We start from the raw sequence: 143,464 nt of genomic DNA, 5'->3' as shown, positions 1-143,464 counted from the left end.
TGGTATGTCCAAATGTCTTCCTCCTTTGATAAAAATGCTAGGCTCGCCATCCGCCATCAATATAAGATCCCCGGGGAATATAGTATCTTAATCCCAAAACCAGATGATCATCCTCATCGGCCCCCCATTAATTGCGTGACTTTTTTCAAGGAACAGTTGATAGGAGGTTTAAGGTTTCCCATTCCTCCTTTCCTAATCGAAGTAAGCCAGTATTTTGATATTCCTTTGCAACAGTTTGCACCTAACGCCTTTCATTATCTGTGTGGTGCTTACATGCTATTTCGTCTATTAGATATCCCTCCTACTCCTCAAACTTTCTTCATGTTTTCTTACCCCAAGTTTTGGAACTAGGTGTTTTCCTGTTTCAATCTTGGACCAAAATGGTCCTTTTTGAGGATATGCCCTAATCTCATAAAACTTAGAAACCTCATTTCTTCTTCATAAAGTTTCCAGGACTCATTCCTTGGTCTTATGCCTAGAAATCCTCCTTACCTCCCTTGCCCGACGTCAGGGTCATCTTCATCCTTCTTTTCCTATTTATTGTGAAAAGTTCTTATGTCGTCGACTTTCTATCCCGAAGTGGCTGAGAGTCGATCTTCTATACTTATTTGGTCTAAGCCCTGTCAAGCCTACCACACAAGGCTCTTTAGGTAAAATCCTTCTTCCTTCTTGTTGATTTTAACTAACTAAAACATTTTTTCTTTCTATGTAGTGGAGAATTTTTATTCTGCTTTAATCGATGAAGAACTACGTTTGGAAGAGGACACCATTCGCGCGAACGAACAGGAGCTTCTTGCTGCCAAATCTTTGCCACCTTCGGTTGAAGATCTGATTCCTCTGGTTGAGACGTCCAGCTCTCAAGTAGTTCCAAAGGCTCCTGAGGGTCCTCCTGTAGAAATTCTTGTTATTCCTTTGCCAGCTGCCTCCTCGTCGGTGGCGGCTGCTCCTTCGTCAGCTATTCCCCTTCCTGTTATCAAGCTTACATCTCCTGTGAGCTCCGGTAAATCGATAGCCAAAGTAGTTCCTGGTAAACGCCCTGGGCGTAAACTCACTACGGCTCCCCCTCCCAAAAGGAGACTCATCCTTCCCGCTGATGAGCTTGTCTCAGAAGGTTTTGTTCCTCCGACCTTCCTTCTGACGAACCTACTTTGGCTGAGCTATATCCTTCTCTTACCTTCCCTGCCTCACCTTCTCCCAGCACCAGTGCCCCTGGTGATGTTTCTTTCACCTTTCCATTGTCTATTCCAGAATCTGGATCCTTACCTTCCTCACCCTCTTCTTATTTAGTTTTTGCTCCTCCTTCTATTCCTACTTCCTCTTTCTCTGTGGGTTCTTCTGTCATTCCCGTCCTCCCCATATTGCTAGGAGGTTCCTTTGCTAATGCTTGGGAGAAAGTTCGTCCTATTTTTGAAGAACTCGCCACTCCCGAAACAATTGATCGCTTTTCCTATAGTGAAAATCATGTATGTTTATTAGTGTCTACTTATTATCCATCAGTGACTATGTCATAACCCTTTATTATATTTCTAGCGATGGATAGAAAATATGGGCTTGTCTCAGCTAATGCACAATTTATACAATGAGAACAAGAAGCTGAGATCCGAGAACGACAAGCTGAAACATCAAGTTATTGAGTTATCTTCTGCCACACTTTTCGCTGCCTCCAAGAAATAACTTGAAGTCCAAATTGTAAGTCTTCAGTCGCAGTTCAAATCAGCTACGGATCTCAACAAAGAATTAACTTCCAATTTGGAGAAACGGACAGCTGAGCTTGGCAAGTTAAAGGCTGATTATGAGTCGGCATTGGTTGAAAAACTTAAGGCCTTGCAGCTGAAGGATGACGAAATAACTTCCTTGAATACTTCCTGAGATTCAGTTAAAACCGAGGTCTCTACCAAAGAAGCCGAACTGAAAACTTCCCAGACGGCTTTGGTCGTTTACAAGGCAAATGAAGACATTCGCTTCAAGGATAGGGCCACTATCATGATCAAATCAACTGAGTTCAACTGGCCGATAGTGAAGTCGATCCTAGCAGCCTTCACTGCTGGGGCTGAGGGGGCGGTGCGATAATTGCAAGAGGAAAACTTCATAGCTCACGATCCCCCTCCCAACTTCCTGGACCGTCGCAAACTTCTCGATAACTGGCCTCCTGATTTATTTCCCCAGTTGACCATAGAATGATTTTCTTACTTGAATTCAAACTCTTGTAAGGTAGACTAGGATTTTGTGATGACAGCCTAATAAATTTATGTAAAGTTGAACTTCCCTCTTTATTGTTAAATTCGCTCTTCTTCATGGTGATTGTTTGTTTTGTTTAAGTATGTTGAATGTCGCCTGGCCGGCCGCCATAAAACTTCGCTTAACATTTTATAATATCCTCCATTTCGACCGCTCCGCCATGACCGGTCGATGCACGCTAGTATGGACCAATACCGTCCAATATTTTGTAGTTGATTAAATCCCGTTCGATCTAATACAGTCTATTGCGATATTCTCCATATTGGTCAGTTTATTATACTCGATCAATGTATTTTTGTATTTATGAATATCATCTAATATATGACACTTAACTAAATTTCACCTGGTTTATTATGGCAGGCGTCACCTAGCTTACCCTTATAAAAACCTATATATTAACAGAGTATTTATCTCGGTCGGTTTATCATGGCTGACCGATTCATACTTATGTTTATGAGTCTCGTCCGGTAGTTTCTTAACCAAGTCATGTTTACTATGCTAATTTTGATATCAATTGGTTTACTATACCTGGTCGATATATCCTTATGCGGGAATATATCTCCTAATGTCCTATACTCAACTAAATTCCATTTGGTCTATTATGCCCATCCGGATTTATTGTTTTACTCAAATAGATCATCCGAACTTATAGCACCCAATCGATTCTCCCCATATTTGTTTGATTCTCTCAAGAGTCAAGCCCATATGGAGAGAAACTTGGTTGTGTTTCCCGAGAAAGATTACCCAACTTAACATCTTTTTCTTGGGATTTGTCCTTCTTTTTGAATTCGATGACGCTACCTCTTTATAACGGTTATGATTCCGAGTATTCTCCCTTGTTTTATTTCTTTCGTTATCTTTATTTAGGGGTTTTAGCATAGAGTCGAAAGGAGACATAAGGGTTTTAAGACGTTTTCTTTTGCTTCCTGACTTTCTTCTTGCCTTCCTCGATTCATCTTCCTTCTACTGTTCTGTCATGGCTACTTCTCCTCCTGCGTGGTTTCTTTTGTGTGTTTTTGACCTCACAGAGACAGAGGAGGTGGATTTACAGGCGAGCTATGGTCTTCCTTCCTATATAGTTCGTCCTACTCCTCTAGATAGTCCTCATCTTCCTCCTCTTGGGTGTATCTCTATCTTTCGGGACCAAGTTCTACAAGGTTTTAGATTTCCTCTTCATCCCTTTTTCCTTGATGTTAGTGTATACTTTAATATTCCCCTTAACCAGCTCATCCCTCAGTCTTTTTCTATTCTCATGAGTTTCATTGGAGTTTCTAAACTGCTAGATTTTCCTTTATCCCCTCGTCTTTTTCATTACTTCTTCGTTCCGCGCCAAGTAGACATAGGTGTCTTCAAATTTCAGTCTCGTCCCAAGGCTATTTTGTTCAACTGAATTCCCCCTCAAGGGGAATGGCGTCACAAATTTTTCCATATACGTCTCCCTTCTCCTCCTCCTTTTCCTGCCCAGTGGATATACGATGTACCTTCTGTTCCTAGCACCAATAATCTCCTCAATGACCCCTCTGTTGCTTTTGCTTTATCCAAACTAAAGGGGGGGAAATTTAGCTTGCCGCATTTGATTGTGGAGGGTTTGATGTTCCCTTTTGGAATAAGTAACATTGACACTCCCTTGGATGGCTCTTTTGGTATGTACAAACATTTCACACTACATTTACTGATTAGTATGTCTCCTCTATAATGGTGCTTAATTCTTGCGTTTCAGCTGATGCTCTTCTTCCAGCTTTCATGTATAAGAACACTACTATGACTAAGTCTTTTGTGAATAATCTCGGAGAAGGATGGCTGCGAACTCGCCGAGCTGATCCTAATTCTTCTACCTTGGGTCTGTTATCTAAAGAAGAGCTAAAAGCAGAAGCTACTGCAGCCATGGAAGAGGAAGAAGAACAACCCTTCATTGCCTTAGTCAAAAAACCAAAGCTTACCGAGGATGCTTCTTTTAGCGACCTTTTTGGTACTTTTGTGCAAACTCCTCTCGTTCCGGCGCCTATTTCTTTCGAGAGAGGTAAGGCACCAATGTCCCCTACCCATATTATCTTCAATCCTACTCTTAGGATGATGAGACCTGCTCTACTCATTCCCTCTTCTTCTGCTATTATTTCAGCTCCTTCCGCTTCTGCTTCGGAGATGGCCGTCTTCCCCTCTGTATCTTCTCCTCCTCTTGCATTAGCCTTGCCTCCTTTGGCTTCTGGGCCGCGAGCAAAACAAACACCTTACCGGAGATCTTCTCCAAGTGTAGGGCCCTCAATGATTCGTGTTTCGACGATTGAGTCAACACCCCTTGCATTACCACCTTCCATCCCATCTAGTTCTTCCTCTGCTGCCCTGGTCTCTACCGCTTCTTTCCCTCCTATTACGTCTTCTTCCTCCTCACCTTCTTCTTCTTCAACTCTCTCACCTTTATTCAGACAAGCTCTGGGTCTGCCTTCTCAAATGGGACAGACTTCTGATCCCCCTAGTTATGGTTCTCTCCAGTTACAAGGTATATTGGTTGAATCTTGGTTACACAGCCAAGAGCAATTAAGGGGCATCAATATTTCAGATCGGGCTGACAATCACTGTCGTCAAGCTATCGTCGTACGTATTCTTAGTTATAGGTTACCATCTACCTGTCATTTTTCTTAATCCTTATTATTGTTCTGTTTAGTTTCTTGCTTCAAGTATCCACATAGACCAGCTACTTATGGCTCGGGACCGGGAGAACAGTAAGATAAAAGCTCAAATAGAAACATTGAAAGCTACTCTCCTTCCTTCTCACAATGACATGACTCGGCTGCAAGAGGAAGTAACCTCGCAAGATCAACAGCTAACAGTATTGCGGCAGGAATTACAGGAATCGTAACAATTATTGAAAGACAAAGAGCTCGCAAGGAAAACTTTGGAATTGCAGGTGGACCGATTACACTCTGGTCTTCGACTGGAAATTGTTTTGAAGGAAAAAGTTCTCTTAGATGTTTCTCATAAAAGTCTTGTTTTAGATAAAGTAGAGAGACTTCATAATGTTTGTCTTTCTGAACAAGCTCAAGACCTAGCCTCTCATGATTTTGCCATCCTACAGGAACAAGAGCAAAGAAAGGCTCAAGATGTCAAACTATCACTTCTCCAAAAGGAACTGGAACAACTCAAATTGAAAAAAAAATGCTTTAAAAGATCAAAACACTAAACTACAAGTTGATTTTCAGAGTTATAAGGAGTAGGAGAAGAACCGATGGAAAGAGTGGCGCCTAGCTTATCTAAAGTCTCCGGCATTTAAAACAATCATGATCAAGTGAATTACTAATATATGGAAAATGATTAGCAGAGATATTTAAATATATCCCTCTATTTGTATGAATAGAAAACTTTTGCTTCCACAAGTATAGTGCCATGGTAAACGCTTGGATAAATAATAAAAGGATTAAGATTTGAATTGCAAATGAGACGAATATCTAAGTATGTATAAATTATGCTATGAGTTTAGCTAATAGGTGAATAATGGAAGTTCATTTATCTCTAAGATTAGTCGGGTAAAACGTGAACACATAGATTATATTTAAGTTTCAAAAATATTTTAAAGGTACGCTCAATCAAACAATAATTATTAAATGATCATTTAACTTTCAAAAATACCTATAAACCTTATTCAATTTTTATATTTACTAGAAGATGTATTTATTTTCTAAAATATCCTTCTTTTTAAAAAATATGAAATAAAAAAGAAAATTAGAAATTGATACCAACGTGAAATTTTCATTGGCGGTTGCGATCGGAGTGACTAACTGTCGCAGCTACTTGTTGCAGCCGACGATCATTGTTGGGCCACAGCTCACCTTCTAATCACAAAACTACGACCAAGCTAATATTTACCTTGGCCATGAAATACAATCAGACTGGTCGGTCTCTAGCTGTAAATTGTTGCTAAGCTCATTGAGGTGTCATGACCACGATCGGTGATTGCAATTTTGAGATCTAGCCACCACTACTAATTGCAACACCTCTTAATCTCTAACGTGTAAAAAAAGAGGAAGACAGAAAGAGATTGCGTGAAGTAACAAGACAAAGACGCACAAAAAGAGTAAACTCAAGGAAGGAGAAGAAAAAGTGGAAGAAGAAGAGTTGTCGTGGTTTGACAGCATGCCTACTTTACAAAAAAGGCCAAAGCTTTATTAGAATTCTCTCTATACAAGAGAATCATATTACATGATTATTGTGATTGTTGTTGTTACCCAATCCATGTCGAGATTTGCTCCTACTACACTCTTGGTTGCTATTTACCACAAGTCCTCCCTGAGAAATTTCTGTTGGTCCCTTGGTGACCGGTAAGAGGGGAGGGGTGAATTGCCCTACAAAAATAAACTCAACTCTTTCTCGACTTATAACTTAATAAAGAACACTTGTAATAAAAAAAAATTAAGAGACTAATTACTGAGACAGAAACACAAGGAATCTTACTTGATTTGCAATCAGAAGATTGCTAATCCAAAGAAAATGAAGCGCACTTTTATAACGATCTCCTTCGGGCGGAGTAACCTCTCACAACGTTAACAGCTCACAAATGAATGTAGAACAGAAAGAAATGAATTACAAGTTGTTGTAAGAACTACTAAAAATATGTAACGACCACCCTTCTTACTACTCTACTACTCTCTAAGGTGACCGTTACTTAACTACTAACTCCACTTAACCGGTGTGATCGAAACCACGAGGAGTCCTTACCGAAAAATTTCGACAGAGTCTCCCCTGTACCGGTGACCAAAATCTTAAATACAAATAATATATACACAGTCACAGGCGGCTGGAACATATAACAAACACCCACGCAGTTTAATAAGTGACAAAAACTATAATATCTACATATGACATAGAAACTCATCACAGCATGCAAACTAAAACACGAATAAACTCAATAGGGACATAGAATATAAAATACAGTCTCAATGACATCAACCATAGAGTACAACTCAATTACTTCTTATCCACTAAACACGAAAAACTCAAAACTTCCCAGGTCTCTCCATAGTCCTGGCACCACACACCTCCATCAGACATCCTCCTTGTCGCCTTCCTCTTTATACTTTAACTTTTCCTTTATCTGCAGTAGGAGGAAAATAAATCTATAAGTGAAACGCTTAGTAAGTACTAATCTATCTCACAAAAACTCGAAAGTGCATAAGATGCAAAGAATACTGAAACTGAAATGCTAAAAAGAAAAGGCTAAACATGCTCATCTAATAGCATAGCACTAAAATAAACTACATACTCATGATAAACAAGAATAAATCTGCATGCTGGAAATAAAGCTAATCATGCTCAATAAACTCATAAGGAAAGCAAATGAAAACTAATACTGTATGCTTAGCATTATAAGAGCTAAACTTGGCTAGTTCTAAACATAGGTGATCTTGTGTCATTTACTTTAGCCTTATACTTTAAATTAATATTTAACTTTCTTCTTTTCTTTCTTTCTTTTTTGGGCCCAGACTTAGTACCATCTTATGCGCGCTCTCTAATAGTGACTGAGATAGCGAGCCTCCAGTCCTATGAGGATAAAGACCTTGGTCTTACCAGGGCCAAGACCTTGGAATTGGTCACCTGGATTTGTTTAACGACAACCTTGGAAGTCGGGTACTAGCCTCTTACTTTAAATTTCTTGTTATCTTTTCTAATTAGACCTTGGTCTTTTTCTTACTTGTAGTTACACATAATCCTCAAAAGGTTTAATAGGGCACATAATTATTCCACTAAAATACATGGCTATTCATCTTATTAAAATAGCAAAAACAGCTAACTATATACTTCAGATTAAAGAGCTATTAAAAGCTAACTAGCACATATATATGCATATGTATCAAACAGGAAACTAGAAACTGAATTATAATTCAATACTGCTCAGGCTATTCGAATACTGCAAGTGTATCTAACAAGTAGAGAATTGCAACTAACTGAGCATGCTATAAAAGTAAAGCAAGCAAATCAAACTACAAGATAAGCTTAATAGCTGTTCATGTTCAAGAAATTCAAGAAACTAACACTACATACTTTAAATGAAGGCTGTTCTTACCTTTCTAAGTAGCAAGGAAAATGTTAAACCCATTCTAACTAAATAAAATCTGCATGCCATACTAAATTAAAGTACCTAAAATAACATGGTACAACAAGGAAAACTACAAACTGCATGCTAAAAGGAACAGAAGCTGTTCCTATTCGGAACTCATGGAAATCCAAGGTTAAAATACTAAACTTAAAGCTAATCATGTTCATGGAATTAACAAGGAAAGCTAAGCTACAATGGTCACTATGTACAGCTGTTCGTACCCATCGCATAGCAAGAAAACTATGACTGAAATTATCTAAATTGCCGAAATCAACTAATTGGAATTGAATACTTTAACAACTGAAACTGGATGCTTAACAAATCTGAAATTTAAACCTTCTAGAGTTTTAAATCCCATATAAAACTTATTTTCATTCAAAATTCTTAGCACGAACAAAAACTAGAATCTGCAAAACTTCTCCTAAGACATAGGTTATTCATGCCACTGCAATACAAATCGAAAGCCAAACATCCTCCTATTCAGTGCCACGGTAAGCAAGCAAAAGAAACCAAAAGGCTACCCAACAGCATCCATTCCAGTGACCACAAAACCAATCCCTCTCCTTCTTTCTTTAAGGTTCACGGCAGCAAGCACCGGAAGCACCAAAACTTCATTGTTTTAAGCCTTAAATACCAATGATCACTGCTAAACAATAGGAAAGGGGGCATAAACTCACAGCTACCCCTAAATTAAAATCGAACAGCACTACATGGCACAGAACAATCTCACGGTAGCAAGCACAAGTAGGAAAAATCTGTACAACATGCTTCAAATTCAAGAGATACAAGAAAACATCCAAACAAATTCGGAGCAACTCCTACCACAGGTGAGTAGTACTTACAATGCTTTCTTGGACTTACAACCGAAGGAGGAAGATCTAGGGTTTCGGGTGGAGCTTGAAACCTCGGCGATTCCTTTGTGCCCGCATCTCTTCTTGACGAGAGGAGCTCGATGGTGTGAGGACCTCTCGGAAAAGCCCCTCGCTGGCCACCGGAGACGCCTAGACGCTCGCAGCGTTTTCGCCCGTGAGGAGCTGCGCCGTCGGGAGAGAAGGGGAAGGAAGAATCGATTTTTCGGCGAGAGAGAAAACCTAATCCCTTTATAACTAGGTTTTCTATTACTAACTATACCTTAAATATAATCCGTTCTTTCCTTAATTAACAACAGCCGTTGGCACAGTTGGTTGGTTGCGTTCTGCTTAAGGTGCGGCTCGCGGGTTCGAGTCTCGGCTGCAACCATTTTTCTTCCTATTTATTCTCTATTCATTAACTACTGCTTAAATAGAATATTTCTCCTTCTTTAATAAGAAACGCCCGCTAGCACACTTGGTCAACCACGAGTTGGCCAAGTCAAAGGTCGTGGTTTCGAATCCTCAGCCGAGCGTTTTATTCCCATTTTATTTAAAATGTTCCTAACTACTGCTTATATATATTCCGTTCCATATATGTTCACAAAAAGTGCGTGGACCAGTTGGCTGGCCAAATTCAGTTAAGGTTCGGTTCAAGTCCAAGGTCCATGGTTCGAATCTCGGCTTGAATGTTTTTTTGTCAAAACTTCTTTCGTTTAGTAAAAATACCAAACGACTTCCAAAAATTGCATAAAAATTTCTAAAAATCTCTAGAATATTTTAAAAGCATTTCCAAATATTTTTAAGGACATTTAGAACTTGAAATAGGGAAAATTGGGTCATTACAAAATAGAGCTATATTTATAGCACTGTTCCGGGCGCTTGGAAGGGTTCCGGGCGCCTGAAGTGGGATAGAATTCTATCCCCGACGCGTCGGTCAACTGACACGTTGAATTTGATAAGAGTTGTGTTCTGGGCGCCCGGACCTATAAAAGTCAACATGGTTGACTTTTTGGTTTGGGCCCTCTACTCTGGTTCTGGTCGCCTTGGTCCGGGTCTTCCACTCCATTTCTACTCGTTTGGGTGATCTCGGTCATTCAGAATAGGGCTCACCCAAACCCAATTTTTAGCCTTCTCCTCCAGCAGCCTTCCTCCCCGGCTTCTCGTCCCTCGAACATCGTGTACGTTCTTCTCGTCTATCGGTGTACTCTTTTGCGGCACCTCATCCCTGAGACGCACCGAGCCCATCGGCTCTCTCTCGTGTCGTCCTTCTCGCTAGCCGTGTCTTCCGCTCGACTTCCTATGCTCCTAAGCTCCTGTACACTTAGACATAGGGGATAAACCAAATAGGACCTAACTTAACTTGTTTGATCACATCAAAATAACCTTGGGCTTTCAACAATCTCTCCCTTTTTGATGTAAGCAACCCAAGTTAAGATAGGGTAAACAAATAAAGTTAAAGTAAAAATAAATTTTGCAATAAAACACTAAAAGTAGGAAATTTAATTTTAAGCTACCTCCCGCTAAAGTTAATCTTTTTCTTCTCCCTCTTTGATCACATAAAAAAATGGAGCAGAATAAAAATCTAAGGGTAACTTTTATAAAACTCTGAATTTTCAAAAAGATTTTTTCAAGTAAAAAAAAAATTCTAAGTAAACTCTGATTTTGGAAATATTGAAAATAATTTTGATAGCGCTGACAATGTAATAATTTCAAAAATATTTTCTAAGTAAAAAATTTCCTTAAAAAAATTCCAAGAATTAATTTTTTTGTAGAAATTTTGGTAAAGTAAATCTGAAAAAAAATTCTAAGTAAAAAAAATTAGGTTTAATAACTTAAAAAATTTAAGTTAAATACATTAAAAAAATTAACAAAAACAATTTAAATGAATTTTGCAATTTAAAGACAAATTTCTAAGTGAAATTTGAAAATGTTTTTTAAGTGAATTTTATAATTTTAAAAATTTTAACAAATGTTAAACTTTGACAAATATTGAAAGCATTTAATTTAATTAACTATTTTATACTTATAAGTTTGTCAATTAAATATTCAATTCAAAAATTGACTTCCAGGCTATGACGAGACATTAGGCCTGTTGGAGCAATCCCAATGGTCCATGCGACCATGTGTTTTGGTGTTTGGGCAAAGGGTTTAAGTTAGGTTCACCCTTGTATTTGATATGTGTATTTGAGTTGTGCAGGTTTACAGGATACACATGTGACTCAGGTTGATGGCTTCGGGTTCGGTGAAGGATGGAGCACCTGAGGGACCGTGGACAAGGCAACGAGGACAAGAGCCGAGAGAAGCGACTTCGAGGCATACGCAAAGGATGGCATTGGGATGAGCCGTGGGCTTAGGTGCATCCGAGGAACGAGAGCCAAAAGGAAGTAGGCTTGAAGGCAAGAGGTCAATGTTGCAAAGAAGTGTCAAGTGAGTCTAAGGGTGAGGGTCCGAGTGCTGAAAGATTATACTTGGGGTAAAATTCTATATTTAGGGTTTTACTGTAGCAGTCACTGCACTAGTACTGTAGCAATTACTATAGTAGTACTGTAGCGTTGCTGTAGCAGTTGACTACATGTTTTATCAGTCGACTGGTGTAGTCGACCGGGCAGTCGACTGGGAGTGAACAGAATGCTTCTGTTTGTTCGATCAGTGTGGAGCAGTCGACTGCTAGTTTTAGCAGTCGACTGGTATCGAGCCGTTGGGATGTAACGGTCGAATTTCCACAGAGGGCAGTCAACTGCTAGTTTTAGCAGTCGACTGGTAGGCGGAGTTTTCAACTCACGTTCTATATAACCAAACCTTGGGAGCTTGGTTATAGTTGACGAAATTAGTGGTGGTAAACCGTAATTAGTAGTCTACTTGTCTCAAGAGTCTTGGTTGGTGTTGTGGTGAGGTTTCTCCACCCACAAGGAGCTACTTGAGATAGCCGGAGTTTGACGGGGGCTAATCCACCGACGGATCGGGGTCGTCCACCTCAAGGACACGCCGTGGAGTAGGAGCCCTAATCTCCGAACCACGTTAAACGAACGTGTTAGCGGTTTGTCTTTCCTTTCTTAGTTTTAGTCTTTAGCTTGTTTGTTTTATTTGTATTCCGCTGAGCAAGCTAACCTTGTAGGAAGCGAGTATTTGGGGGTGTCGTCTATCCACAACCCCCCTTCAAGCCAGCCACCGATATTCACAAGGCCTTCTTGGTTAGTAGATCATCAACCACTTCTAGACAAAGTCTTTTAATGAATTCAAATCTTTAATTTTCCACCTGAAAACCCTAAGTCTAATTTCACTTTTAAATTTAAACAAGTTTTTGGAACCCAATATAGGTTCCTTCCTACAGGGTTAATCAGGTATTTTCTAGGGATATAAGATTTTGTTACTTTTTTATCTAACCTTTGTGAAATCTATAGTACCAGTTTAATCCTCTATAGTTTCTAAAAATAAAAACATTTGAACATGCAGAATTTTTCAAGTTTTCTATTTCTTCTTTTAATTTAATATTTTCAAGTTTTACTTTTTCAAAATCTTCTATCAGACATGATTTTGCTAAAATTCTTTTTATTTCTAAGTTTTTATTTTTTTTAATTTATCATTTTTATTTTTTAACTTGTACATAGATTTTGCTATAGACTTAATACCAAAATAGAGTTGATCAGGAGGTAAGAGGCATATCTCACTTACCATATCAGACTTGAAGCCTGACTCTCCCCCTGCTTCGCTGTATTTATCTGAAGTTGCTCCCCTTCATCGATGCTGGCTTCTGAGGTGCTTTGCTCTTCATTGCTTGCTATCAGTGCCAGTCCATCATATTCTTTTATTTCTGATTCTGATGATGAGGTGTTGCCCTAAGTAGTGTTAGAGTCTTGTGATTGTTTTGCTTGGGCATCTTGCCTTTTTCCTTTTTGAGTTCTGGGCAGTCCTCTTTTAAGTTTCCTTCCTTTTGACACTAGTAGCATCGAACCCTTCTTCTATTTCTTTGATTTTTCTTATTCTGCATTTCTTTAAATTTGTTAGATCTAAAGAATTTTCTAAAATTCCTTACCATGTAAGCTTCTTGATCTTCTTCTGAGTCTGACTCAGGTTCATCCTTCTTGGTTACTTTTAGTGCCATAATCTGGCTTGTTTCTTTTGTTATACCTGCATATCTGGTTTCATGTAATTCTAAAGTAGAAAAGAGTTCCTTTAGGGTACTTACCTCTAGGTCCTTTAAGATGTAGTAGGCGTCGATTATCGAGGACCATTCTAGATTCCTGGGAAAGACATTGAGTGCGTAGCGTATCGAGTCCCAATTGGTTACCATTTCACCGAGGTTTTCAAGTCCTATGATTAGTTCTTTGACCTTCGTGTGTAGATCGGCTACCTTCTCACCTTTTTCCAGATGGATATTCATCAGTTTGTTCCGAAGTATGTCTCGTCTTGTGAGCTTGGCTTCGGATGTGCCTTCGTGGAGTTCTAGGAATTTTTCCTAGAGTTCTTTGGCCAACGAGTAGCTCCCGATGCGGTTGACTTCTTGAGGCGGCAGCATGCTCAGCAAGTGATATTCTGCTCGGTTATTTGCTATGGAATCATTTTGTTCTTTCTTCGTCCAAAGACTCTCTTCCTTCTCCTCTCCATTTTGATTCGTAGGAGTTACAAAGCCATATTTGATTATTAAACGAATCTCAAAGTCAGTTTTTAGAAATACCTCCATTCGGCGTTTCCAGTGTGCAAAGTCTCCCTCGAATTTTGGTGGAACGATGCTTGGTCCGGCCATTGGTTTCTTTGCTTCGGTCGGCGATTAGTCCTTCTAAAGCATCCTCGCTCTAATACCACTAATTAGTCCCTTGGTGGCCGGCAAGAAGGGAGGGGTGAATTGCCCTACAAAAACAAACTCAGCCCTTTCTCGACTTATAGCTTAATAAAGAACACTTGTGTTGGAACTCCAAAGGTGTTTTGATGTGTTCAAATAAGTTAAGTTAGGTCCTGTTTGGTTTAACCCTTGTATCTAAGTGTGCAGGAGCTTAAGAGCACAAGAAATCGAGCGGAAGACGCGGCTAGCGAGAAGGACAGCACGAGAGAGAGCCGACGGGCTCAATGCGTCCGAGGGACGAGGTGACCGCGGAAGAGTACACCGGTGGACGAGAAGAATGTACGCGATGTTCGAGGGACGAGAAATCGGGAAGGAAGGCTGCTCGAAGAAGGCTGGAAGTTGGTTCGGGTGAGCCCTATGTTGGATGGAAGAGATCACCCAAGTGAGTGAAACCGGAGCAGAAGACCCGGACCGAGGCGAGCGGAACCGAAGCAGAAGGCTCGGACCAGAAAGTCAACTTGGTTGACTTAGTGGTCCGGGCGCCCGGAGTTTGCTTTTTGACCAGATCGCGTCAAGCGCGATCCGTTACATTGGGGATAAAGTTTTATTCCACCCAGGGCGCCCGGAACCCCTTCGGGGCGCCCCGACCAAAGCTATAAATATAGCCTTAATCCAGAAACTTTTCATCAACTCACTTGTAATCCATTTCTCTGTGCTTTACTTTTCTTTTGTGCTGTTAACATTGTAAGAGGCTACTCCACCCGAAAGAGATCTTCAGATAGTGCGCCTTATTCTCCTTGGATTAGCAATCTTCCGATTGCAAACCAAGTAACTTCTCTGCGTCCATTTTCTTTATTAGTCTCTGTCTTTTTAATTACAAGTGTTCTATATTTAGTTAAAAATCCGAGAAAGGGTTGAATTTATTTTTCAGGGCAATTCACCCCTCCCCTCTTGCCGGCCTCCAAAGGGACCAACAAGTGGTATCAAAGCGAGGATGCTTCAGAAGGACTAACCGCCGACCGAAGCAAGCAACCAATGGCCGGACCAAGCATCGTTCCACCAAAATTCGAGGGGGACTTCGTACACTGGAAGCATCGTATGGAGGTATTTCTGAAAACCGATTTCAAAATTTGTCTAATTATAAGATATGGTTTTGTAGCTCCTATGAATCAGAATAGAGAAGAAAAAGAAGAGAGCCTTTAGACAAAGAAGGAACAAAATGATTCCGTTGCAAACAACCGGGCGGAATATCACTTGATGAGAGTGATGCCGCCTCAAGAAGTCAACCGCATCGGAAGCTACTCGTCGGTCAAAGAACTCTGAGAAAAATTATTAGAACTCCCTCCACAAAGGAACATCCGAAGCGAAACTTGCAAGGAGAGATATACTTTGGAACAAACTAACGAACATCCGTCTAGAAAGAGGTGAGAAAGTAGCCGATCTACATGCAAAGGTAAAAGAGTTAATTACCGCAATCTCGATGAAATGGTAACCAACCGGGACACCATACGCTACGCACTCAACACTTTTCCCAGAACTCCAGAATGGACGTCAATCATCGATGCCTACTACATTTCAAAGAACTTTGAGGTAAGTACCCTAGAGGAGTTATTTTCTACTCTTGAATCACACCAGATATGCAGGGACAACAAAGGAATCAAGTCAGATAATGGCGATAAACGCAACCAAGAAGGATGAACCCGAGTCATATTCAGAAGAAGATCAAGAAGCATATATAGTAAGGAATTTTAAAAAATTATTTCTATCTAATAAATTTAAAGAAATGCATAATAAGAAGAATCCGAGAAATATAAGAAGGGTTCATTGCTACCAGTATCAAAAAGAGGACACTTAAAAGAGGATTGCCCAGAACTCAAGAAAGATAAGTCAAGATACTCAAGAAGCACAAGAATCTAAAAGCTACTTGGGACGACACTATTGGTGCAGCGGGGACCGGCAAGAGAGGAGTGAATTGCCTGCAATCAAAAATTATACCCTCCTCAAGGAACTTCAACTCAAGAATAGAAGCAACACTAATAATTAAAGTAATTAACAAAAAAGAAAAGAGAGATGACTCAGCTTTTTGACTTGGTTACAACCGAGCTGGTTGTTAATCCAAGGCGGTGGAAAGGCGCACTAAAAGAGTCTCCTTCTTTGAAGGTGGAGAAGCCTTTTACACTTTAAGAGCACAGAGGTTTCTTAGAAAAGAATTACAGAGTTCTAAGTTTCATTCTTTTTGTTCTGTTCAAGACCCCCTTTATATAGGGGTTCCAAGACTCATCCAGAGCCCCTGATCTTCGGGATCAGGGATTAACTTGAGAGGGGGATCAGTCGACCAATCCCCAGGTTCGGTCGACCGAACCTGTGTACTTTCCCAGCTTCCCGTCTGGATGCAGGCTCTGTGGATAAGCTTAGGTTCGGTCGATCGATCCTTGTATTCGGTCAACCGATCAACCAACAGTCTCTACTCGATCTGACCTGATCAAATTGCTTCGACGAAGTCTTTGATTATCTTCGGTTCGGTCGACCGATCAGAGGGTTCGGTCAACCAATTAGCCAACTGCTAGTTGCTGACGTGGCTGGAATGGCTGGCTTCTGAAGATGGGGGTTCGGTCGACCAATCATGGGGTTCGGTCGACCGAACACTTGTCAAGTCAACTCCAGATTGACTTGCTCTAGTTCGGTTTGCTTGGGCGATTTCGACCAACCAGAATAGGACTCATTCCCAGCCTTCTCCTCGAGCAGTCTTCCATCCCGGCTTTACATCCCTCGAACGCCGCGCACGTTCTTCATACCCACCGGTGTACTCTTTCGCAGCTATCTCGTCCTTCGGACGCACTGAGCCCGTCAGCTCCCTTCCCGTGTCGTCCTTCTCGCTAGCTACATCTTCCGCTCAACTTCCTGTGCTCCTAAGCTCCTGTACACTTAGACACAGGGATTAGACAAACAGGACCTAACCTAAACTTGGTTGATCACATCAAAACAACCACGGGATCCAATAATCTCCCCCTTTTTGATGTGCATCAACCCAAATTTAAGTTAGGGTAAAACAAGCAAATAGTAATTTTAAGAAAATTACTAAACTAACATTTTAAGCACAAAAAATAAAGTTTGCAACATAAGTTAGAAGAGAAAAAAATATTAAAAATTTTAATTTTCCTAACTCCCCCTAAACTTATTACTTAACTCTCCCTCTTTGATCACAACAAAAACGGGGTACGAAACAATATCAAATTAAAATCTAAGTTCATTTTCAAAAATTTCTAAGTCTTTTTAAAAGCTTTCCAAAATTTCTAAATTAAGAAATAAATTTAACTGAGAATTTAAAAAAAAAATAAGAGAATATTTTTTAAGTACAAAAATATTTTTTAAAATCCAAGCGAAGCATTTTCAGAAAAACTTAGTTAAGTCAATTTCCAAAAATTTCTAAGTCTCTAAAAAATTTCAACTTAAACCAAAAAAAACTTTCTAACTTTAGAAAGATTTTTCATGTGAAAATGAAATAATTTCTAATTTCAGAATAAATTTAAACTTAAATAAAAGTACTATTTGAGAAAAAAATTTCTAAGTGTTTTTCAACATTCATGTGCAGCCTTTAAACATGATAAAAAAATATTTAAATAATCTTTTAAAGCATTGTTTTGTTTTAATTTTAATGCTTTTACCAGAAAGTTAATTAAACATTTTATTTCTATATTTTGGCTTTCAGGTCGTGGCGAGGCACTTGGCCTTCTTGGTTATTGGAGCAACAACCACTTCCTTAGACAAAGTTCCATAAAGAAAATTCATTGTTTAATTTACTCGCTGTAAGCTCTAACTTATAAAGTTTTAATCTAGCAAAGATTTTGGAATCCAGTATAGATTCCTTCCTACTGGGTTTTTCAAAAATTTAAGAGGTAGATAATTTCTGGGAACTTTCCTAAGTTGTCCCTGATGTTTTCTAATATACCAGTTTAATTTCCCGTAAACCTTAATTTTCTATTTTGGAAATCGATTTGGTCTTAAACATGCATTCTCAGTTTTCAATTTTTCAATTTCTAAATTTAATTTCTCATTTTCTAAATTCAAATTCTCTAACAGTGTTCTTAAGTTGGCAATTTCTTTTTCTGATTTAACTAAGTGTTTAGTAAGTAATTTGATAAACTTAAAAGACTGAGAGAGAGTGAGTTCACGTACCTTACTTACCTCACTTGATGATGCTCCCCCTTCATTGTAGCTTTCTTCTTCTGATTCTCCCCCTTGATCAATGCTCATCTCTGAGTCCGAGTCATCTTCGAAGAGATGGTTGGCCACCAGTGTTAGTCCCGAGAAAGCTTCAGCTTCTGACTCGGAGGATAAAGAATCATCCCATGTAGCCTTCAGGCTCTTGCATGTAGAGGACGTCAGTTTTTGAGGCTTCTCTTTGTTCTTTTTCTTCAGTTTGTGGCAGTTATCCTTGATGTGCCCTTTCTCGTTGCAGTTGTAGTATCGGGTCATCCTTCTGTTGCGTTGATGCTTCCTCAACTGCGATTTAAATTTATTAGTTTTAACAAATTTATTTAGCTTTCTTACCAATAACGCTGCTTCGTTTTCATCGACCAATGCTTCGGAGTCGAGATCGTCCTTTTCAGCTTATAGGGCAAAGTTGAGGTTCAACTTCTTTACTGGTTTCTCTGCAAGTCGAGACTCATGAAGTTCGAAGGTAGAAAATAAGTTTTATAAACTACTTACCTCGAAGTCCTTAGAGATGTAGTATGCATCTACTAAGGACGTCCATTCTGGAGTTCTGGGGAAGGTGTTGAGCGCGTATCGGATGGAATCCCGGTTCATTACTTCTTCGTCGAGATTCGTCAGTTGCGTTATCAGCTCCTTGATTCTTGCTTGGAGTTGCGCTACCTTCTCACCGTTGTTCATCCAGAGGTTTGTTAGTTGTGTCAGGAGGATGTCACGCCTTGCTAGCTTTGCTTCTGAGGTGCCTTCGTGGAGCTCCAGGAATTTATCCCAGAGGTTTTTTTCTGAGTCGTAGCTTCCGATCCGGCTTACCTCCTAGGGCGGCAGAACGCTGAGTAGGTGGAATTCCGCCTTTTCGTTGGCCATGAAATCGGCCTGCTCCTTCTTCGTCCAGTTGTACTCTTCTTTGTCTTTTGGCGCTACATATCCATACTTTATTATTAAAAGTATATCAAATTCAGTTTTAAAAAATACCTCCATTTTTCGCTTTCATGTAGCAAAATCTCCGTCAAACTTTGGGAGATAAATGTTCACGCCGATCATTGTCCTGATCTTTGTGCTTCAGACGGCGGTTAGTCCTTCTGAGGTAGTTGGGCTCTGATACCACTTGTTGGTGCAACGGGGACCGACAAGAGGGGGGGGCAATTGCCTGCAATCAAAAATTATACCCTCCTCAAGGAACTTCAACTCAAGAATAAAAGCAACACTAATAATTAAAGTAATTAACAGAAAAGAAAAGAGAGACGACTCAGCTATTTGACTTGGTTATAACCGAGACGGTTGTTAATCTAAGGCGGTGGAAAGGCGCATTAAAAGAGTCTCCTTCTTTAAAGGCGGAGAAGCCTTTTACACTTTAAGAGCACAGAGGTTGCTTAGAAAAGAATTATAGAGTTCTGAGTTTTGTTCTTTTTGTTCTATTCGAGACCCCCTTTATATAGGGGTTCCAAGACTCATCCAGAGCCCCTGATCTTCGGGATCAGGGATTGACTCGAGAGGGGGATCGATCAATCGATCCCCAGGTTCGATCGACCGAACCTGTGTACTTTCCCAGCTTCCCATCTGGATGCAAGCTCTGTGGATGAGCTTAGGTTCGGTCGACCGATCCTTGTATTCGATCGACCGATCAGCCAACGGTCTCTACTCGATCTGACCTGATCAAATTGCTTCGACCAAGTCTCTGATTATCTTTGGTTCGGTCGACCAATCAGAGGGTTCGATCAACTGATCAGCCAACTGCTGGTTGTTGACGTGGCTAGAATGGCTGGCTTCTGAAGATGGGGGTTCGGTCGACCGATCATAGGGTTCGGTCGACCGAACACTTGTCAAGTCAACTCCCGGTTGACTTTCTCTAGTTCGGTTTACTTGGGTGATTTCGGCCAACCGGAATAGGGCTCACCCGAACCCAATTCCCGACCTTCTCCTCGAGCAGTCTTCCGCCCCAGCTTTATGTCCCTCAAACGTCACACATGTTCTTTACGCCCACCAGTGTACTCTTCTGCAGCTGTCTCATCCTTCGGACGCACCGAGCCCGTCAGCTCCCTTCCCGTGTCGTCCTTCTCGCTAGCTGCGTCTTCCGCTCGACTTCCAGCGCTCCTAAGCTCCTGTACATTTAGACACAGGGATTAGACAAACAGGACCTAACCTAAACTTGGTTGATCACATCAAAACAATCACGGGGTCCAACGGACACTTCATCATCTGAATCCGAAGTACAAGAATATGTCGGACTAGCACTGATGGTGAGCTATGAAGGGCAAAGTACATCAGAACCCAGCATCGATGAAGGGGAAGCGACTTCAGATGAATGCAGTGAAACAAGGGGAGAGTCATACTTCAAGTCTGATATGGTAAGTGAGGTATGTCTCTTACCTCCTGATCAACTTTATTTCGGTATTAAGGCTATGGCAAAGTCCATGTATAAATTAAAAAGTGAAAATACTAAATTAAAAAAATGAAAACTTAGAAATAAAAAGAACTTTAGCAAAATCTTGTCTAATAGAGGATTTTGATAAAATTAAATTTAAAAATGAAAAATTAAAATAAGAAATTGAAAAATTAAAAAACTCTACTTGTTCAAATGTTTCTGCTTTTAGAAATTATAGAGAATTAAACTGGTACTATAGGTTTCGTCAAAGTCAAATAAGAAAAATATCAAAAGCCTATATACCTAGAAAATATTTAATTAACCCTGTAGAAAGGAACCTCTATTGGGTTCCAAAAACTTGTTTAACTTAAAAATTAAAATTAGACTTAGCATTTTCAGCAAGAAAATTAAACAGTCAATTTCTTTATAAGGCTTTGTCTAAGAAAGTGATTGTTGCTCCAATAACCAAGAAGGTATTGTGTCTCACCACTACTTGGAAGCCAAGTATTGAAATAAACAGTTTAATTGACTAACTGAAAAAGCATTAAAATTAAAATTACTTAGTTCTTTAAAGGTTACTCAATTTGCTTTTATGTTTACGAAAACTTAGAAAAAAATTTTTAGTCTTTCCATTGCAAATTTAAAACCAAAAAAATTAATAATAATAATATTCTTTTGCATTAGAAATTTTTTTTCTTATGAAAAATTTTTGAAACTTATGAAAAAAAAATTTCTTGCTGAAAAAAAAAATTTTTGAAATAGGTTTCAAAACTTCGAAAAAAAATTTTAAGTTACTTATTCCGTTACATAAAATTTTTAACTTAGAAATTATTTTTACTTAGAAAATCAAAAGTTTTCCTACTTACTTAGGTTTTTTTTTTTTACTTGCCAATTTTTTATGTGATCAAAGGGGAGAAGTATGTTAAGTCAAGGGGGAGGTGCATTTAAAATTTCTTTCATTGAAAAATCTTACTTGCAACATTATTTAACATTATTTGTTTTTATATTATATTTGTTTTACCCTAGCTTAACTTGTGTTGCTCACATCAAAAAGGGGGAGATTGTTGGAACCCCGAAGGTGTTTTGATGTGTTCAATAAGTTAAGTTATGTTCTATTTGGTTTAACCCTTGTGTCTAAGTGTGTAGGAGCTTAGGAGCAAAGGAAGTCGAGCGGAAGACGTGGCTAGCGAGAAGGACGGCATGGGAGAGAGCCGATGGGCTCGATGCATCCAAGGGACGAGGTGACCGTGGAAGAGTACACCGGTGGACGAGAAGAACATACGCGACGTTCGAGGGATGAGAAATCGAGAAGGAAGGTTGCTCGAGGAGAAGGCCGGAAGTTGAGTTCGGGTGAGCCCTATTCCGGATGGCAGAGATCACCTAAGCGAGCGGAACCGGAGTAGAAGACCTAGACCAAGGCAGGCGGAATCGGAGTAGAAGGCCCGGACCAAAAAGTCAACTTGGTTCACTTAGTGGTCCGAGCGCCCGGATCCATTCCGGGCACTCGGACCGTCCGGGCACCCGAAACCATTCCGGGCGCCCAAAGTTGGCTTTTTGACCAAATCACGTCAAGTGTGATCCATTGCGTTGGGGATAAAATTTTATCCCCCCAGGGCGCCCGGAACCCCTTCAGGGCGCCCCGACCAAGGCTTTTTGCATGTCACGTAGCACCCAAATTGATAAAGATTGGAAACTCACATTAACTAAAAATATCACGTACAGTAAGGAGTCCCAAGTCATATTTTCCCAATGATAACTAGTGTAAAGTATGTGCAAATCCTAGAATTGGTTCCAATCAAAATCTAATTCTAACTTAAATACATCTAGGTTACAAAAGTGCTCAAGAACAATCAAAAATAAGATCTAAGAAGGTTAATTCTCATCTAAACATGATTAAACTCCACCTCATCAAGTAAACAACAATTAAATCGGATTCTTATGTAACATTGTATCAAATGCATCAATTAAACTACCTTTCATTTAAGTTCATAGAAATAAAGCTTTCAAACATTCATCCTTCATATTCTCAGTAACCATGACCCACACTCAAGTTCTCATTGAAATTACAAGAACCAAAAATACATTCCATTCTCTATCACAATCAATTTCAACATTCAACTCACTAACCAAGACTCAAATTAAAAACCTCAATCAAGAATATTACTAGAGGTAAACAATAAGAAAGTTAAGTGATTCATTCCACATTTAAACTCAATCACTGTCACAATGAATCTAAACATAGTACAAAAATTTCCTAAATTAAAGACTCAAAACTAAACTCAAATTTATATTAACAGTAGTACTTAATCCAAGGCAAGAGATAAATTCAAACTAAGTTAGTAACTAACATGACTGGGATTGTAGAATTCTTAAGGAAACATAGTTGCAAGTAAGAAATCATAACAAGATTGCAAAAGAAGAAACTCTAACAGAACAAAATTGCAAAGAAAAGATTCAGATCATCAGATCATTAGATCTGAGCTAGTTCAAGAACAAATCAAACACAGAGATAAAGAAAACTAAACCCTAAGCATTCCACAACCGAAACCCAGATCAAAACCTCATCAATCTACTTTCAAACAGAAATGCTTTTGGAACCTCCCGTAAGCATTCAACAACGAATCTCTAAACTTCCAACTATTTCCAGAAGGTGCATCACAGCTCTTGGAAACCTCCCCTCAAACTCCATCCAACTGGAAACTTCATCAGTCAAAAAATAGAGTTTAGATCCTGTGAAATGTAAACCAGATTGAATGGCTACATCAACCCGATTTTGCTGCGGAATGGAGATCGGAAAGATGATCAGAAACTCTAAGAAACCTCCCTCGAAGATCTGGTGGATGCAAAGATCATTGATCGAGAAACCTCCCTCAAACAGGATCGCGGCAGTGAGAAAAATCCGAATCAGAATCGAGAAACCTCCCTCGAACACTCTCTGCCCTCGGAAGATGAACGTCGGTAGCTGGAGATCGTCGTCGTTGAAGAAGGTAAGCTCTCGGATCTGGCAATGGAATGGAGCCTCAGCGTCGCGGAAGAAGGAAGAAGAAGATGCACAGTGATCGCGAAAACGCCGAGCCCAAGTTCACTGTAGCTTCTCTCACTGTTTAAATCCTCCTCAAAACTGATCGGACGGCTGAGAATTCTTGGAGCTTGATCAACGACTGGATCATCTTGGATCTAGATCAAAATTTCTGGATCTTCATCAACAGATGTGATGTACTTCCTCTTGGCTTGGATGGACTAGATTCTTAACGGATAGCTTAGATCTCTCCGATCTTCAATAGACGGTCCAAAATGTTCCAAGGCTTGATCAACTCATTTAGCCCTAGATTTGAGCTCAAATGTGGCCTGATCTGATCGGGTCCATGACCCTTTTGATGCCTATAAAATAATAATCAAATATTAGCATCAAATACCATAATAATTTCTGCAATTTACCAAAGGGTGCATGTAGAGATTTAAATTTATCAAAAGGCGTACGCTACTTTGGTATTTACCAAAGAACACACTTTTTTAAGTGCATTTCCTATTTTACCGTTCTGACAATTTGACTTTTTCTATCATTTTCTTTTCTTCACTATATTTCTCTCTCTTCTCTTTTTTGTATCGGCAGAACATATGAATAACATTAGTCAATTTTTTAATAACATTTTAATACATTTGAAGAAACAAAAATGAACAATGAATAGCATATTTGAACTCCTTGAAAATTCAAAAATCCACTAGAACTAAAATGAATATAATCAGAGCTCTCTAAGTCGATAAGTGGGTTTCAGACAAAATCCACTGATGGACCTAGAGAGCTCCAATTGCACCCATTTCAATTTCTATGGATTTCTAAAATTGCAAGGAGTTCAAATATGGTGTCCATTATTTATTTCGACGTTTCATAGATGTTAACATGCAAAATCAAATAATCGGCAAAAATGCCCACGTTGGGCCTGATATGGAATCATATCAGGCCCAACGTGGGCCTGATATGAAATGATATCAGGCCCACGTTGGGCTTTATATGAGTCGATATCAGGCCCAACGTGGAGTTTATTGCCGATTCTTTGATTTTACATGTTAACATCTATGAAAAGCCAAAATAAATAATGGACACCATATTTGAACTCCTTGCAACATCAGAAATCCATAGGAACTGAAATGGGTGCAATCGGAGCTCCCTAGGTCCATCAGTGGATTTCAGTCAAAACCCACTGATGGACCTAGAGGGCTCCGATTGAACTCATTTCAGTTCCTATGGATTTCTAATGTTGCAAGGAATTCAAATATGGTGTCCATTATTTATTTTAGCTGTTCATAGATGTTAACATGCATAATCAAAGAATCAGCAAAAACCCCCATATTGGGCCTGATATGGAATCATATCAGGCCTAACATGAACCTGATATGATTCCATATCAGGCCCAACTTTCATCAATGCTGATATGATTCTATGAATGCTCCACAACCATCCAACTAAAAGTTTATCCTCACTATGAGATATCAATTATCAAATTATTTATGCTCATGGTCTCTCCCAAGATAAAAATACTCCAAGCTTGGAAATTCTGTCAGAATTAAGTGTTAGTTAGAGTCCTAGAGCCAATCATTTGATGATTGTTGTATGGACTCATTGTATCATATTTCTTATGTATATAAAGGCATTTGTTTATGGTTATTATACTTACTTGTATTTGTGTCAAATAACTAAGTATAATAGCGTCCTTGAGTAGAAGGTTCTTACCTATATCAATCGATTGGTTGAATCGATAGTGAGATGATATAGGGAACACTACTCTTAATCATTCCTAGTCAAGTATTAACATTTAAGGACAATGTTCATACGATGAGACTAGCATGAAGGTCAACTTGATGACTTGATCTCACAAGTCATGGATATAGAGATATCAAGTTAACACATGGGTATGCATTGGAGAATGTATACTGAATGACCCGCCATGAGAAAGTATCATGGATCGTTATATGAGTGTCATATACTTTCTCATATGGCTATTAGTATGACTATTAGTCCTTGGACCTGAAATCACCATGGTTACCTACATAAGGAGTTACATACTTTGGCTTCGTCAAATGTCATCCGTAACTGGGTGGACTATAAAGGCGATTACTGGGTATGTAACTAATTATGCGGAAGGATGTGAGTGATGTAGATGGGATCTATCCCTCCTATATGACGGGAGTGACATCATTATTCATGATAGAGTGAGATCACTAAGTGTATGGTCATGCCCAAATGAGTCAATATGAGATGTTGAGCTCATTTGATTGAGTAAGTCTACTTGGGATTCAAGATTTAGATTGATTAGAGGATGACACGGTCTATGTCTCATATTGATCAATCTAAATGTCAAGGATAGAAGGACACTTGTTATATATTGTGAGGGGTCACAATTAGTAGTCACAAGGTGATGTTGGATCTCAACATTCTTGTAACTTGGGTAGTAATGATGTGTTGCTAGATACCGCTCATTACTTATACTTCTAAATGGGTTTAGGAGCATTGCCAACTTTACAAGAACCTATAAGGTCACACACAAAGGGCAATTAGATGGAGATTAGGTTCATATGATGAACCAAGAGGATTAGGTTCATATGATGAACCAAATTGGATTAAGAGTAATCCAAAGTAAACTAATTGAGTTGGACTCAATTTGGTTCATCTGTTAAATCAGTCTAATTTGGACTTAGACTCATTAAGCCAATTTAATTCAATGAATAGAGATTCATTAAATTAAAAATTGACTTGAACCAATGGTTAGATTTGATCAACCATGGGAGAGAAGTGGTCAAGTTTGACTTGACTTGAGAGGAAGATGAAATGTCAAGTTTGACTTGACCATTGCCACTTCATTTGTGAGTTGGCATTAGGTGGACTAATGATGATGTGCCACATCATCAAGGCTAGCGCATGTGTGTGCCACCTCATGAGGGATATCAAGAGTTGTGACTCTTGATATCCCATGGAGGTTTAAAAGCCTTCTTGAAGTGGTTGGCCACATTCAACTCAATGGTGAGTTTCATTTGGTTTTGGTAACCTCCTTCTTCTTCCTCTCTACCTTTCTTCTCTCCCTCTCCTCCACCATTGCTGATCCTCTAAGATTGCTAGCACATCTTTAGAGGTTCTCTCCATCGATTTCTGTGAAATTCTGGACATAAATGGAAGGAGTAGTGGTGTGGATTGCATTGGCTATTAACAGGGAGGAGCAATCCAATTTGGGTAAGTGGTGCTATGGATTGATTACATTAAGTATTGGATTAGATTTGGGTATTTGATCTTGATGTAGTGTTGATTAGGGGTTATTGTTGGTGGTAGTGGCTACATTTGGTCCCGGAAGCAAGCATATCTTCGGTTGTGGATCACCACCTGATCTTCTGGGTTTAGGTGAGTTTTGAAGATTAATTTCATTTCTACATTTGTTGGGATTAGTGGAGATGGATTGTAGAAATTGATTTAAGGTGCATTGGGTTGATTGATGACTTGTAGATTATGTTTGGAAAGATTGAAGGATTTATGGTGGGAGTTGTGAATGAGTTGGATTCATGATGGTTATTTGATGAATGGTTTATATAGATGGATGCATGATCAGTATTAGTATATTTTGGATTGGTTATGTTTGTAGTAAATCTTTACTAGAAGATGAAGTGGTTAGGGATGTTGAGTCTATTTGGTTATGGATTTGGGATTCATTTATGAGTAGAATTGAAGTGAAGGATTGTGGATGTAGTTAAACCTAATTGGATTAAGGGATTGGGTTAATTATTTCGATTAGGGTTTTCCCTAATTAGATTGGGAAGTTTTATTTAGCTATTTGCTACCTATGTAATTAGCTAAATATATTATGTGATCGCAGAACTTGGTTTCGAGGTGAGCGTCTCGACGTGGGATTGGTTTATCTGACACGGTCGATAGATAAAGGCGGATATTTCTTCCTTGGCCTTTATGTAGTTTTCCTTTGAGCTTAGTGCATAGTCATTATTCGATGGATTAGGCTGTTTTACCTTATATCGTGTTCGTTTGTTACTTTCCTGCTTGATACTTATGCTTGATCTTTGAGGTTTCTAGTTATATCATATATAGTCTCTACTCTTGATAACTACTCTGTTATGTTCGCACGTGTAGAGTATGTATTGTAGGGATTGTCGAGTTGTTTGTATTACCATGCTGATTGTGCATATAACGTGGATTGTACGTAGGTTGATATGTGTTATAGGAGTCTCTTAGATGATTGTCCATTTGTATGGCGTGTATACATTTGTCCAGTGTGATGATTGGAGGAGTTGTGTGGATTGCTTATTTGTTGTATATACACATGTCTGATATGTTTTACTGGAGGATACATGTTGATTGTACCTATGTTCTGTGTATATGTGTTTAGGGCGATTATTGGAGATTTTTGGTTGATTATACATGTGTGATTATGTACATGTATTTGGTGGGATATATAGAGGTATCATGACGATTACACCCATGTTGTGGGGCACTTAGGTGGAGTTAGAGTTTGCATGGATGATGACGGTGTCTATATCATGATTATGTATATATATCATGTTCATCATTCATTGCATACTGACGACTATCGTCTCCCTTGTGGTTGAGAGAGTCGTCAGTCTTTTATAGCTGTCCATTCGACCACTGATGAAGAGTGGTAGTTAGGAGTGGAGCTAGTCTTGTCGCACTTACTCGGCCGCTTAGTGTTCTGTCAGCCTCGATCACTCTGGAGTAGTGAGTCTTGAGGGTACAGTAGTCAGAGGGCTAGAGATGTGAGTGGTCAGGGACCCTTAGCTATGTAGTTAGATAACTACTTAGCTGACCGTCCGCTTCGGCCGTCTATAGCGGTACATATACTAGAGGCTAGTACGGTTTGTCACGGACCCAAGCCTCTCGGCCATACAGGGGTCGTGGTGTCTAGAGAGGTGGCGGGGTGACCATGGAGCATGCATACGCATTTTTGCATATGATGTGCGGTGCATCTTTGGAGATATATTTGCATACATGCCTAGTAGATACTAGATGCATGTGATTGTGGTTGTTGCACTTGTTTGAGATATGCTTGTTGCATATGGTTGTCATGCTGCATACATGTCATTTATTTTACATGTATATGCAGTTGTATTTATATTGCACAGGTGTCACGAGTAGGTCTGTTGCAGATCCGATGAGTTTACTGATCTTTATACCTTGTGTCGATTCCAGATTGGGTATGTATTTATCATTATGTTAGTTATGTTTCATTCAGTTTGTATGTCAGTTATGATCGTTATACCATATAGAATAGACTGGTACTGGTAGTTTTGTTTATTGTCTATGTCAGTATGATCATATTCTTTATTCCATACTGAGACTGTATACTTTGATCTCCATGTTTATTTATAGACCATGCACTATCCTGTCTATTACCTGATGAGTTACCTATACTCACCACCACATATATGTACCTTTATGTTTTCAGGTAGATGGTTAGAGTGTCACTCGGAGTATCCTGTCTGCCGGGTCCTACGTCACATCCGAAGATCGTTTCAGGTTTTGTATATGTTTTATTTGTATTTGGTATTTGGTGTGTTGTTGTATTTGTTGTTGTGGTTGTTGTATAAAGCCTAGCCGGCTAGCAGTGTGTTGATTTATGTTTTATTGGGCTTTCCGTTATTATTTTTCCGCTGTGTTGGTTTTTAATGCAGCCGAGTGGGTTGTTCATTGTATATATATAACTGCGTGGTTGTGTTTTATTATGTTCCAGCCGAGTGGGTTGAATATAAACTGCGTGGTTGTGTATATATTCCAGCCGCATGTGGCTGATGTATTTTGTATGTATGTATGTATGTTTCAGATTGTCACCGGTACAGGGGAGATGCTGCCGAAATTTTTCGGTAGGGACTCCTTTGGGCGCGTGACAACCGATGACTCCCGTCCATGACATGGTACATCACATCATCTGTAAGACAAAACTTGATTATTGTTATTGCCTTCGCTTGAAGTTCTTCCCAATCTGATCTATTCATGCTTTCCGATTTCCTTTCTCCTAGTGCCTTCATCATGCCTTGTTGTACCAACAAGTCCTTAACTCTTCTCTGCCATAATCAGAAGTTTCCGGTTTCGTCAAAGTTCACCATATCAAATTTCGTAGAAGTCGTCCCTGACATGTTGAAGAAATCCGTCAAAACCTGTAGCTCTGATACCAATTGTTATAGTCAAAGGATGTTCATATATCTCCACAATGGTATGATATTGTCCACTTTAGGCCTAGACCCTCATTACTTTGCTCTTGGGCTATACCCAAAAGGCTTCATACTAATGGAGATATCTTATATCCTTTTAACCTAATAATTTTTCTTAAATCTTTCCAATGTGAGATTTTGATTGTATCACAATATATATATATATATATATATATATATATATTTAAGTATATATCTAACCAAAATTAAGTATATTTTTTAAAAATACTTTTGAAAGCAAAAAAATATATTTGAAACTCTCACCAATGTAGGATCCCTAAGAAAAGTTTATTGTATGCAGTGACTATATCTGCTATTTGAACTTATTATTTCTATATCACAAATAATAGTTTTACCATTGCATCAAGACTTTTTTTCGTTGAAGTTAAAATTGATCGATCGATATTTTTAAAAAAAATAGCAATTATAATGTATATTAATAATATTATAATAATTTATTACTGATAAGTTAATTAGAATTTTTAATATTTTATTGTCAAAATTCAACTTATTTTATTTAATTAAAAATATTTATTAGATAAATATCTATTTTTTAATAAATTATATTTAAAATTTTAATCTAAAATAATTTTTATTTTTTAATTTTACTAATAAAGAAGTGAGATTTGATAAAGATAAAGTTATTACTGTGTGACCTAGTTTAAATGTCTCTAACAATACTTTTTAATTAACAAAATATTAAGGTCTTAAATTTATTTTTCTACCTAAGGCCTTAAGAATCGTTGGGCATTACAGTCTAGAGTAACATTTGGTCAACAATGTAAAATTTTTATTGATAATCTTAGATGGATAAAAATTATTAATGACTAACTGATATCCTTCAAATTTCCATCTCTTTCTTTGAATTTTCACAAGGCAACAAGATCACAATCTAATTAAATTTGACAATAATGTTCTTTCTAATAGCCACTCATAGCAAGATCAATACCTATTGACATTTTCACACTAGCATAGAAGGATTAGACTTTGCAACATATATATGAATTGTGCTATTTTTTTGGTAGAAATTATTTGAGGCGCTTTACCTTCGTTGCTCGCTATCAAAAGGATCTTGAAGCCTTGCCTTATTTCCTTTCACTTGATCTAGTTCATCTTGTATCTACACCATTATGAGTAGGTGATTATTTGCGAAACTAAACAAAATATAACCAAATTCATATATAGAGCACCAATTATTTGGTCAACAACGCCAACCCTAATCTCAAATTCCTATCTCTTTCCTTTGAATCTTCACAAGGCAACAAGATCACAATCGAATTAAATTTGACAATAATGTTATTTCTAAAAGCCACCCTTTCACACTAACATAGAAGGTTAGACTTTGCGACCTATGAACTGTACTCTTTTTTTAAAAGTGGTTTCACGTGCTTTATCTTCGGTGCTCGCTATCGAAACCACCTTGAAGCCCGTGGCTTCACTTGATCTAGTTTATCTTGCTGACACCTCTTTGATATACGAATCTACACCACTACCACTGCAAGTAAATTCAGTGTATTGTTTTTTTTTAAAATTAATTTTAAGTGCCATTCATATCAATATAATATTGTTATATAATAATAATAATAATAATAATAATAATTTATTTTTTATTTCCTGCATTTAATGTAAAGTTAGTTATATATTGATAGTGAAATCTCATCCTATATTATATTAAAAATTTTAATATGAAAAATAAAATCATACTATTAGATTAAAAAATTTTGATATATCAATTTTCAATATGTTATAATTAAATTTTATATCGTTTATATTCAAATTCTAATATAATACTGAATACTAAATTATTAAATTATATATTAATATGTTATTGAAATTTTTTAATATCAAATACTATCATATTAAAATTTTTAATATATTAAATTTTTGATATAATTCAATATATTTCAATATAATACATATATCTTAGGATATGGTGCTTGGTTGGTACCGGCATTCCACCAGAGAAGCTCGATGTCCTGTCACGAGTATCGTGAACCATTGTGCAAAAGGTGGGTCCCGACGCCCAGCGGCCCCCTAGGCCTGGCCCCACAAGAATCCTAGGAGGAAGTAAATCAACGGTGAATGCTGGTCCGGGTAAAGTGTGGTATCTCCGGAATTTAACACAGTCGGCCGAGATTATTCATCCAGTGCGCGTCCGTGGACCTTCGACCCTACAACTCATTGTGCAAGGATGTCACACCTTAACCGGTTGATCCAACCCGCGGGGGCACGAGTATCGTGAACCATGACATTGAGCTTGGGGTCTGGCTCCGACGTGTCCTTGGTCACCATCCCAGTGCTCCTGGTGGTGTTTGGCGCCGAACTGGGCAGCTTAAGTAGGGAGGAGCTGTGGCGGAAAGCTGTGGGAGGAAACAAGCAACGACCTCGCCACTGTGATCGCCTTCTTCGCCGTCCTCACTGGTTCACCGTAGCCATCTACTTCGTGTTCAAGCTGCGGCCCATCTACCTCGTCGACTTCGCTTGCTTCCGTCCCTCCGACGAGTTGAAGGTCGGTGACTTAGTGTGACCGGAGGGAGATCGATTGCTTTCTATTGGAATTTTGGATGATTTAGGTATTCGAACGAGGAGTTCATGGAACTGCATGCATGGCGAGGAAGTCCGAGAAGTTAGACGAGGAGAGCCAGGCGTTCCAGTCGCGGATCCCCAATTCGTCATGGATCTGCAACGAGACGTACTTCCGCGGTCGGCCATGGTGAACATAGCCTCTTCAACCCTACTCCATCGCTCGTAGCCATGGTCGTCAACAGCTACAAGATGCGCGGCAACATCCTGAGCTGCAACCTCGGCGGCATGGGCTGCAGCGCCGGCGTACGTCATCGCCCTCGACCTCGCCCGAGGCATGCTGCAGGTCAACCCCAGCAACTACGCCGTCGTCGTCAGCACGGAGGCCGTCGCCGGCCTTCACCTGGTACACTGCTGCAACCGCTCCATGCTCATCCCCAACGTCTTCTTCCGCATGGGCTGCTCGGCCGTGCTGATCTCTGATCTCAGCTGCCCACTTACCCAGGGTCGTTGGCGGATTCCTCTATTCTGGTTCTTTCTTTTTCTCTTGCCCTATTTAGAGGCACATTTGATCGAACCCTCATATGATTCATAAACGTTTAACGATGAATTTTAAAAAGTATAAAGTAACTTTTCGGTCACAGAACAAGAATACAACTTTTGCTGAGGGATATACTTTTCGAGATCTTAGAAATTTCAGACACGGTTATAATCATTTTTAAAGTTTTAGGGATCATATTTAATCTCATAAATTAAGAATTTATCGTGATTCTAAAATTAAGGTTTGATATCAGTTATAGTGGGCGGAACTAGAAACTATCATGGTAGTTAAAGATAAGATGATGTGATGGTAAAAAATCAAGATAGAGGAATATTTTATATTTGGTTCTCTTGATCATCTAGTCTCAAAATTCTCGAGTCTTGTCTACGCATATAAAGCATGGTGTTCAGATAAAGCTAACCGGGTATACTCCCAGTCGAGTATAAGGACTCTAGAGCTTTATTCTAAAACTAAAGAAATAAGACGCTCGGTTAGTAAATAGTTGGTCGAGTTCAAAGGAGTTTGGCTGGATGAAAGACTGTCCGGGTTCTAGGCACTTAAGTCTTATGAAGCTCTTAATATAAGATCGGCGGGATAAAGGTCGATCGAACATAAGACTCTCTGTGTATGTCTGGCCGGACAAAAATTGAACGGGCTCAAAGACACTTAGCCTCATAAACCTCCTTATACTATATCAGCCAGATAAAGGCCGGTTGAATATAAGTCTCTATGTGTACGCTTGGCCGAACAAAGACTGAGCGGACTCAAAGACACTTAGCCTCATAAACCTCTTTATACTAAATCGGTCGGTCGAACATAAGACTTTGTATACGTCCGGTTGGACAAAAAAACCAAGCAGGCTCAAAGATACTTAGCCTCATAAACCTACTTATACTAGATCGGTTGGATAAATGCCGATCGAACATAAAACTCTCTGTGTATGCCTGCCCGGATAAAGACCGAGTGGACTCAAAGACACTTAGCCTCATAAACCTCTTTATACTAGATTGGTCGGATAAAGGCTGGTTGAACATAAGGCTCTCTGTATACGTGCAGCCAAACAAAGATCGAGTGAGCTCAAAGACACTTAGCCTCATAAACCTCTTTATATTAAATCGATCGGATAAAGCCCGGTCGAACATAAGGTTGTCTGTGTACACCTGGTCGGACAAAGACCGAGCGAGCTCAAAGATACTTAGTCTCATAAGCCTCTTTATACTAGATCAACCGAATAAAAGTCGGTCGAACATAAAGCTCTCTGTGTATGTCCGGTCGGACAAAGACCGGACTGGCTTAAAGACACTCATCCTTAGGAAACACTGCATATACGGTCGGTTGGGTAAAGGTCGACCAGATTTAAGTTACTTGATGTCATATTACCCCTAAAATAAAGTTTTAACATACACGATTGATCATGTCCGGAATCAGAGTTAGATGAAGGTTGGATGAGCTGTTGTTGGCATTGACGGAGAGACGACTAGGACACCTTTCTCGTACGCGGCCACAAGAATGGATCCCCACATAGCGCTGACACATGATGATGACTGAGCCGGCGGTACTTGAGCTCTGCGCATACACAGGCAAGCACACAGAACGTTAGAGGCCAGAAACCAGGGAAAGAGTCCCCAGAGCAAACCCTCTGACGCTCAAGTCAGGTACTTTTACCCTAGAAGAACAGTGTATGAAGGAGAAAGAAAAGTAGAAGACAAGTGTGAATGTGTGAGAGAGCGTACCTGCTCAAGGGAGAGGACCTCCCTTTTTATATGACAATGCATACCTTTGGAGTCTGACTGATGTCAAGGAATGTCGAGTGTCAGGACCTGTCTGGTGATGGAGGACGCGTGACACCCTCTTGTGAACTGGAAGAAGGTTCCATTTACAGATGACCGCAGACCATTGGAATATTCCCTGACATACAACAGTTATTCTCTGACAAGCGGTTACAATTCCCTGACCTTGTTATCGTGTAACACCTTCTGTCCCGCCCAGATATGACTAGGGCAGCTCGGGATGATCTGTCAGGTATAACACCTGACCTAAGTCTTGAGGGGCAGGGAGAGCTGTGGTGAGACCGCTCAAGAGCTAACCGGGAGTTGGCCTACTGAGAGAACCATGCCTGAATACAACTGAGCTGTGAAAACCTGACCAGTCAGAGCAGGTCAGGCATCACCCAGATTGTACATCCTAATTCAGATTTGGGATCCTAATCTGTAAGCACCTGACCGGGCATCCTGCATTTGATGACCCCTGGTGGTCCTACCTCTCTTTTCCCTAGTTGTTGATTGTCACATTCCCTTGACTGTTGACTGCCACATCCCCTTGACTTCTAACTGTCATATCTCCTTGACTTCTATCTGCCACGTCTCCTTGACTTCTGACTGTCACATCTCCTTGACTCCCGACACCCGGGTCCTACCATTATGCACAGTATCACAAGCTTCCTCCAAGTCTAGTCAAAAGAGACTCAGGTCCGATTGACTAAACCCAGTCCCTAATGTCATTTACCTCACCAGGATAACTATACATGCTGCTCATTTCCTCCCTAGCGCTCTCTTTCTTTATGTTAATCTCTAGTGGTAGTTTAATGCAAGCTCTGCTTGCTGATAACCCGCTCAGGGTTGAGAGTCTAGAATCCCGACCGAGAGATCATTGGTCGTGAGAACAAGCTCACTTATAACTCACGTTGGGGTGAGAGTCTGGAGGCGTAAGAGCATGCTCACTTATAACTCGCGCTAAGGTGAAAGTCTGGAGTCGTGAAAGCATGCTCACTTAAAACTCGCACTGAGGCGAGAATCTGGAGGTGTGAGAGCATGCTCACTTATAACTCGCGTTGGGGCGAGAGTCTGGAATCTCGACCGAGAGGTCGTTGGTTGTGAGAGCAAGCTCACTTATAACTCGCGCTAAGGCGAGAGCTTAAAATCTCGACCTAGAGGTTGTTGGTCATGAGATCAAGCTCACTTATAACTTGCGCTGGGGCGAGAGTCTAGAGGTGTGTGAGAGCATACTCACTTATTAGTTGCGTTGGGGTGAAAGTCTGGAGGCGTGTGAGCATGCTCACTTATAACTCGCGCTGGGGTAAGAGTCTGAAATCCTGACCGAGAGGTCGTTGGTCGTGAGAACAAGCTCACTTATAACTTGCGCTGATGCAAGAGTCTGGAATCTCGACCTAGATGTCATTGGTCATGAGAGCAAGCTCATTTTTAACTCGTGTTGGGGTGAGAGTCTGGATGCGTGAGAGCATGCTCACTTATAACTCGCGATGGGGTGAGAGTCAGGAATCCCGACCGAGAGGTCGCTGGGCGTGAGAGCATGCTCACTTATAACTCGCGCTGAGGCGAGAGTTTGGAATCCTAACTAAGGGGTGGTCTAGATGCATGATCGTGAACTGGTCTGGAATCCTGAACTACACATGGCATGAAGACCTAACCTGGATGTGATTTGGAGGCTTGACTGAGAAGTGATCTAGAGGCCTGACCAGGAAGTGATCTGGAGGTCTAATCGAGAAGTGATATGGAGGTCTGACCGAGAAGTGATCTGGAGGTCTGACCGAGAAGTGATATGGAGGTCTGACTGAGAAATGATCTGGAGGTCTGACCAAGAAGTGCTTTGGGTGTAACGGCTTATTTTGATATTGACTGGGCAAGTTGCCCTGATGATCATCGATCTACTACATGTTACTGTATTTTTCTTGGCAACATCCTTATCTCTTGGAATTCTAAGAAGCAACAGGAGGTTTGTCACTCTAGTACTGAATCAGAATATCATGCCTTGGCATATGTCATTGCTGAATTATGCTAGCTCTAGTCACTTCTCAGTGAGCTCCATATTCCCATGTTGCAACCATCGGTTCTCTAGTGTCACAACATTGGAGTCACGTTTCTCAAAGCTAATCCGATTTTTCATGTTTGTATGAAATACATTGAGATTGACTTTCATTTTATTCATGAGCGTGTTGCTCAAAAGACACTTCTCATTCAGTACATCTCTATCAAGGATCAGGTTGTTAACATTTTCACAAAGGGCTTATCCTCACATCATTTTTCCCTTCTCCGAGATAAGCTTATAGTGTGTGCCCTTCCGTTTCGCTTGCGAGAGGGTGTTAAGGGATATACTTCCTGAGATTTTAGGGATTCCGGATCCATATTATAATCATCTTCAAATCCTTAGGGATTATGTGTAATCCCATAAATTAAGGATCTGTATTTATCATGATCTCACAAATTAAGAATCTTTGCTTATTATTATTTTCCTATGAATATTATATCAACAACACATTATAGTGATATACTAAAAATCAATATAATATATTTTTTATCTAGCATTAAGCTATGCATTCTAGCTTTTAGTTAACCTTCAATCATTCATCACATATGAAAAGGGCAGGATTAACCTACAAATTATTGGTGTAGTTAGCATCAATGGTCAAACCTAAGTTTTGATGAATAATAAATGAATTAAAGTTAGATGTGGTGTAATCTAACCTTCTTACCAAGTGTGCATGACTTGACAAGTTTGGAGGACCTAACACTAGGCTAAAATCTAACTCGATTTGTTGGACCTAATAGCTAGTGTAGAAGTCTAGATAGGTTAAGGAGTGACTTGATATCTAGCGGGAAATTTGGCTGGGTCCACGGGACGTGATAGCTAGCCGAAATCCAGTTGGGTCTGCGAACCTGACAACTGACGGGAAGACCTAGTAGGTCGCAAGAGAGTCAAGCTATTCTGCATGGTAAGTAAAGTAAATTACTAAAGGAGAGTGTTCCAGTGAGGATGAGTCTCAATTAGGTATTTTAGGTGCTAGTCTAATTTAGGTGTATTTTGGATACCTAAATTGAGACCATGACTAGATTCTGGTCTTGGACAGATAAAATCTAATTAATAATGCTATTTTATTATTATGTTAACTTTGTTTTGCAAGTTACACTTTATTTTTGGACTAGCTCATTTTACAAGATGAAAGTAGCAAAAATCAACCTCGAATCGACGCTTGGAGGTGCCCTGGACCAATTGGAGGGGCCCTTAAGGAGATAAGTTTGCACTGCGGGGAGGCACGCTGGAGTGCGTTAGAGGTGCCTCAGTGGTGCATTGGAGGCGTCTTAGAGAACTTGGAGGCACCCTCACGCAAATAAAAATCATAAACTTTGGAGTTGATAAGTAGCTGAAGGTTACATGATCAGATTTACATTGGAGGCTCCTTCGAGGAGGGTTGGAGGCACCCTCAATAACCTTTAAAAGAGGTGTTCAACCCAGGAGTCATGACAACTTGAACACAACTCTTCTATTCCATCATTCAACATTCTGGCTGCTCCAACCTTGTGTTGTTACGACATTGTTACGCTCGACTACAGCAGACGGACCGACGCCAACACATGACATGATTGAATTCATTTTGACATCTTCGTGTTGGTAACGACTTTTAAATTTGTATCTATTATACATACTTGCAAAAGGGAAGTGTAGGAGTGTTACACTTTCCCATTCCCTTCTTTGTATTCGATTACTCTTCCGGCATTTCTAGAAAAGAATTTAGTGAATTACCCATCGATAGGTCAAAGAGGCTTGGGTCTTCTTGGAGTAAGAGCTACCAGAGGTTCCGAACCAAATAATCGATCACGTACTTATGTTTTTCGTTTCTATTTTTGTTTAATTCCGTTGTGCACTTTATTTTTATTTTAAAAAAAAAAGAAAAAAAATAAGTTTTCAAAATACACGTGATTCACCCCCCCCCCCCCCTCTCTCACGTGTGCACCTATCCTACACAAATCACTTCTTTGTAGCTTTCAAACTTCTAACAAGAATGAAGCCGAAAAATAAATCTAACTAACAAAATAAGTCAGCTATATATATACCATTTCGTTTAGGGTTTATCTTCGTCATGACTAATCCTTTAAGCCTCTACTAATGTAGCATCTATTCCTAAGAAATTTAGGATAAGGCGAAAAGAATAAATCATTGCATTTTACCATCGGGGAAGGGTACTATTTTGGATTTGAGATCAAAGTGTCTACCATCATCACCCTCCATCTCTAAAGTTGTAAATGAGCCGAACATTCATAAACAAGTTTGGTGTTCGGCTTAGTAAGAGCTTGATTTTGTTCGTTCAATATGTTGGGACCGAAAATGTAGCTAGAGGGGGGGTGAATAGCTCGGCGCGATCTCGTGCTCGTCGTTGCTTGTTTCTTGTGATGAAATGCAGCGGAAAATACAAAGAAACAACCACACAACGCTAACTCGTAGATTTACTTGGTATCCACCTCAAGAAGAGATGACTAGTCCAAGGATCCACACATTCACACACCCTCTACTAATAAAACACTCCTTTATGGTAACTACCAAAGGCGAAGAAGCCCTACAAGCTCATAGTACAAGAAGAAAGGGAAGGGAGATATAATACAAGCAAAAGCTTACAAGATATGCACTGAAAACCCTAACCCTAACTTCTTATTGTAGCCCGCCTCTTGATCTTGGATCACCAGCAAACCTTGCTCCAAGAACCCCTCAAGAACTGGTCGTAGAGTGGAGAAGACACTATGGAGAGCTGTTGTGTCGCTGGAGAAGAATCAAGGAAGAACTGCTGTGGGAAACATTCGCCAACAGCTATATCCTACGCCAACGGTCAAATTCCAATCGATTGGATTACTCCCAATCGATTGGGGAGACTTTGGATCGATTGGTTGATCGATCCAGAGCGCCTCTGTGCTCTCGGGAATTGCCTGGATCGATCGGCCGATTGATCTAGGCCTTATCGCGCAGAATCGCGACTCCGAATCGATCGCCCGATCGATTGGGGGCTCTGAATCGATCGGTCGATCGATCCAGAGCCATTCTATGCGATCGAAAACTTCACCCCAATCGATCCACTGATCGATTGGGAGAAGACTTGTCGCAGGGACTCACCCAATCGATCAACCGATCGATTGGGCATGAGCCAATCGATCGGTTGATCGATCCAGCTCAGGTTTTTGCCCAAAACCAAGTCCAAAGTCCCCTAAACCAACATCCGGTCAACCATGACCTGTTGGTACATCATGCCTAGCATCTGGTCACCCTTGACCTGCTAGGACTCCCTCACCAAGTGTAACGACCCAATTTTCCCTCTTTTGAGTTCTAAATATCCTTGAAATTATTTGAAAATGCTTTTAAAATATTCTAGAGATTTTTAGAAATTTTTGGAGTATTTTTATGTAATTTTTGGAGTTCGTTTGGTATTTTTACCGAGAGGAGAAAGTTAAAAAAAAATTGTAGAAGCTAGGTTTCGAACCCAGCTCCTCGGACCCAAGCAAAACCGGCCCAACCAGCTGAGCTACACGGTTTTGTTAACCTTATATAGTGAGAATTAAATTTATAGCATAGTTAATGATTAGTGAATTAATTGGAAAAAAATGTGCGGCTGAGGGATTGAAGCCGAGACCTCTTGTTTCGGTTAAAAACTGGTTAACCAGCTGTGCCAGTGAGTTTTGTTAATTAAGGAAAGAACGGATTATATTTAAGGTATAGTTTTAATTAAACCCGAATACAAGAAAGGGGATTAGGTTTTGGATTTTCAGAAAATCAACAATTTCTCTCAAAATCCTTTCTCTTCTCACACGGCGACGCCGACTTCTGCTCGGGCAAAAACCGCAGCCTCTCCTAGGGTTTCCTCCCTCCGACGGCCGGTGAAGTTTTCTCTCCAGTGAACCCTCACGGATCCGAGCTTCCCTCGTGGAGGAGGGTCTGTGGGCACAAGGGAGGTTGAAGCTCCGAGCAAACCGGAACCCTAGAGTTCTTCCCGTCGGTTGTAAGTCCAAGCAAATCACGGTGAGTTGCTTCTCACCTGCAGTAGGAGTAGTTCCGAGCTTCAAATTGTTTTCCTTGCTTTCGGATTGTGTAGTACAGAATTCATGTTGTTGCCGTGAGATCCATTACTGGTTAGGGTTATGTATTGATTCCGAAGTTTTGCATCATTTTGCTCTCCTGTTGAATTTTTGTCAGAAATTTGTTAGTTAGTCATTCATGAATTAGGATTGGATGTTAGATGAAATTGGGTTAGTTTTTCAGATTTGGATGGGTTTGAGATGGTGTTTAACATGGCTTTTCATTGTGATGTTTCTTCGTGCACTGGATGAGGAATCTTAGATAGATAGGTTGCACTAAAGTCTTGTTCACGATCTTTCCTTTTAGTGTCGGCCATGGCAGTGTATGAAATGTGGGTAGAGCTTTGATTTTGTTAATTGGTTTTGCTTCACTAAACAGGTTAAGGTAATAGGAGGTGACCAATTACATTGTTACTGCTACTCATACTTTGCTATAAGAGTTAGTTGTTGCTGCTTGTGTCTTCCGAATTGCTGAGGAAGCTTTTAGAAACTTAGTTTTGTATGCAGATTTTCTGTTAAGCTTCGATTTGTTTTTCTTTGCTTTCAGATTATACAGTACAGCATTGAGATAATTAGAGATTTGAGAATAGCATGTGTTTAAGTATATCATCCTATGTTAGCTTTGCATAATAGGTTTGTATGCCATTAACTGGACATGAACAACATATGCTTTAGTATATCATGTGGTGACTTTTGATTGTAGCAGAAATTATCCTTTCCTTATGTTCCACTTTGTTGGAATTAATTAGAATGAGCAGATTTCTTTTACATTGCTAATAGAAGAGCAGTTTTCTTTTTCTAGCTTTTCCTTAGCTATTTGTAAGCATGAGCAGACTTCTTTTCTATTGCTATTAGATTACGCTTGATCAGTTTAACATGAGCAGTATTGATTCCTATTTTTAGTCCTTTGCTATTGGACTAATATGAGAAGTTATAAGCGAAGAAAGACCAAGGCTTTAATTTGATCTTAATTCCAGAAGTGGAATATCAAAAGCGCACACAAGGTGTTTGCTTAAATGCCAAGTAAGGGCAAGTATAAAGAAGTTATAGTTAAAAAAAAAATATTTTACTTTTAATGGCATGTACCGGACACAAGGTCCAGGACACAAGGTCCAAAAGGTGGGCTCCTAAAACGCCCCTAGACACAAGATCGCCTAGAAGAACCTTAGTAGTTTCGGGATTAGCTACCTCGACTCTTATTAAGGATGCGCGCAAATTGGTACAATGCCGGGCCCAAAAGAAGTTTATTATTATTTTGAAGTATTAAGGTATAAGTTTTGAAACAAATGAAACAAGCTTCAAATATGTTTAGAATTAGAAAGTTTAGTTTCTTGTTGTTTGAAGCATTCAGTAGTAGTTTTATTTGTTTCTTGCTATTAGATTATTCAGCATGTTTAGTTTTATTTGCTTTCAGCATGCTGTTATAGTTTTATTCTTATGAGCATGTTTAGCTTTACATGTTTAGTAGTTTTACATGTTTAGTAGCTTTACATGTTTAGTATCTTTACATGTTTAGTATGCTTCTCTTATTGGTTTATGAGCATATTTAGCTATACAATGATTAGCATTTCAGTTAGCATGATTTCCTTTGCTATATATGAGCATGAGTAGTTTTATATGTTAGCATTCAGATTTAGCATGTTTTTTATTTATATACATGCATATCGAGTTTTTGTGAGTAGATAGCGCTCACTAAGCTTTATGCTTATAGACTGCATTTCCTCCTACTGCAGATAAAGGGAAAGAAAAGATACAGTGAAGGAAGGCGACAAGGAGATGCAAGAGGAGTGTGTGATGTGTGGACTATGGAGGTCCTTGGGACTTAGCTAAAGAACTCATTTAGTTTAAGAATTTGTTTAGTTTAATTTCTTATTAAGTTGATAAGAAAATTATGTAGTAAGAGGTTATGTTTTCGATTTTTCATTATCTGCATGATTTGAATTATTAAACTGCGTGGTTGTGGTTAGTTTTCATTTCTTATTAAACTGCGTGGTTGATTGAAATATATTTCCAGCCGCCTGTGGTTGAGTATATTATGCTTGTATTATGAAAAATGGTCACCGGTACAGGGGAGACTCTACCGAAATTTTTCGGTAGGGTTTTCCATGTGATTTTTAATAAACCGGTTAAGTAGAGTTAGTAGATAAGTAACAGTCACTCTTAGAGAGTAGTAGTAGTAGTAAGAAGGGTGGTCGTTACACCAAGTGTCCGGTCAATCCCTTTGACCCACTTGGACTTCCACCAGATGTCTGGTCAACCTTGACCCATCTGGATTTCCTCGTGCCAAGTATCCGGTCAATCCCTTTGACCTACTTGGACTTCCCAATACCAGATGCCCGATCAATCTTGATCCATTTGGATTTCCTGTGCCTGGCTTCACTCACCAGGACTTCCCTTTTGCCTAGCTTCACTCACTAGGACTTTCACCTACCTTCACTCACCAGGATTTCCATCTGCCTAGCTTCACTCACTAGGTTTTTCACCTGGCTTCACTCACCAGGATTTCCAACTGCCTAGCTTCACTCACTAGGTCTTTCATCTGGCTTCACTCACCAGGATTTTCAACTGCTTAGCTTCACTCACTAGGTCTTTCACCTGGCTTCACTCACCAGGATTTCCAACTGCCTAGCTTCACTCACTAGGTCTTTCATCTGGCTTCACTCACCTGGATTTTCAACTGCTTAGCTTCACTCACTAGGTCTTTCACCTGGCTTCACTCACCAGGATTTCCAACTGCCTAGCTTCACTCACTAGGTCTTTCACCTAGCTTCACTCACTAGGATTTCCATCTGCCTAGCTTCACTCACTAGGTCTTTCACCTGGCTTCACTCACCAAGATTTCCAATCAAGTATCCAGTCAACCTTGACCTACTTGACTCTCCTTCACAATCTCCTCACATGGACAATTGCACCTGCAATCTCCATGTATTGTTTACATGTATTGTCAAACATCGAAACTCAAATATCAAGACTCGAGCTTGACCCAATTCAAGCTTAGTCAATCAGGTCAACCTTGACCTAGGGAATATTACACCAACAATCTCCCCCGTTTTGATGTTTGACAATACGTCCTTTAAGTTAGGCTAATCCCATAGCCTCAACTCCCTTCATGCCAATATGAATGAGGGTTTTCTTCATTCTCCTCCTTTTATAGAGGGCAACCTCTCTCTTAGGTAATGAAGACCTAACTTAACCCTACATTCTCCTCCTATTGCCACACATCAAAAACTCTCCCCTAGAAGAGTTACCCAACGTTGTTCACAACTTCACTCGTTGTTCACAACATAATAACGAAGGTCTCATACCCTTCATTATTCTGAGCGCTCATCCTTGAGCATATACCACTTGGTATATTCACACACGATTCAAATGAAGGTCTCATACCCTTCATTGTCATCAAATGCACATCCATGAGCATACACCACTTGAATAATGAAGATATCCACTCTCCATTATATTCAAATGCTCAACCTTGAACATTTTCACTAAAGAAGGTTAACCACCTTCCAAGGTGTATGAAAAATAGATTTTCATGTCCTTAAAAAGTAACTCCCCCTAAAGACATGCACGTAACTTCTGTCATTGCACCAGCAATGACTTGGAGTCCCTAAACCTTTAGAAAATCCAAATTTAGAAGTTTTGAGGTTCAAAAATTTAATATTGAAACTAACCTCAACCTAAACCTCTACTTAGTCTCCCTTAACTAATCCATCCTTGTTTTCATCATGAAAACTCCCCCTAAATATATACAAGTGTGTTTTGAGGGGTAAGGAATGGTTTTATAGACTAAAAATGATTCAAAATGCTGAAAATAAGCTTTCCCAGCTAAAATCAGCATCCCCAATCGATTGGAGTTGGGTCCTAATTGATTGAACCCTTCTGAATCGATCTACTGATCGATTCAGACTGCCTGGATCGATCGGCTGATCGATCCAGCGAGCTTCTGCTCGTGGGAGAACTCGTCTCAATCAATCGCCCGATCGATTGAGGCACTCCAATCGATCGGGTGATTGATTGGAGCTCTGAAAAACTGAAAATTTATTTCAGTGAATTTCAGAAACTCCCCTAAAATTCTACAAAATTTGAAAAATCGTGAAAATTCATGTAGACACTACTTAGGGTATGTATTATCATGGAAAAATATTTTTCTATGAAAATACTTTCTATTTTCTAAGATTGACACAAACTTGAAAACTTATAAAAAGTTTAGTGTTTTCTTCCAAGTTTGTGCTCAACTATTCAATGATGATTACTATCAAAAGATAACCTTCATCAAGGTTTTCCAAAGCATATTTAAAATCATTTTCAAAACCAATATCCAACCATATTCTTTGGACTCAATGCACATGACTTGTACATTAGCTTTCCCAATGATTGGAAAACACATAACTATGTGTTTTGATGAATTTAAAACTCAAAAGAATGCACTAAATCAACATCTTGAGTTTTGTTCATTATCCTAACATCTCACTTGTATTTAATGTGTACGAAATCACATACAAGTCACCTTATAGTTCTTAGTGAGATGTAAACTTTGGTTTTGCCCTAATATAGGGATCATGCATATCTATCTAGACATTTTGAGGTTAGAAACATCGACCAAGGATGTTACTTGTTAATGAATGTCATTTGCCCTTAGTTTGCAAGGAATTAAAAACAATGCATGATGTGTTATGGCATATATCAAAGATAAATAATTTTCAAAAGAAAATTTCCTATGACTACGTGATGTATGTATGACATGACATGGTATTTTTGTGTTTTTCATAATAAAACATGAATGCTAAATATGATGTCATGGCATATGATGGACAAACAATGCATGGTAAATTAGCATACATGAAATACCTAGATTATCTATCTAAGTATCCTTAATCCTTAGCTAAATTAAAATTTAAAACTTAGACTGCCCACTATTTCCCAAGAAAATGCCAAAATTCAATTTTGACATTTCTTTTGATTTTCCTAATTTTGTGCCAATTTAAATTCAAAATCAAATTTCTCACATTATGGCACATCTTACCCTTTCCAAGAGTAACTTTGTTGTCCATTTCATTTTCAAAGGTTAATAATAACCTTGAAAATGCTCTCCAAGTGTCAACTTCATCAAAATTGGGTTAACTACCCTTCTAATCGGAGTTGACACTCTCTATCCCATCTAAGGAGTAGAGAAAATGCTCCTAGGAACCCAAAACCTATTTGTGCTCCTTGGATGCTCTAGGTATTCACTAGGGATAACCTCCCTAGGTACTTTCCTAGTGACCTTGTTGGGCTTCTTAGAGGCCTTGGTCACATTTTCTAGGTCAACCCTAGGAATTACTTCCCTTGTGACCTTCTTGGTGACTTTCTTAAACTTCTTAGAAGTCTTAGTCACTTTTGTTGCAAAAATACTCTTAGGGATAACCTCCCTAGTATTTTTGACTTGACCATTTGACCTAGGGTTGGTTTCATAATTATATGGAACCATATGGTAAGAAGGCACATCCTTTTTGGTTTTAGGTTTGTATCCCAACCCCCTATGGCCTTTGGATAGCCCTTGTTGTGCTAAACCTAGGTTTTGCTCATTTTGCCCTTTTAGGATACTTTCCATCCTTTTTAGGGTCTTTTCCATTTTATCAAGCCTTGACCTCAAGACTTGATTTTGTTCCCATAAATCCCTAGATTTTGATTTTCCCTTCAATCCATGATCATTTTTATTTCTAGGCTTATAACTATGGTCTTTAGTGTTATTGCCTAAACTTTTACCTACCTTCCTAACCCTAGGTATGGTAGACTTAGCATGGAGAGCCATATGTTTTTCTTTAATGCTATCATGCTCCCTATTTTTATGGTAAATGACATTAAAATGATAAAAATTGGAATTAGCATGTTTTTAACCATTATTTAAAGGGGTAGACTCAATAAATGATACCTTTCGTTTTACCTTGGAGGCTCCCCCTTGAGTTGTGCTTCCTCCTTGAGCCTTGACCGCTTTCTTCCCCTTGGGACATTGACTCTAATAGTGCCCCTTTTGATTGCAAGAGAAGCACACAATATGCTCCTTGCTCTTCTTTGTTCCGGGAGCGGTCTCTTTGGGCTTCTCTTTGCCCTTTAGTGCCACTTGGTCCTTTTTCTTAGTCAATTTGGGGCATTTGCTCTTATAATGCACATGTTCCCTACATTCAAAACATATAATATGATTTTTATTTTTAATTGAAACATTTATACCTTCATGTGTAGGGATGACATCTTTTCCTTTTGATCCGGAGGTAGAAACTTCCTCTTGATCTGACAATGATGCTCCTCCAATAGATTTGACTTGACTTGTGGAGGATGCATTGTCTTCTTCTCCATTAGACCCAAATGTAGAAGCTTCTCCTTCTTCTTGATCCAGTGTCATTGAAGATCGCTCCCCCTTAATCCTAGAGGTGGAGACTTCATCATCTTCATCTTGTACATGGAACAAAGAGTATGCTCTCTCTTTGCCCTTTTCATTGCATTCCTTTGAAGATGAGGCTTCTTGGACTTCTTCTTCGGAAATTAAGCATCTCTCAACCTTGGAGTCCTCTTCCTCTTGTTCTTGGCCCATGGAGTCGCCCTCTTTAGATTCTTCTTGAATTAGTACAGTGGAGGAGATCTCATGAATCGTTGCCAATTTGCTCCAAAGCTCCCTGGCATCTTTGAATTCTCCAACTTGAGCCAAAATATTGCTTGGCAATAAATTGACCAATAGCTTGGTCACTCTGTCATTTGCCTTACTCCTTTGAATTTGCTCTTGGCTCCACTTGCTCCTCTTGAGAGTTTTGCCCTTTGAATTTGTTGGAGTCTCAAAACCTTCCATGAGAGCAAACCATTGCTCTATCTCCACCATCAAGAAATTCTCAATCCTTGATCCTCAAAGATCAAAACTCATCATTGTGAATGGTGGAGGCACCCTTGTATCGAATCCAAGTCCATCTTGGAATTCCATTTGAAGTTGAGCTTCTTGAATGAAGTCTTCGACTTGTAGAATTGCTCCAACTTCTTCACCCTCTAGCTTTTTACCCCTTCCGGCGATGATTCCGGTGAAGAGCAACCTTGCTCTGAAACCACTTGTTGGGACCGAAAATGTAGCTAGAGGGGGAGGGGTGAATAGCTCGGCGCAATCTTGTGCTCGTCGTTGCTTGTTTCTTGTGATGAAATGCAGCGGAAAATACAAAGAAATAACCACACAATGCTAACTCGTAGATTTACTTGGTATCCACCTCAAGAAGAGATGACTAGTCCAAGAATCCACACACTCACGCACCTTCCACTAATAAAACACTCCTTTACGGTAACTACCGAAGGCGAAGAAGCCCTACAAGCTCACAGTACAAGAAGAAAGGGAAGAGAGATACAATACAAGTAAAAGCTTACAAGATATGCACTAAAAACCCTAACCCTTACTTCTTGTTGTAGCCCGCCTCTTAATCTTGGATCACCAGCAAACCTTGCTCCAAGAACCCCTCAAGAACTGGTGGTAGAGTGGAGAAGACACTATGGAGAGCTATTGTGTCGCTGGAGAAGAATCGAGGAAGAACTGCTGTGGGAAACGCTCGCCAACAGCTATATCCTGCGCCAATGGTCAAATCCCAATCGATTGGATTGCTCCCAATCGATTTGGGAGGCTTTGGATCGATTGGTTGATCGATCCAAAGCGCCTCTGTGCTCTCGGGAATTGCCTGGATCGATCGGTCGATCGATGCAGGCCTTATCGCGCAGAATCGCGACTCCCAATCGATCGCTCGATCGATTGGGGGCTCTGAATCGATCGGCCGATCGATCCAGAGCCATTCTGTGCGATCGAAAACTTCTCCCCAATCGATCCACTGATCGATTGGGAGAAGACTTGTCGCAGGGACTCACCCAATCGATCAGCCGATCGATTGGGCATGAGCCAATCGATCGGCTGATCGATCTAGCTCAGGTTTTTGCCCAAAACCAAGTCCAAAGTCCCCTAAACCAACATCCGATCAACCATGACCTGTTGGTACATCATGCCTAGCATCTGGTCACCCTTGACCTGCTAGGACTCCCTCACCAAGTGTCCGGTCAATCCCTTTGATCCACTTGGACTTCCACTAGATGTCTGGTCAACTTGACCCATCTGGATTTCCTCGTGCCAAGTATCCGGTCAATCCCTTTGACGTACTTGGACTTCCCAATACCAGATGCCCGATCAATCTTGATCCATCTGGATTTCCTGTGCCTGGCTTCACTCACCAGGACTTCCCTTTTGCCTAGCTTCACTCACTAGGACTTTCACCTGGCTTCACTCACCAGGATTTCCATCTGCCTAGCTTCACTCACTAGGTCTTTCACCTGACATCATTCATCAAGATTTCCAACTGCCTAGTTTCACTCACTAGGTCTTTCACTTGGCTTCACTCACTAGGTCTTTCACCTGACTTCACTCACCAGGATTTCCAACTGCCTAGCTTCACTCACTAGGTCTTTCACCTGGCTTCACTCACCAGGATTTCCATCTGCCTAGCTTCACTCACTAGGTCTTTCACCTAGCTTCACTCACCAGGATTTCCAGTTAAGTATCCAGTCAACCTTGACCTACTTGACTCTCCTTCACAATCTCCTCACATGGACAATTGCATCTGCAATATCCATGTATTGTTTACATGTATTGTTAAACATCGAAACCTAAACATCAAGACTCGAGCTTGACCCAATTCAAGCTTAATCAATCAGGTCAACCTTGACCTAGGGAATATTGCACTAACACAATATACACAGGATCAATTAAATGAGAAAGTTTAAACAAATCATTTAACCAAGCGAGCAATCTTGAACATATATGTGTTTAACTCGTTATAGTTCGTGAATAATATTAACAATGTTCATGAATAATATTCATAATCAACATTCGTAAACAACATTTATAAATAATGTTCGTGAACAATATCTATCAATAAAACTTTTATCAACTTGCTAAATAAATAAATAAAATTTTAAAATAAACAAATAAATTTATATTATTAAGTTCAATAACTAATCAAATAAAGTTAAAATATAAAACTTCAAACAATCAAATAAATTTAAATTGAGAGTTTGATAATATCTAAACGAACAAAACTCAAGTTAAACTCAAACCAAACTTCGGCCCGATGAAATCGAAGACGATCGCTCCTTTGCAAATCTCCAAACCATGCGTAAATGATCAGAGCTGTAGGTGTTCTCTGTCGGCTTGTCGTTGCCTCGAGTCCAAGATTTAAATAGTGAGATGTTAATGGGTTGGGCTTTTAATGGGCTGTCATTGTTGGGCCTCCGTACATCACACTGATCATTTAAGTAAATTTTAAACATTTTTAATATAAAAATACACCTTTTCAATGATATTCTTGATTACTAAATTTTCAATTTGATTTTTTTAATCAAAATATATATATATTTTTACATAATAATTGTATATCCCACGACATAATGGCTCACATTTGTAGCTCTCGGACAAAAATCAATCAAACAAAACAACTCTCCTCGTGTTCTTCATGTATCTCATGACTTCAAAAAGTTGGATGCAACTCAAGAGTTCAATCCCAGCCGCAGCGGCGCACCGCTCACCGGAATCCACGTGGAGCCCTGTATGAAGTTCTCCACCGTGTACTTGAGGGCGTCGTTCCTTTTGATGACGTGGACTCCCGGCCAGTTCACCCGCCCGGCGGTGTCCGCCCCCGGCCCCTTGTTGTTGTACTCCGCGTAGTACAGCGTGCTCAACGCGAAGGTGCCATCCCACGGCAGGTATCCCTTCTTGTCGATGAACCCGTCGATCTGCGATTCCATGATGATGGTCTTCGAGAACTCCTTCCACGGCCGGGCGAGGTAGCTCGGGATCGCCGGCATCGACGGGTCCTTCAGGCGGTTGTCGGCGAGGAATCGGCAGCGGTGGATGACGAACCCGGTGGTCTCCCATCTGTCGGTTCGCCCCTGCGCCGTCACGATGTTCTGCTGGTTCGACAGCGGCCGGCGCACCACCAGGAGGCAGTTCTGGAACACCGCCGAGGCGTCGCCAAAGATGAAGTCGATGGTGCCGGCGATGACGCAGCCCCGGTAGAACTGCCGGTGCGAGTGCGCATACAGCGTGTCCTGGTACCCTTCCATCCTGCAGTTGAGGAACACCGACCGGTCCGACACCACCCGCAGCGCCACAGCCTGGTGCTTCTCCGCCCCCGCTGTGTTCCTGAACGCCATCCCGATCGCCACGAATCGATCACCGGCCGCGACTGAACTCCAAAAGATAGCCAAAAAATCCACTTAATTAACCAGAAACAAGCAATAATTCATATGTTAATCGACGCTTTGATTACAAAATGTGGCGGTCAGAAACGTCCTCGTGCCGTCGATGAAATTTTTGCTGCCGGTGATAATGGTCCTCTTCGATCCGTCGCCAAACATCGTCACATTAACCATATTCTTCGTGACGTTTACCTGTTCCTCGTATACTCCTTCTTTAATGTAGATCACGTACCTACGCATCCATATGTCAGCACAGATCATGAGTTGGTCTCTGTTTTGCTCTGTTTTCGGTTACCTTCCTTCGTATTCGTTGGGCATCTTGGCGAGTGCCTCATTGACGGTGGTGAAGTCGCCGGTGCCATCCTTGGCCACGGTGACATTGGGCTTGAGCATGACCTTCACGCTCTTGAGCATCCGGCGGTCGTCTTTGGTGAACCAGGAAGGGTACCCGTTCTTGGTCACCGTCGGAGGCTGGTCGTCGAGGAGGAGGCGGCGCCGGGCGGGGAGGTTGATGAGGGAGAGGAAGCTGGATGCCTGGCCGATTATGGCGAGGGCGTTGCTGGTGAGTTCCTTGGAGTTTTTCATGGCGGCTTTCATCTTGTCCTTGAGATCGCCGTCGGGGAAGCCGTCGATGCAGGTCTGTTGGTAGGTGATGACGGCGCTGAGCCAGGTGCGCATGTCGTGCGATCGGGCGGGGAGCTTCTCGATGCCATGGTCGATGATGCTACGCAGCGTGGCGTTGATCTCGCCCTTGGAGTCCTCGAACATCTCCTGGCAGTCCTGCGCGCCGGGAAAACAACAGGCGATCACTCTCGGCGTCACACGAAACGAATCGCCATCCATCCATCCTCACCTGCACGGCGCCGCGCACGCGGCTGTCATTGCTGGTCTGCAGCCGAGAGTGGGCGAACCCCTTGCTGACCTCGTCGAGCACCACCGAGACGGCCGCCTTCAGCAGCACCTTCGGGTCCTCCGTGCCCTCCGGCACCACCTTCGACAGGCTCGACTCGCACGCATGCACGTAGTCGGTCGAGGAGCAGAGCGCGGTGACGGACTTGCCCGACGCGTGGATCGCGTGCTCGCTCTGCTCGGCGACGTCGTCGTCGCCGCCGTCGTCCTGCTGGTAGCTAGCACCGACCACCGCCCCCACCACCAGAAGCAGCAGGAGGCAAGCAGCGACGGCGAGCAGCACCAGCTTTGTGCGGTCGTTCTTCCGGCCGTCCGACAATTGCTTGTCGTAATTCGCCATTGCTATTTCCTCTCGAGATGGATCGGAATCCCTTCCTTTCCTCTTATTCTCCTCTTCTGAGGAGTGCGATATAATCGGGGACGAAGAGCATCGACGTCCTCGTCGATGCTCCAAAAGGCTTCCTCCGATTGCTTGTTATAGGAGTCGAGACTCCTCCGGGAACGAATGGTCGTGGTGGGTCAGGAACGTTATTATCGTTGATTTCTTTTCCGAAAGGACTCTTTTGCCCTTTCTTTATTAGGACCAAGACGGGCTAACCATCCAGGCGTAGGGGCAGTTTGGGAATTCGGTATTATAGTTCAAGATTAGTGTGCAAATGGCAGGAGCTCGTCGTTTGGGATAAAAATGGAATCAGACAAAAAAATAAATTAAAATAAAATAAAATATGAAAAATAAATTTAAAAAATTAAAATGAAATTGATTAAGATATCTTAACAAATCAATTAATTATCCACGCTGGCAAGGAATTTGATAAACATAGCCGTTACGAAAGTTCATCAGAATTGGCAGACCGAATCAATTCGACCGTTACATGCTCCCGTTCTTTAGATAGGTTCCAATCCAAGCCACAGCGATCTCTTCCGCCCTTCTCGCCGTCATTTCGTGGAACATGAAGCAGGCAGTGAGCCTCGAGGAGCAGGTGCAGCATCTACGATCCAAAGCGACGCAGCTCCTACTTCGCGAAGACTGGGGCGAGTACATCAACCTTTACTCCCACCTCATCTCCCTCTGCCTCGCCGCCGGCGACGGCGCGGGCGCCGCTCTCCACAAGACCCTCTGCCTCGCGCATTCCAACCGCGCCGAGGCCCGCTTCCGCACTAGAGACCTCGCTGGCGCGCTCCGGGACTGCGACCGCGCGCTCGAGTTCGACCCCGCCCACCTAAAGTCCCTCCTTCGTAAAGCCAGGGTTTTGCTCGACCTAGATCGGTATGCGTCGGCGGGCGATTGCCTCAAGCTCGCGATCGCCTCTCACCCGGGGGACGATGCCTCCAGAGAGCTTTTGGTTCGGTGCCGGAATTTGGAGGCGCAGTCGAGAAGGGGTAGAATCGATGTTTCTAACTGGATTTTGGGCGGATTCGGCGACAAGTGCCCGGATCTGGCAGAGTACGTCGGCCCGGTCGAGATCCGGAGGTGCAGCAATGGCGAAAGAGGGCTTTTTGCTACCAAAAACGTTGAGGCCGGGACGCCGTTGGTCGTGACTAGAGCCGTCGTAGCTGGAAGAGGGATTCTTCCGGAATCCGCCGGCGGACCTGGCGATAGCGCTCGGATGCTATTGTGGAAGGACTTCGTCGAAAAGGTCCTCGACGTTGCCGAGAAATGTAGCAGAACACTCAACTTGATCTACCAATTGTCTCCAGGGACGGATCAAGGGGATCTCGAAGTCCCCGACATTGCGTTGTTCAAGCCAGATGCGGTGGAGCAGCTTCTTGCTCTGCCTCCGGCGAGCAGGCCGGATGTCGATCGCATCTTGAAGGTTTTGGACGTCAATTGCCTGAGCGAGGAGGCGTTTTCCACCAAGATTGATGGAAAACAAAGCAACTACATTGGGATCGGGCTTTGGCTGCTACCCTCCTTCCTGAACCATTCTTGCAGCCCGAGCGCGAGGAGGCAGCACATCGGCGACCACGCGATCGTCCACGCCGCCCGCGACTTGAGGGCGGGCGAGGAGGTGACCATCGCCTACTTCGATGTGCTCTCTCCGATCGATGACCGGAGGACGTCGTCGAGGAGGTGGGCGTTTGAGTGCCGTTGCGAAAGGTGCGATTTTGAAGACTCCGCTCTCTTCGGGCCGAAGATGAGGGAGATGGAAGCGGCGATGAAGGGAGGAGCAAGCATGGAGGAAACAGTAATGAGATTGGAAGAGGGGATGAGGAGATGGGAGGTGAAGGGAAAGCAAAAAGGGTTCTTGAGGGCGTCAATTTGGCCGGCTTACGCAAGCGTTTACGGGTCGGAGAGGCTGATGAGGAGGTGCGTGAGGAAGATTCCGGTGGCGGCGGTGGTCGCCGAGAGCGTGGCGGAGGCAGTGGGAGGGGATGAGAGGGTGCTGAAGGCGGTGCTCGGGAGGATGAAGAAAGGCTGCGGCGATGTGGCAGAGATGGAGAAGGCGATGAGATTGGGGAGAGCAACGTATGGGAAGATCATGAAGAGAACAGCCATGAAAGCTTTGTTTCAACTGCCGCTGCTCAACAATGGCATCTAACTTTGGGATTTTTGTTCCTTTTACTCCATAATTTTTTAATATTTCTGACCATGATTGTGAACGTGAACTTCGCTCGGTTAAGAAAGTCTTAACCAATTTACTTATCAAAGGAAGCTCTTATATATGATAATAATGTCTAATTTTTTAATTTTAACAAAATATCTATGGTTATTTGTAAAATTGCTAAACATAAGGACGCTCGTATTCGATGTATTCGGTCGAGTTCTAAATCCCTATCTCACTTCGTAAGTCGAATCCAGAGCCTTTCGATACTTCTCCCCGAAAACTCCTTGGATTTGATCGCAAGCAACCCTATTTGGAGATTTTGTTTTTGCCTCGTTCTGGATTCGATCTTGATCGTCTCGATTCGGTAATTGGTCGTCGCGTATAGGGATCAGGGAAGAGCTTGCGGAAACCCTAACCTGGAGATGGCTTCTTCGTCGGGGCAGCCGCAGTTTCGGTATACGCAGACGCCGTCCAAAGTGCTTCACCTACGGAATCTTCCCTGGGAATGTACGGAGGAGGAGCTGATCGAACTCTGCAAGCCGTTCGGTAAAATCGTCAACACTAAATGTAACGTGGGGGCCAACCGCAATCAGGCTTTTGTTGAATTTGTAAGTTTTTATTGTCTTTGTTATTTTTGATATTCTTCGTGATCGTGTATCTTTATTCTCGGATGGTTGCTGGAATCCTTCTTTTGTGTTTCTAAGATGGTTTTTACCGCTTTTCCGACCTTTGATTGGAATATCATTTAGGTTGCATTGGATCACAACAGTATCGATTTTAGATCTGTCAGGGAAATGAAAATTTTGTTTTCGATGCTTTATTCCTGGAGAGCATATGATAGAAAGAGTTCTATCAGATAATGATTGTTTCCAACAACTTGTAAGGACAATGTGGGAAAGTGATCAAGTTTTCAGATCTTAGTGGTATACTTGATTATGGTGATTTACCACATTATTGAGATCATTGCATCATTTGTTAATGATTTCCTTGCAATTTGCACTCTTTTGTATGGACTAGAGGATCCTAGCATACTGGGGTGTTCTCAACGAGTACATAAATAATTTTTTACATTATCTCTCTATTTAGAGGATCAAGCTCAATGGCGTAGGAGGATCCATATCGCTGACTCCACTTAGGATTATTTTAATAATAAGATGCCCAAAATTCCTCTTGTAGTTAATTTCTTCTAAAACAAGAGAAGGGCTCTTCTAGGAGATTTAGGGAAAAAGTGTCGGGTCAGCCTGACCTGGCCCTTTGGCACATGAGCTAGCCAAGCACTACTGAAAATAGGTCTGATTGCCCATTGTTCCGAGCATGACCCAGGCCAGGCTGGGCTCATGGCCTTTGTCACCTCTAGATGTTTCATTGATTGCTATTTGAGAATTCTATGGTGGGAATTTGCTTTCAATGAATGTATTTGCCTGGTAATTGGGATCAAAATCTCTCATACTTCACTCTGTGGTATTTAAACAGCTTGAATGGACATATTGTTTTTCTAATTGTGCTTGATAATTTTATTAATCTAACTTTTTTTATCATTAGGCCAATCTGGTTGATGTTTACTAAGACCATCTGGGAAATCTGGTTGATACTTTGAGTTCTGTTCAATCAAGAGCTTTCCGTTCTTGTTATGATTAGTGAGTCAATTTCCATCTTAAAAGCATCTGATTTGGAAATTGTTTCCCTTTTTAAAGGCTTGTTTATTTTACTGATTTTTCCTGGCTCTTAGTAGGAAGCTTTAAATATTTCATTCTAGTGAGGTTTTTCTTTGTTTCTGAGAATTTGTTTGCCTTTGCTAGATGACATTTTCTATTGATTTCTCAATTTTTTGAAACAGAATATTCTGAACTTTTTTTTATACCTACAGGTGGACCTTAATCAGGCTATCTCTATGATTTCGTACTATGCTTCCTCATCTGAGCCTGCACAAGTTCGTGGCAAAACAGTTTACATCCAATATTCAAACAGGCAAGAAATTGTGAATAATAAGGCCACCGGAGAGGTTGCCGGCAATGTTTTGCTTGTTACCATAGAAGGAGTTGAAGCTGGTGATGTCAGTATTGATGTTATTCATTTGGTAAGTTATTTGACAGTGGCATTCATCTTTATATAATTTTCCTATTACATTCACATGGATCATTTTTGCTTTAAGCATTTAAATTGTCTTAAAGTTGAGTTGTGGCGGATTTCTGATGTAATACCTGTATATCAAATTAGTCTTGTTTAAATTCTTTCGACTTTTTGTAACATACTCTGAATGGGTTAGCAGGTCCATGTTAACACGGAGTATATCCCGTTATCAGCATCTGCTTTCGGAGACATACCATGTTTGTTTTGCTCTCTCACCTTTTGCCTATTCTGTTGTGAGATTCTGAATCTTATGAATGAATGTCATTGCTAACTGTTATTTTTCACCATCATTAAGTTGTAGGTTATATCAACTTGTTTGAAGGCGTTTTTAGAGGTTATACTCCCATTCTCTAGGATCTTAATTTCCTATTCAAAGCTATTTTATGATTCCTTTAACTGGCATGCTTCATTTGTTGTCAGATATCCAAATTCTTTTTCCAGAAATATTATCTATTTAGTTTTCTGCTTTAGGATAATTCTGTTTGTTAACTGCTCTCCTATATTTGATCTGCTTACTGGAAGCAGTGAAAAAACATAGCCTCCATTCATTATGTACATTAAGGAAAAAATTGCTCACATTATGGTACTTGTCTTACAGGAGTAATCTGTACATAAATGATATTACATCATTGGTCTTTGTGGCACCTTATGTTATTTGTTGTTAAAATTAATTACTCTTTACTGCCAATATTACTGATGTTTCTCCCTTTTTAGGTCTTTTCTGCTTTTGGTTTTGTCCACAAAATTGCTACGTTTGAGAAGGCAGCTGGTTTTCAGGTTCTTTATTTGCCAACTTTTAAATTGAGTTTGGGACTTTCACTCAGTTTAGTTGTCTGCATTTCTTTTTTTAGGCTTTAATTCAGTATACTGACACCGCAACTGCTTCAGAAGCTAGAAATGCATTGGACGGGAGAAGCATTCCAAGGTTGCTTTTATTCTTGTGACTTCTTTGGGAAGAATCAATTTGTTTTCCGCTCATTGGGCATATGCATGATTTTCAGGTACCTGCTTCCAGAGCATGTTACATCTTGCCACCTCCGAATTACTTTTTCAGCTCATACAGATTTAAATATCAAATTTCAGTCTCATCGCAGCAGGTTTGTACATGCAATCGGCCTTGCTTAACACGATACCAAGCTCCATTTGTTTTTTTTTTAATTCTAAGTTAACCTTGAACTTTTCTGTGTTCAAGTTTCTTGTTCTCAAAGTTTTTAGCAGCTATATCTCACTGGCGAATAATTCACCTTGCTTATATTTTTAACTAATTTCAGTCAAGTGAAATAATTTTATCATTTTTCTATTCAACAATTTCACATCCTACAATGTATACAGAAATGTGATATTACTTTCCTAATTTCAAGTGTCCGAATTGTATCGATCGTTCTAGCCATGAATGAACACTAATACTATGTTGGCATGAGAAAATGTCTTGGTGCCACCTATGTCAATACAATTTCAATGCTATTGATTGAGTCGTGTCTTAGCTGGTATTGTTGAGAACTAATCTAAACAAGAAGATTCCTTTCTTGTGGCTTATCCTTTCGAGCACTAAGAGGAAAGTTAGAGAAATCGAGATATATATATTGCACCTATGGTTTTTCTTGTTTCACTCATGTCAATTGAAGCCCAACTTCTAGTTGTTAACTGTGATATTTATTGACATATATAGAAACAAAAAAAAATGATTTACCACCCCGGCCCTACGGAAGTATCCCACCGGCCGCCAGAGTAAATCGGGAAGTGCTTACAGCGAACGGCCCAGAAGCCCAACATCCCTTAGTTGCGTTTCCCATTTGGATGAAAAATCCCTGCAAATGCGCCGTAGTTGAGAATCGAACCATAGGTGTCTGAGTGACGACTGGGCGCCCTTCCAGTGCACCATAGCTCCGGGGGTGACATGTATAGAAACTAGTTCTAATAGAAGATGGAATTAGATAGTTGATCTCATTAGGATGCTACAGGAAGTAATGCTCTCATTCAATGTATGTCACTCATTTTCTGTATTAGTAAGTAATAATCAAATGCATATTATATGTAGTTTATATTTGGTATTAGATAATGACAAGAATAGTGGTAAAAATGTGTTTATATGCAGTTCATTACCAATGACTAATTAGGTAATGAATAATGTAGATTAACTATTAATTTTAGTTAACAAATTATCATTTTGTTATTATTAGATAACTAAACATATTTAATATTCTTTGAAAAAGTTTACTTCAATGATTCCTGTAGATTGTGAAATACTGGAGGCATCATTTTTAGTTTTTTGAATATCTTTTTTTTTTCTCTCTCATATGTTAAACAAATTTATTTATATATTTTTATTTTTTAAGAAGTGTTTTAATTTATGCTGAATTTTTCCTTACTAGTTATGATCACATTGATCCTTCTGACCTGATAGGTTTTTATTTTTTAGAATATCTTATACCAATACCTCAATTTTGACAACCATTATAAATTCAGTTAAGATAAGTTTATTTGCTTTGCATAGTACATCCTTATTTTTTCAATGGTCATACAAAGGGATGTAATATCCTATTTTAGGTCATGTAACTCAAGGGACTTGAGCAGTATACTTTCTTTGGGTTATACTCTGTTGCTTCATCATGAACTAAGTTGTGGATAATTTATTTTTGGATCTATTTTATAACCCTAGTCGCGACAAATAGTTGAGAGAGCTTTGAATGCTGTAAAAATAAGTGTCTTCATATTCCATATTTACCAGTATTTAAGATATATGAGATTTCAATAGTTGATGAATACAAATGGTTTGGCTGTTTAGTAATTATTCTATTCTGCTTGGCATGGTACAATTCATGACAAATTAAGAATGCTGTTTAGTTTCTAACAGTTTATGGCAAGTAAACAATGCTAAGGCTGTTTATACCTCTATTGTTGTGGCTGCTTGACCTCAATTATGACCTTAGATGTATTGGACTAAGCTTACACTGGCACCACACCTTGAATTGACCTCTGATGTGGTGTTCACCCCACCTTTGGCACTGCTGTCTTCACCCAATCTTTGCCCGACCTTTAAGTTAGCAAACACGAACTTGCATTGGTGCCACACCTTGAGCTCGCGATGGCACTATCAAAAGAGCATAAAGAGAGCAATTGTACATAAGGGTTTTTTTGGCCATTTTGTTTTTTTCACTTCGTTCCATTGTTGCTTCTATGTTTTTGCAGAAGCGCACATCGGTAACTTCCATTTTGTTGAACCTTAATTGAGCCCTTTCCTTTGTGATTTTTGTCCAAGTAATCAGAGGGGAAGGAATGGATTGCCTCGTAACCTGTGCCTCTCTTTTAAATTTGTTTATGTCCACATGAGTAAAAAGGGTCTACGTGTAAGATTTGCAGTTGAGACGTGAGATGTAGGTAAGCCTCAAATCTAAGCAAAGGTGCTGTGTTCTTCACATACATGCAATTGCAGGCTTATAATAATTTTTTAAAGAATTAGAATGGTTTTTTCAATAGAAATAATTCAGCTGTGATATTCTTTGATAACCCAGCCATATAAACTCCTTTGTCAGGAACTGGTAATGCTTGGTAGAATTTATCTCAGTACCTAGCTGTTGCCTTTTCATAATTAACTGTAATTTTTCTATCTGTGCAACATTAGTTTGCAAAATGATTCCTTAACATCTTTATGGAAGGGCATCAATGTTTCATTCGTTCCAGTCTTATTTTAGTAATGTTTGTTGTTATTATTATTATTAATTTTTTCATTTGCTAATTTCAAGTGTGCACTATGGTAATGTATGATGTCATGCAGGGATTACACTAATCCTTACCTTCCTGTTAATCCTTCAGCAATTGAGGGTACTTTACAGGTTTGTTTTCTCATTGCAGATTCTTTGTTTTATTGTTCTAGTTAATGATATTGACACCAAGGATTTTTCTTCAGCCTACAATTGGTCCTGATGGAAAAATAAAGGAGCCTGAGAGCAATGTACTACTTGCTTCCATAGAGAATATGCAATACGCTGTCACAGTTGATGTTCTTCACACAGTGAGATATTTCTTCTATGCCCATGTGTTACATGTTGGCATACATTGTAGTTCCTAATTATTCTTTGATTGATTTAGGTGTTCTCAGCATTTGGAACTGTCCAGAAAATTGCAATATTTGAGAAGAATGGTGGAACTCAAGCTTTAATCCAATACCCTGGTAGGTTCTTTTTGCCTATTATATTTTTTTATTCATTTCTGTTATTTCCTTTCAATTGGCATTCTATGTATATCTACTGTTTTATTAATTTAGGATGTGTATCGAATTGGGCTTTCAAGTAAAGTATGATGTTCCTAATTTGCTAATGAAGCTTTTAATGTCCATAGCTCTCCATTTCTCCACTCCCTTGCTCCTTTTTATTTAGCTAGACTTCCTGTAATATAGAAGTTGTAACAAATCCAAACGTGATTTTCTTGTTAGAATCAGATGTTGGAAACAAAAGATGATAAAAATAAGCTTGAATATCTAAAATATTGTAACTAAGAGGAAAAAATGGGAATAAATTAAAATATTGTAGGAAAAAAATAATCCTTTAGGCCTAAAAGGACTATTAAATATAGAACATATTCCCTATTCTCAAACTAAATAATCACCAAATCAAAAATTTCCTTTATTAACTTATTCTCCCACATCAAAGGATCTACCAAAATAAACTTTTAAAAAATAAAATGCTTAGCTGGTTTATCTTGTAAGCTTGCCGGTGTCTAGTTACCTAGCCGCCTTATGTGAGATCTTCAATCCTCTTTTTGCTACTGCGAGTACTAGATCTGTTGGTGTGCCTCAGCTCTTCAGTGTCAGGAGTCCTAGATCTCCTCTGTGAGATCTTCAATCCACCTCCAGAGTACCATATCTGCTCTCTAGAGTCACTTCTTCTGCCCTACTGTGGAAAGTCAGACTTTCTCAAGGTTAAAGTATCCTTCATCGCTGATTCTCCTTAGTGAATCTCCACTAGATCCCATCCTTGCTTTATTGTTCAACTCAGCAGATAAACAACTATTTCCAGTCAATGATCTCCCTAGCCACTTTGTCTTCCTTATCTGACAAATCCCCTTTGTCAGATCACAGTGGAATCTATGAGATCAACAATGATCATTTGTCTCTCTCTCTCTCTCTCTCTCTCTCTCTCCCTCCTCTAGATATGCTCATCACAGCTTCTCAACAACTAACACATGAAGCAACACTGAGTTCTTGGATGCACTTGGTCCGCGTTGTTGCCTTTTCCTGTGCTCAAACTTCACCTCAAGTTCAGAACCTTCTTCTAGTAGTTTTTTAGTGATTCTACTAACAATGCAGACTCACTCACCTCTTTGCTGTTTCACCACCAAATATATTTTCTCCTCTCCCATTTAGCAGATTGCAAGCTATTGTCTTCTTTCCATCACCTCCTAACATATCCTTCATTGTCTTCATAGTCGGCGTGGACCTAGACAATGCCTATTCTTTTGGAGAAAGGTTATTTTTTCAATCTGCAACATCAAGTAGACTTGTACTATAATGTTTATCTTCCCTTCAAATTTACTCACCCTCTTCTGACCCTCTATCTCGCAAAATGTTTTGTGTCTATTATGAAATCTTCCTCTATCTCTTCTCTGATTAGAACTTGTTCTCTTTCATCCTAGGGGCAACCCCTACCAGAGTCAACTCTAAGATGAGGATGAGTGCTTTTCCCTTTTGTTGCACGATCCCAATATGGATCTCCAATAATCACCTCCGTGACCTTTTGTGTAAGACCTTTTCTAGTTTATGTAACAAAATGGACATAAAAAGTATCTATGGCTCAACTTGAACAGGTGTTAGAATTCTAAGGTTGATGGAGCTATTTGTATTGGGTTTAGTCACATATTGGATGATTCAAAGATAAGATTGAGTCCAATTCATACCTTCTAATAGGCGCCTCTTGTTAATAATAACTCACGGAATGTTTTCCCACTTTAAGGGTCTAATGTTGCTTCATTTCTGTAAGACACCATGGAAGGGCAGAGATGGATTGTTCTTGGTAATTGTCTGTAAAATCTTTTTTATCTTCTGATATTTTCACTTGCCCCTTTCTTTTACTAGTTAATCTCTTATTGCAAGTTTAGCAAATATTAATATTGCAATTGAATTCTCTTGGTTTCCCACCTAAACAAATGATATATTCACTTGGGCATTAACTTATACACAGTTTGTTCCGGCTTATGGATCCATGGAGTTTATCTAGTTGGTTAGCTATTGTTGTAGCAATGTCTACAATCATTTGTTCATTATAATCTATTTGAAGTTGTGATCTAGTGCTGATGCCATCAATTGAGTGTATTCACTGTGGTAGATTTTCTTTAAAAAAAAAAAATCTGTTAACTTTCCTGATCAATTAATGTGGCCGCTGGAAGATTTTGATTTTTTTTTTTCTCGTTAGACATGACCACAGCAGCAGTTGCCAAAGAGGCTCTTGAGGGGCATTGCATTTATGATGGTGGCTATTGTAAGCTTCATCTCTCATACTCTCGTCACACTGACCTCAATGTAAAGGTACAAATCTGGAATTTGTTGGCTATATGCCCAAGTAGAATAACTGAGGAAAATTCCATTATGCTTTATTTGGGTTTTTTCTTTCCATTTAGAAATGAATGATAAATAACAGGCCTTGAATCAGCAACGATATAATAATATGCATGATGACTGAACATATAGAAAGAATTGGAACAATTGTTTTGGCAACTGGTTTTGAATTCAGAAAAAAAAAAAAGAAACACAGGACTTAAGCAAGAAACTGAAAACATAAATGACGTCGAGAAGTAACTTTCTTGTGTTTCATGTGCATTAATACCGTCTTCAGGCATATAGCGACAAGAGCAGAGATTACACGATTACTGACACTGGAATCCTCTCCAATCAAGCTTCATCTGTGCCGGCTGCTCCCGCTAGTTGGCAAGCAAACCCTCAAGTTGGCGTGCAAGCAGCAGCTCCAGTGGGGCTGGGACAGTTGCCTGCTTTTGCATCACCCGGTGGAGCATTCCAAGGCCAACCTTTTGTCCCACCTGGCGCCCCATATCATACTTCATCTGCTCTCCCGACAACTTCTGCTGGCTATCTTCAAGCTTCACAGCAGGTAGCTAAATATGGAATGCACCCAAGGCCTGCTGGTGGTGCACCGTACGTCGGACAACCTCCTAGGTATTTCTAGTCGACTACCTGTTATCTGACACTTGTTTTCGTCTGCCTTGCTCCGCTTAAATGATTGATCATGAATTAGTGCATCTGCCCATAATATAGAGCTTGTGCAACTCATTTTTTGGTGCTCTGTACTGATGCAAATGGCTTCAACTGTCTTCCATGTTTCAAATGTTCTGTAAAACACAACTTCTTGTTGTTTATATGTACCGAAGCACCGGTAATTGGAAGTGTCACAACAACTCAGATAAGGAGTTTTTTTCTCTAAAGTTTAAATGGTGTGGAGTCGTTGTCATTGATGCAAATAGAATGTCACTCTTCAACGACAAACTCATTGGAAAAACTCAAGAATCAAACTTAGAATTTGTTGAATTCTTAATTCTTGAGTTTTTCCAATGAGTGTCGGTAAAGAAGCCGAAGAGACCAGCATTCAACCCCATAGATTTTGGTCAAAATCGTAAGTGAAAAAAAGTGACAAACTTAAAGAACATGACGTCTACAAAATTATTGTTCCAAAAGACTTTTAGTTACTATTAAGGATGATAATGGATTGGCTGTGGATTGAATTCTATATTCTACAGTTCTAGTTTTATTTATTATATCTATTCATTCTGATCGGATTTTTAAAATCGATAATTAAATTAATTAATTAGAAAAGTAATATCATAGATATAATTGATCACTGGATGACTGAGAGGGTGCACAACTGAGCGGGTGAACCGACTGAGTTGGGATTTTCTGTCCCAATATCTCTTTGTTCCCCTGTTTCATTAGCTAAATGACAATAAAAAAATAAATAAAACCTCTTTTAATTTTTGATAAAATTTCTTAATTTTTTCCTCCCTTCCAGAACAACTTCAATGCTCTATGAGCTTTCCTCCCAGTTCGAATCTCCTCCCTCTGTTAATTGCTCATCCCCTCCCTTCATCGACTCCAGCAACTCTTGCTTCGTCGACTCCAACAACTCCTGCTTCGTCGACTCTAGCTCCAGCTCCGTCAACTCTAGCTCCAGAATCTTAAAGGTGCCCTAAAAGGCTGATTTCACTTAACGATGACGAGGTTAATGTTGTCAAATGCTGCATTGTTTGTGTGTGTGTGGTTTACTTGCTATACGACAAAACTATGATGGGAAATGATTCTGGATTTAGGTTTTCAAAATGTAACATTTTTCATATGAGTTTGTTGGTTTTTTTGTTATTTGCTGCAATCGCAAACGAAGACCGTTAGGATTTTAATGCAAATGTACCATTGGGATGTTGAAGCAAACGAAGATCGTTGGGATGATAAAGGTAATAAGAATCATATTGGGACTATATTGAACTTTATATAGCTCAAATTTTATTTGGTTTGATTGAATATTTACATTGTTGATTGGATTTGTTTGTATTATTTGATTGATTTTAAAGGTTTGAACAATGAAAAAGATATAAAGAGTTTTCATCTATTTATCACAGAAGAATTGATGCAAAAAATGGATATGAAATTTAAGACAGAAGAGGATGTCTATGAATTTTATTTGAAATATGCTAAACAAGTTGGATTTGATATAAGGACAAAAGGCCACAATGATAAATCAAGTAAATTAGTTGACAGGATTTTTTATTGTAGTGTACAAGGTAAAAGGGGAAAGGACACATGAGATATTTATGTGAAATCAATTCGTCCTGAAACAAGATTTGGTTGTGAGGCTAAAATAAAGGTTAGTTGTCGAAAAAAATGACAAGTTTAGTATGGTACAATTTGTTAAAAACATAATTAATATCTTTCAAGTCTAAACAAAACTCATCTCTACATATGCCATAGGAATATATTTTCTTCTGTAGTAATACAAATTGAGATGGCAAGTGATGTAAGAATCCTCCAAAAGTATCTCATGATCTTATGGTGAAACAAGTAGATGAGAGGGAGAATTTAAGTTTTATTTTTGAAATTACAAAAATTACTTGTGATCCAAAAGAACAAGAAATATGAGAGTTGGGATACAAGAAGTGTATTAGAATATTTGTAAAAAATGTAGTTCGATAATCCTAATTTTTTTAATGTTATTCAAGTTGATGGAGATGATTTGATAACTAATATTTTTTGGTCTGATGCTAAGATGAGAGCTGATTATGGCAGTTTTGAAGATGTTGTTTGATTTGACACAACCTACAAGAAGAATAATGAAAGTCGTTCAATTTCATTGTTTATAGGTGTTAATCATCATAAGCAATCCATAATTTTTTGTGCAACTTTATTATATGATGAAACCTCTTTGACATTTGAGTGGTTGTTTGATACATTTACGAGAGCTATGTGTGAGAAAAAAAATCAACAACTATTCTTACAGATCAAGATGCAGCAATGACAAAAGTTTTAGCTTCCAGATGGCCTAAAACACATCATCATTTATGTATTTGACACATTTATCAAAATATCGTAATACATTTGAGTGGAGTCTTTTTCAGTTCAAAGAGTTTGCTAAAAATTTTACCTCGTGTATATATGATTTTGATGAAAAGGGAGATTTTATTTCAGCTTGGAACATGATATTGACCAAGTATCCACTTGAAGACAATGATTGATTCAGATGTCTGTTTCACATAAAGGAAAATGAGCTTTAGTATATGAATGACAAATGTTTTATGCAAATATGACTACAACTCAAAGAAATGAGAGCATGAATAGCATTGTAAAAATGTACATCATTTATCAACACAAATTTTTAGACTTTTTCAATCACTTCTAAAGATTACTTGATGATCATCGATATGAGGAGTTAAAAGTTAATTTTAGATCAAATTCAAGTGTTCCACGTTTATTGTATCCAATTGAAATTTTAAAGTATGCAAGTTGTATTCATACTCTTGAGGCATACAAGTGTTTTGAACAAGAGTGGTACAAATCTCATGATTCTAGTATAAAAATTTATGAGGATGTTGGATCCATTCAAAATATAAAGTTACTTCTCACAAAAAAGAGTTATCATCGTATAGTTACACTTGATTTACCGTGTGAAAAAATTAAGTGTAGCTGTAGCCGTAGAAAATATAAATTTATTAGAATTTTATGTTCTCATATTTTGAAAATATTTATGATGAAAAATATCATGAAGATCCCAAGTGAATATATATTGAAAAGGTGGACACAAAAAGTAAAAGATAGATACTTTGGAGTTAATGATTCTATTGCGAACAAAGGTAGTTTGGATCCAAAAATACTTCACAATATGTGATATAAAGAATTGTGTGAGTTATATGTTCAATTGATTACCAAGGCAACCGAGAGGGAAGACACTTACAAGTTTGTTAAAGATGGTTTGTTGAGTGTGTTTAAGATGGTGGATGAGAGAAGTTACAAGTTAATGAACCAACTGTCCAGTACTCAATGGTGAGCCAAGCAGCTGGTTAGTTGGTTCAATATCCAGATGGCACAACAAGGCTTTTGAATGAAAGAGAGTTCAAAATTGGCGAAGGAAACTCTCTTGGAGTCCAAGGAATTAAAATGAAGAAGAAAACGGTTTCAAGTAAGAGGTTGAAAGGTGACTTAGATAATATTTCAAAGAAAAGGAAAGCAACTAGAAAAACCAACCAAACTTCAACAATGGTTAAGGTTTCATCCTTACTAAAGTGTTGTATATTTGAATTTATTTTTTGTCGTTAGATTTGAAAAGGCATGTAGAATTAAATCATTCTTTTTTATATATAACAGGGTATAGAAGAGTATTATGAAAGTATATCCAGCATGCTCAATATAGAATGTCACTGGATGATCAATCAAGTTAAGGACTATTTTAATATGTTAAACTAAAATAATTATATTATCACTATCTAGGACTATATTTTATTATTTTAGCTTACAAATCATATGCAAACACTTGGTAGCTATGTTGAAGGTTTGAGTATGGCTGAAACTTAATTTCCACCACTTTTGTCAGCACAACTATCTCAGGTTCACTCATGTTTTAACATTTTAAAACTAAATATTTATTAATAAATTCAATCAACTGTCTCAGGTTAACTCCAATATTGGTTATTTTCAGGCAATTGTCTCAGTTTCGGACAACAGACTAAGCAAAGAACAATATAAGATGAATATGATGATCACTTACATTAGATTTTAGGGAGCTTCTTTCATTGTAATTTTCCTCATGGCTTATATTAGGTTGAATTTCTATTGTGTCGGACTTAAACGAGTGTAAATTACTTCTTTTTATAGTTAAAATTTTGGTTGATGAATCACAGCTATAATTGGGGAACCATAAAGTAATAAGATTAACTTGAAGTCTCCAACAATTCATTTTAAAGTAAACTTGAATACTCTAGAAGATCAATTGAAATAAACATGAATTCTCCAGTAGTTCAATTTAAAACTACTTGAAGCATAAGATATGGTCACTATACTAACCCATAATAACTATGAATAATTTTACCAATCAGATTTAAAGTCCTATTGGCTATATTGCTCACAATTGAATAATTCGATATCGGCTAACTAAGAATTTTAAAGTTGTTGCTCAAGATTTTTACATTTTAAATTCACCTTCAACCCAACAATGCATTTTATACTATCATGATGTCATCTAAAAAGAAAATACGAATAAAGTAGTATCTTGATTTTACTTCAATTACAGGTTCAGTGTTGTAAATATGATAAACTTCTATTCAGAAATTCATACCTCCTTAAAAGTTCGAGAATCATACTATATGAAAATATTGGGGAACTTAAACATGATTCTTTGCCATTAGTCATTATTTTACAAGGAAACTTTAAAGTTTAAACATGAGTTAAGTTTAATCAATGAACATTATCCATTTGTCAACAAATAAGATACACTGATGATGAGTAAATCTAGGCTAAAAATATAGTTTACTTGGAATTATAATAACGAAGATTACAAAAATTAGAAATCAAAATAATGTTGAGGATTGAATGCATAAAAAATGATACAGAACTTTTATCCATCCATAAAAAAAAATATGTAGTGTCCAAAACCACTTAATTAATTAACGAGATTTATTGAATTAAGTTATAATTTAATTAGAATTTGAAGTTATTTAATTAAGAATTTATAAATTTAAATAGATGAGTTAGATAAGATTAATCAAGTTAACCTTTAATTATGGAATTTGGATTAATCAAATTAAGAAAATAATCGGATATATTAAGTATAATATAAAATATATATAATAAAATAAAAATGTATAGATATATAAGATCAATTTAGGTAACGTGTATAGTGTAAAGAAAATTAAGAAATTTTAATATTATAATATATGAATTATATATTAAATACATGGTTATTCATATAAAATTATAATATATGAATTATATATTAAATACATGGTTATTCATATAAAATTATATTGACAACTTAGTTTTCATATAAAAATTTATATAATCATGGATATATATATATAGAAAATTTGATCCATATAAATAATATAGGAAATATAAGGTATATAGCATAAATAATGAAACGTATACATTTAGAAAACTATAATATGTTAATTATTATGAATACATTATATATATATATCTATATGGAAGTATATAATTTGATTCAATATCAAATTAATGATTTAGTATTAAGAAATTATAATATGAATTAAATATATTACCATGTATATGTGATGTATACATGGATATTTATATATATGAAATTAATATATGAAAATATATAATTTGATTCAAAAATCAAATTAATGATTTAGTATTAAGAACTATAATACAAATTAAATATATCACCTTATATATGTGATGTATAGGAAGGTTTTAATTGAAGATATGGATATATCTTCAATGTGAAATTATATACGTGCATATATATATACATATGGGAGATTTGATTCCATATCAAATTAATGACTAATATAAATATGTATATATAATATAAATTTAATGAAACGTGTATGATCCGGCGGTAAGAATGGGGGACCCACAGATGGGGTCCTGTCCGAGCGAAGCCAGAGATTACCCAGCCAAAGGTTTGGGTTTCCGACGCCAAAGCAGAAGAACCGGAGCCGAGTGGCTGAGCGGAGGTGTCCGCTCGGCCGAGGACAGAATGGCCGAGCGGAGGTGTCCGCTCGGCCGGAATCGTGGCGAGGGAACAGTGGTTAGCCGAGCGGCCTATTCGCTCGGCTCGGGATATGATATGTCAGCAAAGGCATGATGATTAGACTGTACGCAAGATGACACTATTAAAGGCCCCACCATCACGTCACGGACAGGTTGATACAGTAGCAGTATGGTCTTATGGATGCCCTTCTGACAGGCCCACACCTAGGCATGGTCGAAAGCAGGTGATCGCTTCGATTGGTGTGCCCAGGCTCCTTCGAGAGGTCTATATAAGGCCTCCATTTCTTCAACCAAAGGTAGACAAGTCTCCATTTTCTCAGCCGCTTTCTTATTCCTTCGCCTGACTTGAGCATCGGAGGGCCGTCGCCGGGACATCCCCCTCCCGGCTCAGTTTTGTTGCAGGTTCGCCGGAGCATTCGAGGATACAGCAGGGAGCGCCACATCCCCAGCGTCCATTGACCCAGGCTCGGACAGGATCAAGTGATCCGGCGGTAAGAATGGGGGACCCACAGATGGGGTCCCGTCCGAGCGGAGCCAGAGATTACCCAGCCAAAGGTTTGGGTTTCCGACGCCAAAGCAGAAGAACCGGAGCCGAGTGGCCGAGCGGAGGTGTCCGCTCGGCCGAGGACAGAATGGCCGAGCGGAGGTGTCCGCTCGGCCGGAATCGTGGCGAGGGAACAGTGGTTAGCCGAGCGGCCTATTCGCTCGGCTCGGGATATGATATATCAGCAAAGACATGATGATTAGACTGTACGCAAGATGACACTATTAAAGGCCCCACCATCACGTCACGGGCAGGTTGATACAGTAACAGTATGGTCTTATGGATGCCCTTCTGACAGGCCCACACCTAGGCATGGTCGAAAGCAGGTGATCGCTTCGATCGGTGTGCCCAGGCTCCTTCGAGAGGTCTATATAAGGCCTCCATTTCTTCAACCGAAGGTAGACAAATCTCCATTTTCTCAGCCGCTTTCTTATTCCTTCGCTTGACTTGAGCGTCGGAGGGCCGTCGCCGGGACATCCCCCTCCCGACTCGGTTTTGTTGTAGGTTCGCCGGAGCATTCGAGGATACAGCAGGGAGCGCCACATCCCCAGCGTCCATTGACCCAGGTTCGGACAGGATCAATTTGGCGCCGTCTGTGGGAACGCACCTGCATCCGAGTAGAGGCAATGGACGAGGCTGGAAGACTACATACCGTGGCACTCTCACAAGAAGAGTTTGACGCTATAGTCGAGGCGAGGGCAGCCAAGGCAGTGGCGCAACAAAAGGAGAAAGCACAGGCTGAGCGAGCGCAACAGCAAACAACCTCGGCTTCAGCAGGCCGGGCTGCGCAAGCAGATTCAACAGGAGGGTTCCCTCAGGCACTCTTCCGTACTCCCCCAGAAATCGCGCCCGCTCACGGGGAGCAAGGATCTTCATCCGATGAGCCTCCCGTTCGGGATCATAGGAAGGGCAAAGCTCCCCAAGCGAACGCACCACCCGAGCAGGTTCACCGACAGTTCTCTGAAGCCATACATCGGGATCCGTTACCAAAATACTATACACCACCGCCGATCGGAGCTTACAATGGGACGACTGACCCCGACGATCACTTGGGGAAGTTCGACAGCATCGCCACCTTGCATCAGTACTCCGATGGCGTAAAGTGCCGGGTACAAAATTATGATGAAGATAACGCCGAACGGAGGAGCATGGAGCTAGACTTGGTCGAAGAGGAAAGAGCTAAAGCGTCCGTCCGGCTGATGGCGTACCGGCAACGTATGAAACAGAACTACAACCGGCGCGTGATCCCCAGAGCCTTTCAAGTAGGCGACCTAGTCTGGAAGAAAGTCAAGCCGGTCGGAGATGTCGGCAAGTTGGAAGCTCCCTGGGCAGGACCCTTTGAAGTGGTCGAGAAGCTCCGTTCGGGCGCTTATTACCTCAAGGATGCGGAAGGTCGGATACTGGATCGGCCATGGAGTGCAAATCACCTTCAGCCATATAGAGCTGGGTGATAGGTGCGCTTTTGCTCTATTTTGTGTAAATTCAAAATAGCTGCACTCCTTTTATCGCAGGAAACAAATTATTCCCAAGGCATTCTGTGTTCATAGCCGAACGGTTGGTTATATGAAGGCCCCGTGCCGTTCGGCCGGTGGTAAATTATCCGAGTCAAAGGCTCGAGTATCGAAGGCCCCGTACCGTTCGGACGGAGGTATATTAGCCGAGCCAAAGTCTCGAGGATCGAAGGCCCCGAGCCGTTCGGCCGGAGGTAAATTATTTGAGCAAAATGCTTAAGTCCGAAGGCCCCATGCCGCTCGGCCGGAGGTAAATTATTCGAGCAAAACGCTCAAGGACGAAGGCCCCGAGCTGCTCAGCCGGAAGTATACTGTACGAGCCAAAGGCTCAATTCCGAAGACCCTGTGTCGTTCGGCCAGGTGAACGTTGTCCAAATTAGGCTTAGAAGACCGACGAGCTCCGTCGTTAAAGATCGAGAGCCGCGCCGACCGGCTATAAATATCCGCGCCGACGAGCTCCGTCGTTAAAGATCGAGAGCCGCGCCGACCGGCTATAAATATCCGCGACGAGCTCCGTCGTTAAAGATCGAGAGCCGCGCCGACCGGCTATAAATATCCGCGCCGACGAGCTCCGTCGTTAAAGATCGAGAGCCGCGCCGACCGGCTATAAATATCCGCGCCGACGAGCTCCGTCGTTAAAGATCGAGAGCCGCGCCGACCGGCTATAAATATCCGCACCGTCGAGCTCCGATGTTAAAGATCGAGAGACGAGCCGGCGTCTATAAATCCCCGAGCGGAAGACCGACGAGCTCCGTCGTTAAAGATCGAGAGCCGCGCTGACCGGCTATAAATATCCGCGCCGACGAGCTCCGTCGTTAAAGATCGAGAGCCGCGCTGACCGGCTATAAATATCCGCGTCGTTGAGCTTCGACGTTAAAGATCGAGAGCCGCGCCGACCTGCTATAAATATCCGCGCCGACGAGCTCCTTCGTTAAAAATCGAGAGACGAGCCGGCGTCTATAAAAACCGAGTGGAAAACCGACGAGCTCCGTCGTTAAAAATCGAGAGACGAGCCGGCGTCTATAAATCCCCGAGCGGAAGACCGACGAGCTCCGTCGTTAAAGATCGAGAGCCGCACCGACCGGCTATAAATATCCGCGCCGACGAGCTCCGTCGTTAAAGATCGAGAGCTGCGCCGACCGGCTATAAATATCCGCGCCGTCGAGCTCCGACGTTAAAGATCGAGAGCCGCGCCGACCGGCTATAAATATCCGCGCCGACGAGCTCCGTCGTTAAAAATCGAGAGACGAGCCGGCGTCTATAAAAATCGAGCGGAAAACCGACGAGCTCCGTCGTTAAAAATCGAGAGACGAGCCGGCGTCTATAAAAACCGAGCGGAAAACTGACGAGCACCATCGTTAAAAATCAAGAGTCGGTCCGGCGACTATAAATAGCCCGGGCGGACGAACGAATATCAGAGAATAAGAAACCGCGGAAACCACAAGTATTAAAACATTTACGCCCGCTCGGGCGTCGATCCTTCAATACTTGGCGTTTGTCGACTTCGCACTGGCTAGATACGTGCAGAGCGAGTAGGCCATCCCGCTCGGACTTTGTTTTATGGGTTAAGCTGATCGGCCGCGTGACGGAGAACACTTAGAGCATGATTGACTCTAAGCATAAACGTTAAGCAAACAGAAGAATATTATGGATAAGGATCAGGAAGACGCAAGCAAAGACATAATTGCATTAAAGGGAAAGCATGCCGGACGGCAAGTACAAAAAGTTGCGCTGGGCGTAAGAAACGCAAAAACATGATAGAGACGAGGAACACTCTTCACTCGGGGTCTTCGAAGTTGAAGAAACCGTCCGGAATGTCGTCTATCATGGCCGCCAGATCGGAGGCGGGAATGTGCATTCCCGCAAGAAGGTGGCCACCCTTCTTCAAGTAGGCCATAGTGACCTTAACGGCCTCGGCAAAGGTTGAAGAGACGCTGCCGCCAAATTTCGTGCCGAACCTCTCCGAGCGGAGGTAATCTTGGCGTGCAGCAGCCAGACGACTCGGCTCCCCTTCCTTGTACTTTCTGAGCGCCGCTCGGGAGGCAATCAGTGAATCTTGAAGAACTTTCTGGTCCACCTCCGCTTTAGTGCGTTCAGCTGAGCGCCCATCCCGTTCGGTGGTTAGTTGGGCTTCCAGCTCCTTAGATCGCTGATCCAGGGCTCGGACTTCAACTTTCATCTTGTCCAGATCAGCGATCGCCCGCTTCTTCCGGCTACTGGCGCGTTTCACGTCTTCGTCGCGCTTCTTCACCAAGCCTTCAAGTCGAGCCACCTCAGTAGCCAGGTCGGCGGCCTTCTTCTGTTCGGCCTCGCGGGCTTGTTTCTCCCGCTCGGCCGATGGACCCCCTGAGACTTGGAGCTCGGGCAGCCGATGGCTAGCGGCGATTTTCTCAGCCCAATGCTATAAGGGAAATAATAAAATCAGGAACCGAACAGTAGCATGGCACAGGAAGAAAAATGAACCTACCTGAGTGGCCTGCTGCATGTGGTTATCGCCGAGCTGCTTGGGCGTCATGAGGGCCACCCGAATCTGGGCGTCCTCGAAAAGTTTGGCGAGCGGACCCGTCAAGGTTATTTCATGAACGGGGCTTGATGGCCGATCGGCAGACAATAAATATTCCTCCGACGGGAATCGAAGGGTAGTCTTGATGGTCGGGTGGCCGGCCGGCACTTCCTCAGCCGCAGTCGCCTGGCCCGAGGACTCCCCTATGGTTGAAGTTTCGCCCAACCGTCGTAAGCGACGACGAGTCCGTGGAGGAGAGCCAGAGGGTTGTGCGGTGGGCGAGGCCACGGGGGTCCTGATCTGCGAAGGCGTGCGATCTGGAGAAGCGATCTCGATCGGCGCCTGCGGTTCGCCCTCTGGGGTCGGCGGAAGGCTGGACTCTCTTCGGCGTTTCCGCCGAACTTCCAGTGGCGAATCCCCGGCCTGGGGGACTCCCAGCTCGGCTGGAGCAGAGGAAACAGGATCCGCCTCAACCTCCGTTGAAGCGGGTTGGGTGACTTCTGTTTCAGGGGCGGACTGCGTCCCCCCCTCTCCTGCATCTGCCGGGCGGCTGGGGATAAGACCCCGCGCGGCGAGTTCTTTTTTGGTAGCCGCCTCAATTTCCACGACCTTCAATTTCAGATGATCGGTAGCCTTGGAGCGCCACATGACTTCAGCTGCAGTGGAAGAAATTAAAATCAGTTAGACAAAAAAGGCGAAGGGAGTAAAGAGTCCTTACCCATGCGGTAGGGGAGGTTGGCCCGAACGGGAGATAATCCAAAAATGTACAACACCCCCTTGAGAAGCAACTGGTCGATTTTGTACCGCTGACCGGACAAGCAATTTGCCGCATGGAGGTAGGCCGGATTGCTTCTGAATTTGCCGAGCTCCGGCTGGGTCGGCACAGCGGTCTGCCATTTGGTTCTGAATGATGGCCGCTCGGGAAGTCGTATATAGAAGAAGAACTCCCTCCAGTGCTTGTTGGAGGTCGACATGTTCTCAAAAAATTTGAAGCCTATTCTACTTTGGAAAATAAAAGTACCCAACTCGGATTGTTTGGGGTAGAAGAAGTAGTGAAATATTCTGGGGTCAAGTGGGATACTGTGCAGCCTAAAGAGGACGACAATCCCGCTCAATAGCCTAAAGGAATTCGGCACAAGTTGGCCGAGCGGGATGCGGAAATAATTACAAACTTCCAAAATAAATGGATGAGTAGGAAATCTAAGGCCGCCCTGGAATTGGTCCAGAAAAAAATAAATTGTACCGATCGGCGGGTTATGGGGCCGGTCGGTCGGGCCGGCTACAACTATTTCATGGTCGTGCGGGATCCCGTAGGTCCTAACAACGCGTCGGGCGTGCTCCTCATCTAACCTACTCTCCATACTCATATACCACGGACCGTGAACCTCGGTAGCGGGTGCAGAAGTGCTCGCCATGACTCAAGAAGGGAAGGAAGCCTAGCAATACTCGAAAACAAGGGGACGAGAGAAGAGAAGAAGCTTACTTAGGGAAGATCAAAGGAAAGAAACCCAGGAACTCGAAAACCACCGGAAAGCAAGCACTGGGAGTCGCCGGAGTAAGCTAGCAGCAGGCAGCTTCGACAGAGGACGTGCGATGAAACAGAGAATGCGGCGTGAAGGCCAAAACGAGGGCTTTATACAAACGAGACCGCTCAGCCTCGTCCGTCGGATGAAGGGCACAAGAGACGAGGTCATCATCTAACCGTTCATTTTAAAACAAATGGCGTCCCATCGTACGGAGCGTCACCGCCACTAGAGACAAGCCACGTGACGCTCTGTCACCAAGCGCAATTAATGCGCCCATACCGCGCATGCTTCGGCTTAATGAAAAAGACTTGCGCGATTTTCAAGAGGATTTAGACAAGCAAACATCCACGTTGGGCGCCAAGGCATACAAAGCGAAGAGCCGAGCGGATAAATTTGGCATGAGGGCCGAACGACTCAAGGGATATCAGCAGCAGCGATAAGGCGACGACCGCCCGCTCGGACACACAGTCCAGTCAGTCGGACTCACTGCCTCCTTCGACTAGACTTGAAGGGGAGGCAAGTGATCCGGCAGAAAGTCCCGTCCGAGCGGAGCCAGAGATTACCCAGCCAAAGGTTTGGGTTTCCGACGCCAAAGCAGAAGAACCGGAGCCGAGTGGCCGAGCGGAGGTGTCCGCTCGGCCGAGGACAGAATGGCCGAGCGGAGGTGTCCGCTCGGCCGAAATCATGGCGAGGGAACAGTGGTTAGCCGAGCGGCCTATTCGCTCGGCTCGGGATATGATATGTCAGCAAAGGCATGATGATTAGACTGTACGCAAGATGGCACTATTAAAGGCCCCACCATCACGTCACGGACAGGTTGATAAAGTAGCAGTATGGTCTTATGGATGCCCTTCTGACAGGCCCACACCTAGGCATGGTCGAAAGCAGGTGATCGCTTCGATCGGTGTGCCCAGGCTCCTTTGAGAGGTCTATATAAGGCCTCCATTTCTTCAACCGAAGGTAGACAAGTCTCCATTTTCTCAGCCGCTTTCTTATTCCTTCGCCTGACTTGAACGTCGGAGGGCCGTCGCCGGGACATCCCCCTCCCGGCTCGGTTTTGTTGCAGGTTCGCCGGAGCATTCGAGGATACAGCAGGGAGCGCCACATCCAAAGCGTCCATTGACCCAGGTTCGGACAGGATCAGTGTACATTTAGAAAACTATAATATGTTAATTATTATGAATACATTATATAAATATATCTATCTATATCTATATATATATATATATATATATATATATATATAGAAGTATATAATTTGATTCAATATCAAATTAATGACTTAGTATTAAGAAACTATAATATGAATTAAATATGTTACCATGTATATGTGATGTATACATGGATATTTATATATATGAAATTAGTATATGAAAATATATAATTTGATTCGGAAATCACATTAATGACTTAATATATAAGAAGAAAGGCAAGGCCCTAAGTTGGGGACGTCTATTTAAACCTTACCCTCAAGAGCCTCATCGAGGGGAATGTTGCCACCGGCCCTAGGAAGGTTTCATGGCCCTTTTTGTTTTCTCCAGCGGTGCTAGAGCTTCAACGGAAGACAAGGATTTAATCAGGAGCTAAATACTTAAGGCATGCTCTCTAACTTGTAATGCTTTAGTTAGTTTCTATGGTTTGTGACTTTGGGTTCCATAGGTTGAGGTAAAATACTCTAGTTTAAGTTCTCTTCTTAAGTTTTTAAAGGTTTGTATAAATGTAGGACTTCGGATTCTATAGATTTCTATGTTCATTTTGATTTTAAGAAGTTGTGATTTAGGTTCCTTTTTCATCTCCATTTGGAAATTAGAAAATTGTTTATGCTTCCAATGGATTTTAGGACTTGTAAGTTTTGGATGTTTATGGAACCCTATGTCCTTTTTGAGTTTTTAAGAAGATGATACCATGATTTAGGTTCCTTCCTCACCTCTACATGGAAGCTAGAGAATTATTTAAATTCCCATTAAATTTTGAACTTGTAGGTTTCGGATCCATAAGGGTAGTCCTAAAATTCTATTTTAGAAGTTATATAGTTATCACGATGTTGCACTACAAGTTGATTCGTGTTTACCCTTAAAAGTTAGAGAAATTTGCATGCTCAATATATAGAGTAGAACTTCCAAGTTTTAGATTCTTTAAGGCTTGGTTTAAATTCTGTTATAGAGGTTTAGTTGTCATGATGATGCACTATGAGTCGCTTCATGTTTTTTTTCCATTGCTTTACTATTAGAAGCTAGACAACTATGCATGTTCAAATTATGTTATTTGCCTAGCAAGTTTTGAACATAATAAGGGGAGTTTTCTGGGGGCTATATTCATCATATTGTTGCTCTACTATTCCTTCATGTCTTTCTCAAATTATGTTTAATTTTAGTTCCCCATGTTCCAGTATGTCAGGTACCCTAAATGAGTTTTGGTTTTGGTTGTATGTATGTGTTAAGGAAATTATACCATGCTAGCTTCTTTAGATTTGGAAGGTTCAGATTTTATAGATTCCTATGCTCTTTTGTTATTTGGAAGTCAATACCATGTTAGCTCCTAATACTTGTAACCTTCAGAGTTTAGTATGAATGTTTTGAGTTACTCATGCTCCTCCCACCATGGCAATTTAGTGGACTTTAATGGCTACATTTAGATTTCGGATCCGTAGGTTAGGTAAGTTTATGTTATTATTCTTTGCTTCTCATTTTGATAACCTTGGATGCTCACGAAATGAACCCACTTACGGTGATGCACCTGTTAAATATGGTATTTCATGCTTACGTAGTAATCATGCTTAGATATGTATGTTTGAGCGCATGCCTATGTAATGATTATGTTTAGGTTTCCGTACATGCTTATATTCATGTCATTGTAGTGATCGTGATCATGGTTGTGCTTATGCTCATGTTTATGTTTATGGAAAGAGGTGGTTGGTTGTAATCGGGGACCTAAGCCCGAGAGACATACCAAATTATGTATGGGTTGAGTTATGAACCGGGGACCTACGCCCGGGGAGCTTGCCTAATTATGTATGGGTTGAGTTATGAACCGGGGACCTATGCTTGAGGAGCTTGCCAAATTATGTATGGGTTGAGTTGTGAACCAAGGACCTACGCCCGGGGAGCTTGCCTAATTATGTATGGGTTGAGTTATGAATCAGGGACCCACGCCCGGGGATCTTGCCAAATTATGTATGGATAGTGGATTTGTTCCAAGGTTCGGATTCCTATCAACCTAGTGCTAGGATAGTTGTCTGATCAACAACTTATGTAATGGTACTGCTATGTGCAATCAAGCCACCACCATGATATGTTTATAAGCACGCATGCAAGTATGTTCATGTCATGTTCCTATTCATGCTTATGCTTATGTTCATGTTCATGTTACATTTTTATTTATGTTTATGCTAGGTATATGATTACATTATGTTATGTTGTGTTTATGGTTATGATTGTGTTATGATTATGTTATCTTCATGTTTATGTTTATATTTACATTAATGTTTATGAAAATGTTTATGATCATGTTCATGTTATGCTTATGCCTATGCCTATAGATCAAGTCAATCATTATGCTTAGTCCATCTATCATGCTTACTTTGTTGTTGTCACGCTTATGCTATTTTCTATGCTTATATTCATAGTATGTATGTAAGGAGGTCTTAAGTTACCATAGATATGGTTTCCTTAGTACATTAGATCATAGACGCTAACTAATGCATAATACTGTTTTGAGTATGCTGAGTCTCCCGACTCACAGTTTATAATTTTTCAGGCAATGAGTCACACCAGGACAGGAGGCATTGATCAGTGAGCCAGTTCGGAACAAGGGCAGTACAACCCGAAGACCATACCTTTTAAATTCCGCATTTAACTATGTTTTCTTTTGAATCGTCTATGTAAAATTTTGAAGGAACCATTATGGGAGTATGAGTAACTGATGTCCGTAGGTTATGTATTAGATATATAACATAATAATATGTATAAAATTAGGGATGTTACAAAACAAATGTCAACATCATCCATAATTACATTTCTTTATCACATTACAACACTAGCACTACTTAACCAGACCAAGTAACAAACACATCAAGTATATAGCTAAAAGAATTAAATTCACTATCACTAATATCCAGACCATGAGCGATACGTTCCAATTTCCCATATTATGTCCAAGAAAAGTAATGTGTTCACTTCCTACCCTTGACTCCACTTTGACAACATCCTAAAATGTATATCACTGGTGTCTTCATTAAGTCCAATATCGAACCTCACCCACTTTAAGCATTCATACGGCTTGCATCCATAATATAGTTGATCATGTTCGAAAGCGGAGAAGATGACAAGCTAGGGACGTGGCTCGAAGGTTGATGAGGCAAAGACTTCACACAGTCTTGCAACACAAAAGGCCTTAATGTCGGGTCGGGAAGGGGTTCTCGGCGTTGGCCCTCCGATGCTCAAGTCAGTTTCTAGAATAGTGGAGAATAAGAATGTTGTAGCAAAGAGCATATTCAATAATGAAGCATCACAAACCTCCACCTGTGGATGGAACCCCCTTTTTATAGTGTTATTGTAGCATCTGTTCACACATCTTAAAGCATGCATAGGTTTTTCAAAGCATCCTAGGAAAAGATAAGTCAAAAAGCGTCTCTGACACATTTCTTAAGTTAGTATGCAAATCTCTAATATGATAGGTTGGAAGCTTCTAAAGTACGATTTGCCTTCTGGACATGCTCTGTTGTCAGTGATGCAAGCTTCCCAAAATGTACAATGGGATATGCAAGGGGTCTCGTTGTAGGTCGACCGGTGGCCGCTCGGACTAGCTGTCCCTGTTCGGTCATGTCGTCCGCTATTGGCCTGCCCCCTTCTTTGCTTCTCAATTGTCAGTGGTTATGTTTGTCTGACCAACAATGCCACTTGATCGGTGAGGACTAGCCTTTCATGAATTGCCTCTTACTCTAGTCGCCACTATTGATGCAATTTTCCTAGGTCAAGGTTGGCTAGTTTAACTAAGCTTAAGTTGGCTCAAGCTTAAGTCTTGATGTTTGAATTTTGATGTTTGACAATATATGGAAATTACAGGTGCAATTATCCATTTAGATAGATTGTTGGTGTAATTCTCTTCTGATCAAGGTTTGACCAGTTTGATGTGAAGAAGAGTCAAGTAGGTCAAGGTTGACTGGACACTTGGCTAGAAAGTCCTAACTGGAGATTGGGTAAGGGAAAGTCCAACAGGAAGGTTTGCAGAAGATGAAAATCCAAGTGGGTCAGTGTTGACCAAACACTTAGTGTGAAAATCCTAATGAGTGAAGTCGGGCAGTGGAAAAATTCTAGTGAGTGAAACTAGGTGATGAGAAAAATCCTATTGAGTGAAACCAGGTGAAAGCCTTAATAAGTGAAGTTAGGTAGAGGAAAATCCTAGTAAATGAAGAAAGGTGAAAAGTTGTCACTTTGAGTTTATCCGATGCAATAATATATACGAAGCGAGCAAGTGAGCGAGATGAGCTATTCACCCTCTAGCTCTGAAGTGTCTCAACAAGTGGTATCAGAGCGAGATCTCTCTTTACCAGACTCATCGTCGGAAGGGCAATGAGCTAGAGGAAGTTGAAGTTCCAAAATTTCAACAAGTCAAGATTATCATCAAGGGAGCTCAACTTGAAGATAGATTTTCAAGATTAACTCAGGTATGATACAAGAGTACCTCTGTCATTCGTATCTACATGCTTTGATCTTTGGAAATCAAGGATCGAAAACTTCTTAATGATGGAGATAGAGCAACGGTTTGCTCTAATGGAAGGATTTGAGACTCTAAAGGATGACAAAGGCAAAATCCTCAAAAAGAGCGAATGAATCAAGGAGAAGATTCAAAGAAGCGAGGTCAATGACAAAATAACCAAATTGTTGGTCAACCTATTGTTGAGTAACATTTTGATTCAAATCGGAGAGTATGAAGATGTGAAGGAGTTTTGGAGCAAATTGGTGAAGATTCATGAAGTCCCCTCCACTGTACCAAATCAAGAAGAATCCAAAAAGGGAGACTTATTGATTAAGAGCAAGAGGAGTCAGAAGTTGAGAGATGCTCAAAATCCAAAGAAGAAGACAGTGAAGAAGGTATGATCCTCTAGAGAGTACAAAGACAAAGACAAAGGAGTGTACTCCTTATCTCATGTGCATGAGGATTCAGACGTTGAAAGATGCTCAACATCCAAGGATAAAGATGAAGAGACATCCACCTCAAGGATTGAGGGGGAGTGTAGATCATCAATGTCAAATCAAGAAAGAGCCTCTACATCCAGATCAAATAGAGAAGAAAGTGTCATCCCTACAAGCAAAGAAGGTATAACTATTTCAATTTGTAAAAATAAAGATCATTTGCTTTGAGTGTAGGAAAAGTGGGCACTATAAAAGCAAGTGCCCTAATTTGACTAAGAAGAAGGGTCAAGTAGCAATCAAGGTAAAGGAGAAGTCAAAGAAGACACAAGCCTTAGTACACAAAGGCAAGGAACACATTGTGTGTTTCGTGTGCAAGCAAAAGCGGCACTACCGGAGTCAATGCCCAAGGAGGAAGATTCCTGTCAAGAGTTAAGGAAGAAGCTTAAATCAAGGAGGGAGCTCTTAAGAGCAAACCCAAGATATCATTTATTGATGCAATTCTTCTAAGTAATGATAGAAAGCATGCTAGCTCAAATTTATATCACTTTAATGCTATTTATCATGAAAATAGAAAGCATGATAAAGTTAAAAAAAATATGTAGCATATCATGCCAAGATTACCGCACATAAGATTAGAAAGGTAAATAACAATTTAGGTTAAAAAACAAAAGAAAATAGATATATGCCTAAGAAAAAGAAAACTTAAGGTTTTAATGAAAAATCAAAATTTAAGGATTTATGAAAGGAAAATCACGTCTTGAAGTCAATACTTAATAAATTAAAAATGACCTTTAAGAAAATGACAAATGGTGTCCAAGGGTCAAATGGACAAAACTTAGGAATAGATAGATAAGAACCATCCAATGGTCATAGAGATGCGGGATACAAATCTAAAGCCAAGAAGGATGTGACTTTATACCATAGGGTTCCATATAGTTATGAAACTAACCCTAAGTCAAACGGTCAAGTTAAGGTAATAGGAGAAGTTATCCCTAGAAGCAACCTTAAAAGGACCAATGTGACTAAGGCTTTTAAGAAGCCTAACAATTAACTAAGAAGGTCACAAAAGAAGTTATCCCTAGAGTTGACGTAAAGGAATCTAGTGTGACCAAGGCTTCTAAGAAGCCTAGAAAGGTCATTAGAAAGGTAACTAGGGAAGTTATCTCTAGTAAGTACCTAACACATCCAAGGAACACCAATAGGTTTTGGGTTCCTGAAAGTGTGTTCTCTACATCCTAGATGGGTTTAAAGAGTGACAACTTTAATTGGAAGGGTAGTTAACCTAACCTTGAAGAAGTTGATACTTGGAGGACATTTTTAAGGTAGTTGTACTCCTTGAAAAAGAGAATGTTTAATTAGTTACTCTTTGAAAGAGTAAAATGTGCCAAAATTTAAGAAATTAGACTTAATTAAAATTGGCACAAATAGGAAGAGTAAAAAAAATGTCAAGTTGGGACTTTGGTATTTTCTTGGGAATCGAGGGTAATTTAGGATTATTTTTGGCTTAACAAATAGTTTAAGGATAGAAACACTTAGATAAATAATCTAGGTATTTTCCGTTATGTTAAATTGTCATGATTATTTGCCCATCATATGTCATGACATCAAATTTTACATTCATAATTGTTATAAAAAATAAAAAAATCATGTCATATCATACATCATCATGTAGCTATAATATGTTTTCTTTTGAAACTTATTCATTTTGATGTATGCCATAAATCATCATGCATTCTCTTAAATTCCTTGAATTTAAAGACAATGACATTAATCAATAAGTGACATCTTAGGTGAATGATCATTTTTTAAAATACCTAGATAGATATGCATGAACTCTTATATTAGGAAAAATCAATATCTACATCTTACAAAAATCATAAGTTAACTTCTATGTGTTGTAGTGCATATTAGATATAAGTGAGATGTTAAAATGATAAACAATACTCAAGATGTTGATTTAGTGCATCTGTTTGAGTTTTAACTTCATCAAAACACATAGATTATGTGTTATTCAATCATTGGGAAAGCTAGTATACAAGTCATGTGCATTTCGCCCAAAGAACATGATTAAAAATTGATTTTAAAAATTATTTCAAAATACTCTTGGAAAACCTTGGTGAAGACTATCTTTTGATAGAATTACCATTGTAGAGTTAGACATAAACTAGAGCAAAATATTAAAGTTTTCAATGGTTTCAAGTTTTGTGTCAATATTTGAAAATAGAATGTATTTTCATATAAAACTATTTTTCTCGTATAATATATGACTTAAATAATGTCTACGTAAAATTTTATGATTTTTGGAACACCATAAAGTTATTTAGGCATTTCTAAAATTTGGGCAAAAGTTTATTTCAGAAAAAACAAAATCTCAATCGATCAGTCAATTAATTGGGAGAGTTCAATAGATCAGTTGATCAATTGAACTGGGTTTTCCACGAACATAAGCTTGCAGAATTGATCAGTTGATCGATTGAATAGCTTTGATCAATTGAGCCCCAACCTCAATCGATTGGAAAAGCTGATTTTGGTTGTAAATGTTTGATTTCATTCATTTAAGCCACATTTAGTCATGTTAACAATGCTTAACCCTATAAAACTCATTTATGAATATTTAAGGATAGTTTTCTTGATGAAAATAAGAAAGGACTGGTTAAATAAGACTAAGTTGAAGTTTTAGGATAAGGTTTAATTTTAAAGTTGAATTTTAAACCTTAAAACTTCAAGTTTTAGGTTTCTTAAAGATTTAGAAATTTGAAGTCATTGTTAGTGCAATGACAGAAGTTTGGAGCGTGTTTTGAGGAGGAGCTACTCCTTAAAGACATGAATTAACTTTGTTTTACAACGAAATAGGAAGATTGGAAATCTTCATTGTGTTGAGTGTATGCTCTAAAATGAGCATTTGGACACAATGAAGGGTATGGAACCTTCGTTGTGATATTTTAAACAATAAGTGGATATCTATTTAAGGGAGAGTTTTTGATGTGTACCAAAGGGAGAGAATATAGGGTTTAAATCAGAAAACTCTCAATATTCATAGGGGGAGATTATGAAACCCTTATATTAAGGGGGGAGAATGAAGGAAACCCTCATTAATGGTTTTGCATGAAGAAGAAGTTGAGGCTATGGGATTAGCCTAACTTAAACATATTGTCAAATATCAAAAAAGGGAAGATTATTAGTATAATTTTCTTAAGTTAAGGTTGATCAGTTTGACTAAACTTGAGTTGGCTTAAGCTTGACTCTTGATATTTGAGTTTTGATATTTGACAATATATGAAAATTACAAGTACAATTGTCCGTTTGGGCAGATTATGTTGGACCCCGTGGTTATTTTGATGTGATCAACCAAGTTAGGTTAGGTCCTGTTGTTATTTGATCCCTGTGTCTAAGTGTGCAGGAACTTAAGAGTGCAGGAAGTCGAGCAGAAGACGCAGCTAGCGAGAAGGACGACACGGAGAGGGAACCGACGAGCTCGGTGCGTCCGAAGGACGAGAGAGCTGCGGAAGAGTACTCCGATGGACGAGAAGAGCGTGCGCGGCGTTCGAAGGACGAGAAGCCGGGATGGAAGCCTGCTCGAGGAAAAGGTCAGAAATTGGGTTCAGGTGAGCCCTATTCCGGTTGGCCACAATCACCCAAGCTATCGGAGCATTGGAAGCCAAAAGGAAGTGTAAAGGATCTGGAATGCTAGCTGAAGGCGCTCTCAATGAAGCAATGGAGGCGCCTGCGCTGTCCTCAACCTTGGAGGTGCCTCCAACAAGTGTTGAAGGCGCCTTCAACAATGGAGGTGCCTTCAACACTGCTTGAGGCGCCTCCAAGATGGTCAACTCGACCGTTTGAGCGCGGATAGAGTTTTATCCGCTTGACTTGGTTGGAGGCGCCCTCAAGGCTATTGGAGGTGCCTTGAACCCTCGAGATAAGATTTCCAGGAGCTATATAAAGGGCCCTAGTGTTAGGAAATAATCATTCATTCAAGCAATCAACTCTGTAATCATTCCTAGCAACCTCTGACCGTTCTAAGTGTGTAAAAAAAGCTTCTCCGCCTACAGTGAAGGAGATATTCTAGTGGAGCTGCTCAACCGCCTTGGATTAACAACCGTCTTGGTTGTAACTAAGTTAATTTCTGGTCTCCTTTTTATTTCTGCTTACTTTATTTGTTTAGTATTGCATTTTTGAGTTGAAAGTCTTGAGGAGGGTATACTTTGATTTTTCAGGCAACTCACCCCTCTCTTGCCGACCCCGCTACACCAACAGATTATTGGTGTAATTCCTCTCTAATCAAGGTTGTGTGAAGAAGAGTCAAGTAGGTCAAGGTTGACTGAATATTTGACTGGAAAGTCATAACTGGAGGTTGGGCAAGGACAAATCCAACGGAAAAGTTGGTAGAATATAAAAATCCAAGTGGATCAGTGTGGATCGGACACTTGGTGTGAAAATTCTAATGAGTGAAGTCAGGTAGTGGAAAAATCCTAGTGAGTGAAGTTAGGTGATGGGAAAAATCCTACTGAGTGAAGTCAAGTGAAAGTCTTAATGAATAAAACTAGGCAGAGGAAAATCTTGGTAAGTGAAGAAAGGTGAAAAGTCCTAGTGAGTGAAGCTAGAAAGTTGAAAAATCCTGGTGAGTGAAGCCAGACAGATGGAAAATCTTGATGAGTGAGACCAGGTGAAAGTCCTAGTGAGTGAAGTTATGCGGTGAGGAAGTCTTGGTGAGTGAAGCCAGGTGTGTGAAAATCCAAGTGGATCAAGGTTGACCAGACACCTAGTGTATGGAAGTTCAAGTGGGTCATGGAGGACCAGACTCTTGGCACGAGACGGTAAGTCCAAGTGGGTTAACGTTGACCGGACACTTGGCACAGAGAGAAAAATCTAAGTGGATCAAAGGATTGACCAAATATTGGTGACGAAGTCCCAGCAGGTCAAGATTGACTAGATGCTAGACATGAGAGAATCTCAATAGGTCACGGTTGACTGGATATTAGGATTTAGAACCTTAGACTTGAGTTAGTCAACTTAGGGTTGATAAATCGATCAACTGATCAATTGAACCAGAACTCAATCAATCAGTTAATCAATTGGGAGAGTTTTTGCGAGCAATGATAGCTCAATCGATCAGCAAATCGATTGGGGCTACGCCAATCGATGTTGATCGATTGGTGGCCACTCACACAAGAGCACAGTGTGCTTCCTAATCGATCAACAGATTGATTAGGGTAGGCTTTCTTGCGATGACACGAGGAAAGTCAGAATCGATTGGTCAATCGATTCCGAGGTCTTTTATGAAAGCACAGAAGGTTGCTGGATTGATCAGTCGATCGACCCAACTGCACCCAATCAATCAATCGATCAATTAGGAGATGATCATTGCGCAGGTTATGACTTCTAGACGGCTGGGATTGCTCGGTTCTTATGTAGCAATTGATTGGGAGTAAGCTCAATCGATTGCCCTAGATCGCGAAGTATAAAGGTGACAGTGAGATTCAAACGCAACAACTCTTCACTCGATCTTCTCCGCCAATTCTTGGAAGCTTAGGGTTGAGGTGTTGCTACACTTCCAAGCCTACAAGAGGCATTCATAAGCAACAAGAGATCAAGCAAGAAGATTTTTTTTTTTTATTTGTGTATTTAGTTCTTGTTTCGAGTTGTATTACTTGTGTGAGTTGTAAGAGGTTTCTCCACCTTCGGATTATTTCTGAGAATGGGTGTTTTTGATAGTAGAGAGAGTGCTCTGTATGGATCCTTAGATTAGTCATCTTTTTTTGAGGTGGATATCAAGTAAATCCTACCTAGTATTAGCATTAGGGAGTTTGTCACTTCGAGTTTATCCGTTGCAACAACATCTACGAAGCGAGCGAGATGAGCTATTTACCGCCCCTCTCCTCCCTAGCTTCGAGGTGTCCCAACAGCCGCTACCATAGGATGGTCGTTTGGCGTCCTTGCCTAGTCGACTGGGGGCTCCTGATCATTTCGTCCGATCTTCCGACCAAGGTCTTCCTCTATTTTTGACCTTGACATTCACGTTAGTAAGTCTTTTCCCCCTTTGACACTCCTTTGTAGGGCCCCTCTTCATTATCATATCAATAGTCTTCTTGGATTCTTGGTCGATCTAGAGACTTGTATCAATGCTCTTAGGCTGTAGTTCCTATATCATATAGTTTCAAATTTGGTATGATCGATGTTGCTGTTATTTGATGATGTCATTGCAACCTAATACTCAAAAAAAGGTAAAATTTGACAAAACTAAGCTAGATAGTAGCAATTTGTATAAGTAATGAAAAATTACTCATGTTTTTGAAAAATTTGACAAAATTTACTTAAAACAACCCCAACTTGCATAAAATACCTAAATTCACTCAAATAGTATCAATTTGGACAAAGAGAATAACATATCATATGTATATGTGCATTTGCAAGAACAATAATATTTAAATTCAACAAAATTTAATTAAAACTAGTACCAATTAGGATAAAAAATGTAGAATGAACATAACCACAACCATTCAATCAATAAAAGTCCTAAAAGGTTGCTCCAAAACAATCCCATACTTGCTGGTTGTTGTGACGGAGCTGCGACAATAGTAGACCTCAGAGACGGAACCACTATTGGTGCTGGAGTGATGAAATCCAAATTTAGGCCACCTTCTGCGAGATTTTGGAGTTGAAGTGATGACAACCGAGGACCACGATGGCAGAGATGGCGGAGATGGCGAAGCTGTAACTAACAATCGTCATAACCAATCAGATAAATGCAAAGGTCTTCTTTTGGTGGAGCATCGTCATTGGATAAAATCAGTCTTTTAGGGCACCTTTGAGATTTTGGAACTAGAGTCGACGGAATTGGAGTCGACGAAGTAAGAGCTATTAGAGTCGATGAAGGGAGGGGATGAGAAGTCAACAGAAGGAAGAAATCTGAACCGTGAGAAAAGTCAACGAAATGCCAAAGTTGTTCTAAAAGGGAAAAAAGAATTAAAAATTTCATCCAAAATGAAAAGAGATTTTATTTTTTCAATTGTCGTTTAACTAGTGGGACAATAAAATAGAGAGATATTAGGACAAAAATCTGAACTCTACGCCAACTATCCCCACGGTCGTGTAGCAGATGCACAGAAGGGGTGCGCAGCATACCAGGGCTCTGGTAATAATAACAAAAGATTAATATTTCATATATAATCAATCCTAGTTTATATAATATAACATTCGTATTTTGCTTTCGAATTAATTTATTTTGCCCCGTTTAAACGGCGGCGGGAACGGTTAAAATTTTGAATCACCACAAAATTATATATAAAACCCCCACGTTTTCCAGTATTCTCCATTAAGCAAAGCATGGAGAGTACCGTGGAATCCTATTCCTACCCCGGTTCCCCTCGCTCCTCCTCGTCGCCACCGCAGGCCGGAGGCGAAAGCGGCAGGAAGAGGAGGGCGGTGGCGAAGGGCATGCAGAAGACCTTCTCCAAGACCTCGATGCTGGTCAATTTCCTCCCCACCGGCACCCTCCTCACCTTCGAGCTCCTCCTCCCCTCGGCCTCCGGCGACGGATCGTGCTCCCTGGTGAGCACGCGCATGATCCAACTCCTTCTCGGCCTCTGCGCGCTCTCCTGTTTCTTCTTCCACTTCACCGACAGCTTCCGCGGCCCCGACGGGAAAGTCTACTACGGCTTCGTCACGCCGCGCGGCCTCGCCGTGTTCAAGTCCGGCCTCGGAGTGGAGGTGCCCAAGGAGGAACGGTACCGGATGGGGTTCGTCGACCTGGTGCACGCGCTGATGGCGGTGATGGTGTTCGCGTCCATCGCGCTGTCGGACCACCGAGTCACCAACTGCCTCCTCCCGCAGCAAGCCAAGGAGATGGACGAGGTCATGGAGACCTTCCCGTTGATGGTCGGCGTAGTCTGCAGCACCCTCTTCCTCGTCTTCCCCAACACGCGCTACGGCATCGGGTGCATGACCACTTGACTGAAGCATTTCCTCGAACAGCAAAATAAATGCTCCGCCGCTTCTTCTTCTTCTATTTCTTTCCCCTGTTTTTTTGGCTTCTCGATCAACTAACTCTGGATGCATTTTTTACCTTTTTGTCCTTCTCTTTTTTAAAAATTTCATTTGGGAGTTCGAAAATGTAGCAGCAATTCATTTAATTTACGAACAACGACGAGCCGTCCGTGTTTCGTTCTTCGCGGTCGATCGTTTAAATGAACGCTTGATGTTCGCCCGCCCTTTCTTCCTATGCGGGCACCCGTGGAACGAGTGAGTCTACCGATAACGATATGTGCCAGGACGCGGCGAGGGCCAACCGCATAGAGCGATCGCTGAGGAGATGGAGGGCTTTAAATTTTCCTCTCCATTTCTCCAAAGCGAGGCTTCAATCGCATTCTTGTTCCTCTTCGATCCGATACATTTCTGTTTGATCGATCGGATCGGGGGTTAGGCGCGAGGCGTTCCGATCGCGAGTCCTTCTGGGGATCCCAGATCCAATCTTCGCCTTGAACCCGTGAGTCGACGGTGTTTTCTTTTGCTGCGGAGTTTTTTTTTTCTTTTTGTTTTGCGTCGTTGATTTGTTGAAGAGAAATGGAATTTAGCGGCGTTCTGGTATCTTGGATTTTCAGAGCTGGGATTCTTGGGAGAGAATGGTTTTAGTGCGATTTGATTGCTCCAACGATGCGGATTTCTAGAGGTTTTGCTTTTTATGGAACTATCCTTTCTCGGATTTTGTTGAAGACGATGGCTTTTGTTTTTTTCGTTTTGCTGATGTTTGTGATTCACATCATCGCATGATTTGTTAGTTCTCTTAGAAACCAGAAAGGATAATAACAACAAAGTACTTGCCTGTTTTGTGGTCTAGAAAATATCGGAAGAGAACTCTCCAAGAACTGGCTGCGAGTTATGGTAATCCAGAGATTTTATGCCCCATTAGTATCTTGTTAACTTTGTGCTGTTTCACTGGAAGATTTGTCTTATCCACGGCAGTGATATTTTCCTTTTAAATGTTTTTACTCTTGTCTGATTTTCTTTGAACTAATGTACCTTTTTCTGTTTGGACCTTTTGTTTCGTTTTGCTTATAAAAACCAATCGAAGCTGATTTTCCAAGCGGAATTTGGGCCAGTGCTTGTGCAGGTAACCAATTCCTTGAGGCATCACGATGGCCATAAGGTCAAATTCAGGTGATGGAAGGACCAGGAGCTCAGTGTCCATTGTTTTCATAGTGGGTCTCTGCTGTTTTTTCTATGTTTTGGGTGCATGGCAGAGAAGCGGTTTTGGGAAGGGTGACAGTATCGCGCTACAGATTACTGAGCAGACAAAGTGCGCTAGCTCAGCCAATCTAAATTTTGAAACTCACCATGGAGGCAGCTTGACTGATTTTGACAATAATGAAGCTAAATCATTCGAGCCATGTGATGACAGTTATACTGATTACACACCATGCCAGGATCAGAGGCGAGCGATGACCTTTCCAAGAGAGAGCATGATCTACCGAGAGAGGCATTGCCCGCCTGATGAGGATAAGCTATATTGTCTTATTCCAGCACCAAAGGGTTATGTGACACCTTTCCCATGGCCTAAGAGTCGCGACTATGTTCCCTTTGCTAATGTACCTTACAAGAGCTTGACAGTTGAGAAAGCTGTTCAGAATTGGGTTCAGTATGAGGGCAGTGTGTTCAGGTTTCCTGGTGGAGGGACACAGTTCCCTCAAGGTGCAGATACATATATCGATCAACTTGCATCTGTTATTCCAATTAATAATGGAACTGTTAGAACTGCGTTGGATACTGGTTGTGGGGTATGCACTGCCTAGCTTTAAAATTGTCTATTAATACTAGTCCAATTTCAATTTAATAAGTAAAACTTTTGCACCCTGAGATATTTTGAACACCAGTTGATTCTGTAAAATTGCTTACTTGTAGGTTGCTAGTTGGGGTGCATATTTGTTGAAAAGAAATGTGTTGGCCATGTCATTTGCACCAAGGGACTCTCATGAGGCACAGGTACAGTTTGCACTAGAACGAGGTGTTCCTGCTGTCATTGGTGTACTGGGATCAATTAAGCTTCCATATCCATCAAGAGCCTTTGATATGGCTCACTGTTCAAGGTGTTTGATTCCATGGGGTGCAAATGGTGAGAGCCAATCACATGATTTCTTCATTTTCACATGTTATATGCACTGTCTGTTTATGGTAAATCATGGCACATCCAATGATTCTCCCACCATCCATTATTCACTTTTTTTTTCTTGTGTGTGTGTGTGTTCTCTTCCCAGATGGACTTTATATGATGGAAGTGGATAGGGTTCTCAGGCCTGGTGGTTATTGGGTCCTTTCAGGGCCTCCAATTAACTGGAACAATAACTATGTAGCATGGGATCGGACCAAAGAGGATCTTGAGGAGGAACAAAGGAAGATTGAGGACACTGCTGAACTTCTTTGTTGGGAAAAGGTTGCCGAGAGAGCTGAATTTGCTGTTTGGAGGAAGAGAATAAATGCCGAATCCTGCCCTGGAAGGCAACCTGAAACTCAAACAAATATGTGCAAAACAAACTCTGATGATGTTTGGTAAGTTATATTCCTTTTATCAACCGTGCAAGTTGCAATAAATGTTGTTTTGTCAATGCTTGTTTACTGCAGCTGTTCTGGCAACTGATTTGTTTTCAGTTGTCTGAAGCACTTTGAGTAGTGAATAATATAACTTAACATTTGCGTGTAAATTATTTATCATTCCTAAAGTCTGTCACATGTGATAATTTCAGGTACAAGATGATGGAAACATGCATAACCCCCTATCCTGAGGTTAGTGATTCTGAAGAGTTTGCTGGTGGGGAATTGAAGCCCTTTCCTGAAAGGTTAACTGCTATTCCACCTAGAATAGCTTCTGGCTCTCTAGCTGGATTCTCAATCAATTCATATCAAGAAGACAACAGAAAGTGGCAAAAGCATGTTAATGCTTATAAGAAAATCAACAAGTTGCTTGACAGTGGAAGGTATCGGAATGTTATGGATATGAATGCAGGTTTGGGTAGCTTTGCAGCTTCAATAGACTCTCCAAAGCTATGGGTGATGAATGTTGTTCCCACGATTGCGGATATATTGACATTAGGTGTTATCTATGAGCGAGGTTTAATTGGCATGTACCATGACTGGTATGTAAACATTCAGCACTATTTAATTATGATCTATTCTTTGTACTAATGTGAACATAAACTTGCTCTATTAATATATGATCTATTCTTAATTTAACATGAGCGTGTTACAATAGTAATATATGATTGCGCATCACAAATAATTGGGGCAAAAACTGCTTGATGATGATGATGATAATCCATGAGTTACCTTTTCCTTCTTGGTACAGGTGTGAAGCTTTTTCGACTTATCCAAGGACATATGATCTTATCCATGCCAATGGTGTTTTCAGCTTATACCATGAGAAGTAAGTTCATATATACTTTTGATCCACTGTTCATATATCTAAGGACAAACCATGCACTTGAATTATCAATGAACTGATGTCATTATTTGCTCATTTTCATCTCACCTCTTTTGGCATTACAAACAGGTGCAAAATGGAAGATATTCTTCTGGAGATGGACAGAATCTTGAGGCCTGAAGGTGCCGTCATATTCCGTGATCATGTTGACGTCCTGATAAAGGTGAAAAAGATGGTCGGTGGCATGAGATGGAGCACTCAGCTGGTCAACCATGAAGATGGTCCTTTCGTTCCTGAGAAGATCTTGGTTGCTGTAAAGCAGTATTGGGTTGGAGGAAACAAAGGCAACACAGAAGAATGAGTTTATGAGACAGACATGTATAGAGAACTGGTAATTACAGGACACTGCGCAGGAAATAGCTCCTCGAATGAGGAAATTGGGATTTCAATTTCCAGAGCCAACTTGAAGAACAAAAAAGAAGAAATCTTTTGGCTGGAGTTTATTTTTTCATCTATTTGCTTCTTCTTTTTTTCTCTAGAATCTTTGTGATTCCCTAGGGGTTTTAGCTTTTCTTGTTCATCGATTTTCTTTCATTACACTGATGTTTTCTTTTCCCTCAGAGATGAATGTGTTGGTTCTAATGTTTTCAGCCACTTGAGTTTTTTTTTTCCTTAAAGAGAAGTGGTCCAAATTTTGATTCGAGGGGTTTTAATCTGTATCTTTGATTATTCACTTGCTAATGACTAGAAATAAGTTAAAAGGATTAGAAGACTTTGATTTAATTTTATAAAAAAAAAATTGCAAAGCTCTAATCTCGATTGATACGCAAGAAAATACTTCGATAAAAAACAAAATCTAGTACATTTTCCAAAAACGGTCCGGTATCGAGTTGGATTCTGTGGGCCGATCGAATAGGCTCATGACGGGTCGGATCTGGCTGTGATCCAACACCCGTGATGACCGTTCATCTTCACGCGCGGTGACAGTTACCTCCATTGTCTGTCGTGTTGGATCTCTTCTGCTTCCGCCAGGTGGAAATATAGCGTCCTGGATCTCTTCTGCTTCCGAGTAATCCGCTTTGTAGTTTACTAACCTCCTCCTCCTCTCTCTCTCTCTGTCTCTCTCTCGACTCGGTGCATTGTTAGGGTATTTGCCCTCGAGAGGTTCGGCGACTGGGGAGATGGTGGCGGACAAGGGGAAGAGGTCGAAGGTGGAGGAGGAGGCCCCGTATCACATCGATGGCGAGCTTGTGCTCTCCATTGAAAAGCTTCAGGAGATCCAAGACGAGATCGAGAAGGTATCCAATTTCTAATGCCCTCGGAATTGACTCGGTGTGTTTTGTGTGCCTGCCCGATTGCGTAGGAGTAAATGCGCTGATAAAATTGCTCTTGTGCTTAACTTTGAGGTATCGATAAGGATCCCTGCAGATATTCGGAATGCTGGTGGTTGATCGACGTAGCCCTAATCCTTTGGCGGAAGATATCGACTTTTTTTTTTTTTTGATCTCTTATTCTTGCAACTTTACTATTCTCTGTTTAGTGTTCGCTTACTGAGTCAAACCTTTTTGTTTAATTGTTTTTATCTTGTATAGGTTAATGAGGAAGCAAGCGACAAAGTTTTAGAGATCGAACAAAAATACAACGAGATACGCAGGCCAATCTACAGAAGGAGGAATGAGATTATTCAATCTATTCCTGATTTTTGGTTAACTGCAGTATGCTGTGTTCTTTTCTTCTTCTTTTTTTTTTAAAAAAAAACAAACCTTAGCCAATTTTGGATTAATTTGGTCAAATTGTTCTTTACATGCAGTTTCTTAGCCATCCAGTAATTTCTGATCTTGTAACTGAGGAAGACCAAAAGGTATGATCTTTACACTCAGTGCTATTGTTCATGAACATATTCAAACTCGACTTTGGTTTTGCTGGCAATTCAAGTGCACTTTATTAAGTTCAGAATTCAATCCACTCAATGTTGTTTCTATTTTTTGTTTTCTGTTGCCATTCATTGTTTATAACCTTCTTAATGATGCTTAACGAGTTATGTAGCATTCTTCAGATCTTAAAGTACTTGGTGTCCTTAGATGTGGAAGATTTTAAAGATGTGAAGTCTGGCTACTCTATTACCTTTGTGAGTTTTATATTTTCTTCATGTGTTATCGATGCACTTGTTAGTCTTTAGCATTTTGATTTTGTTTTTCCTGTATGCGTAGAATTTCTCCCCAAACCCTTACTTCGAAGATACATGTTTGACAAAGACATATTCCTTTGATGAGGGAACAACTAACATAAATGGCACTACAATAAAGTGGAAGGAGGGAATGGCAAGAATTTTATAGTTTCATTTTTTTATTTCATCGTTCATTCGATTAGGTGTCTTGTTGCATCTTACTTCTTTTCTTTTCTTCAATTTTGTTTACAGAATATTGCAAACGGCATTTCTCATGAAAAGGAAGGGGGTAAGAGACCCTTAGTCGAAGAAAGGTTTGTAATTTGTGTCTTCCTATCTTGTATTAAAGACCATTCTAAAACGGCAATGTGCGACAATTTTAAGCCAAATAATTTAGAATTCAAATTTGTGACTGGTCCTCTTGTCCTAATTTTAGCAAGCATTAACCAATATTCTATGGTAGTTGGCAGGTTTTTGTTTTGTTGCTTTGCCTTTTGTCTATTGCGAATTACGAAAGTATATAAGTGCATAGCTTGTATAAAAACTTCTGAAGCCACAAAGATGATGGCACGTCTAGACAAATTAGCAATCGCTTATAGGATCACTATGTAACTTAAACATGCCCTAAGGCATAGCCGAGTTGGTTATCACATGACAGGTTTGCAAAATTGAGCAAGGGTTGAATCCTGGCAAAGACCGAGGAATTATCCTCCCATGTGATGGCTAGCTTCGGCTTTCTGATGTACTCCCTCCCAATGGTGTGGGGCAGTTGTGGGGGGTTGTTTCACCTTTTGGCAGGTTTGCAGAATTGCAGAACTATGTAACTTAAACATATGATATATGAGATTAGTCATTGTTCACTTGTTCTGTGATCCTATCAATTTCTAGCTTGATTTGTAATTTCTATAAGCTTTCTTCACTTGTGATTGCTATCGTCTTTTATTTCCTGCTGCAGTTTCTTTTCCTGGTTCAATGAGACTCAACCCAAAAATCTTGCAGAAGGATTCTCAGACGAGGTAAGTTTTCTGAAGCTGTAATAAGAGTATTTGTATATTTTTGATTCTCCCTGCTGTTTGTTAATGGTCATACCTTCCCTCTTACTCCGGAAATGATCGTTGATTATAACCTATTTGCACGCAGGTGGCTGAGATGTTAAAGGAAGATTTATGGCCGAATCCGTTGAAGTACTTCAACAATGTGCGTTGTTTTCTAATTGTTTTATTTCACATCATTTTAATAAATTATCGGTATACAATGTGACTGTGTGATCTATTATCGATAGTAAAAATGTCAACGTGTTTTTTGGCCTTTTGGTTTGTTCAGGAGATCGACGAGGAGGATTTTGATGGAGAGGAGGAAGATGAGCAGGTACTTCTGTGAACCATGAACTATTGCCATGTTTGATGTTAATTCTTCATCAGACCTTGCGTGAATTTGGTCACGGCGCCATGATTGTCTAACTATGCCCGTCTACATTAAATTTTCATATGCTATCACTGCATTTTAGTTAATCGTTACGGTTTAGATGGAACCTGTGATGCATTTGAACATACCTTGCACAGACTAGAATGTAAAATTTCATCTGTTAATCTTAGAATAGATACTGCTTCTTTACCCCCAACTTGCCATTGATTCATTTGGCAGAAAGGAACCGAACACGACGATGAAGATGAGTCAGGAGATGAAGACGGCGAAGGAGACGACAACTAAATAGTCACCAAAGCATTCTGAGAACAACTTTGCATGAATGGCATTATCAACTCTGGATGAACAAGAACGTTTTTTTTTTTGTTTGTTTGTTTTTTGCAGGCCTCGAAGTAGTATTAACTAACTGCAGGTTCATGGTCTGTTTGCTTTCTTCCTTTGTAGAGCATTTTGTTTACTGCTATTAATCTTAATGCAAGTTTATGGCATCAAATATTTCTTCCCTGGATCATATCTTCTTCTCCTATTTCTATGTTGTCTTTTTGGCCGCAGGTTCCATCAGTATCATTAAATGATGAAAATTCAAATTTCTCAATAATTTTTTCCCAGCGAAATTGAAAAAAAATAAAATGAAATGAAAGATTTTTAGTTTTCAAGCACAGAGCTTTCATTATATATATATATGATGAATCCAAAATTGCAAAGTTCATTTCTCAAGAATGAATTCTTGAATCTCTATTCCTGTATGACGAGCACCGCCCTGCGCTCTAATCACCACCTCGTCTCCGACTTTTAGCGATGTTACCGGGATGGAGCTCCGGTTTTCTGCAGTCAAAGAAATCCAACGATGGAGAAAAAGAAGTAGAACTGGGAAGATTTGCTGAACAATAAATCTGAGCTGAGGGAAGAACCTTGGGGAGGGCAGACGAATCCGACAGTTTCTGCATTCTGTAGGAAGATGCTGTAAGTCTCACTTCCAGAGTGCTCCTGCAAACAAATTCAGATATTTCATGCAAAATATAAGGTAAAAAAGAAGATTGTTCAGATATCTTTTAGCCACCCACAAGTAAGATTGATATCTTTTAGACACCATGATAGTAGCGATGGTGAACTTAAACTAAAAGATAGGCTAAGCCAGAAACCTGTTTTGCCTCCACCAGGATAAGTGGCCTTGACTCTATCTTGATGCGGCCCACAATCGACGTCCTTTGCTGACCTTTTCGGTCGACTACAATAACCTCTTTGCCTGCCTGCAACTCGGAGAGATAGCAAGTTCTTCCTCCTGGAATTGCAACATAGGCATGTACTGGGCCCTGCTTATCAAGGAAAATAATGAGTGTTCTGTCTGAAGAGAGATTAAATTCTCAGTAGACAATCGAATCCCACTAAAAGAACCACAAACTAAAAAGATCTTGTAACAATCACTTTATGAAAGCTACTTCCATGTCCAGGATTAGAGAAGGAAATACCGACAAAAAAAGAAGAATTCAGCAAGAACAAAGATTAAGCTCTAGTAGCAGTATATACTGTGATAATAGTAGCCTGTAAATTTTGATACTAACAGCATTGACTCGAAAAGGTCTGCTAGCAATGTAATTTGTTTCGAGGCACTCTGAGTGAACCAAAAATAGTCCTCTGGCAAAGGATCCAACCTGCAAAATGAGACGTATCAGTTAAACCACAATTTTAGATTCATCTCAAAAACCCAGAAAATGGTGTTTTGAGGCACATGGAGACAAACTCCTGAAGAGAAAAAGTAAAGATGGACCAGAAGGCCTTCACCAGGTTGCATGAGACTGCAAAGGTCCACGCAAACACGATCACCCATGCCAACTACTTCTATGCGAGTTATTGTAGCCTTAGTCAAGTCTAGCATAGTTCTGACTTCATTTCTTCGGTCAAAATACTCCTGGAGATATTAATCTAAGTGAGTGGTCAATATAGAATATAGGTTATTGCTATTTGAGAAATTAAAATACAGTCAGTATATGTTTGATCAACTGCAACACTATAGACAAAGTTATGTGGCAGAGGTAATAACAAATTTTAGGTGGTATATCTCTCTTCTAAATTATCTTTAAAGAAAGTATGCAATATAGACGAACCAAGTGCCATTTGCTTTGACCATTAGTTTTCAATTAATCAGAGGTTGTCCCTTCCAGACATATATATATCAATTATCAACGAGCAGTGCAGACATCTTAGCTCGAGGTGATGGAGAATAGAAAGGGAGTAGATGCCTGCTTCAGCAATAAATGACAGACCAACATAAACAATTTATTGAGTTAAACATGAAAGGGCTAAACTAACTTTAATATTTTCTTTCTATTGTATAATGCTCATAGGAACCAGCAAGGCTGCAAATGACTGATGAAAAGGAAATAAAAAACAAATAAATAAACAAACAAACAGCTACACAGAAAAGCTAGCATTAGTCATTGGATTATTTTTACAAATAAGAAAATTACACAAAGGCATTGTAGGAGAGAAAAGGTATTTGTTTTACATATTGTGATTCAATAAATGTATTTAGACTATTGGTTTCTTGCAAAGGCATGAATATTTTTGGTTACCTAGGTGTATTAAAGATGTTATACTCGACAGTGGGATAAGATAAGGACTGTCTACTCTTGTGCAAAGCAATCAAGTAGCTTCATACAAATTCTATGGCAGTCTTTTACAAATAAAGCAATAACAACAAACAATCTATGAAGCTCAACTTAGTTCAACAATCATCATCTGTTGGAGTTACACCTAATTACTCATAAAAGTTATATTTTCATTTTATCTTTCCTAGCGACTCCTTATATCCATCTAATATTCCCACCTTCTGCTGCATATTTTTTTTGTACTAATAAGGTTATATAATGTATATTCAAAAATAAACAAATAAATCACATTTATTTGTCTTAAGTAGACCTTCAACTGATTCATCTTCTCTAGTTATTAAATTTATTGATTTTTTTTAGCACATCTATATCATCTTAATCTACTTTTCCGTCATTTGTTTTCTCTTACAGATATCCATTTACTCGAGTAAGGGTGAAATTTTCCTTGGAAATATATATATATATATATAGACCCATGACTGCATGAGGTACCTTTAGTTTCAGGACTTCTTTCATGTCTTCAACCTTCAGAACAACTCCATCAAGACCTTGCTCCAAGGCCTAATTAGGTATCAAATGTTTTTAGTTCACCATCAAACTCCAAAGTGACAAATAAAAAGACAAATAACAACACTTAGGAACTCCTGTTTTACTTTCTTTTCTAAACTTGCTCTTGGATATTATATTGTGAAATTACCTCAAGAAACACTTGTGCCTCAGTGGAAGTACTTGAAACTGCCAAAACAGTCTTATCACACCCTTGGAATGCTGCAACAATGTTCTCTGCAGGTATAACCTTTCCCAATACATAACACTTATTAAAAATCACGCATGTACAGATGGGGATGAAGAAAAATGTCCTGATGGAATCCATATATACAATCAGTTATGTAGATTCTGAAAATGATGCATATACCTTTCCATTTTATAGACTCGATTGAAAAATAAGTCAACATCAATTCTAAAGATGAGAGAGCTGGACACCTGCCATTCATTCTGGAAAGTTATGACAATATTCTCTGCCTCTGTATTTGGCTGAAGGACCTCCAACTCTTGTGGAGATGAAACTTCACAGAGAGAAGCAATCTTTCTGCTTTGTTCATCAAGGAGATCTTTGCCATGAATAAAAATTGGTGTTATCAAGGCAATAGCTGCACAAAGATTAAAGAAAGGTAGAAGAACTCAATCTAAAGTCATTCAGTAAATGTGGTTGCATAACTATTTGAAATCAAAGAAACAGGACGCATCTAGAGCAGTCAATTATAGTAACCATGCCCTGCTACAAATTGGAGATAAACCCTAACAGAAGGGAGAATAGCCGTTTAATGGATTACATGACCACTCGTTGGCAAGCTCGGTGGATCGTGGTTCCGATCGAAAGATGAAGGTATTCCACCCTCTCTCAACAGCAGCCGTCATCACATGCCTGCTCTCAGTCCATATCCAAACAAGCTTCGACGCCTTATTCCTATCCGCAACCGCAGATCGGGACATCGCGACGCAGGTACTGACTGGAAACCCGCCTGCATTAAGAAAAACCAACCTAAGCAGTTGAAACTCGAGACGAAAACACAGCAGAAAGTAAATTTAGTTCGGAGAACAAAAGTGATCTTTCTTAATCATAGCGCTGGGAGACAATCTCGGGAGAGAGGCTCAGCGGCTATGCCTCTTACGGGGGGCAGCGGCGACGCCGAAAATTTGGTGATCGTGGTCGTGCAGAACGACGATGAAATCGCCATGTCCGTCCTGCCTTAAAATCCCGATCTTTATCACTACCTTCCAACCCCAATTAATCAATTTATTTGCTGGCTTGGGAATGGGGATGGGCTGAGCCAAATTTACGGTGTCCAAACTTCAAACTGCTTACAGCTTTTCGAAATTATTAAATTAGGATAGTTTTAAAATTATTAAATTATATATCTAGTTTTAATTTATCCTAATTAGACAATTTATGTTTTAGAATAATTAAATCGATTTGATTCTATACATTAGAATTTTAATGAAATCAGTTGGATAAAAGCAGTTTGAAACAAACTCAAAATTAATTTTTATATATTTATCAAGCTCTTTTTATTATATTTATAATCTTAAATTTGACATATAATATATTAATCGATTTTACTTAAAATTAATTATGACCAAATAAACTATTGATATGAAATTAGTTATTATGTATTCATCTACCTCTCCTAATTATATTTATGCCTTCAAATGTCAATTTGACTCAATATATTGAGAACAATACATTTATCCTTTGTTGCCTTCAAATGTCAATTTGTGTTCAAAAAATTATTACTCTTAATATATTGAGTCAAATTAATATTTGAGGACATGGATATAATCAGGAGAACTAGCTGAACACATAGGATCTAGTTTTATGTCAATCCAAGGTTGTTGGCCAATTTTGCCCAAAATTGATTAATGGATAAAATGATGTAATATGAAACTAGATTCTATATGTTCGACTAGTTATCTTGATTATATCCATATCCCTAAACTTCAATTTAACCTAAAATATCGAGAGCAATAATTCTTTTAAACATGAATTTGATAGATCGAGTAGTGCGATAAAGGGGGTGAATACCAAGTCTTTTTAAAAACTATTATTTATCTTTTAAAGTCAGAATTAAGCAACGGAAAATAAAGAGAGACAAAAGCGTTTACTTCATTCGAAGCCTAGCTCGACTCCTACTCGAAGGCTCGCGGTGCTTGACCGCACCGATGGGCAAAGTACTATAATCCTTCTTTCCGAAATCCTTGGAAAGAAGTGAATCGTACAAGTACAAATATGTAAGATAGTAACACTCCTACTATCTTACAGAAATTAAGTGCAGTACTAAAATAAATATATACCGACAATAGAAGTAGTAAATCGTAGCTCGGCTGGCACTGTTGGATGAAGTCGCTTGCAAACTTGATGACGACGTGTAGCGTGAGCAGCTTGCAGAAGAGCACAAGAGTTGATCAGAAAGTTCTATCCAGCCTCTGACTTCGAGCCTCAATTTATAGGCCTTGGGCGTTCGGTTGACCGATCCCACTGTTCGGTCGACCGAACCCACTCCCTCCTTCCTTCCTGGTCGAAGTCTGAAGCTAGCTCGGAAATCTGCATTAACTGATCTTTAATGGTTCGGTCGACCGATCATGCCTTTCGGTTGACCGAATAAGCTTTTTCCTTGTTCGCTGAAATCTGCCGAGATCTTTATTTATTGCCCCATTAATGTTGATTGGATCGGTCGACCGGTCTTCTGGTTCGGTCGACCGATCAACCTTTTTTCCTTTCCTGCTGATCTCTGCTGATGATATGTCTTTTGCTGAGTCACCCTGGTTCGGTCGACTGATCTAACTGTTCGGTCGACCGATCATGCTTTGATCGGACTCTGTTCTGAACTGAATTACTGCTTTGAGTTTGCTTTATTCGGTCGACCGAACCACTAGTTCAGTCGACCGATCCAGTCGAGCCTGCAACACAGTGTTATGAAAAAACTTTCCTGCAAAACAGATGTTAGAACAATAATATAAAGTAGGAATAAAATGTAAGACAGTAGAATTGTCTTGATCTCAACTTTGAAACTTTCCCGGTTTCTTCAGTTGGATCAGCGACCTAAGGTTGTTCCCTTCGGGAACCCGACCTCACTGTCGCTCCTCCAGTTGTTTACCTCAACCTACCTGCCAAACTTAGATCCTCCAGATCTAGTTTGGACTTTTCACTCAACCTTGATCGGCTCCCCAGGACTTTTCCTTTTGATCTTCGGTCCTCTAGACCTCTCAATCACACCGCCAAGCGTCAAGTCCCCTTGACCTGCTTGGACTTGCACTTGGGTTCCACGATCTGCTAAGATTTCTCCGCCTAGCCTTCAGCTAGGACTTTTCTGGTTGAGTAAACATCCTGCACACTCAGTTAACTTGTTAGATTATAACAAGACTTAACTTGAACCTTTAACAACATCAAAACTTAGGTTTGATTCTGGTGCAACTTGCACCAACAATCTCCCCATGTTTGATATTTGGCAACCAAGGTTCAAAGTTACGTTAAAAATATGCAACAAATAAATCAACAAGCAATTTGATTTTTAAATTCTCCTGCTGAGTTAGACAACTCCCCCTAAATTTACTATCTCTCCCCCTTTGACACACATCAAAAACAGGAGAAGACCAACAAACAAAAAATGTATAACAATTTTAACTAAGTGCTCAAAAAATACATGAAAATGAAAAGGTAATTTTAATATTCAAAAATAATATAAAATAATTTTGAAAATTTTACTAAGTTAAAAATATAAAATAATTTTGAAAAAATAATTATCCTAAGTTAAACAAATACTTTGAAAAAGAGAAATTTTTACTAAGGTAGAAATAATATTAAAGAAACCAAATTTTAAAAAATATTCCTAAGTAAAATCTTTTGAAGAGAGTAAAGATTTACCAGTAAAATAATTTTATTAAGTTAAAATTTCTAAACCCAACTTTCAATATAAAATGTTTATAAAAAGAATTAGAAAAAGATTTTCAAACATAATTTTAAACACTTTTAAAAGTCAAAAAATATGAACGAATAAATAATTTGAAAAATAAAAATTAGGATTTTCAAAAATTTTGAACATTTCTATAAGTCTTTAAACATTTGAACACTTTAAAAGTTTTAACAAGTTTGCTAAGTGTAAAATTAATTTTGAACACTTAAACTATATGAAAAAAATTTAAAAAAATTATATTTTGAAATAATTTTTTAAAAGCCCTTTTGAATTTTTATAAAGTAAAATTTTAAAACAAATTTTCAAAACTAATTTAAAAGTCTAAATAATTTTGAACATTTTCGAAAGAAAAAGAAAAAATTTCAAAAAAAAATCCAAGAAAAATGAAATAGCTTTTTTTTTTTAAATAGCTCCCCCTAAAATTGATATTTATCTTAAAAGTCCAAACATGGTTAGGTAAACTAAGGAAAAGAAGTCCTTATGATGAAATGTCCAACCTTTGTTCAAGGCTAACTATCACAAGATAGTAGCTATTGACTTAGCTTGGTCAACTTGAGTATTTAGTACTAACTAGATTTTTACTACCTAGTTAACCCAAATTGATTCATGTATGTTGTTTAAAGCCCAGATTTATAGGGATGCACTGACATAAGCATCTGAAATCTTGTGCAAGGTCCTAAGCATCTCACCCATTCTAAGTTATCAAACAAGGGATCCTATTGTGCTTGTGAGATGTTGGCTTCTAAAACTATAGAAACATGCAAATCTACGGTAAGACCTAGGCTACTCCAGAAAATAAAATATTCTGAAAGAATTTTGTAAACAAAAATTTTGAAAGAAGATTTTTACAAAAATAATTTTGAAAAATAAACTAATTAATAATTTTCAAAATAAAACCTATTCTATTAAACACATCCAACAAGTATGCAAAAATAAGTAACCAGAACTACAAATTTTAGGACAAGGTTCAAATACAAAAGTTTGATCAATCACACTAGTCCAGAAAGACATATAAAGAGTCAGATGTCAGGAGGTGGAGGATCATGGGCATAACGAAAATAGCTAAACATCCTAGTCTGCTGTGCCTCCAACGTCTCTACTCGTCGAGTAATATCCTGACGAAAATATGTCAGCTGATCCTGAAACATCGTCTGAAGAGAGTCGAAACGACCAAAAATATCGTCTCGAAGCTAACTGAATGGATCACTAAAGTGAGGAGGAGGGGTTGTAGATGAAGTCGCCTGAGCAGCATCAAAGACTGGAGTCTGAGAGTACCCAATAGCTAACGGTGGTATATAGAGTTCCTCTACAGCAATGGGGATGTCCTCAACATCAACCGCTTCCTCGACAGGTGGAACATAGTACGGATGAGTACGGTTGTAAACCAGACCCTGAGAACTAGCCTTAATCCCAGCCAAAGACATTTGTCGAATACCTATGAGATCAAAATCGGACAACTCAATTAACTCACCACGCCCAATTCCTACACCTAAGGAGGCTATAAAAGCAGTAAGAATATGACAATGAAGCATGTGTACCTTAAATGAGGTACTATAGCCAGAGTAATAGATTATGGATTTAAAAACCCAATAAGCAAGATCTATATCTAGTTTATGCTTAAGGACATACATCAGAAAAAGGTGAACAGGATGTAGAACTGCTTGGTCTCTGGATGACAAAGGATGTATGCATGAGACAACCATTTTGTATAGTGCATTGTCGTTTGGGCTTAGTGGGACAGATGACATCTTCCTTGGTCGACGACCTCGGAAGAAATCATCATACATAAGATCGAGAGTGAGATGAGAAAATGGTTTGGGCAAGACTTTAGGGTATGATGGATAAGGAAAGATCCGAGTATGTGATGGACGCATGCGGAGGAAGCGAGAGAATACATCAAAATCAAAATAACATATCTCTTGATGCAACTCTAGTCTTAAAATGATACGCATCAATCTCACATAAATTATGGTAAAATTCAGTGCAGAGTGTGGGATTATAAGCATGTCTACAAAGAACCAGACTGTCCAATGAGTAATTTTGAATAATGTCGACAATTTCAGGATAATAGGTTTGATAAAATGGTAGATCAAGATATCTAGTACCCACAACTAAAAAGGTCTTGTTTGAAAAAGATTGATGTAAGTCTTCTGTGGAGAACCTAGGGTCCTGGCTGGGATTGGAGGAACTAGCCTCCTTTTGGGAAAGTTTACGCAGTTTTTCACTAAAAGAAAAGAGAAAACACTACACCAAATATGACTTTCCGCAGCGTGCAAATATGTTATCCGCAGCGCACATTGCACGCTGCATAACTACAAGCTGTTAAAAGTCATAAAACAACGGCAGCGCGCATCGCGCGCTGCGGTTAAAAGCATTCGCAGCGCACACGGTGCGCTGCGAATAAGAGCATTTGCAGCGCACACCATGCGCTGCGGTTAACAACATTTGCAGTGCGCACTGTGCGCTGTTGTTAACAACATTCGCAGCACGCGATGCGCGCTGCAGTTAAAATATCATACAATTATCACTAATATTTATTTAAAATATATAATTTAAATTTAAAATTTAAAAATTATCATAATTTATTGATCACTTAAAATAGAAATAAAAAATTATAAAATATAATAAAAATGTGAATACATAACTTTTATTTATCTAATAATAATTTTACAAAGCTCACAAATTTCTCTAAGTCAAGTACAAAAATCAGGAATTTCTAACAATCAAAGATTTCCCTGTCAACAATGTCCCAACACTGCTTTAATCTAAAATGCATCCAAGTATTCCACTTGCCACAAGTATTTGTGCCGTTTTCAAGACTTCTATCTTAGCCTTCATCTCTCAGCTTCATATTTATGATCTGATGTCGAGAGACTATGACCAACCTCAATGTCCTCATCTTTATCTTTATCTCTAGCTTTGCTACCCCCATCTCCATCACGAACTGTGCTCATTCTTTTGAGTGTTATCTTTTGAAGTATTTCTATTTTCAAGCTCCTCTATCTTTTCTAGTTCTTCTAGTCTTGCCATAATTCGAGCATATTCTTCATCTTCACCAAGCTTTTGTAGATTTTCTACCTTGTAGGTGTGTAAAGAATCTGAAACAGTTAGATTGAAAATTAGAGGGAAGCACCTTGTCTTTCACCCAAACTAATAATATATCATGCCTTGCAAATGTGAATATTTACAATATGTATTTACACAACAAATTAAAGTAAGTTGGAATCTCAAAAGTAGTTGCACAAAGAGAACATAGAAGTTGCTAACTATACTAAAAAAACATACATTACAATATGTGATTCCATTTCAAATAGATCAATATGACATCTCACAAGAACAATAAGTATATCTTGAAAAATGGTCTAAATCGAAATGTAACAACTAATTATGTGATTCCATTTCAAGCAGAGAATGATAATGTAGCTTACTATGGACCAAAACCTAACAAGAATACTTGAACCAAAACCTAATCATCCCAAGTCTAGATTCATACAACAGAAGGTTAGACCTGCAACTACCATATGCAGCTACATTAGTAAGTCTAGTAGTTATTTCTATGCCTAAGTTGTATTACAGAAGTTGCTAGAAAAGTATAATATATTTCTGGATTTGAAGAATAAGCAAAGTGACTGAACAACATGAAAGAATTCTTTTTCAGTGTAAATCACATACTACACGAAATGTTCACAAAACTTAACTTTGCTGACTAGTCACTTGATGTCGCCGACTATCGCTAAAGTATCTTCATCAACAGTATGCTTCAAGCGTTTGATCGCTTTGTCCACTTGCAAACAGAGGTCATTCTCATATGTCCTATTTCATTAGGCTAAAAGAGGGAAAAAATTCTATCACCATTTTTAGACAATGAAAATTTTGATAATTTTTTATGAAAAAAAAGTGTTTCATGGGTGAGCAGCAGTTTGAGAACTTCTCTATTTCAGTTTGTCCTGACAATTAAGACGATGAGAGAGATCGTTTGAACAAAGACTCCAATGATCAATCCCCACCATATTCCTTGAGCCACAGCAGCATCAAAAACAATTGTTTAATATTTTTCCTAAATCAAAACAGATCAAAAGAGTAATTTAAATCTTAGTTTTCACTTACAGTAGTAGCTAAACTACTTGAATCTAAAAACAATGCCGATGGGAAGTCTAATCAGGTAATAAGCACCCACATTTACATAAGCCACTATGGCTTGCCACCCACTTCCAATAGCAACTCCTACATCATCCATCCTCGTGAACACTTGAAGCTAGTCGTCCATTAAAAAAATAATTATAGAATTTTAGATCAATGTTGTACTAGACAGAATTGACAAACCTCCATTCAAGAAAATGGAGATGGAAAGTAGAGGAGTTAGATTAATGATTGCTGGTGTAGAGCTTGCGCAAGAGCGTGTGCAGTATGAGGACCAACACACTGATGATCAAGCTAAGGATTAAGTTGGTGGTCACCATAACAAGGACTGCAAACTTAGCGACTCGAGGATGAGCAGCCCCCAACTCATTCCCTATCCTCACACTTCAACAAACAACCTCTGGTTATTAGTGAATGATTCATGGAGATTGATGCAAGTGCAGTAGTCGTCAAACCTTGCGGCATTGCTCAAGCCGAGCATGATCATGAAGTCCCAATTCCACTAATTTGCACTGGAATCGATCACACTGTCAGTAAGAAATTTAGATAGGAATTGATAAGCTGTGCGGTCATTGATTACCAGATAGATATGACATTGAGTGAGATTTCTGGATTTAGGAGGTAGCCTGTGATCAGTACGAAACCTTGGATGTGCCAAATCTCCAAGCTATGATGAATGTGAGTTTGAGCGAGGGGGAAGAGGAAGAGAGGGGGAGAAAGTTGGAGGGTTGACTTACATGAGCATGATGGTTGATGAAACAGTGAGTTTGAAAAAGAGCCAGATGCCGGTGAAGACCTTAATAGAGAGGTCAGTCCAGGTGGCCCTGCAGGAAGGGATGAGGATGATGTAGAGCCAAATGGAGAGGACGAGCACCCACCAAGGGATGCTGAGAGTGATGGAGGCGCCGAGGAGGCCGAAGTCAAGGACAAAGACGGCAAGCTAGGAGATGAGGATATGGAAGAGGAGGACGGCGACGACGATGACGGCCATGGGGTTGATGATGTTTTGAGCCTATAGGAATCGTTGCATTGGGTAATAAAGGGTGAAGGAGATGAGCTGAGGCAGGAGGCCGCGGGAGTAGATCCGGCCCACCTTCGCGACCGCGTCCGACTGGCCGTTGGCGTTGAGGAAGGAGCTAGAGAACAATGAGTTCGATCACCCAATCCCTCTCCCTGTCCCTTCCCATGGAACCCTAATTTGACCCCGATCGTGCCGGCTGCCTTCTCCGCCACGGCTCCGTCAAAATCGAAATCCTCCCCATTCTTTGGCACCTCCTCCTCGTTCTCATCTTCGAGGGTAGTGTGAAGGTCGCCTTAGCGTTAGGGACGAAGGAGGCGAAGGGCAGAGAGGAAGACGAAGTCGAAGTCGAAGTCGCGCAGGGCAGTGGCGTGTATAGGGTTTTGGGCAGAGGCAAAGGCGCGAAGGGATGGGCGGCGGCATAGGAAGGGTTTCACGGATTAATTCTGGTGTGGTACATTGGGTTACAAAAGTACTACATTTTTTCTAATTTTTAACAGTGCATTTTGCACACGCTGTTAATATTTATATTTAAAAAAATGTGTTGTTAATATTAAATATTAACAATGTATGTTACACGCCATAAAAAAATTTATTAACAGCATATATTTTTCTGCACGTTGCAGTTTATAAAAAAATAATATTATCCGCAGCGCACTTAATTGAGCGCGCCGTAAAAATTATCATTAACGACATGCCCTAACCATGTGTCGTTAATAACGTGCTATAGAAAGTCATATTTATTGTAGTGAACTATTAACAGCGCGCTCCACATGCCGTTAATATTAAGTTTTAACAGCACACTCTGCATGCCGTAGAAAAGTTTATTGACAGCGTATTTTTTCTGCACGCTGTCGTTTGTATAAATATTATACTATTCGCAGCGCACATAATTGTGCACGCCGTAAAAACGATTATTAACGGTGCACTTTAATTGTACGCCGTTGATGATGCGCTGCGGAAAGTCACTTTTGTTGTAGTGAAACAATAAGTAAATGTGCGATAAGAAAAGACTAAACCTTAAATCATATCGAGGTATGGTTTGTGAACGCAGAATTTCGACAGATTCCCGGAGATGTGAAGAATAGGAAGAGGCGTTTGAAGAAGAACTCGAGGTTCTGTGGGTGTTTTATAGAGCTTTATCGGTCGACCGAGAAGCGGATCGGTCGACCGATCCAATAAATTCGAAGGTATCTCGCGCAACGTGGTAGATGTTCGGTCGACCGAAAACCCGTATCGGTCGACCGATAAAGTAAAGATCAACGACTTTTTGATTTCCAACACAGAGAAGTAGGCAGATCATAAATTGTTCATGTTGGTGCAATATCCCTCAGGTCAAGGTTGACCTGGGTAACCAAGCAGAGTCTTGGTTTGGGTTTAGATGTTTGACAATAAGATATTGATTGAAGAAGAGTCAAGTAGGTCAATGTTGACTGGATACTTGACTGGGAATGTTGGTGCAATATCCCTCAGGTCAAGGTTGACCTGGGTAACCAAGCTGAGTCTTGGTTTGGGTTTAGATGTTTGACAATAAGATATTGATTGAAGAAGAGTCAAGTAGGTCAAGGTTGACTGGATACTTGACTGGGAAGTCCTAACTGGGATGTTAGGCTAAATGAAAGTCCTGGTGAGTGAAGCCAGGCAGAAGAAAAGTCCTGGTGAGTGAAGCCAGGCAGAAGGAAGTCCTAGTGAGTGAAGCTAGGCAGATGGAAATCCTGGTGAGTGAAGCCAGGTGAAAGTCCTAGTGAGTGAAGCTAGGCAGATGGAAAACCCTGGTGAGTGAAGCCAGGCAGAAGGAAGTCCTAGTGAGTGAAGCTAGGCAGATGGAAATCCTGGTGAGTGAAGCCAGGTGAAAGTCCTAGTGAGTGAAGCTAGGCAGATGGAAAACCCTGGTGAGTGAAGCCAGGTGAAAGTCCTAGTGAGTGAAGCTAGGCAGATGGAAAACCCTAGTGAGTGAAGCTAGGTGAAAGTCCTGGTGAGTGAAGCCAGGCAAGGGAAAATCCAGATGGATCAAGGATGATCGGACATCTGGTGCTGGGAAGTCCAAGTAGGTCAAAGGATTGACTGGATACTTGGCATGAAAGAAAAGTCCAAGTAGGTCAAAGGGATTGACCGGATACTTGGCACAGAGAAAAGTCCAAGTGGGTCAAAGGGATTGACCGGACACTTGGTAAGGGAGTCCTAGCAAGTCAAGGGAGTGACTAGATGCTAGGCATGACATACCAACAGTCAAGGTTGACCGGATGTTGGTTTGGGATATTTGGGACTTGGTTTGGACAAAACCAAGTCTTTGGATCGATCCGCGGATCGATCCGGCTCTGAATCGATCGGTGGATCGATCGGAACTGTCCCGAGCCACGGATCGATCCGTGGATCGATCAGATGTCCCAATCGATCGGTGGATCGATTGGGACGCTGTTCGATAAGCGCCGGATCGATCCGTGGATCGATCCAGCGTTCGATAGGCTCTGGATCGATCCGTGGATCGATCCAAAGCCTCCCCGATCGATTGGGAACATTCGAATCGATCGGGATCCGACCGTTGGCGTCGTTTATAGCTGCAGGCGTTCGATGGCTGCGCAAAAAAACTTCACCGATTCATTCCAGATTCAACACAGCTCCTCCCCAGCACTCTCTAAGCTCCTCACCGCCAGTTCTTGAAGGTTCTTGGAGGTTCATCCAAGTCAAGAGGCGAGTTGCAACGAGAAGAAGAAGAAGCTAGGGTTTTTACTGCATTTCTTGTAAGCTTTTGCTTATTCTTTACTACCCTTTCTTCTTCTTGTACTGAGAGTCTTGTAGGGCTTCTCCGCCCTCGGTAGTTACCGAAAAGGAGTGTTTTCATAGTGGAGGGTGCGTGCGTGGTGTGGATCCTTGGATTAGTCATCTCCGTTGGAGATGGATACCAAGTAAACTCCTAGTGTTAGCGTGTTTGTGTTTGTTTATGTATTTTCCGCTGCGCATTCTTGAAGAAACAAGCAAAAACAAGCAACACCGAGCAACGAGCACGCGACGAGCTATTCACCCCCCCCCCCCCCTCTAGCTACTTTTGGTCCTAACAAGTGGTATCAGAGCAAGGCCGCTCTTCACCGGAATCATCGCCGGAAGGGTCAAGCATAACAACAAAAGCTAGAGGGTGAAGAAGTTGGAGCAAATTCATCAAAGTCAAAGAATTCAAGAAGCTCAACTTCAAGATGCAATTCCAAGATGGACTTGGATTTGATACAAGGGTGGCTCCACCATACACTTCTACGAGTTTCGATTCTTGGAAATCAAGAATCGAAAATTTTCTTATGATGGAGATAGAGCAATGGTTTGCTCTAATGGAAGGCTTCAAAGCTCCAACAAACTCCAAGGGCAAGCTTCTAAAGAAAAGCAGATGGAGCTCAGAGCAAATTCAAAGGGGCGAGGCAAATGACAAAGTGACCAAGCTTCTGGTCAACTTATTGCCTAGCCACATCTTGGCTCGAGTTGGAGAATTCGAAGATGCAAAGGAACTTTGGAGCAAATTGGCTAAGCTTCATGAAGAGATCCCCTCCACTGTACAAGATAATGAAGAATCCAGAGAGGGTGACTCTTTGGAGCAAGACCAAGAGGAGGACTCCAAGGTTGAGAGATACTCAACCTCCGAAGAAGAGGAAATCCAAGAAGCTTCATCCTCAAGGGAATGCACCGAAGGGAACAAGGAGGGAGTATACTCCTTGTTTCACATTCAAGATGATGAAGCCTCCACCTCTAGGATTGAGGGGGAGCAATCCTTGGTGACACCGGAGCAAGAGGAGGAAGAAGCTTCTACCTCCACAAGTCAAGAAAAATCAAATGGAGGAGAATCAAGGTCCGATCAAGAGGAAGCTTCTACCTCCGGATCCAAAGAAAAAGATGCCACCCCTGCAAGCAAAGGTATAAATATTTCAATTAATAATAAAAATCATATAATATGTTTTGAGTATAGGGAACATGGGCACTATAAGAGCAAGTGTCCCAACTTGGCCAAGAAGAAGGGCCAAATGGCACAAAAGGGCAAGGAGAAGCTCAAGGAGACCACCCCCGGGACAAAGAAGAGCAAGGAGCACATTGTGTGCTTCTTGTGTCAACAAAAAGGGCATTACCGAAGTCAATGCCCCAAGGGGAAGAAGATGGTCAAGGCTCAAGGAGGCACTAGTCAAGGGGGAGCCTCCAAGGTAAAGAAGAAGGTAACATTCATTGAGCCTATTCCCTTGCAAAATGGTAAAAAGCATGCTAGGTCAAATTTTTATCATCTTAATGCGATTTACCATAAGAATAGGAAGCATGAGGGCTTTAAGGAAAAGCATGTGGCCCTACATGCCAAAACTACTATCCCAAAGGCTAGGAATGTAGGTAAAAACCTAGGCGATAACTCTAAGGATGTAAGATACAAGCCTAGAAACAAAAATGCTCATGAACTTAATGGAAAACCAAAACTAAGGACTTAGTGATGGAAAATCAAGTCTTGAGGTCAAGACTTGATAAAATTGAAAAGACCCTAAAAAGGATGGAAAATATCCTATTAGGGCAAAATGAGCATAACCTAGGTTTAGGGGTACAAAAGCCATCCAATGGCCATAGATGTTTGGGATACAAACCAAAGGCTAAGAAGGATGTGCCCTCTTACCATAGAGTTCCATATAGTTATGGAACAAACCCTAGGTCTAGTGGTCAAGCCAAGAATACTAGGGAAGTCATCCCTAAGAGTATTTTTGCAATAAATGTGACTAAGACTTCTAAGAAGTCTAAGAAAGTCACAAACAAGGTCACAAGGGAGGTTATCCCTAGAGTTGACCTAGAAAATGTGACCAAGGCTTCTAAGAAGCCCAACAAGGTCACTAGGAAGGTATCTAGGGAAGTTATCCCTAGTGAGTACCTAGAGCATCCAAGGAGCACCAATAGGTGTTGGGTTCCTAGGAGCATCTTCTCTACCCCATAGATGGGTTAGAGAGTGTCAACTCCGATTAGAAGGGTAGTTAACCCAACTTTGAGGAAATTGACACTCAAGGAGCATTTTCAGGGTTTTTGTTAACCTTTGAAAATGAAATGGAATTATTGATTACTCCTTGAAAGAGTAAAATGTGCCAAATTGGAGAAGTATTGATTTTATTTTAAAAGTGGCACAAATTTGAGAAAACACAAGAACTACCAAGTTGGGATTTTGGCATGTTCTTAGGAAATTAAAGGCAAACTAAGCCTTAATTTAAAAGTGCTACTCTTGTGGAAAAATGGAATATGCCAACATTTGAGGACATGTTTATTTTCAATTGGCATACATTAAATCAAGGAAATTAGAAATGCCAAATTTAGGCTTTGGCATTCTCTTGTAGCATTTTAGGGCAATCTAGGTGTAAGGTGTAAGTTCAGCTAAGATTTTAAGGATACTTAGATAGCTAATCTAGGTATATTTTATTTATGCTAAATCTTGCCATGATTGTTTGCCCATCATATGCCATGACATCATGTCTAGTTTTTGCATTCATGTCTTATTATGAAAAATCCAAAAATACCATGTCATGACATTCATACATCATGTAGTAATAGGCTATTTTCTTTTGAAAATTATTTTCTTTTGATGTATGCCATAACATAATCATGCATTAAGTTTAATTCCTTGTGATTAAGGACAAATGGCATCTAACGATACTTATTGACAAGTGACATCCTAGGTGGATGTCTAACATCTCTAAAATGCCTAGATAGATATGCATGATCCCTAGAATAGGGCAAAACCAAATTTTACATCTCACAAAGACCTCTAAGGTGACTTGTATGTGTTTTAGTGCATATTATATACAAGTGAGATGTTAGGATGATGAACAAAGCTCAAGATGTTGATTTAGTGCATTCCTTTGAGTTTTAAATTCATCAAAACACATAGTTATGTGTTTTCCCATCATTGGGAAAGCTAATGTACAAGTCATGTGCATTATGCCCAAGGAACATGATGGGATATTGGTTTTGAAAATGTTTTTAAAATGTTTTTGGAAAACCTTGGTGAAGGCTATCTTTTGATAGTAATCACCATTGAATAGTTAGACACAAACTTGAAGAAAAACACTAAAGTTTTTGCAAGTTTTCAAGTTTGTGTCAATCTTTGAAAATATGATGTATTTTCATAGAAAACTATTTTTCCATGATTAAGTATGCCCTAAATAATGTCTACACGAAATTTCATAATTTTTGGATTTTTGTAGAATTTTCTAGGGGTTTCTGAAGTTGACTGAAATGGAATTTCAGCAACTATTAGAGCTCCGATCGATCCATGGATCGATTGGAGTTCCATGAATCGATTCAAACGGCAATTTCCGCGAGCAGAAGCTCGCTGGATCGATCAGCCGATCGATCCAGGGAGTCTGAATCGATCCGTGGATCGATTCAGAAAGGTTCAATCGATTGGAACCCAACTCCAATCGATCCAAGTTGCTGATTTTGGCTGGGAAGGCCTGATTTCAGCATCTTTGAACCTCTTTGAGTCTAGGTAACCATTTCAAACCCCTTAAATACATTTGTATACATACAAAGGGTGTTTTCATGTTGAAAACAAGGATGGATTGGTTAACGAAGACTAAGTAGAAGTTTAGGTTGAGGTTGTTTCAAATTTTGAATATTTGAACCTCAAAACTTCCAAATTTGGGTTTCCTAATGTTTTAGGGATTCCAAGTCATTGTTGGTGCAATGACAGAAGTTACCATCATGTCTTTAGGGGGAGGGACTCTTTAAAGACATGAAAGTTATTTTTCATGAACCTTGGAAGGTGGTTAACCTTCTGTTGTGAACTTGCTCAAGGTTGAGCATTTAAACTTGAAATGGGGAGAAATGGGGAGTGGATATCCTCATTATTTCAAGTGGACACTCATGTGGTAGATAATGCTCAAGGTTGGGTAGTTGTCTACATTGAGGGAGAAGTTAAGGATAAATGAAGGGTATGGGACCTTCATTATCGTGTTGATCACAACGAGTGATGTTGTGAACAACGATGAGCAACTCTTCAGGGGAGAGTCTTCAACAAATGGATTTGTTGAAGTGTGCCCAGAATTGGAGCATAGGTTGATGTGTGTCCAACGATGGGTTGATGTGTGCCAATAGGGGGAGAATGTATGGTTAAGCTTAGTCCTTCATTACCTATGGGAAGGTCATAGGGGGAAAATGAAAGGACTCATGAAAGGGAGTAAGTTAGGCTTTCATTACCTAGAGGGAGTTTGCCCTCTTAGGGGGAGAATGAAGAGCTTAATTTATGCTTTCATTACCTAGTGGCATGAAGAAGGAGGCTATGAGATTAGCCTAACTTACATATGGGATTGTAAGTGTTATTGTGGTATTGTCAAACATCAAAAGGGGGAGATTGTTGGTGCAATATCCCTCAGGTCAAGGTTGACCTGGTACAAGCGAGTCTTGGTTTGAGTTTAGATGTTTGACAATAAGATATTGATTGAAGAAGAGTCAAGTAGGTCAAGGTTGTTGGATAATCTTGGGAAGTCCTAACTGGGATGTTAGGCTAAATGAAAGTCCCGGTGAGTGAAGCCGAGCAAGAAAAGTCTGGTGAGTGAAGCCAGGAAAGTCCTAGTGGTGAAGCTAGGCAGATGGAAATCTGGTGAGTGAAGTGAAAGTCCCAGTGAGTGAAGCTAGGCGGAAGAAAAGTCCCGTGAGTGAAGCCGGGCAGAAAGTCCTAGTGGTGAAGCTAGGCAGATGGAAATCTGGTGAGTGAAGCCGGTGAAAGTCCTAGTGAGTGAAGCTAGGCGGATGGAAAACCCTGGTGAGTGAAGCCGGTGAAAGTCCTAGTGAGTGAAGCTAGGCGGATGGAAAACCCTAGTGAGTGAAGCTAGGTGAAAGTCCTGGTGAGTGGCAAGGAAAATCCAGATGGATCAAGGATGATCGGACATCTGGTGTTGGGAAGTCCAAGTAGGTCAAAGGATTGACTGGATACTTGGCATGAAAGAAAAGTCCAAGTAGGTCAAAGGGATTGACTGGATACTTGGCACAGAGAAAAGTCCAAGTGGGTCAAAGGGATCCGGACACTTGGTAAGGGAGTCCTAGCAGGTCAAGGGAGTGACTAGATGCTAGGCATGACATACCAACATGTCAAGGTTGACCGGATGTTGGTTTGGGATATTTGGGACTTAGTTTTGGACAAAAACCAAGTGCTGGATCGATCCGTGTATCGATCCAGGCTCTGGATCGATCAGTGGATCGATCCAGACCTGTCCCAGCGAACAGAGAGCTTCTGGATCGATCCGTGGATCGATCCAGATGTCCCAATCGATCAGTGGATCGATTGGGACGCGGCTGCTTCGCGCGATAAGCGCTGGATCGATCCAGGCGCGTTTCCAGAGCACAGAGGCGCTCTGGATCGATCCGTGGATCTATCCAAAGCCTCCTCGATCGATTGGGAACATTCGAATCGATCGGGATCCGACCGTTGGCGTCGTTTATAGCTGCAGGCGTTCGATGGCTGCGAAAAGAACTTCACCGATTCATTCCAGATTCAACACAGCTCCTCCCCAGCACTCTCTAAGCTCCTCACCGCCAGTTCTTGAAGGTTCTTGGAGGTTCATCCAAGTCAAGAGGCGAGTTGCAACGAGAAGAAGAAGAAGCTAGGGTTTTTACTGCATTTCTTGTAAGCTTTTGCTTATTCTTTACTACCCTTTCTTCTTCTTGTACTGAGAGTCTTGTAGGGCTTCTCCGCCCTCGGTAGTTACCGAAAAGGAGTGTTTTCATAGTGGAGGGTGCGTGCGTGGTGTGGATCCTTGGATTAGTCATCTTCGTTGGAGATGGATACCAAGTAAACTCCTAGTGTTAGCGTGTTTGTGTTTGTTTATGTATTTTCCGCTGCGCATTCTTGAAGAAACAAGCAAAAACAAGCAACACCGAGCAACGAGCACGCGACGAGCTATTCACCCCCCCCCCCTCTAGCTACTTTTGGTCCTAACAGGGAAGTCCTAACTGGGATGTTAGGCAAAATAAAAGTCCTGGTGAGTGAAGCCAGGCAGAAGAAAAGTCCTGGTGAGTGAAGCCAGGCAGAAGAAAAGTCCTGGTGAGTGAAGCCAGACAGAAGGAAGTCCTAGTGAGTGAAGCTAGGCTGATGGAAGTCCTAGTGAGTGAAGCTAGGCAGATGGAAAATCCTGGTGAGTGAAGCCAGGTGAAAGTCCTAGTGAGTGAAGCTAGGCAGATGGAAATCCTGGTGAGTGAAGCCAGGTGAAAGTCCTAGTGAGTGAAGCTAGGCAGATGGAAAACCCTAGTGAGTGAAGCTAGGTGAAAGTCCTGGTGAGTGAAGCCAGGCAAGGGAAAATCCAGATGAATCAAGGATGATCGGACATCTGGTGCTGGGAAGTCCAAGTAGGTCAAAGGATTGACTGGATACTTGGCATGAAAGAAAAGTCCAAGTAGGTCAAAGGGATTGACCGGATACTTGGCACAGAGAAAAGTCCAAGTGGGTCAAAGGGATTGACCGGACACTTGGTAAGGGAGTCCTAGCAGGTCAAGGGAGTGACTAGATGCTAGGCATGACATACCAACAGGTCAAGGTTGACCGGATGTTGGTTTGGGAGGTTTGGGACTTGGTTTTGGACAAAAATAAAGTGCTGGATCGATCAGTGGATCGATCCAGACCTGTCCCAGCGAACAGAGAGCTTCTGGATCGATCCGTGGATCGATCCAGAGGTCCCAATCGATCAGTGGATCGATTGGGACGCAGCTGCTTCGCGGATCGATCCGTGGATCGATCCAGGCGCGTTTCCAGAGCACAGAGGCGCTCTGGATCGATCCGTGGATCGATCCAAAGCCTCCCCGATCGATTGGGAACATTCGAATCGATCGGGATCCGACCGTTGGCGTCGTTTATAGCTGCAGGCGTTCGATGGCTGCGGCAATCTCTTCACTGATTCACTCCAGAGCTCTCGCCAACTCCTCCACAGCGCTCACAAAGCTCAGATCGCCAGTTCTTGAAGGATCTTGGAAGCTCTCCAAGTCAAGAGGCGGATCAAAGCCAAGAAGAGAAGCTAGGGTTAGGGTTTTGTACTCATTGTAAGCTTGTAAGCTTGTATTTCTTGTATCCTTTCCCTCTCTTCTTGTATTGAGTCTTGTAGGGTTTCTCCGCCCTTGGTAGTTACCATAAAGGAGAGTTTTATTTAGTGGAGGGTGTGTGTGTTGGTGTGGATCCTTGGATTAGTCACCTCTTGTGAGGTGGATACCAAGTAAAACCAACCGTGTTAGCGTTGTGTGTTTGTTTCTGTATTTTCCGCTGCACATCTTTGAAGAAACAAGCAACGCCGAGCGACGAGCACGCGACGAGCTATTCACCCCCCCTCTAGCTACTTTTGGTCCTAACAAGTGGTATCAGAGCGAGGCCGCTCTTCACCGGAATCATCGCCGGAAGGGTCAAGCATAACAAGAAAAGCTAGAGGGTGAAGAAGTTGGAGCAAATTCTTCAAGTTCAAGACTTTATCAAGCTCAACTTCAAGATGCAATTCCAAGATGGGCTTGGATTTGACACAAGGGTGGCTCCACCATACACTTCTACGAGTTTCGATTCTTGGAAATCAAGAATCGAAAATTTTCTTATGATGGAGATAGAGCAATGGTTTGCTCTCATGGAAGGCTTCAAAGCTCCAACGAACTCCAAGGGCAAGCTTCTAAAGAAAAGCAGATGGAGCTCAGAGCAAATTCAAAGGGGCGAGGCAAATGACAAAGTGACCAAGCTTCTGGTCAACTTATTGCCTAGCCACATCTTGGCTCGAGTTGGAGAATTCGAAGATGCTAAGGAGCTTTGGAGCAAATTGGCAAGAATTCACGAGATCCCCTCCACTGTATCAAATCAAGGAGAATCCAAAGAGGGCGACTCATTGGATCAAGACCAAGAGGAGGACTCCGAGGTTGAGAGATGCTCAACCTCCGAAGAAGAGGAGATCCAAGAAGCTTCATCCTCAAGGGAATGCAACGAAGGGAACAAGGAGGGAGCATACTCTTTGTTTCATATTCAAGATGATGAAGCCTCCACCTCTAGAATTGAGGGGGAGCAATCCTTGGTGACGCCGGATCAAGAAGAAGGAGAAGCTTCTACATCCGGGTCAAGTGAAGAAGAAGAAGATGGTGCCACCTCTGAAATTCAAGAAATATCAAATGGAGGAGCAAGTGTCATCCCTATACAAGAAGGTATAAATGTTTCAATTAAAAATAAAAATCATATAATATGTTTTGAGTGTAGGGAACATGGGCACTATAAGAGCAAGTGTCCCAACTTGGTCAAGAAGAAGGGCCAAGTGGCACAAAAGGGCAAGGAGAAGCCCAAGGAGACCACCCCCGGGACAAAGAAGAGCAAGGAGCACATTGTGTGCTTCTTGTGTCAACAAAAAGGGCATTACCGAAGTCAATGCCCCAAGGGGAAGAAGATAGTCAAGGCTCAAGGAGGCACTAGTCAAGGGGGAGCCTCCAAGGTAAAAAGGAAGGTAACTTTCATTGAGCCTATTCCCTTGCAAAATGGTAAAAAGCATGCTAGGTCAAATTTTTATCATTTTAATGCGATTTACCATAAGAATATGAAGCATGAGGGCTTTAAGGAAAAGCATGTGGCCCTACATGCCAAAACTACTATCCCTAAGGCTAGGAATGTAGGTAAAAACCTAGGCAAGAACACTAAGGATAATAGATACAAGCCCAAGAATAAAAATGCTCATGGATCAAATGAAAAACCAAAAACTAAGGACTTAGTGATAGAAAATCAAGTCTTGAGATCAAGGCTTGATAAAATGGAAAAGACCCTAAAAAGGATGGAAAATATCCTATTAGGGCAAAATGAGCATAACCTAGGTTTAGGGGTACAAAAGCCATCCAATGGCCATAGAGGTTTGGGATACAAACCAAAGGCTAAGAAGGATGTGCCCTCTTACCATAGAGTTCCATATAGTTATGGAACAAACCCTAGGTCTAGTGGTCAAGCCAAAAATGCTAGGGAAGTCATCCCTAAGAGTATTTTTGCAATAAATGTGACTAAGACTTCTAAGAAGTCTAAGAAAGTCACAAACAAGGTCACAAGGGAGGTTATCCCTAGAGTTGACCTAGAAAATGTGACCAAGGCTTCTAAGAAGCCCAACAAGGTCACTAGGAAGGTATCTAGGGAAGTTATCCCTAGTGAGTACCTAGAGCATCCAAGGAGCACCAATAGGTGTTGGGTTCCTAGGAGCATCTTCTCTACCCCATAGATGGGTTAGAGAGTGTCAACTCCGATTAGAAGGGTAGTTAACCCAACTTTGAGGAAATTGACACTCAAGGAGCATTTTCAAGGTTTTAGTTAACCTTTGAAAATGAAATGGACCTTTTGATTACTCCTTGAAAGAGTAAAATGTGCCTAATGGTGGAAGAATTGATTTTAATCTTAAATGGCACATATTGGGAAATTCATAAGAACTATCAAGTTGGGATTTTGGTATGTTCTTAGGCAATTTAAGGCAACCGGGCCTTAAATTTAAAAGTGCTACTCTTGAGGAAACATGGAATATGCCAACATTTGAGGACATGTTTATTTTCAATTGGCATACATTAAATCAAGGAAATTAGAAATGCCAATTTAGGTTTTGGCATTCTCTTGTAGCACTTTAGGGCAATCTAGGTTTAAGGTGTAAGTTTAGCTAAGACTTTAAGGATACTTAGATAGTTAATCTAGGTATATTTTATTTATGCTAAATCTTGCCATGATTGTTTGCCCATCATATGTCATGACATCATGTCTATTTTTACATTCATGTTTTATTAAGAAAAATCCAAAAATACCATGTCATGACATTCATACATCATGTAGCAATAGAATATTTTCTTTTGAAAATTATTTTCTTTTGATGTATGCCATAACATAATCATGCATTAAGTTTAATTCCTTGTAATTAAGGACAAATGGCATTTAACGACACTTATTGACAAGTGACATCCTAGGTGGATGTCTAATATTTCTAAAATGCCTAGATAAATATGCATGATCCCTAGATTAGGGCAAAAATCAAAATCTACATCTCACAAAGACCCCTAAGGTGACTTGTATGTGTTTTAGTGCATATTATATACAAGTGAGATGTTAGGATGATGAACAAAGCTCAAGATGTTGATTTAGTGCATTCCTTTGAGTTTTAAATTCATCGAAACACATAGTTATGTGTCTTCCCATCATTGGGAAAGCTAATGTACAAGTCATGTGCATTATGCCCAAGGAACATGATGGGATATTGGTTTTGAAAATTTTTTTAAAATGTTTTTGGAAAACCTTGGTGAAGGCTATCTTTTGATAGTAATCACCATTGAATAGTAGACACAAACTTGAAGAAAAACACTAAAGTTTTTGCAAGTTTTCAAGTTTGTGTCAATCTTTGAAAATATGATGTATTTTCATAGAAAGCTATTTTTCCATGATTAAGTATGCCCTAAATAATGTCTACACGAAATTTCATAATTTTTGGATTTTTCTAGAATTTTCTAGGGGTTTCTGAAGTTGACTGAAATGGAATTTCAGCAACTATCAAAGCTCCGATCGATCCATGGATCGATTGGAGTTCCTGAATCGATCCATGGATCGATTCAAACGGCAATTCCCGCGAGCAGAAGCTCGCTGGATCGATCGGCCGATCGATCCAGGGAGTCTGAATCGATCAGTGGATCGATTCAGAAAGGTTCAATCGATTGGAACCCAACTCCAATCGATCCAAGTTGCTGATTTTGGCTGGGAAGGCCTGATTTCAGCATCTTTGAACCTCTTTGAGTCTAGGTAACCATTCCAAACCCCTTAAATACATTTGTATACATACAAAGGGTGTTTTCATGTTGAAAACAAGGATGGATTGGTTAACAAAGACTAAGTAGAAGTTTAGGTTGAGGTTGTTTCAAATTTTGAATATTTGAACCTCAAAACTTCTAAATTTGGGTTTCCTAAAGGTTTAGTGATTCCAAGTCATTGTTGGTGCAATGACAGAAGTTACCACCATGTCTTTAGGGGGAGGGACTCTTTAAAGACATGAAAATTATTTTTCATGAACCTTGGAAGGTGGTTAACCTTCTGTTGTGAACTTGCTCAAGGTTGAGCATTTAAACTTGAAATGGGGAGAAATGGGGAGTGGATATCCTCATTATTTCAAGTGGACACTCAAGTGGTAGATAATGCTCAAGGTTGGGTAGTTGTCTACATTGAGGGAGAAGTTAAGGATAAATGAAGGGTATGGGACCTTCATTATCGTGTTGATCACAACGAGTGATGTTGTGAACAACGATGAGCAACTCTTCAGGGGGAGAGTCTTCAACAAATGGATTTGTTGAAGTGTGCCCAGAATTGGAGCATAGGTTGATGTGTGTCCAACGATGGGTTGATGTGTGCCAATAGGGGGAGAATGTATGGTTAAGCTTAGTCCTTCATTACCTATGGGAAGGTCATAGGGGAGAATGAAAGGACTCATGAAAGGGAGTAAGTTAGGCTTTCATTACCTAGAGGGAGTTTGCCCTCTTAGGGGGAGAATGAAGAGCTTAATTTATGCTTTCATTACCTAGTGGCATGAAGAAGGAGGCTATGAGATTAGCCTAACTTACATATGGGATTGTAAGTGTTATTGTGGTATTGTCAAACATCAAAAAGGGGGAGATTGTTGGTGCAATATCCCTCAGGTCAAGGTTGACTCGGTCAAGCAGAGTCTTGGTTTGGGTTTCGATGTTTGACAATAAGATATTGATTGAAGAAGAGTCAAGTAGGTCAAGGTTGACTAGATACTTGACTGGGAAGTCCTAACTGGGATGTTAGGCAAAATGAAAGTCCTGGTGAGTGAAGCCAGGCAGAAGAAAAGTCCTGGTGAGTGAAGCCAGGCAGAAGAAAAGTCCTGGTGAGTGAAGCCAGGCAGAAGGAAGTCCTAGTGAGTGAAGCTAGGCAGATGGAAGTCCTAGTGAGTGAAGCTAGGCAGATGGAAAATCCTGGTGAGTGAAGCCAGGTGAAAGTCCTAGTGAGTGAAGCTAGGCAGATGGAAATCCTGGTGAGTGAAGCCAGGTGAAAGTCCTAGTGAGTGAAGCTAGGCAGATGGAAAACCCTAGTGAGTGAAGCTAGGTGAAAGTCCTGGTGAGTGAAGCCAGGCAAGGGAAAATCCAGATGAATCAAGGATGATCGGACATCTGGTGCTGGGAAGTCCAAGTAGGTCAAAGGATTGACTGGATACTTGGCATGAAAGAAAAGTCCAAGTAGGTCAAAGGGATTGACCGGATACTTGGCACAGAGAAAAGTCCAAGTGGGTCAAAGGGATTGACCGGACACTTGGTAAGGGAGTCCTAGCAGGTCAAGGGAGTGACTAGATGCTAGGCATGACATACCAACAGGTCAAGGTTGACCGGATGTTGGTTTGGGAGGTTTGGGACTTGGTTTTGGACAAAATCAAGTCTTCCGGATCGATGGATCGATCCACGGATCGATTGAAATGGTCGGATCGATCCGTGGATCGATCAGAGGTCCCAATCGATCGATGGATCGATTGGGACGCTGCTGCGCGATAAGCGCCGGATCGATCCGTGGATCGATCCGAGCGCCGCGATAGGCTCTGGATCGATCCGTGGATCGATCCAAAGCCTCCCCGATCGATTGGGAACATTCGAATCGATCGGGATCCGACCGTTGGCGTCGTTTATAGCTGCAGGCGTTCGATGGCTGCGGCAAGCTCTTCACTGATTCACTCCAGAGCTCTCGCCAACTCCTCCACAGCGCTCACAAAGCTCAGATCGCCAGTTCTTGAAGGATCTTGGAAGCTCTCCAAGTCAAGAGGCGGATCAAAGCCAAGAAGAGAAGCTAGGGTTAGGGTTTTGTACTCATTGTAAGCTTGTAAGCTTGTATTTCTTGTATCCTTTCCCTCTCTTCTTGTATTGAGTCTTGTAGGGTTTCTCCGCCCTTGGTAGTTACCATAAAGGAGAGTTTTATTTAGTGGAGGGTGTGTGTGTTGGTGTGGATCCTTGGATTAGTCACCTCTTGTGAGGTGGATACCAAGTAAAACCAACCGTGTTAGCGTTGTGTGTTTGTTTCTGTATTTTCCGCTGCACATCTTTGAAGGAACAAGCAACGCCGAGCACCGAGCGAACGCGATGAGCTATTCACCCCCCCCCCCTCTAGCTACTTTTGGTCCTAACAGTTCAGTCCACCGAAACATTTATCAGTCGACCGAAACATTTATCAGTCGACCGATTAATTTAATCGTTTGACCGGTTAAACGCTTTAATCAGGGTTTACATTTTTGAACTAATACCTTTAATTAAATGAATTTTAATCAAGTTGAAAAGTTCTTAATGAAGATTTAAAATAATTAAGTTTAAAAGATTTTTAATTAAGTTTAAAAAGGTTTTTAATTAAGTTTAAAAATTAAGTTTAAGGTTTAAAAATAAAGTTATAAAGTAATTTTTTAAATTAAGTTTAATAGTTTTAAAATAATGTTTTAAAATAATTTTTAAATTAAGTTTAAGGTTTGAAAACATTTTTTTAAGTTTTTTTAAATAAATTTTTAGAAATAATTTTTAAATAATATTTTTTTTAAAAAAACAATTTAATAATTTTTTTTAAAAAAAATTAATTAAGTTTTAAAATAATTTTTTACTTTTTAAAAAAAAATTAATTAAGTTTTAAAATAATTTTTAAAAAGTTTTTAATTAAGTTTTAAAATATTTTTAAAAAGTTTTTAATTAAGTTTTAAAATAATTTTTAAAAATTTTTTAATTAAATTTTTAAAAAATAATTTTTAAAAAATTTTTAATTAAGTTTTAAAATAATTTTTAAAAAGTTTTTAATTAAGTTTTAAAAAAATAATTTTTAAAAAGTTTTTAATTAAGTATTAAAATAATTTTTAAAAAGTTTAAATTAGGTTTTAAAATCATTTTAAAAAGTTTTTAATTAAGTTTTAAAATAATTTTTAAAAATTTTTTAATTAAGTTTTAAAATATTTTTAAAAAAGTTTTTAATTAAGTTTTAAAATAATTTTTTAAAAAGTTAATTAAGTTTTTAAATAATTTTTAAAAAGTTTTTAATTAAGTTTTAAAATATTTTTAATTAAGTTTTAAAATAATTTTTTAAAAAGTTTTTAATTAAGTTTTAAAATAATTTTTTTAAAAAAAAAACAAAATTTTTTTTAATAATTAATTAGGTTTGAATAAGATTAGGTTTGATAATTAAGTTTGATTAATTTTGAATTTAATTTGTTTTCAAATTTAATTAGATTTGAAATTTAATTAGGTTTGATATTTAATTAGTTAGGTTTGATATTTAATTATGTTTGATATTTAATAAGTTTTAATTTAATTAGGTTTTGAAAAAAGTTATTGAACCCATGTTAGATTCAAACTTAGCTTTGGGTTAATCAAACAGGCTTCATAAGGATAAACTTTCAATTCAGTGGCGAGGCATATGACCTTCTTGTGTATCAACGGTGGACCACTTGCTGAAGACTTTCCAAACTGTTCTCGTCCAAAAAACTTAATACTAAATTTTGGTCTAACTAGCCCATGTTTGACTGGGGTAGCTTCGGTCAGATCCACTAAATCTAGTGCACCAGGTAGAATTCCATATTCAGCCTAGATATGCCTTCGACAGAGTTTCCTTGACGTACTATCATCCCAATCCATTCTGATGCTATGTTGTAGGGTTTGGTAAGCCTTTTCCATCTAACCATTCTAAGGAGAAAATAAACCTAATCCTAAGTATTGAGTTTGGTTAATCAAGTTGGTTGTATTGTTTTCTACTTGCTCCCCCTGAGTCATAGCTTAGATAAGGTCTATCTAAGTAATGGATTTGACTCTTAGGGGCCAAGTATAGATTTGATTCAATTTGTTTGGTTAAAAATTTTGTTTGAACCCATGCTTGGGCTTGCCTTCTAGTATTTTGACTGATTTGTTTGGATAAGTATGATTTGTTTGTTTGTTTGGGTTTGTAACCGAGTCCTGATTTGTTGTACACGGCTTGTTGACACTTTGATCCCAATTTAAACCTTTCCAACATTTTCTTGAGTCGCTCGACTTGACCTTTCAAATCAGAATTTTCTTCCTCAAGCTTTTCAACTTGAGTTGAAGTTCCGATTTGAACTTGGTTAGTCGAGTCACTCAAGTTAGCTTGTTGCTTAAGGTGGTCTATTTCCTTAAGTAACAAGTTATTTTGTTTTTCAGATTTCGATAATTTTTTAAACAAACATTTAACTACTTTAAGTAAATTAGACTTGGAATAAATTGTTACCATATTTGGATCTTCTGATCCGTTGTTTTTGTCGGACTCGATGTCGATCTCGGATTCATACTCTTCGTCGGACTCGGAGCCGGAGTCTTCGTTTCTTGCCATAAATGCAAGATGGCTCGAGTGCTTCGTTTGTTCCGCGTCGGATTCGTCGGAAGAAGTTTCGACCCATGTCGCTTGAAGAGCCTTCTTTCGTCTTGTTGATTTGGGTCTTTCTTCTTTCCGATTTGGGCATTCATTTTTGAAATGCCCCTTCTTGTTGCATCCATAACAGATCATTTCTGATTTGTTTTGGATCTGATTCGGTGGAGTTTTCTTGGTGCTTCTTCTAAACTTCTTCTTAGTCAATAACCTTCGGACCATGTTAACTAATTCTTCTTCGTTTGTTGAGTCAGAGTCTGACTCGCTTTCTGACTCGATCTTCGTTTTTGATTTTGTTTCCTTGCTTGAACCTGCATACAATGCTACACCTTTTTCAACATGGCTTGTGTTAGACTGTTCGTGTAATTCTAATTCGCAAAATAACTCGTCTAACTTAAGAATTGAAAGATCTTTGGAAACTTTGTACGCATCTACAATTGATGTCCACAAAGCATTCCTCGGAAAGGCGTTCAGAGCGTACCTTATTGTGTCACGATTTTCAAGACTATGCCCGATCAAGTGGAGGCCATTTAGGATGTCCTTCAGTCAAGCGTGTAGTTGTGAAGCCGTTTCTCCAGGAAACATTTTTATATTTAGTAAATTGTTTAAAAGTATATCTCGTTTGTTTACCTTTGAGTCGTCGGTTCCTTCGTGTAGCTTGACTAGCGAGTCCCACAATTCTTTTGCGTTGTCGTAGGGACCAACTCGGTTCAACTCCTCCATTGTGAGCCCGCACTGAATGGTGTTGATCGTCTTGTAGTTCAGTTGTGCCTTCTTGATCATTTGGGGAGTCCATTCGTCTGGTTCTAGTGTTGTTCCATCCTTTGTTGGGGGAGTATAGTCTTTCAAAACTATGAACCAGAGCTCGATGTCGGATTTCAAGTAACACTCTATCCTATTCTTCCAATAACTAAAATTTTCTCCTTTGAATAGTGGATGTCGGACAGTATTGTACCCTTCTTGATATGAGTTCATCATTCTTGCAAGAAAAATTAAGAGAAAAATATTTCCAAGACTTTCATCTTGGGATTAGTAGTGCTTGAGAAGAAAATAAAAAAAATATTTCTAAAAGAAAATAAACAAGTTTTAAAAAATTGCTTTGAAAATTGGTTAAAAAATTTTAGAGCTAACCTGCTCTGATACCAATTGATAGATCGAGTTGTGCGATAGAGAGGGGGGGTGAATATCGCGTCTTTTTAAAAACTATTCTTTATCTTTTAAAGTCAGAATTAAGCAGCGAAAAATAAAGAGAGACAAAAGTGTTTACTTCGTTCGGAGCCTAGCTCGACTCCTACTCGAAGGCTGCGATCCTTGACCGCACCGATGGGCAAAGTATTATAATCCTTCTTTCCGAAATCCTCGGAAAGAAGTGAATCGTACAAGTACAAATATGTAAGATAGTAACACTCCTACTATCTTACAGAAATTAAGTGCAGTACTAAAATAAATATATACCGACAATAGAAGTAGTAAATCGTAGCTCGGTCGACACTGTTGGATGAAGTCGCTTGCAAACTTGATGACGACGTGTAGCGTGAGCAGCTTGCAGAAGAGCACAAGAGTTGATCAGAAAGTTCTATCCAGCTCTGACTTCGAGCCTCAATTTATAGGCCTTGGGCGTTCGGTCGACCGATCCCACTGTTCGGTCGACCGAACCCGTTCCCTCCTTCCTTCCTGGCCGGAGTCTGAAGCTGGCTCGGAAATCTGCATTAACTGATCTTTAATGGTTCGGTCGACCGATCATGCCTTTCGGTCGACCGAACAAGCTTTTTTCTTGTTCGTTGAAATCTGCCGAGATCTTTATTTATTGCCCCATTAATGTTGATTGGATCGGTCGACCGGTCTTCTGGTTCGGTCGACCGATCAACCTTTTTTCCTTTCCTGCTGATCTCTGCTGATGATCTGTCTTTTGCTGAGTCACCCTGGTTCGGTCGACCGATCTTACTGTTCGGTTGACCGATCATGCTTTGATCGGACTCTGGTCTGATCTGTTCTGAACTGAATTACTGCTTTGAGTTTGCTTTATTCGGTCGATCGAACCACTGGTTCAGTCGACCGATCCAGTCGAACCTGCAGCACAGTGTTATGAAAAAACTTTCCTGCAAAACAGATGTTAGAGCAATAATATAAAGCATGAATAAAATGTAAGACAGTAGAACTGTCTTGATCTCAATTTTGAAACCTTCCCGGTTTCTTCAGTTGGATCAGCGACCTAAGTTTGTTTCCTTCGGGAACCCGACCTCACTGTCGCTCCTCCAGTTGTTTACCTCAACCTACCTGTCAAACTTAGATCCTCCAGATCTAGTTTGGACTTTTCACTCAACCTTGATCGGCTCCCCATGACTTTTCCTTTTGATCTTCGGTCCTCCAGACGTCTCGATCATACCGCCAAGCGTCGGGTCCCCTTGACCTGCTTGGACTTGCACCTGGGTTCCACGATCTGCTAAGATATCTCCGCCTAGCCTCCAGTTAGGACTTTTCTAGTTGAGTAAACATCCTGCACACTCAGTTAACTTGTTAGATCATAACAAGACTTAACTTAAACCTTTGACAACATCAAAACTCAAGTTTGATTCTGGTGCAACTTGCACCAACAGAATTAAAATTTTCAGATATATTCATACTAAAAAAAAATCATTGCTCTTAATATATTGAATCAAATTGATATTTAAGTGAATGGATATAATCAGCAGAACTAGTCAAACACATAGAATCTAGTTTCATGTCAATCCGAGATTATTTAGTCCATCAGATGATTTTGGTAAAATCAACTGATGGGTCAAATGACCTCAGATTAACATGAAACTAGTTCGTATGTGTTCGTCTATCTCTCTTTATTATATTCATGACCTCAAACATTAATTTGACGTAATATATTGAGAGTAATGATTTTTTGAACACAAATATATTTTAAAAAATTAATTTATTTTTAAAAAATCATTGCTCTCAATATATTGAGTCAAATTGAAATTTGAGGACATATATATAATCAAGAGAACTAGCTGAACACATAGAATCTTCTTTTATGTCAATCCGAGGTCATTTGGTTCATCAGTCAAAATTTCTGAACACGAATTAAATTTTTCAAATATATTCATTTTCAAAAAATCATTACTCTTAATATATCGAGTCAAATTAATGTTTGGGGGCATAGATATAATTAGAAGAGGTAGAGGAACATATAAAAATAGGGATGACAATTTCACCCGAATCCAATGGATAATCCGACATCCGACCCGAATGGAGGAGGATATGGAGGGAATTTTTAACCCGATTATAGTAAATGGATATTCGGGTATGGGTATTTCAGGTATGGGTATGGAGGCGGATGTGGTAAAATCCTACACATATCCATACCCTAACTATCCGTTACTCAATATATTTATTTATAAGCCTCATTTTTTATTGGGAAAGAAAAAACTTTAGCCCGTTTTCCGTCTTAGAAAAAAAAACTTAGTTTGTCCCTTTATCCTGTTATCAACACGCATCTCATCTTCTTTTCCACGAAAAATGTTCATCCGATCGAAGGAGCGCGAGACGAGGAAGAGCTGACAAGTACATTGAAATATTTTTTTTAAATGAGAATGGTAGGGAATAATAGGATGATGGGTAGGATATGGGTACCTGAAACTCCGACGGTATGGGGATGGGTATGAAAGTTAAATACCCGATGAGTATGTGTATAGATATAATAAATGGGGATGGGTACGAAGGATATGAAATCCTACCCATTGTCATCCCTATATAAAAACTAGTTTCATATCAATTAGAGGTAATTTGGTCAATCAACCGATTTTAAGTAAAATTGGTTGATGTACCAAACGTCAAATTGATATTTGAGGGTATGAATATAATCACGAGAGATAGATGAACGCATAGAAATTAGTTTCATATTAATCCGAACTCGTTTGATCTATCAACCAATTTTATATAAAATTAATTTTGATTAAAAAAATAAATTAGACAATTGATTTGATTAAATTGCTAAATTGATTTAACTGCTTTAAGATATCAATCAACTAATAAAAGTAAAATTTAAAATAGGTATGTGATTTAATAATTTTAAAATTACACTATATGATTTAATAATTTTAAAAATTTACCTATATGATTAGATTAAAAACTAAACTTCTTCTGTACCTAAAATGATATACATCGTTAAAATATTTATTTAAATTTAGCTTTTTTTTTTTTTAATGATCTCGAGGTTGTTCAAATTTATTTGATTATTTTAAATTTATTTATTTATTTTAAAATTTTATTTATTTATTTAATAAGATGATAAAAATTTTATTTATAAACATAATTAACAAATATTATATATAAACATTATTCATAAAAATTATTTACTAATATTAACCAGGCGAAGACGTACACTTAAATAAGTTTTTATTAAGTCAAACTTCAAACGTATTAATGAGAGTTCGATTCATTTATGATGGGAGCCGGGCGGAGCCGAACTTATTTAATAAATTTTATTTATTTTAACAGCTTATTTATAACTGAAGAACCCAATCGCGAAGGCACTTCACAGCTGTTCCCCTTCTTCCCAGTTCCCACTCCTCTCTCTCTCTCTCTCTCCCCTATAAATCTTCTTCCTCCAGAATTCTTCGACCAGCAGCCATGGCCGACTCCAAGGAGGTGAGCGACGGGCCATAATCTTCTCCCTCCCCCTCTCTCTGTTATCTTCTCTTTGGCTGATGGTTCCTCTTTCGGTTGGCAGGAGAATCACAGTACGGGCGGGTGGATGTCGGTGCCGGCGTTCGGAGGGTGGGACACCAAGAACGGCGTGCCAGACTACTCCATGGACTTCTCCAAGATCCGAGAGATGCGCAAGCACAGCAAGAACCCTTCCCGCGCCAGCCTCGGCAACGAGGAGGAGCTCGGTAAAGTCGCCAACAAGGGGCCCGAGCCTGAGGTGGAACGCCACCGTCGCCGACGCAGCGATCCCGATTCCGATCTCCGCCACCACGGTTCCCCTACCGTACGGACTTTTCTCTTATTCTACTTAATCTTCCCCCCGATTCCTTCGTGTCACGGCAATTATTTCAATTTTCGTAGTCATATTGCTTGCTATTGCGGATTCCATTCAACCTAAAAAATTTGGATTGTGTTTAAGAAAGTGGGAAAGTAACATGTAGTAACTGTAGGTGATGCTAGGGTTTGTGGAAGTAGTAGCACAGTTGGACGCAGTTATGATAAGTTTCTGGAACATCTTCCAAAAGAGTCTTTGAGTAAATTCTTGGTTAAAAGTGAGGAATCTTATTGAAATGGTTGGTCAAAAGTTGAGAACTGGAACAATGATTATCAGTTAACTAATTTTGGGGGAATTGTTGGGTTCTATCAAACAACATAAGCCTCAAAGCTTGTGTTCTATCATGAGCTAAGTTCTTGGCCTTGGCCAAGAGATTGGGATGGCCATGAATTGATGTCGATGAGATGGTAATGGGGACCGCTTAGTGTTCCTTTGTTCTTGCTCCTTGTGCTTAGGGAAGTAGACAGAGAGTTAAAGACAAAGATGGGGTGGTGTGGCAGGTCAGACTGCATTGATTCATTGACAGAGATTGATCAGAGTAATGCCATGTTTGCCAATTACTAGCTTGGAACAGAGTGAAAGGTATCTTCTTGATTGGTCATCGCAATGTCCTAAAAACTGAGTTCAACTTGTACAATTGGAAATTGGAAGCTAATATTGTCTATTCTTTTCAGTAATTTTTTTCCTTGTTGAACAGGACTTGTTTGCTGGCTCTACTAGAAAAAAAAAACATGATTTGGTGCTATATTATTCAGAGTCAGGTATGGATATCCTATAGGAGAGTTGATCTAATTGTCCAACACAACTATTTTAAATTTTTCACTAGTGATCAATAGGAGATATTAGATAAATCATTGTCATCATATGTCAGCATTTAAAAAGCAAAACATATCTATACAAGGATTATTAGAGCACCCACATTGGGATGTTAAATGGGCATTATAATACCTACTCATAGGAGAGAGAGAGGGAGAGGCGTTCAAAGGATCAACACCTTTGAACGCCCCTCTTTCATCTTTTTTTTTTAATTTTTTTTAAAAATTTTTTAAACTGTAAAAAATTTTATATTATTTTTTAAAAATAGTATTTTTTAAAAAGATACTATTATTATTAAAAAAATAATAATAATAATTTAAACATTTTGAAATATATTTATTTAATATTATATAATTTTAAGATGATTGAGTAGACGGTGGGATCTATAAATAATGAGTGTTAATGTTAAAAGGAATGTGGGTGAAAGAGATATGTTGTTATAATGAGTATGTGACAGTGAATCCCATGTTTTTTAATGAGGTGGTGGGTGTTATAATGGTGATGTATTGTGGATGCTCTTAAGAAAACCATTATACTAGGTGTGACATTAGGACCTAGTTATTCAATCTGCCCTTTCATCATGGTTCCAAGTGTCGATTATATTGGTTTAAGTTGACACAATTGAATTGTATTGTTCCAACTATCAGGCCATTACTACTGTGTTGGCATGGATAAGTATCATACTGCTGCTAGTGTGACATAACTCTGATGGCATCAGTAAAGGCAAGTGGCTAATGTCAGCCGATACTAATTGGTACCAGCCAAGAAGGAAGATTCTTTTATGTAACTTATCCTTCAATTTCATGTGTAAGTCGCGGGGAAGAGATGAAACACAAGATAGAAGAGAGCTGCGGAGGTAAAACACTAAACAGAGAGGAATGATAATGAAGTCAAGAAAATCAAAGTTCTGATTGTAATAGTCTAAGTTCAATTCCCTAATATTAATTGAGATATACTCAAAAGTTATTAAAACTCAGAGATTGATTTTGGACACGCTTTGGCATGCGTCCGAGTGTGCTGATTGTCAGCAAATTTTAGTTTCTGGCATGAAACACTGCCTTGAATTTGCCATAACAAACAAACCGTAGTTTTCTTGTGAGGAGACAAAATTAGTTTATTCAACGTTTACTTATCCATCTTTTTTCCAATTCGGTGGCTGCAGGGGAGGAAGAAATGCATGGGGTACTTCCAGTGTTGTATAGGTGCGTGATCAGACTTGTGGATCAAGTTCTAGTTTGAATGCTGATGGAATTATTATCTGTGGGTAGATAGAAACTAGTGGCTGCTTCTGTTACAGTGCTCTGTTGCTATGAGATTTCTGCTCTCTTCGTTTTTCCTTGGAGAAAAAAAACAGTTGTATGTTATTGGAATTTCAACTCTTCAATGCTTGCCTTGCCATATCATAGATTTGCGTGCCATATACGGAACTCCTGCTTTGTCTAGGACTCGGTAGGCAGTCAGGCATGCATGCGTGCATGTCCAGCACATATTCCTTGTATTTATTGGAAATGCCAAAGATGTCGACTTCATCTTCAGAACAGAGAGGCTCATGAGTTGCTAGTTAATGACTTCAAAGATAATTAAAAGAATTGGTAAACTTTTACTCCTTTGTAGAAGTATCTTAACGGATTAACATTGTTAAAGGATTTTCTTTAAGAGTTCTTTACTAGATAGCATTTTTTTTAGTTAATTTGTATTCTGTTTTTACATTAATTTGGAGGTGAACGGATGTTTTTCATCCATCACTAAAGTAAATCAGAATTGAAGGTGAACGGATTTTTTTCATCGTTAAAATAAAACAGAAAATACAGATATATGACCTAATGGCCGGTCTAATATTACAAGTAATTTAAATTCTTCAAATATAATGTCTCCTAAGTGAAATTCAAATCATTATTGTTTATAAAATTTGTTCCATTGTTTACCATCGCATCATAAGCATAGGGCTCTTTACTATATAGCATTTGCCATGACAAAATGGAACGGGAATGTTTTATTCTATGAATGATTTTATTCCAATGCTTATTGGGCGATCTAATTGGATCGAGTGAGGCAAATTAACCTTGCTTATAAACTAATAAGTCCTTATTTGGATCAATGTAAAATGTCTCAACTGACTTTTCAACCCTTAGCGTGTCAAAGAAGCACAAGGGGAAAAAATAAAATGAGTTATATATTAATTCAAACATAATGGTAAAGTGAGATAGGGTGAAGAAAATCGTCATGGCCTCTAGAAGTACTTTGATTAATATAAAAAAATAAAATAATAATAATAATAAGTGCCTTTAGGAGTACTTTGATTAATAAAAAAATAAAATAATAATAATAATAATAATAATAATAATAATAAGTTTATATAGGCAAAAAAAAATTAAAAGGAATCCATCATTTATAAAATCGTCTTATGAAAATCTCATTTTCAATTAAAATCAAATCAACAGTTCATTTAACGTGAACTACTCAAAATATCTTCGGTTTTTTACTGTATCATATACATAAGTTGGTAAAATACTCATTTCATACAGAGAAATTTCAAAATAATTAAATCACATACCTATTTCTAATTTTACCCTTATCAATCGACTGATGTTATGGAGCAGTCAAATCAATTTAGCAAAACGATGAATTTTTAATCAAATTAGTCAAATGAGTTTTCAAATTTTTTTTTTATTTTTTAAATCAAATTTGATTTTAAATTAAATTGGTTAATAGACCAAACGATCTCGGATTGATATGAAACTAGTTTCTATTGTAGGATCGAAATGTGCTGGGGTGAATATCACTTGTGTTTTTCATATTCGTTTAAAATTATCGGAGATAACACAATGGAATATAAGTTGAGTAAAAATAATTGCTAACACAGTTTGTTTTTACTTGGTTAGAAATCTATGATGACTCCTACTCCAAAGCACACACTCGTTAAGTATTTACTTTGAGCAATTCATTATCAATTCGTAAATCACAATTACAAAGATAATTACAATAACATATACTTTGAATGTTGTAAAAATTATATCGACGACTTTGAAATTTTGAGAATCGTGCTTTCGGTTGTCGGAGTTGCGTGGCGAAGTCACAGGATCATCCTTGAAACAGCGTGCAAGAGAAGAATCATAAGAATAAGTTGTATTTGATGCACTACTTGAAGAAGACATATATAAGCTGTTGAAGGCGTCTTCAACCTCCTTGAAGGCGCCTCCAGCTCGGAAGTTTATCCCCGTAGCGTCGGAGATGATAACTTCCGTAATCTGTGAAAGTTATCCCTTTGAAAGCGCCTTCCATCCCTGATCCAAGGCGCCTTCAGGCACTTGGAAGGCGCCTCCAGCTCCCTCCCGCATGAAGCTTTGGCTAAGGCACTCGAGGTGCTTCCAACAGCCTCAGAGGCGCCTCGGGCACTGTTCATCTGAGCATTGCCTTGTGCATCTCCCTTCCTGTAAGGCATATTAGTCCACAAAAAAAATATACCCTGCAAAATAAAGTTAGCACAATAAAATATGAATAATAAATTATTTGACAACCTTCAGACTATCCGGTTCTGAGTTTTGGATTTCTTGAAAATCCTAGATCGAACCGACGCCTACTGTTCCTTCAATGGGGAATGTGTTATCACCTACTCCTCACAGGAGAAATTACCTTTTTGCCAGATTGGCCCTCTAGACCATCTGGACTTTTGCTCAGTGTCCGAGACTCCAGTACTTAATGCTGAACGTCCGTTCCATGACTCGTCCAGACTTCTACCTGGTCCGCGGCCACCAGGATTTTCACCTAGAGTCCCCGACTCTAGGATTTAGCCCAAAGTGCTCAACTCGCCAAGACTTTTCCTTACCTAACCATAGTTAGGACTTTCCACCTGCCTAGAATCCACTTGGACTTTTGCCTAAGAACAATTAAGACTTTCCTGCAGACTCATTCACACTTGTTAAATAACAAGACATCTTAACTTTTGAATCTTTTTCTATAATCAAAACATAGGTTCGATCATCTGGTGCTCCTTGTACCAATAATCTCCTCCTTTTTTATTATGACAATCTGATTCAAAAGTTAAGTAAAACACAAAAAATGCAACATATAGCAAAAGTTAAGAGATTCATAACTTGTTAGCTCACATAGCAAAAGTTAAGAGATTCATAATTTGTTAGTTCCCCCTTAACCCCTCAACTTTCTTTCCTCTTTTACTTTAGAATATTCTCTCCCTTTTTGATATATATCAAAATAGTTTAGGGAGTATTGAAAAAAATAGATAATTTCAAAATCTGATATTTTAACTTTTTAAGTACTTAGAAAAATATTTTATCTTTAAAACTTAGCTTTTCAAAACTTTACAGCTTTTCATTTAATAAAAACACTTACCCTTTTTGTAAAACCTTGAAAAAAATAATTTTCATTTAATAAAAACACTTATCCTTTTTGTAAAACCTTGAAACAAACAATTAATGAATACTTAAAGGTTTGCTTTGAAAGAATTTTCTTAAAAAAAACTTAGCTAAACACTTAACTTTGAAAGATTTCAAATAAACCTTGTTAAGTACTTAATTTAACCTTGCTTTTTCAAAAATATTTAAGTTTGCATTTCAAAAATTGTTTAAACTTTCTTTTCAAAAATAGTTAAACCTTAAAAACTTAGCTTACAAAAAGAATTTAAAAGGATATATGAGATTTTAAAAATGAATACTTTAACTTTGAACAAATATTTAACCCAAACAAAATTTAGTACCTTAACTCCTTTCACTCCCCCCTTGATTAATGCCCCCCAAAAAATATAATTAAGTGCCTAAGTTTTAGGGTCCTAGTGTCCAAACATGAGAGTTCAAAAAAAATTTCTTCAAAATAAACATCTACTTTCCTTAAACAAGTGTCTAACCTTTAGTTACTAGTTGTTTACCATGAGGTAGAGCTTTTACTTGGTTAGTTAAGTTAAGAAAGTATTTCAGTTAGTTTGACTAAAATAGATAACTTAACTTGATCAATTTAACTTGGTATTTATTGTCCAGACTTATGTTGATACATAGATATAAATATTCTAAAGTCCAGGCAGTACCCTATGCATCTCACTCCATTCTAAGTGTTTTTCATACACAAGCAAGGTATTGTTAGTGTGCTTGTGAGATGCTCTGGCTGAAACCTATGGGGATACATGCTTTCTAGGGGGTAGATACCTAAGTTAAGTCCAATCTTTTTTAAAATACTAGTAAAATTGGAAATGTTGAATAAAAATATTTTTCCTAGAATTTTAAAACTAAATCGATTTTGAAAAGATAAAAAAGATCAGAACTTTTGAAATAACAATACTATAAAAGGAACGATTTTGAAAGTTTTAGAATCTATTCTACTAATTACATATCTAATTATCTTCTAAGTGTACTAAACTCGAGTTCAGGTAAGGATTTTGTGAAAATGTTAGCTAAGTTTAACTTAACTCAACATAGTCAAGTACAATATCACCTTAGCTACGTGATCCCTCATAGAGTGATGTTTGACTTCTATCTGTTTAGTCCTTGAGTGGTGAATTGGATTTTTAGTTAAATTGATGGAGCTTATGTTATTAATTGAAATTTTTATATTTTTATATTCTAATTGATAATCTTTTAAAGTGTGCATCATCCATAATAATTGAGATGCACATTTTCCCATGGCTATGTACTCTGCTTCAGTAGTGGAGGCAACACAGTGTTGCTTTCTATTTGACCAGCTTACTAGGCACTGACTTAAAAATTGGCAGCTTCCACATGTACTTTTTATATCTAGTTTGCACCCAACATAATCTGAGTCAAAGTACCCAACTAAGTTAAACATGCTAGTCCTAGGGTACCAAAGTCCTACCCTTAGGATTTCCTTAATGCATCTAAGTATTTTTTTTTACATTAGTTAAATGTAATTCTTTTGCACATGATTGGTACCTAGCACACATACCTACTGCAAATAAAATATCATATCAACTTACAGTTAGGTATAGTAGACTTCTTATTGTACTTCTATAATATTTTAAGTCTACTGATTTTCCTTCTAAGTCAGAGTTAATTTAACATTAGTTGTCATTGGGGTATTCATATTTTTAAAATTTTTCATTCCAAACTTTTAATTAATTTCTTAGCATATTTTGTTTGAAAAACATAAATTCCTTCTTTTATTTGTTTTATTTGTAAGCCTAAGAAAAAAAATTAAATTCTCCTACTAAGCTCATTTTAAATTTATTTTCCATTAATTTAGTAAATTTTCTTTAAAAATTAGTATTGGTTGAGCCAAAAACTATGTCATCTGCATAAATTTGAGCTATAAAAATATCTTTTTCTAAGGTTTTAACAAATAAAGTTTGATCTATTTGACCTTGGCTAAACCCTTTGGATATTAGGTAGGTTGATAGTCATTCATACCAGGCCCTAGGTGCTTGTTTTAGTTCATATAAGACTTTCTTTAACCTAAGGACATGATTTGGGTGATCTAAATCCTCAAATTTTGGGAGTTGATTTATATAAACTTCTTCTTTAATGGACCCATTTAGGAATGCATATTTTACATCCATTTGGTATAACTTGAATACTTTATGTGCTGCATAAGCTAGCAGCATCCTAATGGATTCAAGTCTAGCCACAAGTGAATAGGTTTCATCATAATCTAACCCTTCTACTTGACTAAACCTCTTTGCTACTAGTCTAGCCTTATTTCTTACTATTTCACCTTTATCATCTTGTTTATTTTTAAATACCCACTTAGTGTCAATTATGGATTTACTTGTGGGTTTAGGTACAAGTTCCCAGATTTGGTTTCTTTCAAATTGAGCTAGTTCCTCTTATATTGCAATTATCCAGTCTGAGTTAGGTAGGGCTTCTTCTATAGTCTTGGGTTAAATTTTAGAAATTAGACCTATTTGACTTAGGTTTCTATATGATGATCGAGTTCGAACTCCTAGGTTTGGATTACCCAAAATTTAGTCAGATGAGTGATTGAAACTTATTCTAGAAGGTCTTATGTTAGGGTCAACAATTGGTTCTTGTGATTTACTTGATTCAAGTCTACTTTCATCATCTTCTGTATTTCTTATAATTTGGTTATTTTCTTTGATTAAGTCTGGTAGGTTGTTTTCTTCATCAAAAATTACATTGGTTGTTTCTTTAACTTTTAGAATATTTTTGTTATAAACTCTATAGGCCCTACTGGTTGTGGAGTATCCTAAAAAAATTCTTGTTATTGATTTTGATGTAAATTTACCTAAATAGTGTTTGATATTTAGTATGTGGACTTTACACCCAAATACTTTTAGATAATTTAATTTAAATTTTTTATTAAAGTATATTTCATACGAAGTTTTATTTTAAAATTTATTGATTAATATTCTATTTTGAATATAATATGTCGTATTTATTGCTTTGGCCTAGAATTGGTTACTTAAGTTATATTCATTTAACATGGTTCTAGCGGTCTCTTGTAATGTTCTATTTTTTCGTTCTACTAGACCGTTTTGTTGGGGGGTTATAGGACATGAAAATTCATGATTGTATTCATTAGTTTAACAAAATTCGTTAAACTTATGATTTTCAAATTCCCCTCCATGGTGACTTCTAATTCTTTGGACTTTGGTATCTTTTCATTTTCTATTAACTTACTAAAAGTCTTAAAGATCTCAAGAGTTTCATCTTTGGTTTTTAAAAATTTTACTCAAGTAAATCTTGAGTAATCATCAATTATGACTAAGTAGTATTAGTTTTTTACTTAGTTACTTGGCTCCATGTGAATCAAATAGGTCTAAGTGTAGCAGCTCAAGTATTGAATTAGTTCGATTCAGGTTTGTTGACTTGTGAGTTGACTTAGTTTGTTTACCTTGTTTACAAGCATTGCAGATTATATTTTCTAAATTTTTTAATTTGGGTAGACCTCTAACTAAGCCATTTTGACTCATTTTTTAAATGAGTCTTATATGAGTGTGACCCAATCTTCTGTGCCACAATTTAGTTTCCTCTTGTTGTGTCAAAAGACACTTGAGTGAGGAGGTTGATAGGTTAATTGTATAGATATTCTTTTTCCTAATTTCCTTAAGTGTAATTTCAAGATTTTCGATATTTTTTATTAAGCACTCAAAGTTTGAAAACGTTACTAAGTATACAGAGTCACACAGTTGACTTATGCTAAGTAAGTTAAAATTAAATTTATTAACTAATAGAACTTTTTGAATAATAAAATCGGAACTCAGTTTGATATTACTTGTTCCGATTACCTTAAGTGTTCTGTCGTTGCCGAACACAACTGACCCTAGGTTTTTGAATTTTAGCTTGGTGAACTTCAATCGGTCTCTAGTCATGTACTTGGAGCATCCACTATCCAACATCCATTGATCCAAATCGTTATGTTCCTACACATAAAGTATTTGATTTGGATCCAATTTAAAAGGATTATAAGATAAATTGATTGAGTTCAACCCCTTATTTTCATCTCACCCAATCTAGGTTGTCAATCATGTTATACCTATGGGTGATAGTGAGATGGTTGATTGAGTTTCACTTAAGTTCGATTTAAGTTTAATTTAAATTAATTTTAAGTTTGATTAATTGATTGAGTTTGAATTAGGTTAATTAATTAATTATTTTAGTTTGAATTAGGTTCATTGATTAAGCTTGAATTAAGTTAATTGATTAATTTTAGTTTAAATTAATTGATTAAGTGTTTAAGCTTGAATTAGGTTAATTGATTAATTTTAGTTTAAGTTAATTGATTAAGTGATTAAGTTTGAATTAGGTTAATTGATTAATTTTTGTTTAAGTTAATTAATTAAGTGATTAAGTTTGAATTAGGTTAATTGATTTTAGTATAACTAATTTTTACCTAAGTCCATTTCATTCTTTTCTAGATTATCAATTAGGGAACCTTATAGCTTTTTGTGAGATGGTTAATTTTATCTTCAATTTAGATTAACATCTAAGAATTGATTTACATTTGAGTTAGACTAAGGTTTAACAGTTAGTCAATTAAATATTTATTTTAATAATTTGTTTACAGACTATGGCGAGGTACTAGGTCTTCTTGGGTTTTGGATCATCAACCACTTCTAGACAAAATCATTTAAAAAAAAAATATTTAATTTCCTTTCTAGAAATCATAAGTCTAACTAGTCAAGTGTGAATCAAGCCTAAATCTTTATCTACCCTAGTCTAAGCATTATAATAAAAATAGTAAAGTAAACATCAAACAAGTCTATCTAATGATAAAAATGGTCTTTCTATTGACTTCCCCTAGATCATAACCATGGTAAGGTCTATCAAGATAGTGAATTTGATCATTGGAGATCTAATATTGACCAAGTTTAACTTGATTAATCAAGTTAAACTTGGAAACTCATGCTTGGACTAAGTTTCTATTTAATCGATTTACAAGAGACAAGTAAGATCTAAATTTGTGTTTAGCCTTATATCCAAGTCCAGATCGATTGTGTATGACTCTTTATTTTCCAAGAATCAGATCAAGATTCTTGGAACCCAAGGTGAACCGTTCCAATATGTCCTTTAGTTTCTTGATTTGACTTTTCGGGCTGAAATTTTCTTCCTCAAGTTGTTGGACTTGAGTTGAAGTTTCAGTCTGAATGGATTCATTCAAGGAGCTTGGATTAGTCACTTCCTTAAGAGCTGTTACCTCATTTTGGAGTGACTTGACCCAAACGTTGGATTTGGCTAGCTTGCACATGAGATAATTTACTAAGTTATGTAACTTATCTATTTGAGAAGAACTTACAGCATGGTTAGGCCTTTCAAAAATGGATACAGATCTGTGGCTTCTCTCGGACTCGATTTCTGAATCACTCTCGATTTCAGATTCGTCGACTTGTTCTCAGGTCGTAAGTGCAAGGAAGCTCGTCTGTTCGACATCTTCGTCAGAATCTTCTGAAGAGGATTCATCCCACATTGCCTATACACTACAACAAAAACCCTCATAGACATCGGTTTTCCACCGATGTCTATTATATTTTCGACCGATGTCTATGAAGCCGATGTAAAAGGTCTGCCATTTTAGACATCGGGTTAAAACCGGTGTAGTATCACTTAACGACACCGTTTCATCAACGATGTAAAACCGATGTAATATTATATGTTAATACCA

General features: G+C 39.4%; 8 protein-coding genes and 2 pseudogenes across 13 annotated transcripts; 7 read left to right on the top strand and 3 right to left on the bottom strand.

Moving 5' to 3' along the window:
* The first annotated feature begins 32,075 nt into the window (after positions 1-32,075).
* LOC122021387 lies at positions 32,076-32,907 on the top strand (annotated as a pseudogene).
* A 17,297-nt stretch (positions 32,908-50,204) lies between these two features.
* On the bottom strand, positions 50,205-52,164 carry LOC122019377 (pectinesterase-like). Its single transcript, XM_042576850.1, has 4 exons — positions 51,769-52,164; positions 51,211-51,695; positions 50,987-51,147; positions 50,205-50,902 (listed from the first exon to the last, which is right to left on the bottom strand). Exons 1-4 carry the CDS (start codon positions 52,162-52,164, stop codon positions 50,205-50,207), a joined length of 1,740 nt encoding a protein of 579 aa, XP_042432784.1.
* A 516-nt stretch (positions 52,165-52,680) lies between these two features.
* On the top strand, positions 52,681-54,540 carry LOC122018810 (methyltransferase FGSG_00040-like). The gene has a single exon (XM_042576224.1). It carries the CDS (start codon positions 52,775-52,777, stop codon positions 54,362-54,364), a length of 1,590 nt encoding a protein of 529 aa, XP_042432158.1. The 5' UTR covers positions 52,681-52,774; the 3' UTR covers positions 54,365-54,540.
* Positions 54,541-54,581: 41 nt separating this feature from the next.
* Positions 54,582-63,931, top strand: LOC122020056 (polypyrimidine tract-binding protein homolog 1-like). 4 transcript variants are annotated; one of them, XM_042577783.1, is made up of 11 exons: positions 56,282-56,447; positions 56,640-56,697; positions 56,802-56,834; positions 57,215-57,277; positions 57,352-57,425; positions 57,502-57,597; positions 60,276-60,333; positions 60,408-60,512; positions 60,590-60,671; positions 62,908-63,020; positions 63,328-63,931. In XM_042577783.1, exons 1-11 carry the CDS (start codon positions 56,422-56,424, stop codon positions 63,673-63,675), a joined length of 1,056 nt encoding a protein of 351 aa, XP_042433717.1. In that variant the 5' UTR covers positions 56,282-56,421; the 3' UTR covers positions 63,676-63,931. The 4 variants fall into 4 exon arrangements, with proteins under 4 accessions (XP_042433714.1, XP_042433715.1, XP_042433717.1 ...); XM_042577780.1 differs by lacking the exons at positions 56,640-56,697; positions 56,802-56,834 and adding an exon at positions 54,582-54,978 and having other exon boundaries at positions 56,238-56,447; XM_042577781.1 differs by lacking the exons at positions 56,640-56,697; positions 56,802-56,834 and adding an exon at positions 55,913-56,007 and having other exon boundaries at positions 56,238-56,447.
* Positions 63,932-89,260: 25,329 nt separating this feature from the next.
* On the top strand, positions 89,261-89,893 carry LOC122019376 (protein DMP8-like). Its single transcript, XM_042576849.1, has one exon. It carries the CDS (start codon positions 89,261-89,263, stop codon positions 89,885-89,887), a length of 627 nt encoding a protein of 208 aa, XP_042432783.1. The 3' UTR covers positions 89,888-89,893.
* A 389-nt stretch (positions 89,894-90,282) lies between these two features.
* Positions 90,283-93,993, top strand: LOC122018820 (probable methyltransferase PMT2). Its single transcript, XM_042576243.1, has 7 exons — positions 90,283-90,419; positions 91,033-91,707; positions 91,832-92,042; positions 92,185-92,476; positions 92,671-93,060; positions 93,270-93,347; positions 93,474-93,993. The coding sequence occupies exons 2-7, from the start codon at positions 91,069-91,071 to the stop codon at positions 93,703-93,705; spliced, it is 1,842 nt and encodes a 613-aa protein (XP_042432177.1). The 5' UTR covers positions 90,283-90,419; positions 91,033-91,068; the 3' UTR covers positions 93,706-93,993.
* A 420-nt stretch (positions 93,994-94,413) lies between these two features.
* Positions 94,414-97,447, top strand: LOC122018822 (NAP1-related protein 2-like). The gene is made up of 10 exons (XM_042576248.1): positions 94,414-94,642; positions 94,937-95,059; positions 95,155-95,205; positions 95,401-95,472; positions 95,555-95,665; positions 95,764-95,825; positions 96,467-96,527; positions 96,652-96,708; positions 96,835-96,879; positions 97,156-97,447. The coding sequence occupies exons 1-10, from the start codon at positions 94,526-94,528 to the stop codon at positions 97,219-97,221; spliced, it is 765 nt and encodes a 254-aa protein (XP_042432182.1). The 5' UTR covers positions 94,414-94,525; the 3' UTR covers positions 97,222-97,447.
* A 114-nt stretch (positions 97,448-97,561) lies between these two features.
* On the bottom strand, positions 97,562-101,362 carry LOC122018821 (3-dehydroquinate synthase homolog). 3 transcript variants are annotated; one of them, XM_042576245.1, is made up of 10 exons: positions 101,212-101,362; positions 100,880-101,068; positions 100,530-100,696; positions 100,243-100,341; positions 100,038-100,106; positions 98,705-98,845; positions 98,499-98,588; positions 98,079-98,249; positions 97,848-97,923; positions 97,562-97,761 (listed from the first exon to the last, which is right to left on the bottom strand). In XM_042576245.1, the coding sequence occupies exons 1-10, from the start codon at positions 101,282-101,284 to the stop codon at positions 97,643-97,645; spliced, it is 1,194 nt and encodes a 397-aa protein (XP_042432179.1). In that variant the 5' UTR covers positions 101,285-101,362; the 3' UTR covers positions 97,562-97,642. The 3 variants fall into 3 exon arrangements, with proteins under 3 accessions (XP_042432179.1, XP_042432181.1, XP_042432180.1); XM_042576247.1 differs by having other exon boundaries at positions 101,219-101,347; XM_042576246.1 differs by having other exon boundaries at positions 101,161-101,341.
* Positions 101,363-106,929: 5,567 nt separating this feature from the next.
* Positions 106,930-109,313, bottom strand: LOC122021076 (annotated as a pseudogene).
* Positions 109,314-132,017: 22,704 nt separating this feature from the next.
* Positions 132,018-134,784, top strand: LOC122021807. Its single transcript, XM_042579963.1, has 3 exons — positions 132,018-132,171; positions 132,254-132,514; positions 134,544-134,784. Exons 1-3 carry the CDS (start codon positions 132,154-132,156, stop codon positions 134,589-134,591), a joined length of 327 nt encoding a protein of 108 aa, XP_042435897.1. The 5' UTR covers positions 132,018-132,153; the 3' UTR covers positions 134,592-134,784.
* The last annotated feature ends 8,680 nt before the right edge of the window (positions 134,785-143,464 follow it).

The sequence above is a fragment of the Zingiber officinale genome, chromosome 9A (genome assembly GCF_018446385.1).
Source record: "Zingiber officinale cultivar Zhangliang chromosome 9A, Zo_v1.1, whole genome shotgun sequence".
Taxonomy (NCBI): domain Eukaryota; kingdom Viridiplantae; phylum Streptophyta; class Magnoliopsida; order Zingiberales; family Zingiberaceae; genus Zingiber; species Zingiber officinale.
Note: the sequence above shows the minus strand (reverse complement) of the source record. Positions and strands in the feature narration are given on the sequence as shown.

Excerpts from the sequence above, each read along its gene's own strand:
- LOC122018820 (XM_042576243.1), top strand. The coding sequence starts at position 91,069 with ATGGCCATAAGGTCAAATTCAGGTGATGGAAGGACCAGGAGCTCAGTG. Across the intron at positions 92,043-92,184 it reads GATTCCATGGGGTGCAAATG|ATGGACTTTATATGATGGAA; the intron begins GTGAGAGCCAAT and ends TTCTCTTCCCAG. Across the intron at positions 93,061-93,269 it reads ATTGGCATGTACCATGACTG|GTGTGAAGCTTTTTCGACTT; the intron begins GTATGTAAACAT and ends TTCTTGGTACAG.
- LOC122018810 (XM_042576224.1), top strand. The coding sequence starts at position 52,775 with ATGAAGCAGGCAGTGAGCCTCGAGGAGCAGGTGCAGCATCTACGATCC.
- LOC122019376 (XM_042576849.1), top strand. The coding sequence starts at position 89,261 with ATGGAGAGTACCGTGGAATCCTATTCCTACCCCGGTTCCCCTCGCTCC.
- LOC122019377 (XM_042576850.1), bottom strand. The coding sequence starts at position 52,164 with ATGGCGAATTACGACAAGCAATTGTCGGACGGCCGGAAGAACGACCGC. Across the intron at positions 51,696-51,768 it reads GCGTGCGCGGCGCCGTGCAG|GACTGCCAGGAGATGTTCGA; the intron begins GTGAGGATGGAT and ends CCCGGCGCGCAG. Across the intron at positions 51,148-51,210 it reads CCCAACGAATACGAAGGAAG|GTACGTGATCTACATTAAAG; the intron begins GTAACCGAAAAC and ends ATGGATGCGTAG.
- LOC122021807 (XM_042579963.1), top strand. Across the intron at positions 132,515-134,543 it reads GCCACCACGGTTCCCCTACC|GGGAGGAAGAAATGCATGGG; the intron begins GTACGGACTTTT and ends CGGTGGCTGCAG.
- LOC122018822 (XM_042576248.1), top strand. The coding sequence starts at position 94,526 with ATGGTGGCGGACAAGGGGAAGAGGTCGAAGGTGGAGGAGGAGGCCCCG. Across the intron at positions 95,206-95,400 it reads TAACTGAGGAAGACCAAAAG|ATCTTAAAGTACTTGGTGTC; the intron begins GTATGATCTTTA and ends AGCATTCTTCAG. Across the intron at positions 95,826-96,466 it reads AGACCCTTAGTCGAAGAAAG|TTTCTTTTCCTGGTTCAATG; the intron begins GTTTGTAATTTG and ends TTCCTGCTGCAG.
- LOC122018821 (XM_042576245.1), bottom strand. The coding sequence starts at position 101,284 with ATGGCGATTTCATCGTCGTTCTGCACGACCACGATCACCAAATTTTCG. Across the intron at positions 100,697-100,879 it reads GCTTGCCAACGAGTGGTCAT|CTATTGCCTTGATAACACCA; the intron begins GTAATCCATTAA and ends ATCTTTGTGCAG. Across the intron at positions 98,589-98,704 it reads AACCTGGTGAAGGCCTTCTG|GTTGGATCCTTTGCCAGAGG; the intron begins GTCCATCTTTAC and ends CTCATTTTGCAG.
- LOC122020056 (XM_042577780.1), top strand. The coding sequence starts at position 54,793 with ATGGCTTCTTCGTCGGGGCAGCCGCAGTTTCGGTATACGCAGACGCCG. Across the intron at positions 57,278-57,351 it reads AGAAGGCAGCTGGTTTTCAG|GCTTTAATTCAGTATACTGA; the intron begins GTTCTTTATTTG and ends TTCTTTTTTTAG. Across the intron at positions 57,426-57,501 it reads GACGGGAGAAGCATTCCAAG|GTACCTGCTTCCAGAGCATG; the intron begins GTTGCTTTTATT and ends CATGATTTTCAG.